At 39.5% G+C, this 144179-nt stretch overlaps 3 protein-coding genes across 3 annotated transcripts; all 3 read left to right on the top strand.

Annotated features, from left to right (window-relative positions):
• The first annotated feature begins 20895 nt into the window (after positions 1 to 20895).
• LOC150083119 (irregular chiasm C-roughest protein-like) lies at positions 20896 to 21285 on the top strand. Its single transcript, XM_090378395.1, has one exon. It carries the CDS (start codon positions 20896 to 20898, stop codon positions 21283 to 21285), a length of 390 nt encoding a protein of 129 aa, XP_090234521.1.
• A 109-nt stretch (positions 21286 to 21394) lies between these two features.
• Positions 21395 to 22252, top strand: LOC150083118 (irregular chiasm C-roughest protein-like). Its single transcript, XM_090378393.1, has one exon. It carries the CDS (start codon positions 21395 to 21397, stop codon positions 22250 to 22252), a length of 858 nt encoding a protein of 285 aa, XP_090234519.1.
• A 54015-nt stretch (positions 22253 to 76267) lies between these two features.
• Positions 76268 to 135998, top strand: LOC150083117 (suppressor of cytokine signaling 3-like). Its single transcript, XM_090377817.1, has 2 exons — positions 76268 to 76619; positions 134839 to 135998. The coding sequence occupies exon 2, from the start codon at positions 135114 to 135116 to the stop codon at positions 135918 to 135920; it is 807 nt and encodes a 268-aa protein (XP_090233943.1). The 5' UTR covers positions 76268 to 76619; positions 134839 to 135113; the 3' UTR covers positions 135921 to 135998.
• The last annotated feature ends 8181 nt before the right edge of the window (positions 135999 to 144179 follow it).

The raw sequence follows: 144179 nt of genomic DNA, 5'->3' as shown, positions 1-144179 counted from the left end.
ATTAGAAGGGTTGGCTGGTTCACCCAAATCTGTTAAACGACTGCGTTCTGGCGACCTTTTGGTCGAAGCTACAAATATTAAACAGGCGGAAAAAATCCTGAACGCCACATCAATAGGGGGAATACCTATCATTGTAACCCCCCACAAAACTTTGAACTCTTCAAGAGGCGTCATTTCAGAGTGGGACCTTCTTCATGTTTCTGAAGAAGAGATCTGCTCTGAATTAAAAGACCAAGGAGTGACAGCTGTTAAAAGGATATCAATGAGAAAGGATGGGAACCTCGTCCCTACCCGAGTTCTCATCCTAACGTTTAACACCCCACGGCCTCCAAGTTCCATCAAGGCAGGCTATCTAAACTGCCCAGTGAGGATTTATATCCCAAACCCACTGCGGTGCTTTAGATGCCAAAAATACGGCCACTCACAAACATCTTGTCGTGGTAACCCTGCCTGTGCTCGATGTGGTGCGAAAGACCACGAGAGCAAGGAATGTTCAGCTTCTAAACCGATCTGTGTAAATTGTCAACAAGATCATCCTGCCTACTCCAGAGCATGCCAGCGGTGGAAGGATGAAAAAGAAATACAAAAACTGAAGACAGAGCTGAATATCTCCTACCCAGAGGCCAGAAAACGTATCCAACCAGTAAATAGCGGGAAACCTTCATACGCCCAGAAGGTTTCTGCTAAGTGCACTATCGGGACACAAACTGAGATGACTATTCCACCAAAAGAGTCATTCACCCCGATTGCATGCTATTTATTGAGTTCTCAAAAGCCCACCAAAAAAACACAGTCAGTTGCCACTCCTATATCCGTACCTCCTAGTGCTCCACCACTACCAAAACCAAGTGGTAAAGAGCCTGCAGTAAGAACAGAAACAATGGATGTAGAGAACAAGGAGGTACAGGATGAATCTGTCTTGGAACTCTTTGCGGAGGAAGAAATGGACACGGGACAGCGTCCATTCTTCCCCAAAAAAGATAAATCCAAGACTGACAAAAGTAAGCCCTCAGCACCTCGGAAGCCGCCTGATGGACCCACCAAGCCAAAGTAATGGCTAAATTCCTACAATGGAATTGTCGTGGATTCCGGCGAAATACTGATGACATCAAGGCCCTCCTGCAAAAGCACGAGCCAGTTTGCTTTTGCTTGCAGGAGACTTATCTAAAGGCAAATGATGATCCCACATTGCATAACATCACAATCTTTCGTAAGGATAGAATTGCGGATGGTCCTGCTCATGGAGGAGTGGCTATCCTTGTGGGTAATCAGACCCCAGTTCAGCCCTTGCTAATTACAACCAGCATTGAGGCTGTTGCAATTCGCCTGACAGTGGGATTTTTATTAACTGTGTGCTCTATTTATTTGCCACCTGGGACTGACATCTCCCAGGAAGACCTTGATGATCTTGTATCGCAGTTGCCTCCCCCTTTCTTACTTCTCGGGGATTTTAACGGACATAACACCCTGTGGGGTAGTGCAAACATCAATGGAAGGGGACGGGTCATAGAGCGTATGCTCAATGACAATGACCTTTCCTTTCTAAATACTGGAACAAACACCTTCTTCCACATGCCTACCCGTACCTTTTCTGCCATTGATCTCTCTATCTGCTCCCCTTCTCTACTCCCTTCACTCACTTGGGAAGTGGAGGAGAATCCATTTGGAAGTGATCACTTCCCTGTGATAACCTTGTTACACAGCGGGAGACCATGTCTTCCCTTCAGGTTACCACGGTGGAAGATTGATCAGGCTGACTGGACTGCCTTCCAACATCAGGCAAATTTTGAACTCAGTACGGTCAGTCAGGAGCCGATCAATGATGCAGTAACGTACATCACAGAAATTATCGTCCAAGCAGCTGCGAATACTGTTCCAAAAACATCTACCCGGTTTCCACCATTTCCCAAACCTTGGTGGAATTCCCAATGCACAGCAGCAAAAAAGGCTCAAAACAAAGCGTGGGGGATATTCCGTCGATATCCCACCACGAACAACCTTATAGTGTTTAAACGTGCACGAGCCAAAGCACGCTACATCCGCCGTCAGAGTCAAAGGGAATCGTGGATCCGTTTTACATCATCTATTACCCAGTCTACCAACTCTAAGGTAGTCTGGGATAAAATCCGGAAAATGAAGGGAAAACATACATCCCACCCTACTTCAATCCTAGATTATAATGGATGCGCTATTGCAGATCCAACTGCAATAGCCAACTCTCTTGGGGAAACATTCTCTAAAATCTGTGCAACATCTTCTTATTCCCCAGAGTTCCTGGTCCTGAAACAAAAAATAGAAAAACAGGCACTTAATTTTAATTGTAAGAGCGACTGTCCCTACAACAGGGAATTCACTATTCATGAACTGAAAAGAGCCCTCACTCTTTCCAAAGCAAGTGCTGTTGGACCAGATGGCATCCATTATGATATGATTAAACATCTTTCACCAAAATCTATGGATTATCTGCTCTTTCTGTATAACAGAATCTTTACCGAAGGGCAGTTTCCGGATCCCTGGTGCAAGGCAACCGTTCTTGCCTTCGCTAAGCCAGGAAAGGATCCAAAAGTCACTAGAAATTATCGTCCCATTGCTCTGACTAGCTGTTTGTGCAAAATCCTGGAGAGAATGGTGAATTCTCGTTTAATCTGGTATTTAGAAACCAATGACCTTCTCTCCAACATCCAGTGCGGCTTCCGAAGGAACCGGTCCACTTTGGACCATCTTATTAGACTGGAAACATCCATCCGGGATGCTTTCCTAAAACGTGAACACTTGGTGTCGGTGTTCTTTGACATGGAGAAAGCGTATGACACAACTTGGAGATTTGGCATCTTAAAAGATCTGCACAGCCTAGGCCTTAGAGGGCATCTCCCCGTGTTTATTCAAAACTTTTTAGCCAATCGATCTTTCCAAGTTCGTGTGGGATCCTCACTCTCTCGCTCCTTTAGCCAAGAGGAGGGAGTACCACAAGGATCAGTATTAAGTGTCACGCTTTTCGCCATCAAAATAAATTCCATCACAGAACAACTTCCTCCAACTGTAAACAGTGCCCTCTATGTTGATGACTTTAGCATTTTTTGTCAGTCATGCAACATGAGGGTTATTGAAAGACAACTGCAGAAAGCCATTGACCGCCTCAACTCCTGGGCACTTGCAAATGGCTTCAGGTTCTCGCCGGAGAAGACCGTTTGCGTACATTTTTGTCGTAAGCGTAATCTTCATCCTGAACCTGAATTAATGCTCGGACAAAATGCTATTCCAGTAGCAGCGGACACAAAATTCTTGGGACTCGTATTTGATAAAAAGTTGACCTTTCTGCACCACATCCGTCAACTTCGCACAAAGTGCACACGCGGGCTTAATATTCTCCGCTCGCTCTCCTCTACATCTTGGGGAGCGGACCGATGCACGCTTCTTCGGCTTTACCGTGCACTTGTGCGATCCAAACTTGATTATGGGTCCCAGGTATATTCTTCAGCCAGAGACAGTGCCCTTCGATGGCTGGATCCTGTCCATCACCAGGCTCTTCGTATCGCTACTGGAGCATATAGAACATCTCCTGTCCAGAGTTTATACGTCGAAGCAAACGAACCACCGTTATCGCTTCGACGTAAGCAGTTGTGTCTAAACTACGCTTTTAAACTGAAATCCCTGCCAGACCATCCTACGTGGCTATCCGTTTTTGAGCCACGATGGGAAAATTTGTACAATACCCGTAAGACTGCTAATCGTCCTTTTGGAATTCGTCTCCAAGAGCTACTCATAGAACTTGATATCAAGGTAGACAAGGTTGCCCAAACACCGAAGCAACCCCTTCCACCCTGGCATGCTCGTATTCCAATATGTGACTTGTCCCTTAAAAATTGGGGAAAGTCGGACACTCCATCATCGGTCTACCTGCAGCTTTATTCAGCACACCGAGCTGAACATTCTGACTTCGCGCCAGTTTACACAGACGGTTCGAAGTCAGAATCATATGTGGGATCTGCTGCTGTCTTTAGGGACACCACTACATCGGAGCAGATTCCCTCTGAATGCAGTATATTTACTGCAGAGCTGCACGCTATTGAGTTAGCTTTGGATCACATCAGTAAATGCCAAAACCAACGGTTCATTTTATATTCTGATTCTCTTAGTGTGTTACAGGCTTTAATAACCGTGAGATTTAATTCTCATCCAGTTCTGTCTAGCATTCAGCAGAAGATTCACTTCCTCCGTGAACGTGAATATGATATCCGGTTCTGCTGGATTCCTAGCCACATTGGGATTAAGGGAAATGATTTGGCTGACACCGCAGCCAAATCAACAATTCCCAGAAATAATCGCTGCCTGTCAGTCCCCTATACAGACTACAGGCAAAGAATACTCGAGAAAATACACTCCCAATGGCAGGACTTGTGGAATAGACAGACTGGAAATAAACTATATCGTATAAAGCCTGTAATTGAACCGTGGCAGTCTAGTCTGCGCAGGAATCGTAAGGAGGAAGTTGTTCTTGCCCGGACCCGCATAGGACACAGTCATTTAACTCATTCATTTTTGCTGAGGGCTGATGACCCTCCTATGTGTGAGTCTTGTGGCACAGTTTTATCAATTAGACACATTTTAATCGAATGTCCAGTTTTTAGCAGTATCCGTCTTACCGCTTTTAATGATCTGACTGAGCCATATACACTCAGTCAGATTTTATCCGACAATGACAATGTGTCTGCTATTTTTAGATTTTTAAAGTCAATAAATATTTTTACTCGTTTATAAAATTTACATTTTTCTTATACTTCTTGACATAGTGACCTAACTAATTAGGTCACTGAAAGTTTAAATTATTTTATAAATGACATGGTCTTGGCGCATTATAGCCTTAGTAGCTTATGCGCCATAAAACCCCCACAACAACAACAACAACAACCTTTCTCTTTTTGGATTAATTAAATATTCAGTAATGGATAAATTAACTATTAGTCTGATATCCCTGGTTGCTGATGTATATTTGAATTGTGTTGAAATTCATAGAAATTGTAATACCATCAGCAAGGACGGAAATCAGTAAAGTCAAGTAAATGTTATTCGAAATTAGAAATAGAATATTAAATATCCTCTAAAGATCCAGCCCCACTCGTAACCTTGCTTAGGAGAAAAGTATATACAGTACAGTTCCAGCTGTATGAACTTCCGTTGGAGGGTCAAGATGTCAAGGGAAAAGTGTCTTCTCCTATAAACACGCTGGCATTCAGCAAGTTGGGAAGATGCTATAACAGGGGAAGATTAGTTCCTTCCCCATATAAACAACAAAATACCTTGAGCTCTTTCCAAATGATAGTGATATAGAATAACAATCTAGCTTGCCCAAAGATGGTCAGAAATAACATCAACGTCGGCAACGCCTTCGTAGCAACTGAGAAAATCGTGACGTACATAGGATTTGCTGCTCGTTAAGTGGTCTCTAGAAGAAGAGTCAACAGATTCTTGACCATGACATGGTACAAAGATTACCTAAGATTTTGGCCTTGGAATTAGAACATCGAATGAGGCAAGCGATGGTAAGATACCCGAAGGATGTGACCCTGAATATAAAAGCAGATGGAGAGTGTAAAAAAAAAAAGAAAAGAGAGAGTTAGGAGAGGAGAAAAAGTGTTGACGTCGTTGTTGTTAAGGATAGCATTAGTAAGAAGAATTGGAAGATAGTTCGATCTAGAAAATTAAAAGAGAGTCGCGACATTTTATGTATAGTGAAACGCTACTTAGTAAAAATTGGTCAGTGAAAATCGTATTGAGAAGTCAAGTAACTTCCCAGCAGCAGAATCAAGCAGAAGAAAGAAGGAAGAAAGCTTGAAGCAAGCCTAAGAGAGAGATAACGGTAAGCTAAAATGTTTCATCATGTATGTGTGAGAACGAGAGATAGTTTAAATGGAATATTACGGTGATGCAGTTTAAAAAGATGATTCCTTTCTAAGTTGATTTCTCTAAATGTTTTATATATGTTACATATGATTTGTATTAAATGTCGCGGTTCAACAGTTAGGTACCATGAATATTAATTGGTTAACATAAAGGTCTGATATTCTAATGTATGTTCTTAAAATATTAAATGTCTTAAATGTTAAATGCTTAAAATATTAACTATTTTAAATATTATATAGAGGAGAAAAGGGTAAAAGACGATGGTACCCAGTTGATATTCAACAAAGGCCAATAGAAATATATATATGTTTATGGATAGTATAGATTGTTATATTAATGGTATGGCCCTTGTAAGAGAAATATAATTATAAGGAATGATGGTATAATCTTAAAACGGTTTAAATCAAATGGTGATAATTTCCTAATCTTTAATAAGAAGATGAAATGTTATAAAAGTGAGAATGAGTTATATATATGTGTGTATTTCTTTTGTAATGTGTTTTATATATTGTATTAAATGATTGTTTTGTTACAAATACTGCCTCGTTGCTGACTTCAGATCACATCAGTATTCACCTGGGGTTGATTAAGTTCAATTAAAAATTATTGCGCTAAGAAAGGTAATTTCATTAAATTATTAATTAAATTCTTTCTTAGTTACACAACGCAAAAACAGATTCAAATCGCATGCATAGTAGAGGAAATAGGTTATTCATCTCATCTATTATGTATTAGGATATACGAAATCTGGTCCTAAACAAAGCCACAAGACACACAGATTAAGCCATAACTATGTTGGGGAAGATTATTGATTAAGGAGAAAAATTTAATCATGCAAACACATCTTAATGACAGCCTTTATAGCAATTATAGAATATTCTCTTCCCCCCCCCCCCCCCTCCAACAATCGTGGCCATTCTCCATTATCTCATTCTTTCTTCCCCCCCCCCCACCATTGTTGCCGTGACCAGCACGAATAACATTTTGTTGTCGCGATTAGTACAAATAAGCAATTATGGCTTTAGAAAATTAGGGGAAGTTTACTAAGGTTTCTAACGTTCATTAAGTATGTGAATAGGTATTAAAAGGATAAAAGTAAGGTCTGAAGCAAAAGTTAATGATTACTGATGTTCTGAGAGTATAGCAACAGGTATTATGTTTTCTGTTTTACTTAGCATTGCTGAATTATCATTATTATGAAATATATTATGAATTATGGTATTTTTATTTGATCATGCATAGCAACAAGTAGTAATATTTAATAAAATAATGGATATATATATATCTGGGCTTGAGAGTATGAAATAGTTAACTAAAGAAAATTTAGTTAGACAATTTGAAGTTTAAACTTAGATCAGTAGATCTATAAAAGGTTCAAAATATATATATATTAGTTACTGCTGGTTGCTAACCTAACCTTAGCATTATATCTTTTGTGGGGCAATTGTGATACAGTGGTTGATTTAAAAAAAAAAAAAAAAATGGAAGAACCAAGTTTAGAAGGGCCAAATTTAGAAATGTCTGAACCATTATTTCCCACCCAACCCGAGTCAACACCTGCGAGGGTGTATCCACCTCAAATTGCTGGTTTTCTTAATCTGGTCCCGATATACCACGGTAAAGATGACGAAGTTATGACGATTTCTTATTTTTTCGAGATATTAGAAGAAATCGCGGTCATTGCTGGATGGTCTAGTAGGGAGAAAATCGCAGTAGTTAAAAGCCGGCTTAGAGATTGTGCTGCTGAGTTCTTGTCTCACTCAATCGAGTTAAGATCAGAAAAAGATTATGATAAAATTAAAGAAACATTCTTGACAAGATTTGAACGTACACAACCTGTCATATCGCAATTACAGAAGTTCAGTAATGCTAGACAGGGAACAGACGAATCAGTTATCCAGTTTGGAACTCGTCTGAAAAATTTATGCAGAGCAGCTTTCAAAACTGAAAGTGAAACAGAGGAGGTCATAACTTTGAGAGATCAAACTCTCTTGGCACAATTTTTGAGCGGGTTAAATACAAAACTGAAGCGATTAGTACTAAGCCAAAATCCGGCCACTTTTCAACTAGCCTTGGACACAGCAATGCTAGAGGAACAGAATGATAGCCTCGTACAGAGAAAACATGTAACCATAAGCACGGTACAAACAACTGAACCTCAGATTAAACAGATGTTAGGACCAGTGCAAGAACAAATTCTATCATTACAACATTCATTAGAAAAGTTAACAACTAACAAAGCAGATCTGAACGGTTTAGAAAAACAAATGGCTTCACTTAATAACAGGTTTCAGCAGTATGCAGATGAAATTAACCAACAGTTAGGAGAAATTAGACAAAAACAATATAGGCCTTATTACTCACCTAATATACACCGAGATACAGCAGTCAGACCGATCTCTTACACTGCTCCACAAGGAGAAAGATGGGGAAATCGAGAAGCTCGCAATCAAAACGTATCAAATTACACCAGATATAACAGTAAGTGGCAGGGGCAAACTCAGAGACCTGTAAACATTGATAGGGATAAATGGTGTCAATATCCTGCTGAGAAACCACACGAACTTATCTACCGCCGGAGAGCGCCAGATAGAAATAACTACACTGGGGTGACACAAGTTGGGAGGTCCGTTATTGATAGAACAAATAATCGCTTTTCAGAAAATGTAAATCCTAGTTCCTCCTATGTCAGAGATAGAGGAGAAACATATGATACCAATAGGGGACGACGATCACCCAGAATAATAAATTGCAGGCAGGTAAACCATATGGGAGTTAATTCACATTGGCAACCTAATCGCCAAACGAGTTGACTAAAAAGACCCTTTCCATCTAAACCTCATTTAAGATATCGTAGAGCAGAACATGGCGTTTTCACTGCCGAAAATGACATGGACTTACCTCTAGTTGCTGGTTTAATTCAGGGCGTTCCAACTAAATTTTTAATTGATAGTGGTGCGTCAGTATCTTTAATTAGTGCAGGGATCTTTAATAAAATCAAACATCACAGGTCCTTGAAACAAAGACCCCCTGAAGTTACTGTTTGTGGGATAGGAGGTAATGTCGTGCCCATACGCACAAAAATTTCAGTAAATTTAAATTTGGATGAGAAGACATTTAAAGAACAGGTCCTCGTAGCCTTAGATGCCTTAAGTTCAAAATATGATGTTGTTCTTGGATCGGATATTTTGCGAAAACGATCTTTTGTCCTAGACTCAGGCAAACGAATTTTAAAATCTCTGCCACTAGGCATTTGCATGAGAGAAATAGGGGTTAGAGAAAGGATTTTAGGTGATACAAAACCCACTATAGGAAAACTAACATCTAAACACATTATCCCACCGAATACTGAGACAGTGCTTACTGTGCAGTGCGATCACAAGCTTTTTCCTGAACAGGCAGTAATAATCGAACCAAATTATAATTTAGGCATTAATGACCTAGCTGTTTGTTGCTCATTAGATCAGTTATCTCAAGACAGGCGTGTTTCTGTCGCGATTGCGAATGTTTCGGCCGAGCCACTGCATTTAGCAAAAGGGACAGGTCTTGTTAAAGTAGAATGTGTTAATATGAAAGAAGCTAATTTTGCAGGGGAGAAAGAGAAAGTTAGGAGATCTTCTCAAGTGTCTATAGAAGATTTCAAGCTGAATCATTTAACTGGTTCCCAACGAAAACAACTGTCTAAATTGTTACTTGATTACAGAGATGTTTTTGCCAAATCTCCTTCCCAGTTAGGCAATTCTAAAATCTTACAACATAGAATAAAGCTCACAGATGACATTCCAGTCGCACAGCGTGCATACCGAACGCCGTATTCTCTGCGAACTGAGGTAGATCGCCAAATTGATGAACTAAGAGAGGCAGGGATAATTTCTCCAAGCGTTTCACCATACAGTGCTCCGATCGTCATGGTTAAGAAACGTGACAATTCTTTTAGATTATGTGTTGACTTTCGAAAACTTAACGCGAAAATGGTGGCAGATAATTACCCTCTTCCTCAAATTTCAGAGATATTGCAGCTGTTATCAGAATCTCGTTTCTTTTCCACTCTCGACCTTCAATCTGGCTTTTGGCAGATCCCAATTCATCCTGCTGATAAGCACAAAACGGCATTTACAACGGGTCAAGATTTATGGCAGTGGGAAAAATTACCACAGGGATTACAAAATAGCCCAGCAAGTTTCGTGCGAGCTATGGGAATTGCTTTGCAAGGTTTAAAGAAACAATCCATCTTCTGTTATATGGATGACGTTGTGATAGCCAGCAGAACCTTTACTGAACATCTTGAAAGATTGGAAACTGTTTTTCAGCGACTGAGACAATACGATCTCAAGTTAAAACCTTCTAAGTGTGATTTCCTAAAGCCAGAAGTCACTTACCTTGGTCATCTCATCAACTCTGAAGGCGTCCGTCCAAATCCAGAAAATGTGGAAGCCATCAAAAAGAGTTTAGCTCCTAAAACAGTAAAACAAGTCAGAAGATTTTTAGGTATGACAGGATTCTATAGAAAGTTTATTAAAGACTATGCAGAGATATCTTTCCCATTGACTAGATTGACAAAGAAAGACACTCCCTTCAAATGGGACGAAGCAACACAGGCTGCTTTTGAGAAGCTTAAAATGGCCCTGATAACAGAACCTGTTTTGATTTATCCTAACTTTTCCAAAATTTTCTATTTGTCATCTGATGCTAGTAATATTGCCATCTCAGGCGTTCTTGAACAGATTGCAGAAGATGGAGAGAAACATCCTGTTGCTTACGTTAGCCGTCTGTTAAAACAAGCTGAAAAGTCATATAGTACAGTGGAAAAGGAGAGTTTAGCAGTCGTTTTCTCCATTTCGAAGTTTAGACCTTTTCTATACGGGTTTAAATTTCAGATAATTTCTGACCATGCACCATTAAGATATCTTCTCCAATTGAAGAATCCAACCCCGAGATTAACGAGGTGGAATTTAATGTTACAAGATTACGATTTTGAGGTTACTTACCGTCCTGGTCGACTGCATTCTGATGCTGATTATTTATCTAGACCAGTATTAGAGGAAGATGCTAAGCCTAAGAGGCAAAAGAAATCTAAGAATGAACATGTTGCGACGATGTCGACCGGAATTACGCTTGAAACACTGGTAATGCCAAAGGAAGCCTCTAAAGAGTTGGTAAGAACATTACAAAGAGAAGATAATAAGCTGAAATCGTTGATCACTCATTTAGAGGGGAAACACCCAAGCTTTATCAAGAATTCCAGATTCATACTATTTAAATGATGGTGTTTTATGCCATTATACTTTACCTGACACAAGATCAGCTCGAGAACAGCCTTTTGAGCAAATAGTGGTTCCACATGCATTAAAACGAGAGATCTTAGACGCTTGTCACAGTACTCCTTCGGCTGGGCACTTGGCGTTTGATAAAACTTTACAGAAGATACGGAGAAATTTCTTTTGGGTGAATATGTTTTCTGACATTAAGGCTTATGTGAACACTTGTCCTTCATGTTTGGAAAGAAGAGGATATAATCCAAAAGCAAAAGCTAACCTTATGCGGGTTCCTTTTGAAACAATGCCTTGGTATCGAGTAAGCATGGATATTCTTGGTCCACTGCCTACCAGTCTGGAGGGAGATAAATATCTGCTGATGGTCGTAGACTGTTTTACACGGTATGTAGAGGCAATACCACTGAAGACACAGAAAGCAGAAGAAGTGGCAACCGCTTTTGTGAATCATGTAGTTGCTAGACATGGAATTCCACAGATTTTATTGACTGACAGAGGAAGTAACTTCTTATCAACCTTAATGAAAGAGATCTATCAAAAACTAGGCATTAGGAAATTGGAAACCACTGCGTATCATCCGCAGTCAAACGCAAAAATAGAAAGGCTGAATAGAACTCTGGCAGCAATTCTATCGCATGTCGTGAATGCTACTCAATCAGACTGGCATACCTGTGTTCCATTGGCAGTAGCAGCATATCATTCAGCTGTACATTCTGCTACTCATGAAACACCAAATTATTTAATGTATGGGAGAGATATTGTGATGCCTCAGCACATCTGGACTTCAGGAATCCACCCTACATATGCTTCTTTAGAGCATTATTCAGAGCAAATGGTAGCAAGGATGCAGCGAACTTATGAAATAGTTCAGCAGCATCTGGAAGACGCAGTACAAACACAAGAACAATATCGCTCTACTAGAGCTGTAGATAAGCAGATTAGGGTTGGAAGCATAGTATATCTCTATACTCCTATGGTAAAACCAGGTAGAACACGCAAGTTGTCTCGACAGAGTAGTGGTCCATATCGTGTCATATCACAGACATCCGCTGTTAATTTTCAGATTCAACATATATATCATCCTAAGGATAAGCAACTGGTACATGTAGACAGATTAACGAAAGTGATAGATCGCAAACCATTTCCTGAGCTACGTTTAGAGTCTTCTGAGACTACTACATCACCTGAACGATCCTCAGAAAACACTAAACCAAAAAGAGTATATGTGGAATCAGAGACAGATGAAGAAGAAGAATGGGTCGAACCGGTTTTCTATCAGCCACATAGTTTACCCGTTTCAATTCCATTAGCGTATTTGCCAAATAGGGGTCAGAAGCAAGCGACACAAATAAAGCAAGACCAACAGGCAAGTCCACAGAGTGGAAAACAAGAGGAAACTGTCACTTTGCCAGTCAGAAAACAGCAAGTGCGTTCTCAGCCGACACACCAATATAATTTACGCAGCAAAGGCCATGAACCTCGTTTTATATCAGTTCCTGAAAAGGAAGATGTGAAAATACATCCTCAGGCATCAAATAGAGTAATTGTTCCTGAGACAATTCAAACATCGGATGAAGAAATGGACCAAAGTGGCCCCTCTCAAAATACTGGAAAAGAAGATGAATCTCAACCAGTTCAAGTCTGCTCTGAAGAAAGGGCAGAAGCAGCAGCGCCACACTCTGAAAATCAGAGTCTTTACGATCGATTTGTACGATGGGTCAACGAACCTGAAATTGAACCCAATCCCGAACCACTTCCGAACGAAATTGGGCGAACGATGGATATGATCTTTTAGTAAAGTGGATAAATGCAAAGGATTGAGCACATGATTAATCTCAGGAATTAGCATTTTCATGTATTGTACCTACTGATTTAATTCAGCATTAAAGGGGTTACCATAATGAAAGGTTGAAAAAAAAAAAAAAAACGGATTGTATTCGAATCTATCATCATGTTTTATCAGCAGTTATTGGATAGCTCAACGAGCACAGATTGTTATACAGTATAGTTAGTAACACAGGAAGGAGAATTTAATTTATTGTAACTGAGAAGTTTCAAGCAAAAGCATAAGTTATTCTTTTGAAAAAAAAAAAAAGGAGAATAGTGCCAGAACTTTTTATTAACTAATAGTGATGAACCACTATTACTGAGCAGATGATAATTTTCACCCCGCAAAATATATTTCGAGTATACAGGATTAAAAGAGGAGAGGAGGATTGCAAATGGTCTAGGGTTTTATTAGGCGCCCCCCCTGGTCCCCTTTTGCGTTCTCTCTCTTCCTCTCATTGTAAGTCTAAATTCAAGTTCAAGAAAGAAGATTCAGAGTGATATCTAAGGAAGATAATATTAGTTCTTTTTGGAGATGAGACGAGGCATTTAGCCTGGGGACGGCTGTTCCTCCCAGTTACTATTTGTTTTATCATGTTTCTAAAGAGAAGAGTTAAGTGAAACAAGACCTAACATCGGAATTCTAAGATCAAGATAAGGGGATCTTCTTCTTGTGCTATTTTTGGGGGAAAAAAAAAAAAACTCATTTTACTCTTAAAAGATCTGGAGCAATCTACATCAGAATTTTAGTTCTGCAAATAATTGTCAAATAGAACTTTATCTATTCATTATAAGTCTTTCACATATGGAATTAAGGAGTTAATGACATTGTATTAACATAAGATCGTCAAGACAGGATAAATGCATAATTATTATCAACTGTTTAGTGTATGAAAAAAAAAAAAGGAAAAAAAAAAAAATCAGCTGTCTGATTTATGCCCTACTATTAGGTTTTATCAGAGGGCATATCACTCAAGGTTTATTTATAAAGAATGACTTGTAGCTATAAGTGCTTTGAACTTTTCAAGGCGAGCCGTTTATCTTGGGCAGAAAATTAAGAAATATAATACACAAGATCTAGTTTTTTTTGTTTAGAGTAAAGGGCCGCCTGTTTCCTTCTTCGAAAAAAAAAAAAAGATAATTTTTTGTCACCTAAAAGCTCGATATCTCAAATGACAATTGTTTACTCAAAGAGGGTTCGAAGTTCAAGACTGATAGATTATTTTCTATACTCTATGTAGGTTAAGAACGCTAAGAACTCGAACAAGGACGTTCGGAATGAAGATAAATTCAAGAATACTGCTGATTTTGGTTCACGTGATTTATGAAGTAATCAGCCACGCTACTGTGGAAATATGTAAAGTTGAGCAAGGTATATACAAATGTGGATCAGTGAATCCGTCAACGGATCTACTCAAAGTAATTCCTGCTGATAGTTGTATCAAGGCAAATTGCCATGATTGTGTAAAGCAATGGGTATCAATGTTATACCTTCTGAATAATACTTTAGTGCGGCCAGAACATATTGGTAGCCACAAGATCAATTAAATTATATGAGGTACCTACTACTTATACGATCGAATTTAAGACAGATGTGAAATGTCATGAGGAGAAAATATGCCTGTTAGGCAGAACCATATCGGATTGCAAAGAATTAGAATTTTTTTGGAAGATCCTACTTTACAAATTACTCATCCAAACTTTTCCCAGTTATCCCAAATTTCTGGATTTTCTCCTGGTCAAACGCCATGGACAGCTTGGCTCCAACAGTTAGTTGGTGATGGATTAACCTCTTGGTTTAAATTACCATTAATACTCTTGAGTATAATACTGATGTGTTCATTTATTTTTTCATTGTGCCTCACCTGTTTTAAGAAGTAATATGTTACCAAAAGAAATAAATAAATAAAAAAAAATAAATAAAAAAAAATATATATATATAATAAAACAAATTTTAAATTGTGACAAATGGGCCTGGAGTACTGGGGTCCATAGTTTAACAGATAATTTATTTAAAGTATACCCAGTAAAATAAAATAAAATAAAATATTTCCAGAAGCTTTCGGAACTCGTGTCCCTTTCTCAACTGACAGAATTTTTAAATACATTACAAGCAAACTGTGGCACGTTACTCATTCGTCATTGTTGTAGCACGGACGTGTGCTGCCTTGCGCCAGTGATCATCCATCAATAAAACGGTTGTCTCCAGGATTGGATGTATACGCATGCCTTTCTGGCGATTTAATGCCTTAGGGTTGTTCATTATGTTTAGTGACTCTAGCCATAGGCGGTGGCGAAAGTGTCGCGCGTGGTCCACTATCTCAAAGTCGCGCTTGGGGTCAAGATCGTGGTTGGTAGCCCAAAAATGTTCTGCAAGCGCGGACTGGTCAGTTTCGGCAAGCCGGATTGCTCTGTCGTGTTCCGTGAGGCGATCCTGGAGACGTCTCGATGTCTCACCTACGTAGCAACTGTTACAGGCCCTACAGGTGATACGGTACACTACATTGCTGCGTAAGACAGGTGTGACAGGGGTCTTCACACTGGAGACAAGTGAACGTAGGTTCCTACCTGGTAATTGTACACATTTTTTTTATGTTGTAACTTCTCAGGATCTTCGAGATACGTCCTGACACTCCTGGATAGTACGGAATGTAGGCGGATGATATGCCGACTTGCTTCGGAGGTCTTGGGTTGGAAGTAAGCTCTTGTGCCTGTAACAAGCATCTGTTTAGTACATGGGATGGATAACCGCATCTGGTTAAGTCCGCCTTCACACGGGAGATCTCGTTACGTCTAATTGTGTCGGTGCTGGAATGGCTCCAGGCCCTGGAGAACAGGGTGCGGGCAGTGCTATTGAGATGGCTTGGAGCGTGGCCGGACCCGTAGTTGGTGAATTGACCGCACCACATGGGTTTGCGGTATACTGAGGTCTCTAGATGTGGGCCTACGCGATGCACTAGCACGTCCAGAAACGGGAGCGAACCGTCCACCTCTGATTCTACGGTAAACTTGATGAAATTGGATAGAGAGTTGAGGTATTCTAGTAGTACCGTTTCAGAACCACGTGGTATTATGGTAAAAATATCGTCGACATATCTACACCACGTTGTAATAGGTGTAGGTGGGTTCTGGTGTATCTGCTTCTCCAGATCTATCACTATCCACTGATGACATCTGTACCGCCCTCAACCTATGCCTCTCTAGCAGCATCTTCACCTTTGAAGACTCACTCTACAAACAAGTACATGGCACTGCTATGGGTGCCCCTGTCAGTTCCGTAGTAGCTAACATCGCCATGGAAGATCTGGAGAAGCAGATACACCAGAACCCACCTACACCTATTACAACGTGGTGTAGATATGTCGACGATATTTTTACCATAATACCACGTGGTTCTGAAACGGTACTACTAGAATACCTCAACTCTCTATCCAATTTCATCAAGTTTACCGTAGAATCAGAGGTGGACGGTTCGCTCCCGTTTCTGGACGTGCTAGTGCATCGCGTAGGCCCACATCTAGAGACCTCAGTATACCGCAAACCCATGTGGTGCGGTCAATTCACCAACTACGGGTCCGGCCACGCTCCAAGCCATCTCAATAGCACTGCCCGCACCCTGTTCTCCAGGGCCTGGAGCCATTCCAGCACCGACACAATTAGACGTAACGAGATCTCCCGTGTGAAGGCGGACTTAACCAGATGCGGTTATCCATCCCATGTACTAAACAGATGCTTGTTACAGGCACAAGAGCTTACTTCCAACCCAAGACCTCCGAAGCAAGTCGGCATATCATCCGCCTACATTCCGTACTATCCAGGAGTGTCAGGACGTATCTCGAAGATCCTGAGAAGTTACAACATAAAATGTGTACAATTACCAGGTAGGAACCTACGTTCACTTGTCTCCAGTGTGAAGACCCCTGTCACACCTGTCTTACGCAGCAATGTAGTGTACCGTATCACCTGTAGGGCCTGTAACAGTTGCTACGTAGGTGAGACATCGAGACGTCTCCAGGATCGCCTCACGGAACACGACAGAGCAATCCGGCTTGCCGAAACTGACCAGTCCGCGCTTGCAGAACATTTTTGGGCTACCAACCACGATCTTGACCCCAAGCGCGACTTTGAGATAGTGGACCACGCGCGACACTTTCGCCACCGCCTATGGCTAGAGTCACTAAACATAATGAACAACCCTAAGGCATTAAATCGCCAGAAAGGCATGCGTATACATCCAATCCTGGAGACAACCGTTTTATTGATGGATGATCACTGGCGCAAGGCAGCACACGTCCGTGCTACAACAATGACGAATGAGTAACGTGCCACAGTTTGCTTGTAATGTATTTAAAAATTCTGTCAGTTGAGAAAGGGACACGAGTTCCGAAAGCTTCTGGAAATATTTTATTTTATTTTATTTTACTGGGTATACTTTAAATAAATTATCTGTTAAATTTTAAATTAGGAGAATGAGGGTGAAAAGGAGGGATAGCAACACGTAAGATGCTCTCACGCTTTATTTGTTAAAGCTTAAGAGAGAGGAAGAAAATAGTAAACGCAGTACCTTCTCTTCTCTACTTTTGAAAAAAAGGGGAGTGAGAGGTGGTAAATCTTTTCACCCAGAATACTTATTCCATTGGAACTAATAACAACAATTTGAAAAAAAAATCAATAAATGAATAAATTGAGAGATACTGAATTGGAATCATTCTTTTAAATAGGATACCCAAAAAGACATTCATCAGAAATATAAATGGAAAATCATAGTGAAATACGCCTCCCGTATCTGACTTTCACAAAACTGTCAACACTGGCACATACCCCCACAAGGGTTTCGCCAGATAGTACCGCCTTTGATTTGTATAGTCCAAGGGAATATTTAATTTCCCCGTTATCAAAAGTTATAATTCAAACAGATCTTCAAATTCGCATGCCCACTGGATGTGTAGGGAGAATCCTTCCAAGGGCTGACATTCCCATCAGTCATTACCTGGAAGTCGGCGCAAGCTTGAAAAACCCAGAATTGTGTGAAAATCTAGAAGTAGAATTATTGAATCTGGGTAGAATAGGAATAAGAATTAGACCCAGAGACAAGATAGCACAATTGGTGAGCGAACGCCCATTAACTATGCAATTATCCGAGATGATGTTGCCCAGTCTCTCTAATATAAATCACCAATCAATCAAAAGTCAAGGAATCCCATTCCAAACATCTATGGAAGATGCAGCGTACTCTATGGCAAATCACAGACGGGGAACATGCATAATTTTCTGCAATAAAGTATTTCAATTTCAAACGAGCTCCGTGTTTAAGGATATGAGGTCAGTAGAAAAGGATACAGTGCGGTTGGCAACCTGTTTCAGCAATTTGGGTTTTGATGTCATAGTACATCATGAGTTTCTGGTAAGAGAGCTAATCCACGCGTTACAACAAAGTGCGGCAAGTGATCATTCAGAGGCCGATTGTTTTGTGTGCTGCATACTAACTCATGGGGCAGTTGGCGCTTTGTTTGCACGAGACGGGAAATATGGCATGGAACAATTGTTCATACCTTTTTGGGAGAGCGCTTCCCCAACATTAAGAGATAAGCCTAAGATCTTCTTTATCCAAGCTTGTCAGGGTAGTGCTGCTTTGGCAGGCGACCTGATAATACCAGATGATATTCAAACGGAAAGCCCGGTAACCGAACCAGTTCTTCAGGCAGACATGCTTATTGTATATTCTTTAGTGTCTGAATGTATGTCGTGGCAACACACAGAAGAAGGATCTTGGTATATTCACAACCTTTGCGAATTGTTGGATCTACGAGCAGACAAAACGGATCTGGTAAGTCTTCTCACCATGGTAAATCGAAAAATGGTTAATCACTCAAAATTTATGAGGAGGACCTTAAACAGAAATTCTGATCGTGTTCCATTGATCACTTCACTCTTAACTAGGGATATTCTTTTCCTTCCAAAATGGAGAGAGATTACAGCACCTACGTCAGAAATACCCTCAACATCAATTTCTGACCGGATATTAAATACACCCTATCATGTGGAAACACCTGCTACCCTTCCCACGACACCCACAGTCCAGGGAACATCACCATCTTTATTAATGGATCCGATCCCGTCTACATTCAGGTGGAAGGAGCCACTTTCCCAACTCTACGCTTTCGTACAGGAGTTCCCAAAATAAAAAATAAAAAAAATAAAAAAAAACCACAATATGGGAAAATTACCATCTATAATAAAATAATTTTAAATCGCCATTAAAACCTAAAAAAAAAAAAAAAAAAAAAAAAAAGGGGTATATATATTTGTATAAATATTTCAAGAAACCAAAATATTATTTTTATTCTTAGCCTTCTCCGCAGAAAGAAAAGATAGTTCCCATTATTAAAACCAACTCGGAAAGGATGCAGCACATACAACGTATTTGGGAAGAAATTTCGCAGTGGATTCACAGGATGTTAGCCTGGTTACTCCCCATAGTACGAGTGTCGCCAGAAGACCAAAAAGAAATGGAAAATGAAGTGAAGGAGATCCTTTCAGATCGTCTTCAAGTCATCAAAGAAGAAACAGAAGGAAGAAACTCGGGCGTTGCCATTATGGAAAGAAGTTCTGAAGCAGAAAAGGAAGCTAAACAGCCACAGATGACAGACTCACATAGTCTCGCGGAAATAAAGAAGACCAAGGGACGTGAAGAGAAGAATAGCAGAGACTTCGGAAGATCCAGTTCCAATCCTAGGGTGTACAAACCCCGCAGGCAAGATCAGCGTATTAGGCAAGAAGTCAGAACTACAGAAAATCAAAGGAGGGTGTTCCAACCCTACCTGACTGAGAGTAACAGAATTCCAGTGATAGAAGAGGAGGAAGATTGGGACAAAGAATATGCTCTCTTCGTAGCACAGAGAGAAAATGAGAGCTCTTCTCATCCCAACATAGCCAAACCTCCCGCAAAATCCTTCTTAACAGTTAGAAATACATATGAAGAGCAGTGGAGCAGCCCAAGTTTGGAAACTCCCGTCTATACACCTAAACTAATTCGGTCGGAAATTAGCCATATGACGTCAAAGCGTGGGTCAGCCCCTTTTCCCATTCCCGTGGAAAATTGGTGTTGTATAGACCTGCAGTTTTGTAGGGACACAACCGGAGCCCTCTCACCCAAGGAGATTGCTTTAATAACTTGCGATGGTTTGAAAAGAAATACTGTGTTTAAAGGGGGTTGTAGGTTTTCAGACCTACCAAAATATCTTCAAACCCAAAACTTATGGATTTGTGATAAACTTTTAGGCTTGCCTTGGGGACGAGGAGCATCCTCAGTCGCATTCTTCGACTCTTGGTTGAAACCCCTCACCCGCCCTTATTGTTACATCTTTGTGAAGGGATCAGAAAAGGCGAATTGGCTTAAAAATTCATTACCGGGGAAGACGATAATAAACTTGGATGATTTAGGCTGCCCGAAAAGAGATCAACTTCCAACAAGAAGGTTCTCTTTTCGCTGCTTCTGGGACCACCCCCTGTCCTTTTGTACCGTTCTTGCGGTCAATCAATATGTAGAATGGATTGTTCAGGAGAGTTTCGTGAAAAGAAGAGAAATACGATAAAGTTAATAGTTTAATAACAAGAAAGAAAGATTCTAGCAAGAAAAGGAATTAACGAAGGTACACACATTTTATTTAATGAATATTTTTAATCACTCATCTTTCCAGTTAAAGATTACATTTTGGATTATGTCTTAAATAAACAAAAATAATATTAAAAATATATATATACCCGGGGCAAGAGGAAAGAAAAAAAAAAGGAATAGAAAATTTCTTTTCATAGGAAGAAGACCAGGAAGATGGAGGTGCAAATGAAAGAGTTCTTGCTGGTCATATTGCTAATTTTGAAGTATACTACATCTATGCACGCTAATATCTTTATTCTTCAGCCGCTTGATAGAGAAGCCATAGCAGGACAGAACGTGATTTTCCCATGCAGACTTATTCGTAATATTACAGCTAATGTAGCTTGGTTTGTCAATGGAAAGAATATAGACAATTACTATCGACCCCGTGGTCTCCCTGACTATGAAGTAGTTTGTTCTCCTAAAGAGAATGATTTTTCACTGCAGATTTCTGAATTACAGTTAACAGATGAAGGTGACTATTATTGTCGGGTTAATACTGAGGATGGGCGTCAGTTCCGATCCAGCACAGCTAATCTGACAGTTTGTCACACCTCTGCCTCCTCTGATAGGGGAAGGTTCGTTTCTCAGTGGAAACGAGGGGGACCAAGCTACTCTCACATGTAAGTCTATAGCAGGAAAGCCACCCGCTTCATTAAGCTGGATTAAATACGATGGTTCCATGATAAAAGGATCCATACAATCTAGCCATGAGCCGTGGTCAGATAAAATTAGAATGACTTCCTATTTAAGATGGATAACTACTCTGATATCAGAATATGATAAAAGGGCTTTCTCATGTATTGCAAATCATGTGACTTATCCTCACCCTTTGATGATTTCCATAACAATCATCGTTAAATATAAACCAAGAGTTACCATGAAAGCAACTTCAAGAATTGCACGTGAGCATGATGGTTTTAAGTTGAAATGTGAGGCGTTAGCAAATCCTGACGTTTTCTCATATCAATGGTTCAAAGGAGAAGAGCGATTAATAAAGGAAGGAAATGCTACGCTTATAATCAGGAATATTCGAAGAGAAAACCACAATAACAATTTCACATGCGTTGTACGAAACGAATTAGGATCAGCTCAAGTTTCATTTTTAATTACGGTATCATATGGCCCCACCTTGAACACGAAACTTAGTGACATTGCCACAACCTATGGTAACCCAGTTGTGTTGCAGTGCGATGTCAGAGGATTCCCATTGCCTACAGTAAAATGGTACTTTGAAGATAAGCTCATTCAAGTTGGCATTATTTCTACTCTAACGATCCCCAAGATGTCGCCAAGAACATCAGGTCGTTATTCATGTGAAGGAGTGATCCCGAATTTTCCGTCGGTAAAAGACGAAGCCTTAATTTATCTGAAGGAACCACCAGAAGGCATATGCAGTTCACATCTCGCAAGTCTTGGAGATGATGTTCAACTTCGTTGCGTTTTCAAAAATGTGCCTCCTGTCGAAAATCTGACTTGGAAAGGCCCGAATTTGGATGATTTGACCACACATATAGAAATGCAAGGAATAAGAAATCTCAGTAGTTCACTTATGATTAAGTCTGTACGTGTAGAAGATTTCGGTCATTATTAGTGTCACGCATGGAATAAATGGGGTTATTTAAAACTTACCATACCTTTAGAAAGAAACTGGTCAAAAGAAGCAATCTTTTTCACGTTAGGAGTCCCAGCCGGAATATTAATCATTATAACCTTAGGGACTGTGTTGTGGAAATTACGAAAACGTGGAAATAACATGGAAGAGATAAGCAACTCTTACCAAATATATTATAGTAGAAACATCACTGACGAAGAGAACATTAATAGCTTAGATCTGAGAAGAGAAGATGAAAGACAAGAAGTTCCCACTTAGATCAGAATAGACTGCCACTTAATCGGAATCGTTCTGAACTTGTGAACATCTTAATCACTGAGTCTTCTAATAAAGCATTTTCTTTTGATTTTTCTTGATGTAATCATGCAATACTCACATTATATCTTTGTGCTATACGTCCTATTCAAGAGAGATCTTCAATTCCAGTTTGCTAAAATCATCACAGGTGTTACAAATAGTGATGTGTTTTCTTCAAATTGGTCAAATAAAAGATGAAGAGAACTCAATCGTTAAAGAGAATAAGAAGAAAGAAATAAACATTTTTTTTAATGATTTATCATTTTCTATTAGATATATTCTGTTTCTTTGGTGAAACTGAAATTTTAGTTTATAGACTTTGTCATTTATTACTATATGTATTTTAATAATCAAGTAATTCATTGTTCATAAATATGCTGAAAGAATATATATTAAAGTTTGTTTTTTTTTATTATATGTATCATCTCTTCTGAGTGATTTGGAAGATAAGGAAAGACAGACTAATTGTGAAAGAAAATCAAAGTTGTTCACTCATGGAAGTGTTTGAAGCAAGAAAAGATGCTGATACAGAATCATAGCTGAAGCAAGCGGGTGATTAAGGACAGTAATACAAAGGAAGTGAAAGAACATAAACGGTGTGTTTTGAACATTCAGTTCTTTCTTTTTATTTTTGAACAGTTCATATTTAAGACTGAATGTTCAGGACTATAGTGAATCCCGAATGCAAAGGAATGGTGATTATTCAAGAAATAAATAATGCCTCAGAATAATATTATGTATGCTTTTCTTATGTAACGTTGTATTACTTATGTTAATGACTTAGAAGTATTCTAATAATCAATATTGCTACATTGATATAATGATAAAGTAAATATACCCATGTTAATCTTCAATTATTTAGTAATGTTATCAAATAATTATTTTATGTAAAGGAAGGAATCATTTTTTTGTTTGAAGTCGCACCTACTTTCCCAAAGCTTACCCAAGATTGAGTTCCTGGATTTTCATCCCGTAAACTAAATCTTTTTCTCGGGGGAGAGAGCAGTGTTACGAGCGGTATGAATCCCACCTTTCTCTTTTTGGATTAATTAAATATTCAGTAATGGATAAATTAACTATTAGTCTGATATCCCTGGTTGCTGATGTATATTTGAATTGTGTTGAAATTCATAGAAATTGTAATACCATCAGCAAGGACGGAAATCAGTAAAGTCAAGTAAATGTTATTCGAAATTAGAAATAGAATATTAAATATCCTCTAAAGATCCAGCCCCACTCGTAACCTTGCTTAGGAGAAAAGTATATACAGTACAGTTCCAGCTGTATGAACTTCCGTTGGAGGGTCAAGATGTCAAGGGAAAAGTGTCTTCTCCTATAAACACGCTGGCATTCAGCAAGTTGGGAAGATGCTATAACAGGGGAAGATTAGTTCCTTCCCCATATAAACAACAAAATACCTTGAGCTCTTTCCAAATGATAGTGATATAGAATAACAATCTAGCTTGCCCAAAGATGGTCAGAAATAACATCAACGTCGGCAACGCCTTCGTAGCAACTGAGAAAATCGTGACGTACATAGGATTTGCTGCTCGTTAAGTGGTCTCTAGAAGAAGAGTCAACAGATTCTTGACCATGACATGGTACAAAGATTACCTAAGATTTTGGCCTTGGAATTAGAACATCGAATGAGGCAAGCGATGGTAAGATACCCGAAGGATGTGACCCTGAATATAAAAGCAGATGGAGAGTGTAAAAAAAAAAAGAAAAGAGAGAGTTAGGAGAGGAGAAAAAGTGTTGACGTCGTTGTTGTTAAGGATAGCATTAGTAAGAAGAATTGGAAGATAGTTCGATCTAGAAAATTAAAAGAGAGTCGCGACATTTTATGTATAGTGAAACGCTACTTAGTAAAAATTGGTCAGTGAAAATCGTATTGAGAAGTCAAGTAACTTCCCAGCAGCAGAATCAAGCAGAAGAAAGAAGGAAGAAAGCTTGAAGCAAGCCTAAGAGAGAGATAACGGTAAGCTAAAATGTTTCATCATGTATGTGTGAGAACGAGAGATAGTTTAAATGGAATATTACGGTGATGCAGTTTAAAAAGATGATTCCTTTCTAAGTTGATTTCTCTAAATGTTTTATATATGTTACATATGATTTGTATTACATGTCGCGGTTCAACAGTTAGGTACCATGAATATTAATTGGTTAACATAAAGGTCTGATATTCTAATGTATGTTCTTAAAATATTAAATGTCTTAAATGTTAAATGCTTAAAATATTAACTATTTTAAATATTATATAGAGGAGAAAAGGGTAAAAGACGATGGTACCCAGTTGATATTCAACAAAGGCCAATAGAAATATATATATGTTTATGGATAGTATAGATTGTTATATTAATGGTATGGCCCTTGTAAGAGAAATATAATTATAAGGAATCATGGTATAATCTTAAAACGGTTTAAATCAAATGGTGATAATTTCCTAATCTTTAATAAGAAGATGAAATGTTATAAAAGTGAGAATGAGTTATATATATATATATATATATATATATGTGTGTATTTCTTTTGTAATGTGTTTTATATATTGTATTAAATGATTGTTTTGTTACAAATACTGCCTCGTTGCTGACTTCAGATCACATCAGTATTCACCTGGGGTTGATTAAGTTCAATTAAAAATTATTGCGCTAAGAAAGGTAATTTCATTAAATTATTAATTAAATTCTTTCTTAGTTACACAACGCAAAAACAGATTCAAATCGCATGCATAGTAGAGGAAATAGGTTATTCATCTCATCTATTATGTATTAGGATATACGAAATCTGGTCCTAAACAAAGCCACAAGACACACAGATTAAGCCATAACTATGTTGGGGAAGATTACTGATTAAGGAGAAAAATTTAATCATGCAAACACATCTTAATGACAGCCTTTATAGCAATTATAGAATATTCTCTTCCCCCCCCCTCCAACAATCATGGCCATTCTCCATTATCTCATTCTTTCTCCCCCCCCCCCAACAGAAAGGCTTAAGTTTTGCAAATTACAGTGTCTGAATACTAGGCACATGTGAGGTGATGTAATTAAGGTGTATAAGGCCTTGAATGGGTTGAGCATGCTCAGTGCTGATGGGGGTTCTTCCTCTTGGCCAGATTAATCACCTGAGGGGAGATGAATTCAAACGGAGGAAAGACAGTTGTAGAATAGATGTGCCGAAATTTTCCTTTAGCCAGCGGGTGGTTGATTGCTGGAACAAACTTCCATCTGTTGTAAAAGTTGACAGCCTTAAATAAATTCACGGCAGAACTAGACAAACATTTGGAGCGAATGGATGGGTGAAATTTTTTTTTTTTTTTTTGCTGATGCTGTTATAAGCTTTCTTTCTTGCATCAAATGCCTATACTTAATACTAATGATTCTTTATAAACATTGGGGGAATCACCCTCCAAAAGGTATTCCTCAGTTTCCCGCACTGCAGAGATAGACTTGCAAGTGCAGTTAACACTGTGTAATGAATGTATTCAGTTATCTTACATTTCCAGAAATGCAGTTTTATTAATGACTTCCCAGTTCTGAATTGTAGAAAATGCCCACTCTTTGTACAAATACTAATCAAACTGTACAGAAACAATGTCTCAGTAGGAAGTAATAGTGAAAGCTTTTTTTTCAAGTAAACATATTCAGTCCAATACACAATAGTATAGCACACAAAATGCACTGCTGCACCTTGTTTTATATCTGCTAGGTACTTCCCACCCAATGTCAGATTCTTTTAGTTTTATACCAGTCTGATGAAAGCAAAACCCCATAACACAGAAGGGAAAGTTTTTAGATATACAAAAAGTTTATGTTGTTGAAATCAACGTCTCCATATGGAGGGCACACTCTCAGCATGACATCAAAAATACTTTAGAATGATTTATAGTCTCCCTAAAGAACTGCACATACTTAATAACTACCACCTGCGATAAGAATAAAAATTCTTGTACTTAATAAATGGGAAATAAATTTTACCTCTGAGGAGTAATTTTAGATTCACCAACAGATGTCAGAAAAAACAATTACCATTTTCTTGAACACCAGCTTTTTGAAGACCATTTATGGGACATTTTTTCATTGTATAAACACAGAGAACAAAAACTAGTCCCCTGCTCTTCTGAGGATGGTTCTGTTTATTTATTTATTTTATTTTTTTTTTTTTGTGGTAATATAAATGACTTAATGAACTTTTTAGGCATTAGCAGTGGCAAATGATGCTAAAAAGGAAGCTTATACAGCATCAGCCAAAAAAAAAAAAAAAACATAACACCTCCCATTTCACCTATTCACCCCCTCCAATAGTTTGTCTAGTTCTTCCTTGATTTATTTAAACTATCACATTCCAAAACAACAGATGGAATTTTGTTCCAGCAATCAACTACCTAAAAGCAAAGGCATATGGCATATTTCCACACATCTATTCTACAACCATTTTTCCTCAATTTGAATTTATGCCCCCTCGTGTTATGGTCTGAGAGGAAGAATCCCATTAGCATTGAGCACTTGCCCAATTCGTTCAAAGCCGGAAACACATCACTTAGTGCAATTTACAAAACTTAAAGCCTTAAGAAAGGTGAGAGCACCCTTTTGTTCCCCTCACCAATCTCATTGCCCTTCTCTGTACTCAATCCAGCAGCTCTACATCCTTTCTAAAATGAGGCCTCCAGACCTGTATACAGTATTCAAGATGTAGCCTTGGCCACATCTTGAGTACTACATACTCCATGGCCTTGTACAATGGGATAATCACTTCCTTATCCCTGCTAACAAAATTCCTGTATATCATTGACAAAATCTCATGAGATGTCTTGGCAGCCTCTTTGCATTGCTCAGAACTTCATATCTGACTGCACAATCACCCCCAAGTCTTTTTATTTCTTTTGCTCCCCTATGCAATGCTTTGCATTTATCAATATTAACTTAAATTGCCATTTCTCGGGCCACTACCTAACTTTTCTAAAACCAATTACAGCAGCATGCTGTCATTAACCATCATGCCAACCTTTATATCATTTGCAAACTTGGACATTAAGCTGGATATCACTGATAAATACAGAAAACTACAATGAGCCCAACACTAAACCCTGGAAGACTCCACTTATAACATTATTCCACAAAGAACAGTGTCCATTGATTACCACTCTCTGTCTTCTCCCACTCAACCATCGCTTTATCCATAGCAACAGCTTGCCCTTAATGCCACACTGCTCCAATTTATGCCGCAGTCATATGCAACCTCATAAAAGCTTTTCTGAAATCCAAGTACAGTAGAACATCAGTTATCTGGAATAATTTGAAGGGCAATTTTTCCTTTTTTTTTTTTTTTTATTATTATTATTATTAATGGTAGTATTTGAGACAAATGTTTATTATGCTACAGGAGTATTTCTGTCTGTTTTACGTCGTATATCTGGTGAAATGTTGGATTAGGACTTGATGGGTTTTCTCGGAAACCATGAGGGATAGTTTTGTCATTCTCACTTCCGTGACATATTTTGTTCTCTTCATTTCACATTATGTTTAGTTTAGCTCCAGTTTCAGTAAGAATAATATTGGCCCGAAATTATGTGATTTATTATTTTTCTCAGGTTTTTTACAGTAAAATGTCAACGGAAAGAAACAGCACTGAAATGGGCAGAAAACCAAGAATACAATACAATATAATCAAATTGATATTATCAAGGATCTTGAGAGATTTAGCAGCAAAAAAATAGGTCACAAAAAGCGAACATTATTTTAAAAAATTACTTTAAATTTTTTCCACAAAATTTGCAGTAAAATACCTATCCGAATATGTAAATGTGCAAATTTTTATGTATAAGTCATTATTATTATTTTTTTAATTAAATAAATTCGTGTTTTTTTTTTTTTTTTTTTTTTTTCATTCTATTTAAAGTCTTTTTCTTTTACACGTTATAACAGAATTTGTTTAATTTTCCCTCACGCTCGATCATTCGGAAAATTTTACTATCCGGAAGAGGTCTGGCATTAATTATTCCGGATAAGAGACTCTCTACTGTATATGATATCAGAATTATTTTTTGCATCCAGTTCCTTTGTGACCATATCATAGTAATCCATCAGATTGGTCAAACAAGATTTCCCCTTAACAAACTCATGCTGTGTTTGAAGTATAATTGTGGCCCTCTCTAGGTGTTCCTGCATTACTTATTTTACCACTGACTCCATTTATTTTCCCTGGAACAGAAGTTAAACTAAAAGCTTTGCGATTACTAGTATCACCCTTTGATTCCCCCCCCCCTTTGTGAATTGGGGTTACAATGCCTATCTCCAGTCTGCAGGGACCTCCCCTGAATTCAAGGATGCTCTAATAATTATAGCTAAGAGTTTGCTTACTTCCTTTGCTGCCGCCCTTGATATAACTGGATAGATCCCATCCACCCCATGTGCCTTTCTTATGTTTATGTTTAACATCAACAATTTTTCTTACACTTTCCTCTCAGTTATGTCAAAATAATTTAGTTCCCTGTTACAGCTAGATAAACTTCTGGCATCCCCTTTCCTAAAGAATTCCTCTTGTGAATGTAGATGCAGAATACTCAATTCAGTTTGCCAGCAACCTGAACAGGATCATCAAGAGTTGAACCATCAATATCAAGTGGACCAATTTGATTCATCCCCTTTAGTTTTTCTGAGGCCACTATATTCACCTTTACAAAAGGAAAACCCCTCCTTTTACCCTTGTTGGTAGTTACATCTTTAAGTAAATCCGAAATCAGTACACTGTGATCATTTCCATCTAATGGTTCTTTTATCTGCAGATTCTTAATGCACGAATAATTACTGATGATAATTTCGGTGACCATAACTTCATGGAGAAAATGAAGGACAAATCTGAAATAGGTTCATAAGGATAAAGAAAAAGTTTACAAAAATATTTTAAAAAAACCACGTATTCTAATAAAAATATCTAACTTCAAATAATATATGTAAATTTATTTAAAAACAACTCAATTTTCATATTTTTCGCATGAATGTACTTTTTTAAAAATATAACTCGACTTTTAGTTGTGTTTTTTCGCTAGTCCACGTATTGTTTATTACCGAAAATATTCTCTCTGTAGGAACATTTGATCCCAGGACACAGGCAAAAATTCTAGGATTTTTAAAAGATATTTGTTTATCAATAAATATCTAAATATTTCAACCCATTTATGATGGCAGGTCACTTCCTCATTTTGTCGCCACTCTTTTGAGTTTTTCCTTAGTAACAAATTTTTAATACAACAAACTTCATCGAATAACTCGCCATCATCAATATTCAGTTTTCTTTTATTTGAAATGAAAGAAATGTTCTCCTCAACCTTCATCCACAATGGAATTTCTTACAAAACGATCCATTCAAATACAGTACAGTGAACCCTCGATTTAACGAACCAATAGGGGAGAAGGGAATGCCGAAATTCCGTTAAATCAAATTTAACCTGGGGAGGCATTTTTTATTGTTCTTAATGTAAAAAAAAAGCTTTAATACAATATACAGTACTGTACAATATAAAATTATGTTATTATTTGACTTTGATTTACAGATATCAGAAACAGTTACAACACGTGCTAATGAGACACCTCGTTCTAATTTCTCAGCTCTAATTTCTGTGCCACATTTAAGTTCACAATCTTTCTTTTAACTTCTCTATCACTTGATGCCATTTTAAATTGTAAGGATTGCAAAATTATTTAATAAATAAAGTCATAGATCACAGAAACACTATAAAACCTGACCACACGATAGCAGACTGAGATTGAAACAAAGCGAGTTGGTAGACCTGCAGTTTGGTGTCCCGAGTCACATTCAGCTAGCAAGTCACCACCTGCCCTTATCTGTAATCTGGGAAAACAGCTATTTGAACATGTTTCAGAAAAAATAAAAAACAATTTCCTGAATTTGATTATAAAAATAAAATTAGGTAATTATCAAAACAATAATGGAAATAGGTAATTATTATTAATTTTTAATTAATAATAACACAAGTTTTGTATAACCTAAAAAAATAATATGGTCGAGATTAATATGTACATTACTGTATTATTATTTGTCTGGTATGTTAAATCCCAAATCCATTAAATCGAGGGTTTACTGTATTTCCATTTCTAGGAAGGCACTGTACCAGTGATTCAAATAGTCTATGCAGGTTTGGTAAAATGATTTAACTGATCCCTTAAATAATTTTGCATCGAGGTTGTTTTGTTTTTCTTCTAGTTCCGAAATGATTTTCTTAATATTCATTGGTAAAAATCCTTGATGTTTTCATTCACTCAACTTTAATTTCAATTCATTTAAATTGACAAAAGCTTCACTGTGAACGAAAAATAACCATGGTTCAGCTAACGGATCATTAAAAAAGTTTTTGGGAACTGTGAGACATCTTTCTTGTTCCAAAAAAATACAATTTTAGGGGCTTAAAAAGTTTCAAATCCTTTCGAAAGCAGGTAGAAGAGTCAACCATCTAGTTTTGCTGTAACCGAGTAGTTTTTTTTTTTATTACTTTTTTTATCATTACATATTTCCTTAAATTTTTCAATTCTAATTGTGTAGATGTGAAAGTATGAATAAATTTTGGTAAAACTTTAGAACAGGATTCCCTTCCAAAATGGCAGAAGAGAAAGCAGTGATTGACATGCCTAACCCACTATGGTTAGTGTTTATTCTCTCCCCTTCCTGCTGTTTTAAAATCAGGAACTTGTTTTCCTAATTTTAAACAGCGGGAAGGGGGGGAACACTAAGACTGGGGCAGTCTAGAGGGGGGCCTATTCTAAAGGTTAGCCACTAATACAAATTCACTAATACAACTTCAATACCAATATCATGATATTGGTATTGAATATCATGGTATACTATTGAAATGTATTTCAAAAGTAATGATTGTTTTCAGATTTCAAAAGTAATGTTACAAACTCTGTTATAACACAGCATTTATTTCAAATGTAACTTTTTTAACTTAGATCAAAACGTGGGTGTTCCCAGTAAGAATACGATATTGCTGTGAGTAAATAATTTCAGAAATACAGGTTCAACTTTGAAAAAGAAATCTGGATGAAAACAGTGTAAGAATGCCCGAAAACATCGAAGCCGTCAGGTTAGCCATAAGGCATTCTCCACGTTCAGCCACAAAGCATGCTCAAGCCCTAGGGATTTCACATTGAAGTGTAAGGCGAATTTTACATGCAGATCTGAAGTTTCATCCGTACAAATTGATGGTTGTACAGGAGGTAAGTGCAAATGACTTTCCCGCAGAGCAGCTTGTGAGGCCATTCCCGAAAATGTCAAAGCCAATGCCATTGTTCTTTACAGTGATGAAGCTCATTCACCTCTCAGGTTGGTTAAAAAGCAAAATTTTCTTTATTGGTCCGAAACTAACCCGCAGGAACTTCACCAACGTTCACCAGTGAACGTGTGACTGGTGTGCAGTTTCAAACTACGGAATCATAGGCCCGTACTTTGAGGACAATCATGTGGTGACTGACTTCGAATTGATATGTGCAAATGTTCCTTGACTTTTTAGACCAAAGCTCAACGAATTTGGAGATCAGCCTGTTTGGTTCCAACAAGATGGCACCACCGCCCATATGGCAAGAGCTTCTATGGATGTTATCAGAGAGTTCCCCCGCCCCCAAACCTCATTTCACATCATGGCAACCTTGCATGGCCAGTGCGATCGCCGGACCTTGCAGTGTGCGATTTCTTTATTTGGAACTACCTCAAAAATAAAGTGTTTAAAAGCAGACCGACTTCTATTAATGAACTCCAGGATGCTATCCAACAAGAAATTGCAGCAATAGCACAGGAAATGACCTGGCAAGCGATGACAAACTTCAGAGTGAGGCTACATGAGTGTGTGAGAAAAGAGAGAAAACATTTGGATGATGTAGTTTTTAAGACAAAGTAAAATATTGTGAGTAAAATTGTAATAATTACTCTATACAATGACATTAAAAGTTCAAATATGATGACATTTCTTTTTCGCAGTCAAAACAAAACGTCAGATCATTTTGCCAGACCCTATTAAAAAAACACTTAACACATTTTATAACAAAGGGAAATATTTCTCAATTTACTGAACTGACTGTTCAAATTAAGATTATTGACTCTGCTTAGTAATCCAACACTGAACTGACAATGCAGGACTAGCAGTAACATTTTTAGGATTTATTGCTCCAAAGCAATAAATCAGGTTTGAAAAATTGCAGTATCCAGTGGATAGACACGATTTGAATGCTCTGCCTAATTTTAGAAATCTCCAATTGCCTGTCACCAGTCGAACTAGGGTACATCCAAGCACAGGAAAATAAAGTGCAAGCAGTGCAATGCAAATGACCAGGGGTATGCACAGACCCATAATTGGTAAATTGGCCTGTGCACATTGGCTTCCTAAAAACGGAAGTTACTAAACGCGAATCCATGTGTTGGACTAACATATCCGAAAAAGGAAGAGTATTATTAACCTCTAGTTCAATTGTAAACTCAATTCCCTGTCCCTTGAATGACAGGCGACAGGGAATTGAGATATTGCAACAGTTGAGATTCCGATCCCCGGGGGAAAGTTGCGAAGATATCGTCAACATAACGCAATCTAACACTCCTCACGTGAATGAATTTATCTCTACCACCTACATCCTCTATTATCTGGGTGTATCGGAACGTCTTGTTAGGATTTTTTGTCTCCATCATATTTGATGTGTGCAACTTCCGGGGAGGAAATTACAGTCAATTATTTCTAAGGTGAAGATACCGTTCCTCCTTTCCTATGGAGTGGTTCCATATGCTGCATTACGTGCCCAAATTGTGGGGAAGGGTGTTATGTAGGCGAGTCTGGTAGAAGATTGAAAGACCGGGTTTCGCAGCATGTGGCTCTGCGAACTGTTAATTTTGAACGCTCCACAGTCACTGAGCATTATTGGGTTGAGCAGCACAATCTTGATCCCCGACAGGATATTGAAATCGGTGACTATTCACGTGATTACCGCCAGCACTCATGGCTTGAAGCACTGCACATAGCTACCAATAATAGTACTATGAATTGCACGAGAGGAGTGCACTTGCACCCTATTATAGAATGTACTGTATTGCAGTACTATGAGCACTGGCAGTCATCACGTGTACGTAATTCTGTTCTGCCGACACACCATTCACCAACTAGCTGATGAGGTACTTCGTCTTGAAAGCTATGTATTTTAATGCTTTTTATCTCTATCTTATGTATATATCATTTATTTATTTTAATAAATTTATTTTAACCTGTTAGTTGGTCATCACAAGAAACTTGGATGGTATGCAACCCGACGTGCAAGGCCTGTTTTCTAATGAATCTCTTTGGTTGCTCATAATCTATCTAAACAATATAATATTAATACTGATGAGGTGCATATCAAGAATGCAAAGAAAAGCTACGATAGTTGAGCCTGAAGGCAATGAACAGCGTTGCACTATCCAAAGTAACAGTTACCATCCTAGACTTTGCTGAGGTACGTTGTTCATAGATAGAATTCTAGCCCTTTTGAAAACATTGTTTACAAACTCTGGAAGAGAATCCTCATTAAGAGCAAAAGTTCTTACTAACTCGTATCTAATGTCCTCATTAGATCTGAGTTAGTAAGAACACGTAGGCCCATCTCCATCGCCTCACACTCACAAATTTGAGAGGACCTCATGCCATGCCCCATGAGGAGAAAATACGCACTCATACTAAATTGTAAGTTTAAAATTTACTGTTCAGATGGAGGGTGAAAACACAAATGTCTCCCTGCCTTTCTCAGAATAATTCCATCTGTCTTGCCAAATGTTCATAAGTTCTAAATCCAAATTTGAACTAGCTATTATGGTCAACTTCGAAGGGTGCCTTCGACACTCTTTGGTGGGGCAGTGCCCTTGAACGTCTCTGGTCTGCCAGATGCTCCTTTCATACGTACAAATTATTTCAAAGCTATTTCTCTGACTGCTCAATAATTGTCAAGTCAATATTTCTCCAAGTCTCTAGGAAGGTCTTTCGAGGGTGCCCCCGAGGTTCAGTCCTGGGGCCCCTTATCTGGAACATTGCTTCCAGACTAGCTGGGCCACTCTCTCCAGAGTTGTAAAATTTTTGCTTTTGCCGATTACCTGACAATTGTGGTCTCGGGCAGTTCTTGTGTGGTGTTGGAGGTGAATGCAAACTGGATGGTTTGCATTCACCTCCAGCGGCCACGTGACAATTCCTGCCTGATGTGACCTTACTCTCTAAATCAGTTAAAACCTGGTGCTCCTTAACTATGGAAACTTCCTTTCTGGTAACTGGACATGGCTCTCTCAGTTTCGCTTGCATCACACTAATCTCTGCAGCTGCGACAATACAGAAGATCGGAAGTACCTGCTCTTTAACTGTGCAATCTACGACGATCTTAGGGTGAAGCTCCGAACTGACGTTCCAGGGCGGGAGGAGTTGCTTCTGCAGAATAAAAACCATCTCTCAGCTCTTCAGAACTTTACCTCCAAGGTGTTTGCTCGCAGAAAGAGAATCAACGCCGGAGTAGCGTACAAAAACAATACACCTGTGTAAGCGGGACAATAGTTTGCTTCTCTGCTATGCTGGATGACAAAACATGTACTTTCAGGGAACACTCAGAAATTTCTCAGCAGTGCTGGGCTCATGAATTAAGCACAATTGCATCACTTTTTCTTCTATGGCTCGTGCACAAGAATTGTCATTGCACTGATCCTGAAGGTCACCAGTTCCACCTCTGAATTATCCTGGATACAAGAGTACTTATTGAAGACTACTTTTCTCTTTTTTTTTTTTTTTTTTTCATTTTTGTCAACCAACACAGGTTTTTTTTAATTTTTTTTACCATTTTTACCAGCACCAGTCCCTTTTTATTATTATTGTTTTTTTATTTTTTTTTACCAGCACCAGCTTTTTTTTTATTATTTACTGTTTTTTTTTATTATTATTATTAATATTTTTTTTTCCTAAATATCACTAATGTGTCTTTTTTTTATTATTATATTTTATTTATTTATTTTTTTTTTCTCAGTCAGGACCATGGGTTGGTTTTTTTTTTTTTTTTTTCTTCCCTCTCTTGCTCTTTTCTTTTCCTCTGGAATGGACCCCAGAGGATGCTGTCCAGGTGACTGATGCTTCTGGGTAGGCAAGCAGCCAGACAACAACAGAACGCACAGAAGCCTACGTCACACACACATATCTGGCCCATTTGTAATGATACTGTTCTTCACAGAGACACAAGGTGGAGTTGAACAGACATTCTAAGGTGCCGCCTTAACATGCTATGGACATGGACATATGTCCATGTCCACAAGCATTCATGAGTTCATATTTTCTCTACCTCTCAGTTCTGATAAGAATTGAGGGTGGCCTCCACTAGACATGACCAGATGCCCAAAATCTCAGTGGAAATGCCTCTTCACAGGCAATATTTCAACCCTGCTGTTATTACCAATAGGCCAGCCAGAAAATTCCTAAAATGACCCGCAAAGTGTCAGTAGTCACAGTACAGCAGGCACTGGTCACCCCCAGAAGAGCGAATCTCTGGGCGGAAAACAAAAGTTTTTTTTTTAATTATCATATTTGTAACTCGTTCAAATCAGGCCCCAGAGGCATACATCAGAATGGCAACAAAAACACATTCGTATAGCATATTTAAGGCACGACCTTTTATGCCCCATTTAACTCTAACTCTGGAGTTTGTCATATGATAGTTTAACTTTTTGATTTCGAATATTTTAAGTGTTCCGTCATAAAGAGACCTTCAAGTGCAACCCCAGGTGCCTGACACAGGAAACATTCCTCAATGAAACGCCTGCACTTCGAATTGGTCCTTGAGGTTGCAGACATTCTCTCAGATATACCAGACAAGCTCTGCTTGCTACCTCGGAGTCTAAAACGCTGATGGAACTGATATTCGGGTGACACTCAATTCAAGTAGACCCAATTTCGGCGAAGTCCAGAAGGTCTGTGACAGCCAAAGGTTTGGGTGCCACCCCTCTGTGTTACCAGGCAATACTAGATGGTAGATGACTCTCATCAAACGGTGCAATACCACCACTTTTCTTATTGGAGGCTTGAAGTGGTGGAACCCATGTTTAGTCTCCAGAGCTAAGTTCTGGCACAACCATTTCCCATCTCTTCCATAATGCAGTATGCTTGATGTCTTTTGGGGTTATGGTGAACACCATGGCGAGATCCAAAATTCCTTACATTTCGAGGATACAGCTCTAACACGGTGTTCACAGGCTGGCTGCTAGTTCGTACACCAGACCGAATGGACTTATTTGTAACCCATCTGCAGGACGTCTCCACCCAGGCATATGCCGAAGTTCTGATTTTTACCCTGGCGGCTGACCCCCCCCCCCCCGTAGACAACTAGAAGATGCAGCAAACAAAGTCCTTATGACTCTCCAACTATCAGCTAAATAGCACCACCTGCAGATTTCACTGGACAATACCAACTTGATTTTACTGAAGGGAACACTGCAAGTCACCACACCTCCCCTAATTGAAATCCAACAAATGACCATAAAACTATCCACAGAGCTGAAATAAAAGGTAAACTTCAGCCATTATGAACCCACTGCAGAATGGAAGCCTCAACAATTCATGCTGAGGGAAGTGGATCATAATCTGCCACACTATTCCAGTGCGGGTTGGCAAATCGACCGTAATTAGCAGTCGGGCTTGAACCCCGGTCTACTCGAAGAGCGTGTGCTACTGCACTCCTTCTCTTGACCACTCGGCTACAGAGGCCTTCCCACGGAGCTGAAATACCTGGGAGTAATTCTAAACAGAAACTTATCATTCACCCCACATCTGATGCATCTCCACCAAAAAATAAGAAAATATAGTGCCATGGTTAACAGTTTCTCGGTGAGACTAGGGCTTGAAACGGCGAACACTAACCCATTACTACAAAGCAGTATTTGTATTGATCATCACTTATGCGGCAAAAGCAGAGATGGGCAAAAGTTGCAGCCAATAGCTTTGGCAAGAGACCAGAATTCTCAGCTACCATTAGGGCAAGAAGCAAGTTTTCTACTCTTAGCCTGTTCAAACTCTAGTTTAGACTGATTAATAATTGCTTTACAATTGTTGTGAGTGTTGGTGTAGGAAGAAAATGAAACTGAAGAATTAGAAACAAGCCAGTTACGATATGCAATGTTCTTCCCTTTAAGAGCCTTAGCACATTTATTGGAAAACCAAGGTTTAGATAAAGGACGAGATTTTAAATTGGAGTGTGGGATAAAGGATTCCATTCTTGCAAGAATAATTTCACTGACACAATCTGAGCAAGTGTTGACATCAGAAGTTTTAAACAGTAATCCGACCAAGCAAAGGAAGAAATCTTGCAGGTCATCCCATTTTGCATTCTTGTAATGCAAAACAACACGAGGTTGGGAATAGCCATGAGATAAAGGCTCCACTGGAGAAGAGACAATCACCAAGTTGTGATCTGAAGTGCCTAATGGACCTCTCACTTCGACCGTGTACTTAGAAGGGTTGTTTGTGAGAAATAGATCAAGCGTGTTGGCTGTATGATTAGGATTATCTGGTATTCTTGTAGGTAAATGAACAATCTGTGCAAGGTCATTAGTAATTGCAAAAGCCTCAGCAGAAAGCATCTCTACCAGCTGGGTCGTGTGACTAGAAAACGGAAGCCAGCTGGAATTGTGAACATAAAAATCACCAAGGAAAATTATCTCACTGTTAGGAAAGTTGGACTGCAGAAAAAAATCAAGTTGCAAAGAGAGGGAGTCAAAGAGCTCCAAGTGATTAGTGGTGTTGGGAGAACGGTAGAGACAGATGAATTTGACACAATGAGGTAGAGAGATTTTAAGCCAGAGAAGATCGAAGAGAGGAGATTCCAAATTGCCAAGACTGACAGGGAATATCAGAACGGACACATGCACAAGTACCACCTTTGACGTGAAAGGAATCATACAACGAATAATTTTGGCATCTGAGATGAGCAGTAGTTGAATCAACCCATAACTCACATTCTATAAGAAAAAGTACATGGGGTTTGGCAAACTGCAAGTGGAAATGGACATCGTTGAGATTAGAATTGAGACCACGTATATTTGTGAAATGAATTAGGAAGTGTTTGGGAGGTTTAGATCTTTACACAGATAAGCTTGCTCTATTAGTTTGACAATTCATGGTGTATTCAATAGTAAGAAAAAGTGGGTGGGACATGCTGTATGAAGTAATAAAATTTTTGAATGTGGCATACACGTAAGCATATACCCAGATCCTTGACAACGTGGCCTGGACAATCCCCCCCCCGCATACACACTACTCGGATCCCTCCAGTCACTATCTGGCAGAGTAGAGTAGCAAGATTATACACTAGCTGATCTGGAAGCCGCCTAGAGAGTTACCAGTAGGTTCGATCCGGTGTACTAACTAGCAGCCGGCCTGCGAACACCGTTTTAAAGCTGTACCCTCGAAATATAAGGAATATTGGATCTCGCCACGACGTTCATCATAACCTCAAAAGTCATCAATCATACTGCATGATGGAAGAGATAGGGAAGGGTTGACCGGAACTTAGCTCTAGAGACTAAACATGGGTTCCACCACTTCAAGCCTCCAATAAGTCGAGTGGTGGTATTACACCGGTTGATGAGAGTCATCTACCACCTATAGAATTCAATACATCCCCATGAATTTGGCTCACCACCTGCTTGACACAGCTGAAGAATGCAAAGCCTTCACCACCATTGCAAAGGACCTATTCCAGAGGTCAAAAACATTACTCTGAACGTAAGAGATCTGGGAATTGGAATGTATTCTGCCATCGAAATCGACTGGCACCCACCATCCATTTGAAGACTGCCCTGATCATTAACCTATCTCGGATGGAAACTCAGTCTCAAGAAAGATGCCAAATCGTGCCAGATACCCAAATTGGACTCTTTACCAACAGTGACAACGTACTCTCTCCCACCAATTCTTGATGGTAATCTAAACCGGGCCTGGAATTAATTGCCACATTTTACTCCATTTGCCATGGTGGGGCGAATTTCTTTCATGTCTTTTTCCATCCTTTGCCAACCCTTATCCTTTTTCTGGTGGAGTACAGGCTTGCCTCAATAAACATCCTGGAGGCGACTTCTTTACGGTCCTCATACTTCTGTCTCTCCCCAACTCTGCCTAATACGCCAGCGTGAACCCAACACAAACTGCAAAAACTTAATTTCGCCCCAGTTAAACCGCATAAACCTCGTTTGGCTTTCCTAATTCCAGTGCTTATCCTTATTGATTTTTTTTTTTTTAAGGCCATAGTCACTGAAATCTCAGGAAACTAGGGACTGCCAGAGTAAAAACTTCAAACTACTGGGTGCCTAGTCAACGTTGGTCCTCGGCAGTGGTCCAGTGGTTAGACAGCCAGATTAACAATGATACACTACACGTATAAAAAATCCACACACTGAAATCTCTGTCATTCTGAGCGAACGGGTACACCAACAATGAAAGCAAAACGCAGAGATGGCAGAATTTCTGGTGCCCCTAGACATCAATACACTGTACACTTTTTACCTATTGGTAACTCTCTAGGAGGGTTCCGGATCAGCTAGTGTATATCTTGCTACCTTTATTCTGCCAGATAGTGACTGAAGGGAGTCGGAGTAGTGTGTATGCGTGGGCCATTGTCGAGGCCACGTTATGTCAAGGATTTGGGTATGTTCATACCATGTATACGCCATATCCAAAATTTTCATTACTTCATACAGCATGTCCCCCTACACTTTTTCTTACTATTGAATACATGAATAGTCAAAATAATAAAGCAAACTAATCTACGAAAAGATCTAAACCTCCCAAACACTTCCTTTTTTTTTTTTTTTTTAATGTAAACCCCAAACACGAGAGGTATTAGAACCTATAGTACTTAGTACCGTGCTTGGGTTGCAGGTTGAGAAGATGAAAGAAGATTTTTATTGCCATTGGACTTCAACTTCTGTAGACTGTAATTTTCAGGAAATACATATGAAGGAAGGTTGTTGCAGAAAACAGCACTTGAATGAATAAACGAGGAAGATGAAAAGTTGGTTCTGTGAGTTTGAAGTTGGACAGTTAATGGATGTTGGCTGGTGGCAGCATGTGTTCGGACTGTTTTCAAAGAGAGAGGGGGGAATTATAGAAGCCAATTCAGAAGAACAGTGCCCATGGAAGTATCTGTAGAACAGGCATGCAGCAGAAACAGTACGTCTATGAAACAGAGAGTGGAGAGACTCTGTTAGAGATAAGTCATAAATTAACCTAATTGCCCTCTTCTGAATAGAATATAGAAGCCCGAGAGACGTTTTCGGGGCACTGCCCCAGATGCGGGAATAATATTCCAATGTAGGGCTGATTTGCGATTTCTACAGAGTGAGCAGCTGTTTGGAAGAAAAGTAACGCCGAGAGCGAAAGAGAAAACCAAGTTTTTAAGATTCAGAGGAGACAATACTTGTAACGTGCTTGGACCAAGAGAGATTAGAAGTCAGGGTATTCCCAAAACGGATAGATCATTTTGCCTACAAATCGGAGTGTCACCAAAGATAAGCATAGGAGCAAAAGAATCCTTTTTGCGAGATATAAGACAAGACTGAGTTTTAGAAGGGTTGAAATCAACTAGTTGTCTTTGCCCCACTGGAGAATTACCTTACTATCGGCATTTATTTAAGGAATTGGTAGCAGATTTTCGAGAAGTTGAAGCTGATTGAGCAGGAAAAGGTTTCTCAAAATGGAAAGCGGAATGCAATGTGCTATCATCGGCAAAACTATGGATAGGATTTCCAGTCAATGGAAAAAGGTCATTAACATACAAAAGGAAAAGAGTCGGGGGAAAGAACTGAAGCATGGGGACACCTGCATTAGTGGAGAAGATAGAAGATAGAGAGTCATCTACCATCACCCTCATTGAGCAATCAGAGAGAAAACTGGATAATCAATTACAAAAAACATTTGGCAAACCATAAGATGGAAGCTCGAAAGTCTTTGAGATGTCAAGAGCAACTACTTGTGTTTCACGGAACCTTTCCATTGAATTAGTCCATAAATGGGTAACATAAGCCAGAATATCACCAGTGGATCGACACTGACGGAATCCATACTGGCGATCATGTGCTTGTGCATTCCTAGTTCATTTCACAAATATACGTGGTCTCAATGATGTCCATTTCCACTTGCAGTCTGCCGCACCCCATGTACTTTTTCTGACAGAATCTCAGTTATCGGTTCATTCAACCACTGCTCATCTCAGTTGTCCAAATTAATTGCTGTATGATTCCTTTCGCCTCGAAGGTGGTACTTGTGCATATGTCCGTTCTGATATTCCCTGTCAGAGACTTGGTAATTTGGAATCTCCTCTCTTCGATTTTCTCTGGGTTAAAAATCTCTCTACCTCATTGTGTCAAATTCCTCTGTTGTCTCTACCGTTCTCCCAACTCCACTAATGACTTCGAACTCTGATTTCCTCTCTTGGCAACTTGACTTTCTCCAGTCCAACTTCCCTAACAGTCAGATAATTTTCCTTGGTGATTTTAATGTTCACAACTCCAGCTGGCTGCCGTTTTTCAGTCACACACACCCAGCTGGTCGAGATGCTGAGGATTTTGCATTTACTCATGTCCTCGCACAGATTGTTCATTTACCTACAATTGTCAAGAATACCGGACAATTCTAACCATACAGCCAACACGCTTGATAGTTTTCTCATAAACAAGCCTTCTAGTCGGTTTTGCTCTGGATGGTTCTCAATACCCTTAAATAGTTTGGACATTTGGTATCCCGGACGGAGTGATTGTTATCGATCTTTGCGGTTTTGCAATTGGTACAGTGAATGGTTTGGTTTTTGTTTGGACAATTGTTGTAGGTGTGTCCGCATTCGGCACAGTGGCCACAGGTGGAGTCTTGCCGGACACAGACATGGGATGTGTGTCCGAATCGGAGGCATTTAAAGCACTTGATGGTAGGTAAGCGCTGCTTGAACCGGCAGGAACCCCCAGCCAACAACTATTCGTTTTTGTTGGGATAATATTTTCGAAATCTTCGGTGAGAGTTCTATATCCAGTTGCAACAGGTACCCGATCTGGATTTGGTAGAGTACTTGACTTTAAATTCACTTTGAGTTTCATGTGTGGTAATATAATCAGCAAGGTTCCTATCATATTCTTCCTCAAGGAGATCATCTTTGGAAATTCCTTTGCCGACATCGAAGTTTACAATAGATGGGCCTTTTGGTTTGGGTATCCCAGCGATTGGTATCGTCAGCTTCCACCCCTCACCGTGGAAAATGCCCGGGTTCGAATCCCCGTCGCCTTTTTCACTCCATGGCTGAGTTAGTCAGTCTCAGGCGTATATAGCAAGATTTTTCTCCCAGAAACTGGGGTTTTTCGTCCAGCAAAACAGGTAACTCGACCAGAGAACACACGCAATTTACAGTCATAATACATATATGTAAGAGATTACGGGTGGCCGTAATATATTAATTTGAATTTGATGATCCCAGAAGAACGGATTTTTCTGAGGCTTTTAATTTTTATGATTTTCATTTGAGGTTTCAAGTGAAAGAGGTTGTTACTACCCGTAACAACCTCTTTTACAGCCTCGCTTGAAGTGAAGGAACCTTCCTGGGTCTCACGAATGATGACTAGGTTTTGTTCTCTGTTTTGTCTTGTATTGGGAGGAGCAAATAAATAGCTTGTCATTGGTTGGATTCTCAGCGCCTCTGAATAGGACCGAGGGTGCTGTGGCATTTCACTTAGTTCTTGGTCTGGTGGTAATCATCAAACATGATATTCGGTTCACTGTCCATAAAGTGGCAGCCATTACTGGCTAGTGGTAAGGCAGTGTGATTGGGAGAAGGGGTATACATTTTTTGCCGCTGTAACATAACAGCATAAGTTGATTTTGAGATAGGTGCAGGGAGCAGTGCTGGCCAAGTCTGGGGCTTTGATTGGGCTGTCAGATCTTGGAGGAAAGAGTTTTGGATGCTATGGCTGGTCCGAGCTGGACTGCTGAAGGAATTTGTCAGAGTATAATTTGTTTCCCTCAGTTGTTCATTGATTGTTCTTAATTGTTCCTTCTGGAGTATTAAGTCATATAACATTTTCTCCAGGATACCCCAGCAGCCTGTAACTTTTGGGCAGCTGGCTTGGTATTCTACTTCATTTAAAGCAAAGGCAGCATTCCATCATGGATCTGAAGATCAAATAAAGCGTTTAGGGCTGAAGCCTCAAGCTATGGAAAAGTCTAGAATATTTGTATAGTGCGAAAGCATCAATAATACTTAGCCAAATCTGAATTAACAGAATGTTAGCAAAACAGCATCGTTTTAAGTTATATCTCATATTGTGAATACCTGCACGAGTTGCCATGATATTGCACTACTTCGAATAAGTAACGCTTCACCTGAGGAGAAGACTAATGTTACTTATTCTCAGATGGATACTCCGCCACCCAGACGGCACCGTTTTGAAATACGGTATGGGATAAAGTTCTCGGTTATCCTCATACTATTCCTATTAGACTTAGAAAAGAGATAAAGATGTAGGGAGGTGATAGTAGGAGAGGTAGAGGAAGGAAATGCCGTAGAAAGAAGAAAGGGACAGTTGCTCGTTCAACTCACACTCAGAGCTCATATATTCCTCGGATAGGCAACGCTTCCCCAGTAGAGAAGATTGTTGTTACCTATTTGAGGAAACTCAGTGGCCATCAGGCTCCCCAGACGGCACCGTTTTGAAATATGGTATGGGGTAAAGATATCAGCTATCCTCAATATCCCTATAAGACTGAGCAAATAAAAAAGAGGTAGGAAAGGGATAGTAAGAGAGGAAGAGGAAAAGATGCCGTAGAAGAATGAAAGGGATAATTAGTTATAATTCGTAAACTCAGAGCTCCATGCCCCAGCTAGGCAATGCGTCCCAGTCCCAATAACTTCCAGTATATTTCCGAAATCTTAAGCTTGTTTCCCATGTGCAAACCCCCTGCAGATAACTCTTGTAAGTGGTTGATTACCAATTTGTAAGCGGGTGTTATTATTTCTACTGTTGGACCAGTGTGCTCTCCTAGTAGTTCAGTAAACCTTCCCATATTGTACTTTACTAAGGCAGCCGCTGCATGGGCTCCCCGTAGGTCAGTCCAAATGTGCTTTAACACATATGCCCACCTTAACCACTTTAACCGTGGTACTGCATAACCCCCTCACACTTCCTGCAGTGTATAGCCGCTGTTGCGTCACTTCTTGCTGTCTACTGTTCCAGAAGAACTTAAATAGTCTTCGAGTTAGCTTTTTCTGCTCGCAGTAATTAAATTATGTAATTGACACAGTATTCATCAGCACTGGTATCAGAATCGTCCACATAATACACACCCTTCCGAAAAAAGATAGCATCTCCAGATTCCACTCTGACAAAGCATCCTCCCAAGAGTCTAGTAATTTCCGGGATGATACTACCGGATATTTCACAAAAGGAACCCCTAGGATGGTTATAGGTGCTGTAGAGACTGTGAGGCCTGCTGACAATTGTACTGGAGCCTCAGTTCCCCACTGTTGATATTTGGTCTTGCTTTTTGTTTAGATATAGGCCACTGGATAAGCTGAAATGACTGAAGCTTTCGAGCGCTCTTTGTAGAGAACTGCTATCCGCCAAAGTTAGGATCACGTCATCCGCATGTGCTACATATTTGCAATCAGAGTGTGGGCCATGAAGATGAACAACGCTGATGTTTTTAGAAATAGCTAATTGCCTTAATATGGGTTCTAATGCCAACGAGAATAGTGCATGCTTTGTGGGCACCCCTGTCTAACTCCCCGTTCCTGTTTTATTTTTCTCCGAGCTGTAGCCATTAATCAAAAAAGTGGTTTGTGCCCCTTTGTACAGACTTATAATAGCTGTTCTTAGCAAAGAACCCATTCGGACTGTATGCAGCAGATTTTTAAGGTACTCATGGGAAAGCTTATCAAAGGCTTTTGCCAAATCCAGTACAGCCACCACTACACTGTATTGTTTCTGCTTACAGTATCCTTGCAAATCTTTTAGAAATGACAGATTTGCCATCATAGAGTTTGTTGGAATTGCATATGTTTGATTGGAACCTATGATGTGCTCTAAATGCCTTTTGAGTTGGGCGTTTAGTACTTTGGCATACAACTTTAATCTGTATTAAGTAGTGATATTGGCCTCCATTCGCCCACTTCTTTCCCCATTTTACCCTGTTTTTTGAGAAATATGGTTTGGGCTACTATAAATTCTTCCGGGACCGCCCCTTTCTGAGAAGAATTTGAAGAAAATGACGGCTAAGACTGGCCCAATTTCCGACCAGTACCTCTTATAAAATTCCACTGTTAGCCCATCTGGACCTGGCGCTTTACCTCCTTTCATATCTTTCAATGCTAATGACAGTTCAGTCAGGGAGATAGGTTGATCCTCTTCATGTCTATGAACTGCCAAGAACCCTGGTAATTCCGAGCTCTAATTAAGCTGATCCTTTGAATGCTGTATACATTTCCTTGTAAACATGTGCAAAACACTTGACGATGTCACTAGTGTTCTGATATTGTTGTGGGCCTACCTGTATTTGATGGATTAAACTGCTGTCTCTGTGTGATCTGTTGAATTGCTTGAAAAAGAAAGCAGACGACTTATCAGCTTTCCTGTAACATATGCGCATCTGGACCGCCTCGCCTCATTTTCTGCCTGCCTCTCTAATAACGCCAGAATTTCTTATTGTATTTCTCTTTCTCCCACTTCATCCTGACAAGACTTTAGGAGCCTCCGAACTTCATAGAGGTTCCTTAGCTCTTTCTTACTTTCCGTGTTCCTTACCCTTGTTAATTTTTGAAAAACTGTTTTTATTGCATTTTTATAATTCGCCCAACTTCCTTCTGTCCAGTGATTGGAGTCTCTCAAATGCTGCGTTAATCTTTTAATGCCCTGCAGGTCACCTTGCAAGAGCACTGGTTTTAACTTCCAGGTGCCCTTCCCCTGTTCTACAGTTAGGCTTAATGGAAAGTCCATTATAACTAATTTGTGATCTGTTATTGCGCGGGGTCCCGATATGTTGATATGTCTTACCCGATTTATTTTGTCTGCTATCTTGCTGGGACATAGAACCGGTCAATGAGAGTCCCTACCGTTCCCCTAGACCAGGTTGCTCTGTGACTATATTTCTTTCTCCATATATCTATCAGGTTGTGCTTTAAGCACAAGCTGTTGAGCTCCAAGAGCCCCCTGTGCCTCTTGTTGGATCCTCCGTACCTGTCTTATCTTTAACTGGGTCTAACGCAATTCCAGTCTCTTAGTATAATCAATCGGGCCCCCACCATAAAAAGATGTAAACTACTAAATATCCGCCTCCGTTCTGGAGCGATGTTTGGTGCATATACATTCATCAGTCTTATTGTGTGTGACCCTATTCTCCGGTCAGTGCAGACTATTCTCCCTTCTATGTCCCTTTGAAGATTGCAGAATTTTCCTATAACTGGTGGTAAGACTATGATGCCTACCCCCTTGGCATTCCTTGAGCCAAAACTCCAGAAGCTTAGACATTTTGATATGTCTGGAATTTTTTCTTGGATGAATTATCCAAGAAAATCTTAGACATTTTTATCTGTTCTGGAATTTTTTCTTGGATGAATAAAATCCTTACCCCTAGTAACAACATGCTTCTCCATACATGATGCTGAGCTTGCCCTTGAGCAAAGCCCCTTATGTTCCAAATACCAATGATTACCATGTAGATACAATTTGTGTTCCCTTAGAAATCTGATCTAGTGTGTCAGAGATATGCTTACAGCATACAGGGTCTTGCCTAACTCTTGCTCATGTCCTAATAACCATGAAATTCGGTAATTGTTTAGCTGCTGCACTATTCCCAGTAACGTCTGCCCTACTAAGTTTCCAAAGAATGTCTCTCCACATGAATTGGATGTTGTCTTTGCCTCCTTGAGCATGCTCTAACGCTATTCTCGGCTTCCCGAGCCGCTGCTCCCATTCTTATAATTTAATAGTTAATGTTTCCGATCCTACTGGCACGTGTTTTTTTAAATGCTCCACCCCCAGTAATTTGTCACTACCCTCGCCTAATGTCCCTTTTGTTTCGGAGTCATCTGAACTTAGCTCATTCAGATTTTGTATTGTGCCCTTTTCTTTTTCTACAATCTGCCTCTTTCTTTTTCCTTCTCCCTCTAGACTTTCTTCGTCTTTGTTGTCCCCCCCTCTTCATTCCTCTTGCTATTTCCACCGTTTTCATTAAAGTGGGGGTGTCTTGACTTATGTCTATAACCCCTTTTTCTTTCCCTGTTCCTGTAATTAGATTCACTGGTTCAGCTGACAATATCTTTTTTATGACTCCTTGTGGCCTTAAAATGATCATGTTACCCTTTTCCGAATTTTCTTCGCCTACTTTTCCTTCCCCTCCTCTGATGGCATCTGCATATGATCTAACTGAGCAGCTTCCCGCTTTGTGGCTTGTCTCCCCACATTTATTGCATGCTTTGGGGCAGTCACTACTGATATGCCCCACTTTTACAACGCCCTTTTGTACAATTCGCGCCTAAATGATCCAAGTTACCACATTTTAAGCACTTCTTCTCTACCCCCTCTGTAATTCAGAAGTAGTCGATTCCCCATTACATAGATGATGTTTGGAACTGGCTTTCTCATTTCCATTTGCACTGTTACTTTTCCCGTATACAACTCTGCAAAGCCCTCCCACGCGTTCATTTCTATTCTCGAGACTTTTCCATATGCTTCTAATGAAGTTTTTAGATATGTGTTCGGCATTTCAATTGGGTAGCGTTCTATGGTGATATATTTCCTGATACTACCCACCAAATGGAGGCGTACCACTTGGTTTTCAAAAGGGAAGCCCCTCAGCAATGTGTCTCTTGTCACGCAGTCTTTACAAACTACCTGGTATTTCCTCAAGGGCAGGAGAATGAACCCCTGTAATCTGGATAAATTTACGCTTTTCGCTAAACACTCAATTACTTGTCTCGGTTTATACTCTGCATTGAGAGTGAATTCCAAGGTCCTCTCTTGTATATAAAAACTCATTTTGGGGGGGAAAAAATGTAAGAACAGTCGTGCCTGCAGGCACTAATCCCACCCTGGAAACTTTCGCAGGGTCAGCAAAGAAAACTTAATGTTAGAACTTACGATATATAGAAAGACCTTGAAGCAGCGCAACCTCGTCAACTGACTATCCGAAAGAGGAACGTTTATCCGGCCTTTCTTGGGTGGGTGGGTAGGTACCCGAGTGATGCAATGATGGCAAAAACAGTTATGAAGTATAACTCCACAATATGAGAGATGCTTGATGGTGTATGATGTGTTTAGACTATAAAGCGTTTAGCTTTATAGTCTAAACTTTATAGTCTCAAGCTATGGAAAAGTCTGTATAAGTGTAGTGCGAAAGCATGAATAATACATAGCCAAATCTGAATTAACAGAATGTTAGCAAAACGGCATCGTTTTAAGTTATATCTCATATTGTAATTACCTTCACAACGAGTTGCCATGATTCGCACTATACTTATACATAGTCTAGACTTTTCCATAGCTTGAGGCTTCAGCCCTAAACGCTTTATAGTCTAAACACATCATACACCATCAGGCAACTCTCATATTGTGGAGTTATACTTCATGACTGTTTTTGCCATCATTACATCACTTGGGTACCTACCCACCCACCGAAGAAGGGCCAAATAGCCCTGAAACGGCACCAGGGGGAGCCTGGTGATGTCCGGAGTTTCCAAGAATAGGTAACAACAGCCTTCTCCACTGGGGAAGTGTTGCCTATTCGAGGAGTTTATGAGTTTTTGAGTGGTGTGAGTTGAAGGAGTTACTGTCCCTTTCATTCTTCTACACCGTTTCTTTTCCACCTTCCACTCCTACTATTACTTTCCCCTCTACCTTTTTGTTTTTCTAAGTCTAACAGGGACAAGTGTATAGTCGAGTTATTATCCCACACAAATACAAAATAGCCCTGAAACAGCACCAGGGGGAGCCTGGTGATATCCAGAGTTTCCAAGAATAGGTAACAACAGTCTTCCCCACTGGGGAAACGTTGCCTATTCGAGGAGTTTTGAGTGGTGTGAGTTGAAGGAGTTACTGTCCCTTTCATTCTTCTACACCGTTTCTTTTCCACTTCCACTCCTACTATTACTTTCCCCTCTACCTTTTTGTTTTTCTAAGTCTAACAGGGACAAGTGTATAGTCGAGTTATTATCCCACACAAATACAAAATAGCCCTGAAACAGCACCAGGGGGAGCCTGGTGATATCCAGAGTTTCCAAGAATAGGTAACAACAGTCTTCCCCACTGGGGAAACGTTGCCTATTCGAGGAGTTTTGAGTGGTGTGAGTTGAAGGAGTTACTGTCCCTTTCATTCTTCTACACCGTTTCTTTTCCACTTCCACTCCTACTATTACTTTCCCCTCTACCTTTTTGTTTTTCTAAGTCTAATAGGGACAAGTGGATAGTCGAGTTATTATCCCACACATATACAAAATAGCCCTGAAACGGAACTGAAGATCATAATTTTCTCCAGGTGAGAGCAATCCTTATCCGGTGAGGACTGCATGGAGTTTAGTTCTTGATTTTCCCAGTGAGCAGCTGAAGGAGAACAGGTCTTAGTGGATTTCTGGACTTTTTTTTTTTTTTTTTTTTTGGTTTTAGCCGTTTTCGCTCAGCTGGAGGGTTGGAGTTGTTCATCTTGGTGTTCACACTCTCGACCTTGTCATCAACAAAAATATTATTATTATTGAAATCCCGTTGCGGGTAAAGTTCAGTGCCTGACTTAGCTGGTTTGTTGTTGAGCCGTTTAATCGGAGCAGAGTTTGGGCAGGTGTTTTCAAGAAATTCCTCGTTGTTCGAGGAGTGCCGTTCTCTGCATGAAAGGCGCAATAGCACAACTACGGGGGTACTGTTCCCGTTTGAGGTTCAAATTTTGACAAATTTTATTTTATTATTGTTTATTAATTATTTTATTTTATTATATTTTTTTGAAATTATTAAAACAGCTAGAATTATAGTCAATTACCAGGAAGCTTCTTAACGCCAACTCGATTTTAACGCTCACCTAATTTACCTTCATCAGTAAATAAATAAATAAATTTTCTGTTTATACTCCTGGACGACCAAACGGTCAGATGAGTTCACAAGATAGACAGAATACAAGAAACAGCACCGTATTCAGCAGTCACGGGTTTGAACCCCGGTCACTCAAGGCACGTGTACTTATGCACCCGCGCGCCTGACCACTAGGCTACGGCGGCGTAAAAGCAGGGTATTTGCATTGTCGCATTCGCCCATATATTCCGAACCCAATAAGATGCTACAAGTGTCAGAAATTCGGACACTCACAGTCTGTCGAGGAGACCCCGTATGTCCTAACTGTGGTGCAAAAGATCATTTCCAGGCTGACTGTAAAGCCCAGGCTCCACTCTGCCCCAATTGTAAAGGCAACCACCCAGCCTTTTCTAAAAATTGTGAATAATGGAAATATGAAAAAAAAATCCAGAAATATAAAATAGAAAAGAAAGTTTCATTCCCAGAAGCAAGAAAGCAAATACAACTAATGACACCTAGACGCACGTATGCTGAAGCCTCTAAAAAGTTTCATTCAGTCTCAGTCCAGACTGATACATCAATACCTCCAAATATCTCCATTTCGGAATGGGCTCGTTCCCTGCTCAGTTTTGTACCTCAGCCTTCAAAGCAACAAATTTCTAGTAGAGCTAACAACACACCAGTCACGATACCACCTTCTGCCGATGCAGCTCCCGTAAGATCCGTCCAAACAGATAACGCAGATTCTAATCGAAAACAGACATTTGACTCCTCCCTTATGGATACTAATGAAATTTCCAGTCAGGATGGTACCGAAACCATTCTCGAGATCCATCCAGAGGATGAAATAGACACAAGACCTGTTTTCTCAAAAAGAGATAGGATTAAAATTGACCGTGTCAAACAAACTTCCAAAAAGCAGTCAGATTCAGTTCCTTCATCTAAATTGAAACAATGAACAACGTTGTCCAATGGAATTGTAGAGGCTTTAGGAGCAATATTGATGACATATACGACATAATTAAGCAGCATAATCCAGTGGGCATCTGCTTACAGGAGACATATGACTCCTCAGGTATCTCCCTTGATAAAAAAACTATACTCTTTTCAGACAAGATAAACCTGTTTCAAATAATGCTCGTGGTGGAGTAGCCATTCTCATAGATTCGCGAGTTCCATGCAGACGCATTTCTTTACAAACCTCTATAGAAGCCGTTGCTATCCGAATAGCAATTGGCATCACTCTGACTCTTGTTTTGATCTATCGACCACCCAATCATCCGTGTACTATTCATGAACTTGAAAATCTTATCCTGCAGTTGCCAACCACTTTCTGTTTATTGGGAGACTTCAATGGACACCATCCATTGTGGGGTTCTCCCAATGCAGATAGACGAGGGCAACTCATTGAAATGCTCATTGACAGACAAAACTTAACCATTCTAAATACTGGTTCACCAACTTACATCCATCTCCCAACAGGAACAGTGTCTGCAATAGATCTATCTATATGCTCTCCGATCCTCTTTCCTAATATTGAGTGGACAGCTCTAGATGATCCACTAAACAGTGACCACTACCCATTAATCTATAAAATCCAAACATCACACTCTACAACTGCAAAAAACCACATAAAATAGAAATTTTCCAAGGCAGATTGGGCCAAGTATACCTCTCATGTTTCATTTGATAAACAGATCGTCGAATCTTTCCCAATTGACACAGCCACTGATCACATCACAAAACAAAATCTAGCAACTGCATCTATTGCCATCCCACAATCACAATCAGACATCTATAGACCCATAAACGGTGGAATGAAGAATGTAAGAATGCCAAAAAAGAAAAAAACCGAGCGTGGAATATATTCCGCAAATACCCTACTACAATAATCTTATAAATTATAAGAAACTCAGAGCTAAAGCCCGACACATCAGAAAGAAAGCTAAAAAAAACTCTTGGATCCGATTTGCAACTTCAATAAATAAAAATACTGATGTAAGAATAATATGGAAAAAAATAAGACAGCTAAATGGCAAATTTCCTCCATTATCCTCGCCATTATTCAACTGGAATGGACAGGAGCTCTCTACTCCTGTAGAGATTGCGAATACTCTAGGGACAATATTCTTCCAGTTGTCTGCCTCGACCTCATATGATCCGTCATTTCAGAAGATCAAAGCTTCAGCCGAAAAATCAAAATTTAACTTCAAAACCCCTGCTTCTCTACCATACAATCAGACACTTACTATGATCGAACTTCAAGAAGCTATATGTTCCTCAAAGAACAGTGCTGCTGGTCCTGACGGAGTGTATTACATAATGCTTCAACACTTAGGCAATAAATCATTATCCTTGCTGCTGACCTTTTACAACCTTATATTTATTGAACATTCATACCCCACTCGCTGGCATCACTCCTATGTACTGGCAATTCCCAAACCAGGGAAAGATCATTCTATCCCTCACAATTATAGACCCATTTGTCTTACCAGTTGCTTGAGTAAAACTTTAGAAAAAATTATACACCGCCGATTAACATGGTATCTGGATTCAAAACATCTAATCTCTGATAACCAGTTTGGTTTCAGAAAAAATCGCTCATCCCTAGATCTTATGGTCAAAGCTGAAACAAATATCAGGAATGCATTTATTCGAAACGAACATCTTGTCATGGTCTGCCTTGACATAGAGAAGGCCTTTGATACCACCTGGCGTTTTGGTGTCTTGAAAGATCTTCATTCCCTTGACCTGAGAGGCCACTTACCATGCTACATACAAAACTTCCTTCAGTATAGATCTTTTCAAGTTCGCTATAGACAAGTCTTCTCGCAAATCTATATACAAGAGGAAGGAGTCCCACAGGGCTCAGTTCTACTTTATTTGCATTGAGAATAAATCACATTACCAAATGTATTCCCAAAACTGTGAACTCATATCTCTATGCCGATGATCTGACTGTTTCCTGAATATGAACTTCATTGAAAGGCAACTACAAATCTCACTAAACAATATTGAACTATGGATGACACAGAGTGGTTACAGACTATCTCATCAAAAATCAAGTGCCATTCACTTTTGTAACAAACGAGGGATGCATCCTGACCCAGAGCTACACTTGACAAATCATCCTATCTCAGTTATGAGTAGCATTCGACTCCTCGGTCTAATTTTTGATAGGAAACTTAATTTTTTAAAACATATCAAATATCTCCGGACAACCAGACAAAAAAAAATGAACATTCTCAGAGTTCTTTCTTCTACAACATGGGGTGCAGACCGTTACACCTTACTTCACCTGTATAGAACTCTAATTAGATATCGTCTTGATTATGGGCCCCCAGTGTATGACTCTGCTAGGGAGAGTGTGCTAGTACGGCTTGCTCCTGTTCAACATTCTGCCCTCAGGATTGCTACAGGTGCTTATAGAACATTGCCAGTACAAAGTCTCTACGCTGAAGCCCATGAAGTTCCACTCTGCCTCAGAAGAAAGGTATTACTTCTGAATTATGCTGCTAAAATTCAAAGCATGCCTACCCATCCCATTTGGCCTATACTTAGTTGATCCACAGTTTAAAATGTTCTACAGAAATAAACCCAGAGCAGTTCAACCTACTGGCATCAGATTGCAGGCTCTATCAGAAAGCTGGAATGTACACTTTGAAAAAGTCCTCCAAGATCCAAGATCCAAAACTTCAGTTCCCCCATGGTCCTGTATTAATCCATCCTGAGACAATTACTTCCTAAACTGGGGAAAAGATTCCCTTGCAAATATTAATGTGCGATAACTTCATACTGCTCACACACAAAATTATCCGCATTTCACGAAAATATACATAGGTGGATCAAAGTCTGATAGTGGAGTAGGTGCTGCAGCAGTTTTCCCTTCACCATCTCTGTATCTCTGCCTACTGAATGCAGCAGTTATACAGCTGAGTTATTCGCCATCAAGCTTGCCCTAGAAAATATTGTCCATCGCTCCATTAAAAAAAGTATAATATATACGGACTCGCAAAGTTTACTAGTAGCCCTACAAAACACCTCCTCACCAACCAATCCTTTAATAAAAACCATAAGAAGTAAAATGATTCTTATTCAGGAACGCCGGCAAGCAGCATTCATCTTCTGCTGGATCCCAGGCCACACTGGGATCCCAGGAAATGAATGCGCAGACTATGCTGCAAAACATCTATTTAACCCATCATCTTCAGGCTTTTGCGTTCCGTATGTTGATTACAGACCTATGATATGAAGAATATGAAAGGAACAATGGACACTTCTATGGCAAGCTCAAACAGATAATAAGTTATTGCAAATAAAACCAGAACCACAGTTATGGACCTCTAGTTTTCATACTAACAGAAAGGAAGAAGTAATCTTATCCAGAGCACGAATCAGCCACAGCCAGTTTACTCACCTATTTCTCCTCACAGGAAATGATCTTCCACAGTGTTTTCAATGCTGCTGTCAGCTCACAATGAAACATATTCTTGTTGAATGCACTCTGTACAAACATGCTCGGCAATGCTCATTCAGCTTCCTTCCAAATCTAAAAGAACCTCTAAAACTCTCTCATATCATAGGCAATGATGCTAATTCTTTCGAGTTATTCTGCTTTCTTAAACGAATAAAATTATATGATCGTCTCTGACTGTTTCCATAACAGTCACCATCGATAACGTTCATATCACTGATAGGCGCAAATGGTCTAATGATAGATACAAGATGATCTGTCACCAAGTTACAAAGGAGGTTAGGCAGGCGAAGGCAGATTACGAGAAATCTTTGGCAAGGGATGCAAATAAAAACAGCAAAGAGTTCTTTACTTATGTAAACTCTAAGAGGAAGGGGATGAATCAGATTGGTCCACTTGATATCGATGGGTCAACTGTTGATGATCCTGCTCAGGTAGCTAACAAACTAAATGAATATTTTGCATCGACATTCACACATGAGGAGTTATTTAGCGAGGGGAAAGCCAGAGGTGTATTCAACTCTAGCAGTAAGCTAGAGAATCTTGTAATAACTGAGAGTAAAGTGGAGGAGAAATTGTTGAATATAAACACAAGAAAGGCACCCGGGGTGGATGGGATCTATCCAGTAATATTAAAGGAGCCAGCAAAGGAAGTAAGCAAACCCTTAGCCATAATTATGAGAGCTCCCTTGGACTCAGAAGAGGTACCCACAGACTGGAGATGTGCAAATGTGACCCCAATTCACAAAGGAGGATCAAAGGCTGACACAAGTAATTATAGACCTGTGAGTTTAACTTCTGTTCCAGGAAAATTAATGGAGGTACTGGTTAAAGACCCACTGCAGGATCATCTAGACAAGACTTCAGTTACAGCTAGGACACAGCATGGTTTTGTTAAGGGGAAGTCTTGCCTGACCAAATTGATTGGATACTATGATGCAGTCACAAAAGAACTGGTTGCAGGGAATAACTTTGATATTATATACTTGGATATTAGAAAGGCTTTTGATACTGTTGCACATGGAAGACTGCTGCACAAATTGGAGCAGTATGGCATTGGAGGCAAATTGCTGCTATGAATAAAGGGGTGGTTGAGGGAGAGAAGACAGAGTGGTAATCAATGGACACTGCTCATCGTGGACTAATGTTATTAGTGGAGTCCCTCAGGGTTCAGTGTTGGGTCCATTATTGTTTTCTGTATTTATAAATGATATTGATGATGGTATATCAAGCTTAATGTCCAAGTTTGCAGACGATACGAAGGTTGGCAGGGTTGTCAAGGACACTACTGACACTATGCTGCTGCAACAGATCTGGAAAGGTTGAGCAGTGGACTGAGAGGTGGCAAATGAAGTTTAACATTGACAAATGTAAAGTACTACACGTGGGAAACAGCAACCCCAGAGCAACGTATCAACTCTGTGGTACTACACTGACAGTGGTAGAGAATGAAAGGGACCTGGGGGTGGTTGTGCAGGCAGATATGAAGTTCTCTGAGCAGTGCAGACGGGCTGCAAGAGTAGCTCATGGTGTATTGTCAATGATATATAGGAGTTTTTCTAGCAGGGATAAGGAGGTGATTATTCCCTTGTATAAGGCAATGGTCAGGCCACACCTGGAGTATACAGGTCTGGAGACCTCATTTCAAGAAGGATGTAGAGCTTCTGGAACGAGTACAGAGAAGGGCAACAAGATTAGTGAATGGAACAAAGGGGTAAGGCTTAAGTTTTGCAAATTACAGTGTCTGGAGACTAGGCACCAGCGAGGTAATCTGATAGAGGTGTATAAAGCTTTGAATGGTTTGAGCATGCTCAATGCTAATGGGATTCTTCCTCTTGCTCAGAATAATCACCTGAGAGGGCATAAATTCAAATTGAGGAAAGACAGATGTATATAGACGTGCGGAAATTTGCATTTAGCCAGCGGGTGGTTCCGTTGTCGTGGAAGTTGATAGCCTAAATAAGTTTAAGGCTCAGCTGGACAGGTATTTCGAACGAACAGAGGGGTGAAGTGGAAGTGGTTTTTTTTTTTGGCTGATTCTGCATAAACTTGCTTTCTTGCATCGAATGCCTCTACTAATGCTAATGCTAAAGGAGCCCTTGAGCCAAAAATAACATCAACAACAGCCTGACAAGCTCTTGCTTGGTAATGGAATTTTCAACATCGAAAATGAGGAGAGCTGATCCAAGCTGTTTTTGAACCTCTGCAGTTAATCCCAGTTCGGTGACCTCAACACAATTTATGATAGAAGTGACCTCTTTAGAGGCTGCCACGACAATAATGCCCTTGTCTCATATGGGCCTTATGCTTTTTATCCTTAGTTAGATAGCTGCAGCTTGATTGAGAAAATTACTTTACATTTCATGCTTTGCTATTGCTAAGAAAGCAGTTGTGACTAGACTTATTGAAGTCAATGTGTTTATAGCCCTGGAAAAGAGGAGACTTCGGTTGCTTCAGTGCAGCAGCATACAAAATGCTACAAGTAGTTTTGCCATATATAGTGGTAGAATGGGATTGAGACTGTGCTGGTTCTTTGCTTGGGAAGGCTGTTGGAAAGCTTATGAAAGACAGAATTCTGTCTTTCATAATTCTGTCTTTCAGTTGTTTGTTCTCCAACAGGAGCATGTAGACCATTTTCTCCATGGTACTCCAGACTTTGGAGAGATCGAAGAACTCCCTGTAAGGACTGGCTTGCTCGCTAGTGAGGGTAAGCTCGCCCTTATGACGCAGACTTGGTACCATATCAAGATACGGTCTATTCGTCAATGAAGATAGTGAGGATGCTGCTGGTTCTGAAGTAAGTTTGTGTCTGTTGGTGGAGTGGGCTTAGTAATTTTCTTAAGAGTTTTCCCGATCTTGTCTTTTTTGAAGGTACAGTTAGGGCAACTTACCAGGGGCCCTGCAGTGACCGTCTCAACTCAAAAGTGACAGGATTATCCATGGAAGCAGATTGCAAGCAGGTCAAAGCAACAGGATACATCTGTGACATTTTCTTCAGTTTTCACTGTAGTTTCGGTAGCAGAGGCCTGGAGGGTTCTCATCGCATAGATCTGCAATTGGTTCAGTGTTGGTGGTAGTCGGCCTCATCAGGAACGTTCTCCTCCTCCTCGCTAACAGTGAGGGCATGCTAAAACATTAGTCTGCAAGGATGCTTTTTTGGACCTTTTCTTTGGGGGGAGAAGCTTTTACCTCTAGACTGATCAAGATCTGATGATGGCATATTATCAGATTTCGAAATCGTCTGCACGACAATGATCGGAAAACCTCGCTTGCTATCAGTATCTGACATGGCACAGTAAAGGGAGACTTAAGAATGAGAATTCTCACAGGAGCCCTGCAGCTAAAAAGGTAATCTGGTAATCTTCCACGTTGGGGGTGGAACAGTGCAGTTCAAAATTCCACAGAAACTCATGGAATCACTTTTTTATAGGTTTTATAGGTGGGTGAGGAAAATGATAACAGTCTTGGTTTTGTCATCCGGACAGCCAGAAAGTAGTTAGTCCCATAATGAAACCTGGTGAAAATGTCAACGTCGGCAAAGTTGCAAGACTTTTAATTTTCAAACTGAAATTAATAAAGAATTATTTAAGAACAATTATGACCGAAACCAGACTCTAAATTCTTGTGGTGCTTAGTGTAGAGGCAAATATCATATCTACAATCATGATTATCGAAATTGCGAAGTACAGTATGTTTCTTTCGATCGTGATATGGTTTAAAATAGTGCATAAATTACCATGATCGGATATTTGGTTCAAGAATTAGACTGTCTTCAAAACCACAGATTCTTGAATAAATAAACAAGTGTTTGTTTTTGTTATTACTGAAACAAGAAATTTTTCTCTTTTTTGAAGTTTTTAATGTATTGTTTTATAAGTTGCAGTTTATAGTTAAAGTATAAATGTCATGAAGTTAAATTAAATGCTTCATTTCATGATATCTCGATTTGGGTGGCACTTACGATTCGGTTGGATGTCCTTAAAGGGCACTTCGGTCCATTGAGACCCCTAGGTTGAACTGTTGTTGTTGGCACCGTTTTATTTTTACCATGGAATACGTTAACTTGTTTAGGAACTGGTAAGATTCTTTAAACACTGCGTGGAATTTCAGTAACGCTTCACATTCATTTTGTTGAAAATTGTTATTTTGGAAAATTAAAGCAACTGATTGGTTTTTATAAGATATTTATTCGTTTTACAGTTCATGAATATTACTAATAATAATTTAAATGCACTCTTTTTCAGTATGTTATCTCTCTCGAAAACAGGCTGAAATATATTAATTTGAGAAATAACATTATTCATATTACATGGGGATTGAAAGCAAACAAAAATGATAAATACAGCGGACCACAGCTTCGTATACTGAAATATCGGTATAACGAATTCTTGTGGGAAAGCAAAATATTATTATTATTATTATTATCAGCCTTATGGTGCGATGAAGCCTGAGGCTTATGCTGCACCAGCCAAAAAAAAAAAAAAAAAATCCCGAGTTATACCGAGAGGGAGAGAGAGAGAGGAGTCACCAAGAAAGAAAAGGAATGATGATATCCAGCTCAGGACCCTGGGTGTGCCAAGCCCATTACTCACCAGATGTGGGTCTCTGGGGTTATATTCGTTATAATGAAATTTAGTTAAAATGAAATGCAGTAAAAAGATCACGAGAATAAGTTCATATTAAAGAATATAATAAAACAATAAATGCAATTTTATATTTTTGAAATTCAAATTTCAAATTTTGAATTAAAACATTCATTCAAATGAATGAAAAAATTCAAAATTTGAATGAAACATTCAAATTTAAAAACTGTGTTACGTTTGTTATTTTTAACGAAGTTTTCTGAGCAGTGCAGACAGGTGCACGAATAGCTCACGGTGTCTTGTCAATGATATACAGGAATTTTTCTAGCAGGGATAGGGAAGTGATTATCCCCTTTTATAAGGCAATGGTCAGGCCACACCTTGAGTACTGTATACAGGTCTGAAGGCCTCATTTTTAAGTAGGATGTAGAGCTGCGCGAACGAGTACAGAGAAGGGCAACGAGATTGGTGAATGGAACAAAGGATTGGTCTTACAGAGAGAGAGACTTAAGTTCTGCAAATTGCAGTGTCTGGAGACTGGGCACCTGCGTGGTGGTCTGACTGAGGTGTATAAGACCTTGAATGGTTTGAGCAAGCTCAATACTGATGGGATTCTTCCTCTTGCCCAGATTAGTCGCCCGAGAGGACATTAATTCAAATTGAGAAAAGACAGTTGTAGAATAGATGTGCAGAAATTTTCCTTTAGACACCTGGTGGTTAATTGCGGGAGCAAACTTCCATCTGTTGTTGAGGATGTTGATAGCTTAAATAAATTCAAGGCAGAACTGAACAAACATTTGGAGTTAATGGATGGGTGAAATGGGGAGGTTTTTTTTTTTGATGCTATATAAGCTTGCTTTCTTGTTGTTGTTATTTGGTTTTTAGGAGCATTAGCAACTAAGGCCATACTGCTCGAACCCCGGTCTAATCAAGAAGCGTGTGCTACACACGGCTGCTCCTGCCCACCTGGCTACGGAGGCGCCCTTGCTTTCTTGCATCATATGCTTCTACTAATGCTAACGCTAAGAGTTTTATTAATTCTACCTGTAAAAAAAAAATGCAGGAAAAATAACGTTATAAACTTGAATGTCTTCCGTTTTCACATTTATAAAATCATAATTAAGAGCAGCCGTCAAATGATTCGATGTAAAATTAAAAAAAAAGCACAATTTTAACACTACGTCTCATCTACCAACACGTTTCACTAAACATGTGACTATGAAATAACCCCTATCACTTTCCAAAGTATGTATAGTAGTCATGTGACACTTAGGAAGATGGGCAGATCAAAAACCACTGATTTCGAACAGAAATTAACCGTTCAGTAAATCACTGCAGCATAGTTAAAGACCAGAACAGGGTTTCCCAAACTTTTTTTAGTCAAGGAACACATTTCATCTCACAATATATTTACGGAACACAAGTTTAGCGGGAGCCAAAGAACTGTTTGCTAATATTTTATTACATCCAACGCACTATGCATCAGGAGCATCTTTATTTCCGACACATGTAAAGCTGAATAAGGCGCATTTAGGGTTAGAGCCTCAAGCTGCGAACAAATTTAGACTATGTATATAAAGTGCTTAGCATCATAATACACAGCCATTTCTGTATAAACAGAAAATTTTTAAGGTGGCATCGTTTTAGGTTATATCTCATATTGTGAATACCTTCACAACGAGTTGCCATGATATTGCACTACTTCGAATAAGTGTTGTTGTTATTGTTGTTATTTGGTTTTTAGGAGCATTAGCAACTAAGGTCATATTGCTCCGGGATATGCGGTGATCATTCCCTGACCTTTCCGCATCCTCCGTATTTGGTGGTGACGGGCTCGAACCCGGGTCTAATCAAGAAGCGTGTGCTACGCACTGCTGCTCCTTCCCACCTGGCTGCGGAGGTGCCTCGAATAAGTAACGCTTCACCTAAGGAGAAGACTAGTGATACTTATTCTCAGATAGGTACCACCACCCAGACAGCACTGTTTCAGGGCTATTTGATGTATGTATGTGAATATCTACTCGAATATCCACTTGTCCCTATTAGACTTAGAAAAGCAAAAAAGGTAGAGGGAAAGTTATAGTAGGAGTGGAAGAGGAAACGAAACAGTGTAGAAGAATGAAAGGGACAGTAACTCCGTCAACTCACACCACTCAAAAACTCATAAACTCCTCGAATAGGCAACGCTTCCCCAGTGGAGAAGGCTGTTGTTACCTATTCTCGGAAACTCCGGACATCATCAAGCTCCCCCGAGCAGCACTGTTTCAGGGCTATTTGGCCCTTCGTCAGTGAGTGGGTAGGTACCCAAGTGATGCAATGATGGCAAAAACAGTTATGAAGTATAACTCCACAATATGAGAGATGCCTGATGGTGTATGATGTATTTAGACTAAGGCGCATTTAGGGCTAGAGCCTCAAGCTGCGAACAAATTTAGACTATGTATATAAAGTGCTTAGCATCATAATACACAGCCATTTCTGTATAAACAGAAAATTTTTAAGGTGGCATCGTTTTAGGTTATATCTCATATTGTGAATACCTTCACAACGAGTTGCCATGATATTGCACTACTTCGAATAAGTAACGCTTCACCTAAGGAGAAGACTAGTGTTACTTATTCTCAGATAGGTACCACCACCCAGACAGCACTGTTTCAGGGCTATTTGATGTATGTATGTGAATATCTACTCGAATATCCACTTGTCCCTATTAGACTTAGAAAAGCAAAAAAGGTAGAGGGAAAGTTATAGTAGGAGTGGAAGAGGAAAAGAAACAGTGTAGAAGAATGAAAGGGACAGTAACTCCTTCAACTCACACCACTCAAAAACTCATAAACTCCTCGAATAGGCAACGCTTCCCCAGTGGAGAAGGCTGTTGTTACCTATTCTCGGAAACTCCGGACATCATCAAGCTCCCCCTAGCAGCACTGTTTCAGGGCTATTTGATGTATGTATGTGAATATCTACTCGAATATCCACTTGTCCCTATTAGACTTAGAAAAGCAAAAAAGGTAGAGGGAAAGTTATAGTAGGAGTGGAAGAGGAAAAGAAACAGTGTAGAAGAATGAAAGGGACAGTAACTCCGTCAACTCACACCACTCAAAAACTCATAAACTCCTCGAATAGGCAACGCTTCCCCAGTGGAGAAGGCTGTTGTTACCTATTCTCGGAAACTCCGGACATCATCAAGCTCCCCCTAGCAGCACTGTTTCAGGGCTATTTGGCCCTTCGTCAGTGAGTGGGTAGGTACCCAAGTGATGCAATGATGGCAAAAACAGTTATGAAGTATAACTCCACAATATGAGAGATGCCTGATGGTGTATGATGTATTTAGACTAAGGCGCATTTAGGGCTAGAGCCTCAAGCTGCGAACAAATTTAGACTATGTATATAAAGTGCTTAGCATCATAATACACAGCCATTTCTGTATAAACAGAAAATTTTTAAGGTGGCATCGTTTTAGGTTATATCTCATATTGTGAATACCTTCACAACGAGTTGCCATGATATTGCACTACTTCGAATAAGTAACGCTTCACCTAAGGAGAAGACTAGTGTTACTTATTCTCAGATAGGTACCACCACCCAGACAGCACTGTTTCAGGGCTATTTGGCCCTTCGTCAGTAAATACATCATACACCATCAGGCATCTCTCATATTGTGGAGTTATACTTCATAACTGTTTTTGCCATCATTGCATCACTTGGGTACCTACCCACTCACTGACGAAGGGCCAAATGGCCCTGAAACAGTGCTGTCTGGGTGGTGGTACCTATCTGAGAATAAGTAACACTAGTCTTCTCCTTAGGTGAAGCGTTACTTATTCGAAGTAGTGCAATATCATGGCAACTCGTTGTGAAGGTATTCACAATATGAGATATAACCTAAAACGATGCCACCTTAAAAATTTTCTGTTTATACAGAAATGGTTGTGTATTATGATGCTAAGCACTTTATATACATAGTCTAAATTTGTTCGCAGCTTGAGGCTCTAGCCCTAAATGCGCCTTAGTCTAAATACATCATACACCATCAGGCATCTCTCATATTGTGGAGTTATACTTCATAACTGTTTTTGCCATCATTGCATCACTTGGGTACCTACCCACTCACTGACGAAGGGCCAAATAGCCCTGAAACAGTGCTGCTAGGGGGAGCTTGATGATGTCCGGAGTTTCCAAGAATAGGTAACAACCGCCTTCTCCACTGAGGAAGCGTTGCCTATTCGAGGAGTTTATGAGTGGTGTGAGTTGAAGGAGTTACTGTCCCTTTCATTCTTCTACACTGTTTCTTTTCCTCTTCCACTCCTACTATAACTTTCCCTCTACCTTTTTTGCTTTTCTAAGTCTAATAGGGACAAGTGGATATTCGAGTAGATATTCACATACATACATAAATAGCCCTGAAACAGTGCTGTCTGGGTGGTGGTACCTATCTGAGAATAAGTAACACTAGTCTTCTCCTTAGGTGAAGCGTTACTTATTCGAAGTAGTGCAATATCATGGCAACTCGTTGTGAAGGTATTCACAATATGAGATATAACCTAAAACGATGCCACCTTAAAAATTTTCTGTTTATACAGAAATGGCTGTGTATTATGATGCTAAGCACTTTATATACATAGTAAAGCTGAATTTCAAATAACTTTCATCATACTTTCGTTTTGGTCTTATTAGTTGGTTCCTGTTTTTCACTTCGGATTTTTGGGGAACAAAAGGCTCCGATTGTTCATCCTCGCTTTGAAGTGTGACAATATTGTGTTCGTTTTCATCGACCACAGTTGCAATGCTAGAAGTACTTGCTTCTCGTTTTAAAGTTCCTTTTTTCAACCACAAATCCATGGTCATTTATTTTAATAATAATTAGGGAGAACCGCCCCCTGCTCGCTTGGCTCGCCAACCCCGCGCACGCTTTTCTACGTAATATGTACAGTTATGACGTAGTAAGTCAAATCTTTTCTACGTAAAAGACAGATTTGTTGAAACGCAGTGATCGATATCTAATCTAATATATAAAAGAAAAAAAAAGTGTGTAAGAAAAAACTATAAAAGTAAAATTGTGTACATGTTGAGTGAATGAGAGTTATTAATAATCGCATGTTCCATCTTAGCCTCTTGACTACACACGACTGATGGCTATGCAAGCTGTCAGGGGCCTCATGGTTATCCAAGCTGACACCATGCTGTAGCTTTTCTAGCTGGCATGGTGTGGGATGCTGACACTGGCCATTTGGGTAACCCCTAGGCCAGTGTGGGACATAGCTGCAAAAAAATCACGCCCCACGATAGGGATCTCTTTCCCTATGTTCTTTTATTCCTACCACCTGGGGCGGTTGTCTCCTTTCCCCCAATCCCTTCTCCCACCCTGGGTGGCCTAAACCCCCTTTTGCCTGGTGGCGCACCCCACCACCCACTTTCAACTCCCACCCTCTGGACTAGGACGGGCATCCTGTATCAGGGTCCCCTTTCTCCCTTTTCAAATCAGGCGGGTGCCTCAACTACTGTCCGGCTCTGTACTCTACCACTTTTATCCCACCCTCTTCCTACTCCCCATTATCTCCTTTCCAATATTTTTTTTTTCTTTGGGTTCTCTTTGGATGCCTAGGCTACCCCAGGGTTCGCCCCACCAGAGCTTTCTTCTCTCCTAATGTGTCTTGCTTGCCTTCCTAGGGCTGTGATGGAAACTGAGGGCGTTAATGGCTCTCCACAAGCCCCCAGCCTAAGTGGTCAGAGGAACAACACAACCCACACTAATACCGGTACTTCACAAAACACACACACACAGCGCCTCCGTAGCCAGGTGGGCAGGAGCAGCAGGGCGTAGCACACGCTTCTTGATTAGACCGGGGTTCGAGCCCGTCACCACCAAATACGGAGGATGCGGAAAGGTCAGGGAATGACCACCGCCATATCCCCGGAGCAATATGGCCTTAGTTGCTGATGCTCCTAAAAACCAAAATAACAAAACACACACACCCTGGCCTTACGCAGAGTATTGTATTCTACACAGAGTAAAAACGCAGAGTTGGTAGAGACCCCAATGCCGCCAGGCAACATCACTATGTCACTATGATCGATGTCTAATCAGGAAATCACCTATGTAGTCATTTGCCTGTGCATTTGTAGTGAGCGGCATTATCAGATTCGAATAAATATCACTATGTAATTATTTACCTGCGTTTACATAGGTCACTTAGGAAAAGGCTTTTTTGATTCAGGTTCTATAATGCATGAGGAATATTGTTGCATCCGAAAGAGAAGGATCAAAATATTTAACCGCAATACTGTATATATACAAACTATACAAATATTTATAAAATACTAAACTAATTTACAAATATACAAAATTCATTAATGTACAAAAAACGTTACAATGGAACATCAAATGATACACGTGCACGAGGTGGTGAACATTATGGAGGCAGTTGTCAATAATTAATTGCATTTGTAGTGACCTAATTGCCTCGCCATTTTCTCCCATTGGCTTGAATAAATATCACTAGGAGGAAAACTTTTTTAATGTATAGAGATATTTCGAAATATTGATAATTAACAAAAAAAAAAAAAAATACTTTTTTGCAGATGTCATTTCCTCTACGTATACATCTCTATGCTAAAGCCAGCCAAACTGAAGTCTATTTGATTATTAGTCTATGCCAGTATACTAATAACCGAAAAAACTAATGTTAAAATTATAATGATATAAAAGTGGTGTACGCCACAAATACGCAAAAATTATTTATTTTATTTTATTTTTATTATTATGTTTTTAATTATTAATTAAAACAGCGTTTCCCAAACTGTGTTCAGCGGAACACAGTTTAGGAAACGCTGGATTAGAAAATATACATCTATCGTTTAGTTTATTTTTACAAATTTCTTTAATAATAGTTATATTTACCTAGCAGTATGAATTTTAATTGCGCTTAACTGATATTATTAATACGACTCATTTTTACACAAAGATACATAACAAATCATGCTTCTCTTTCTTGGTGATTCTTCTCTCTCTCTCTCAGGGTAACTTGGGAATTTTTTTTGGCTGGTGCAGCATAAGCCTCAGGCTTCCTTGCACCATATGGCTAATAATAATAATAATAATACAATACAATACAATACAATAAATGAACTTGTTAAGAAAAGTAAATTTCTTGACAACAAGTTGTAGTTCTTCCTTTACAAGTTTTGTACAAATTTGTTATCTTACAGAAAAGACTATGAAGTCACTACACATAGTATATTCCACACTGTAAACAGAGGTAGTTTATCTGCATATCAATTCTAATCTACTGTGTCATTGAGTATCAAGAATTTTCTTATTAGGAATTTTAATTTGGAGATGGGATAACTTCTCCTGAGCCTGAAATCAATGCTAGCCAACAAGTTGTTTATTACATTCATTGTGTGCCTATCTCCAAATCTATTTAGTATCCTAGGGTGAAGCAAAGTAATTGCTTTTGAGTTCCTTAAATTATGTGAGACATTTCTTTGCAGATTCGACTCTTCAAAAATAGTGTTAAGATTTTTTAAGAATAGATTTAACTTCAGTTTTTGAACTGGATACAATATTTTATGTTTCAACAAAAATTGCCTTCTCTTATTCAGGTCATTCCAAGAGTTTGTCCCCATTAAAAGTTTCAGAATCCTATTCATTAAGTTGTCTATTGCCCTTATTTCTGTTTTATTTGCTCGTGCCCATATATTTACTAAATAATTGAGTTGGGAGTCCACTAATGCATAATATAAGGTTACTTTTGTTCTAAGATTTAACTTATTCTTAATGTAGTAGAAAAAGTACACATAAAATCTCATTTTTTTGTACAAGTTTGTTATATGCATTATCAAACTTAGACTGTAGTCGATCCATAACCCAAGGTAACAATGATTTGAGACTTCTTCCACAGTTAGACATTCGCAATTCTGGAAATTCTGTTCATGTAGGCAATCATGTTTGTGCAATTTGATAGAGGGTTGAATGTCCAAGATTTGATGAGGAGGCCTTATTACCAAAAATTTAGTTTTTTCAAAGCTGAGTGCTAATTTATTATCGTGCAGCCAAGATTGTAAATGTATTGCATCCTGTTGTAAATCATTCGCCATTTTTGTTAGGTCCTTTCCTATTGTATATAAGATTATATCATCTGCATAAATTTTTATAAAGGAGTTCTTAATTACTTCGAATATGTCATTTATATAGATGTTGAACATGATTGGCCCAGCATGAGTGCCCTGAGGTACTCCTCTCTTTACATTATAAGATTTCCCCTTTGTATTTTCTACTTCTACTGTTATTTTTCTCTTGGTTAAATGATTTGCTAGTAGTTAGCATTAGTAGAGGCATATGATGCAAGAAAGCAAGCTTATTCAGCATCAGCCAAAAAAAAAAAAAAAAAATCCTCTCCCATTTCACCCCTCCGTTCGTTCGAAATACCTGTCCAGTTGAGCTTTAAATTTGTTTAGGCTATCAACTTCAACAACAAGTGATGGAAGTCGGTTCCACCAACCAACCACCCGCTGGCCAAAGGCAAATTTCCGCACATCTATCCGACATCCGTCCTTCCTCAATTTGAATTTATGCCCTCTGAGGTGATTATTCTGAGAAAGATGAAGAATCCCATTGGCATTGAGCATGCTCAAACCATTCAAAGCCTTATACACCTCTATCAAATCACCTCGCCGGTGCCTAGTCTCCAGACTCTGTAATTTGCAAAACTTAAGCCTTTCTTCGTAAGAGCAACCCTTTGTTCCATTTACTAATCTTGTTGCCCTTCTCTGTACCCGTTCCAGCAGCTCTACATCCTTCTTGAAATGAGGCCTCCAGACCTGTATACAGTACTCAAGATGTGGCCTAACCATTGCCTTATACAAGGGAATAATCACCTCCTTATCCCTGCTAGAAAAAAGTTGATTGAGTCTTCCCCTTATACCATATTTCAGTAATTTCTGTTGTAATATTGGGATATCAATTAGGTCATATGCTTTGGTCAAATCTATAAATAAAATCAATATGAAGTTATTGTTGTTTAAATGTAAGTTTAGAGAGTCTACTAAGTTCTCTAATAATGTCTGTGTGCTCTTGCCCTTCTGATATGAGAATAGAGAGTTGTTTAACAGTCCATATTGATGTAAATATTTGCTTATATGGGAAAATATATAATTTTCTATTATCTTATTTAAAACTGACTGTATTGTTATTGGTCTGTAGTTGCAAAAGTCATCTGGTGGTCCCTTTTTATATATAGGAATTATCTTAAATGACAGTAAGTTTGTAGGCTAGCTTCCCGACTCTAACATCCGTGCTATTAGCTCTACCAAGAGAACAGAGAACTGTTCTTTGTTTCTCTTTACCTCGGTTACTGTAATACAGTCCAGTCCGCAAGATTTCTTGTTCTTTAATTGTTCTATAATTTTAAGAATCTCAGTATAATGTGGAGCTAAGACTACACAAGAGTTCATTATCTGAGGAAGCCTATCTTGTTGAGTAAAGGAATTTTGGCAATAATGTATTAAATATCTGTTGAGATCTAATACAGCTTTGGCAAACCTATTTGCAGCCTCATATTGTTTGTTTGCACCAGAAATCTGTTCTACTAGTGTTTTTATTTGGTTTCCCCTTGACTTTTTCTTCCTTGTACTTAACATGTTATTTATAATGCTCCATTTATCCTTTTGTGTTATCTGCTTATCCATGAAAAGATGATTGTAATAAGTGTTTTTTTGCTTTTTTATCATACCTGTCACTTTATTTCTGAGTGTTTTATAATTGTGATAATGTTCTTTCTTTGATGGACAATTTCTATACTGCCTGTAATATTTATCCCTTTGTACCATTAGTTCTTCTATTTCTTTAGTCATCCAAGGTTTCCTAAGCTTAATCCTGCTACTCCCAGTGTTTGTGTTGTTGGCTGTGTGATTAACTTTTCTCTCGGTATTAAACCTTGAATTGTTTATTATTTGTATTATCTTATTTGAAAAAACATTTACATTTGTTGTGTATGATGCTTGCTCTTGTATTAACAAGTTTCCTATGTTCTGTTTCAGTTTCCCTGTTGATAAATAATTTTTCTTCATAGCATTTGTTAATTTTTTTTCTTCACATGGGTGTTGTTTTGAATACATATCTACTATTAGTATACATGTTCTGTGATCTGAAAGTTGATTTAATAGTATGTAGGAATTAGCATACTTCAACTTGATATTTGTAATTAGGTGGTCCAAACAAGAGCTGACTGTTCTATTACCCTCCATCCTTTGTTGTCTAGTTATTCCAATTAAGGTATGTTCAAATCCATAATTGTTTAAGATTGCAGAGTATCTGGGTATCACATTATCAGTTCCATCGGCTAGTAAATTAATATTAAAATCTCCTACTAGTATGGTCTTATCTGTTTGTATGTCGTCCCATTGCAAAATAATGTTTTCTAATTCTATTAGGAAGCTGTTTATTAAATCTGATGGTGGCCTGTAAAAAGCACAAATCATGAATGTGTTTTCTGGGTCTTCTCCTAATAATTTGACACAGCAGTTTTCACAAGACTGAGTTAAGTGGTAAACCTGTATTGCCCTAAAGCATGTTCTATAGTATATTATTATTCCTCCACCCCTTCTCAACTCTCTCAATATATAGACCTTATCATAACCTTGTATGTTATAATTGGAAATTTCCTCACTTTTTATGTTAACCTCCGTTAAAACTATACAAGAGATAAATTCTTTCATTGGATTTATATATTGCAAGAAGTTAAACCAATTTTTTCTTAGTGACCTGATATTTAGAGCTACCATAAAGAATTGTTTTTTATCAATTATAAGAGCTTGAATATTTCGATTATTTATAAAATGTAAAGGTGAATTGTAAATCTGTGATTCCTCAAAAAGCATACCTGATGTCTTAATTTTACCTTAAATCTAGATTTCTGGAAATTTCAATTATTCACAATAAAAGAGTCTATTTTATAAACTGCAAATCCTTTGAACTCTGAATTCTAATGGCTCTTGAAGATTCATTCTTCTTCACATAAATTTTGCCATGTTTTAGCCATAAAAATTTGTAACTGTGAGTTCTTGTTAGTTGTTTTGTTTCCCAAAACAATTGCTTGAGGTGGGCTGTTAAGTGGTCATTTATGTAGATTTGGCTATTGCTATTGTTCTGATATATGTCTTTTGCTGTTAGTCGGATCTCCTTTGCCTTTCTCATCCATTTTTCCTTTGCCACATGGTTTGAAAACTTCACAATTAGTGCTTGTCTTTTGTTTTCTTACTGTTTGGTATGTAATAGTGTTCTATTTCTTTGTTGTTCTGTAGTTTCAATGCAAGTCCTAGCTGCTGTATAACAAGCTCTAGATCTTGGCCTGTTAATCCAGTTAATCCTACAATTTCTACGTTATTCGCTAACAACTGTTGCTCTATCAAGTCTATCCTTATAATAATAATAATAATAAATCGGCAAGGAATGGGGAGTGATTTGAATATTGAATATTTCATTATTCTGGAGTTCATTATGCCGAAATTTTACTATATACAGTAGAAACCGGATAAAAAAATCCCGCATAAGAGGTTTTCCCCTGTACTAGGTTTGGTTTCTCAAGTCCCAATTTTAACTCTGTATGTGGTAATGTATTATTTTCCCACATAAGAAGTTTCCTGGGTAAAACGTTTTCCCGCATGAAAAGTTTGTGATAAAGAATACACAGTGAATTATTATAACGACGTTTTCCCGTTTTTTTTTTTTTTTTTATAAAAACTCAAAACACGAGAGGTATTAGAATAGAGGTATTGAGAAGACGAAAGACGATATATGTTAACATTAGACTTGAATTTCTGTAGACTGTAATTTTCAGGAAATACGTATGAAGGAAGGTTGTTCCAGAAAACGGCAGTTGAATGAATAAACGAGGAAGATGAAAAGTTGGTTCTGTGGGTTTGAAGTTGGACAGTAAATGAATTTTGGCTGGTGGCGGGGCGTGTTCGGACTGTTTCCAAAGAGAGAGCGGGAATTATAGAAGCCAATTCAGAAGAACAGTGCCCATGGAAGTATCTGTAGAACAGGCATGCAGCAGAAACAGTACGTCTATGAAACAGAGAGTGGAGAGACTCTGTTAGAGATAAGTCATAAATTAACCTAATTGCCCTCTTCTGAATAGAATATAGAAGCCCGAGAGACGTTTTCAGGGCACTGCCCCAGATGCGGGAATAATATTCCATGGTAGGGCTGATTTGCGATTTCTACAGGGTGAGCAGCTGTTTGGAAGAAAAGTAACGCCGAGAGTGAAAGAGAAAACCAAGTTTTTAAGATTCAGAGGAAACAATACTTGTAACGTGCTTGGACCAAGAGAAATTAGAAGTCAGGGTAATCCCCAAAACGGATAGATCATTTTGCCTACAAATCGGAGTGTCACCAAAGATAAGCATCGGAGCAGAAGAATCCTTTTCGCGAGAAATAAGACACCACTGGATTTCAGAAGAATAGAAATCAACTAAGTTGTCTTTGCCCCACTAGAGAATTACCTGGAGATCGGCATTTAAGGAATTGGTAGCGGATATACGAGAAGTTGAAGCTAATTGAGCAGGGCAAGGTTTCTCAAAATGGAAAGTGGAATGCAATGTGCTATCATCGGCAAAACTATGGATAGGATTTCCAGTCAACGGAAGAAGGTCATTAATATACAAGAGGAAAAGAGTGGGGGAAGAACTAAACCTTGGTGGACACCAGCATTAATGGAGAAGTTAGAAGACAGAGAGCCATCTACTATCACCCTCAGTGAGCGATCACAGAGAAAACTGGATAACCAATTACAAAACACAGTTGGCAAACCATAAGGTGGAAGCTTGTTTAGAAGACATTTATGCCAAATACGATCGAACGCCTTTCAGATATCAACAGCAATTGCTTGTTTTCACCGAACTTTTCCATTGAATTTGTCCGTAAATGGGTAACATAAGCCACAATATCACAAGTGGATCGACACTGACGGAATCCACTGGCGATCGTTGATTAGACAGAAGGTTTCTAGGTAGTTTAAGAGTTGGCAGTTAATTAATTTCTCCAGTACTTTTGAAAGAGTAGAAGTAATTGCAATGGGACGATAACTGGATGAGAAGGATTTGTCACCCTTTTAGGAACTGGCTGGATATGAGCAAATTTCGAAGCAGAAGGAAATCCACCTTTGGAAAAAAAAAAAAAAAAAAAAAGGCAAAGAACAGGAGTAAGATCAGGAGCACAAGTGGAGAAATACCATCAGGACCTGTTGCTTTCTTAGCATCAAGATTTGTCAAACTCCTTCTGACAACCTTTTGACAGAAGACCACAGGAGACATTAAATGGAGCGTGTTGGGAATGGTGGGAGGTGTTTTACCAAGATCATTAATACATCAGTTAGAAGAAAAATGGCATGCTAGCAGGTCAGCTTTATCCTTGGCTGAAGTGACAACAGAATCATCTGGTTTTGACAAAGGTGGGAGCAGAGATGGGCAAAAGTTGCGGCCAATAGCTTTGGCAAGAGACCAGAATGCTCAGCCACCATTAGGGCAAGAAGCAAGTTTTCTACTCCTAGCCTGTTCAAAATCTACTTTGGACTGATTAATAACTGCTTTATAATTGTTACGAGCTTTGGTGTAGGTAGAAAATTAAATTGATGAATTGGAATCAAGCCAATTACGATATACAACATTCTTCTCTTGAACAGCCTTAAATGTTGTATGAAGTAATGTATTTTTGAATATGGCATACACATGGTAAGAATATACCCAGATCCTTGACATAACTTGGCTTCGACAATGCACCCCCCCCCGCATGCACACTACTTGGACTCCCTCCAGTCACTATCTGGCAGAGTAAAGGTAGCAAGATTATACACTAGCTGATTCGGAAGGCTCCAAAAGAGTTACCAATAGGTTCTGTCCGGTGAACTAACTATCTCCCAGCCTACGAACACCGTTTTAGAGCTGTACCCTCGAAATGTCATTAAGATTGGATCTTGCCATGATATCCATCATAAATAACCTCAAAAGTCATCAGTCATACTGCATGATGGAAGAGATGGGGATGGCTCCGGAGACTAAACATGGTTTTCACCACTTCAGGCCTCCCATAAGCAAAGTGGTGGTATTGCACCGGTTGATGAGAGTCATCTGCCACCTGGTATTGCCTGGTAACACAGAGGGGTGGCATTCCTCCATGTGGTGTGGGCACCACACCTTGACCCCTGCTTACGTCGGTTTACTCCTGGGTGGTCACTCACAGTGTGCTTGTGCATGGGGTTATACCCAGGATTACTAAAAGTCCCACCATGGTGAAGGTGCAAGCAGAGGATTTGGCTGTCACAGACCGTCCGAACTTCGCCGAAAGTTGGTCCACTTGACTTGAGTGTCATCCGAATATCAGTTCCATCAGCGTTTTAGACTCCCAGGCAGCAAGTATAGCTTCTCTGGCATATCTGAGAGAATGTCTGTGACAAACTCAAGGATCAATGAGTTTAACCGTATTATTATCGGCTAAAGAACTAAGCAATCCTCAGTTTAAAAATATTCCCCATAGGCAGAGTAAAATATAAATTCTTATATAATACTTAAAAATGATCTTTAACTTATGTATGTGTATCTTTTCGTTTTTATTTGTGTAGTTAATGTTTCATATCCTTACGTCATTTTCCCTTCTAAGAAGTTTTCCCGAGTAAGGAGTTCTAAACCCCCAGTCCCTTGAAAAACTTCTTATCCGGGTTCTACTGTGTGTGTGTGTATACATATATTTATTTAAAATAAATAAATGCACAAGGCATAATACTTTAAGAGTTTGGTATCTATACAATATCGGTGTTTAAATACACCATAGATAACTCTTAATAAACTACAAAGTAGTTGTTGTAGGCATCATTTGCTCTTTCTCATATTGTGCTCTGCCTTCACGACGAGTTGCCATGATATTGCACTACTTCGAATAAGTAACTCTTCACTAATAGAGAAGGCTATTGTTAATTATTCTCAGTTGAGTACCACCACCCAGACAGCACTGTTTCACGGCTATTGGCCGATCATCAGTGGGTGGGCAGGTACCCTGGTAATGCAGACATGACGACCCAGTTGTGAAGTTAATCACACAATATGAGAGATGCCAAGAGGTGTAGATGTCAATATTTAAAATAAATAAATGCACAAGGCATAATACTTTAAGAGTTTGGTATCTATATAATATCGGTGTTTAAATAAACCATAGATAACTCTTAATAAACTACAAAGTAGTTGTTGTAGGCATCATTTGCTCTTTCTCATATTGTGCTCTGCCTTCACGACGAGTTGCCATGATATTGCACTACTTCGAATAAGTAACTCTTCACTAATAGAGAAGGCTATTGTTACTTATTCTCAGTTGAGTACCACCACCCAGACAGCACTGTTTCACGGCTATTGGCCGATCATCAGTGGGTGATGATCGGCCAATGGCAGAGCACAATATGAGAAAGAGCAAATGATGCCTACAACAACTACTTTGTAGTTTATTAAGAGTTATCTATGGTGTATTTAAACACCGATATTATATAGATACCAAACTCTTAAAGTATTATGCCTTGTGCATTTATTTATTTTAAATATTGACATCTACACCTCTTGGCATCTCTCATATTGTGTGATTAACTTCACAACTGGGTCGTCATGTCTGCATTACCAGGGTACCTGCCCACCCACTGATGATCGGCCAATAGCCGTGAAACAGTGCTGTCTGGGTGGTGGTACTCAACTGAGAATAAGTAACAATAGCCTTCTCTATTAGTGAAGAGTTACTTATTCGAAGTAGTGCAATATCATGGCAACTCGTCGTGAAGGCAGAGCACAATATGAGAAAGAGCAAATGATGCCTACAACAACTACTTTGTAGTTTATTAAGAGTTATCTATGGTGTATTTAAACACCGATATTATATATATATTTATATATTGTTTTGTTTTTTTTTAGTTTATGGGACACAGTTTCATACAGAACGCCTCCAAAGAACTATGGTATGTAACTGCATATTTCAAATTACTGGTGAGTTAAAAAAGTAAAATAATTGATACGATTTTTTATGGATTAAAAAATTGAGTATTTTCCTTCGCAATAGTGCATTTTCGATATCACAGAAAAATCTGACATTACAGTCATGCACTACGAAAGGTCGCGTTGGTATGATAACCCTAAATATCTGTCCTTGGTAAACATTTGCTATATTGTAAGGCAGTATTACTCTTAATGATATTCACGTACAAGGTCGTCTGCTGCAGCTTATGTTAAGTAAGCATATACATACCTTTGTACGATAAAGTTCAATAGCGCTAAGTACAGTAATTCTATTATTATCCAATCAGGTTTTCTGCATTAATTCACTACAGCGGAAGACGTTCGTACAATTCTTACACTTCGACTGAGACAGAATAAACAGTCAATGAACAGAGCGTTGACCAATCATAAGTCACTCGGTATCGTCATTTTCTGAAGGCGGGGCATTGCCGTATTAGGAGAACAGGTACTCGGAAGCGTGGCTCGACGAAGGAGTGTTCTATGCTCGATTACTCTTTCCTGGCAGTTTCACCAGAAACGACGACGTGCCACACGTTAGCTGTAAATGAAATGAGCTCCCAGAAATTCCAGGAAAGCGAGGCCACCTCGAACAGCCGCTGTTTCTGGGTAAAGATCCCTTACGTGAATCGTGGAAGTGCTCTGAAAGCAGAGGTAGAGGTAGGATAAGAACGAAGTGGAAGCTTTGTTCACTTTTAGTATCTTCTACTAGCTGTCGAATACGGGCAGTGTCTCGTGATACACCTTTAACATCTGTCAAGCTCACTGACGACTAGAAGTAAAATGGTGATTTTGACAACCGATAATTTTGGAAAATAAGCTGGCATTATATTTGGATTATTAATATTATCCCCAAGGACGTGCTGGATGGGTAAGTGCCAGACTGACTTCATAACAATTTTTGAAGTTAATAATTAGATACTGGTCTAAGACTGAATGCGGAATCCACACTAATAAGCGTTAAGCCTAATCTTCTACCGGTAAATGATTCTAGACTGGAGGTTGCCTGCTGGAAGATTTCTAGACGCTACACATCGATTGGCAGCGTCGAAAAGCGCTTTGAAGGGATGCTTACCTTTACTTCATAGCCCGGGAGGGAGGTGGGGATCAGAATAGACTTATTTTAAATTCGATTTTATAGCATAGATATAGATGTGCTGCAAATATTATTGCATGTTAAATAAAACATGATTAATTAAGATTTTTCAATGTATGCTGTGTGGGTGCATGCGAAGATACTTGTTAATTATAACCGTATGGATATATAAGAATTTTTTTTTTTTTTTTTTTTTTTAGATTCAAATGATACTGACTCTCCCCTCATAAACCACACTTAGTTTCTTTGCATCATTTTGATAATACAGATAATAATATATAAAATGACTTTCCATGATGATTTAAACTTTCTAGGCGTTTATATCGGCTAATTATTAAGCAAAAATCTACAAAATACTGATTTTATGTATGGATGCTTTTAATGGCAGAGAAAGATTAGGTTAACATTGTATCCGCTATTGAATATGCTATATGAATGATGTGTTACCTATATCATTTGCTATTACAAAAAATAGTTCTTCTACTCTGGAATGTCTTAAAGACGACGGAAAAGAGAAAAAGACAGAGAAGGATTCTCGTCCATTCTTCATAAAAGCGCATTGTCTTCGTGAAAAAATTTTCAAAACTAGAAATGTGCATGCCTCCTAGATGTCGTAGACTGTCAGTTCCTAATAAGACAGCTGACGAAATGCCCCAAACTGTTTTAAGAAACTGCATAAACATTAACTTTCGTGAAAAGCTTTGTCACGTGATTTCAAAATCATGAGGTGAAACATTAAGGCTAATTTGTACAAGAACAAATCTCCTTCAATTAATAACTCCAAATAATCATGAGAATAGAATGGAATTTGATCATATTTGTTTATCAAGATTATATGATATCCCCAACTGGCTAGCTGACAGTGTGTCATGGCACTCACTGTCAACTTATGTGATTTAGGCAAAGGATAACCGTTGCTTACTTTGGGTTACCCGTGCACGGTAATACACGTAAATACATTCAACGTAAAAGTTGAATGTATATCACTAGTTTCTGAATATTACCTTTTGTGTGTGTGTGAGAGAGAGAGAGAGAGAACAAGAATCAGAAGTAGAAGGGAATCACCAAGAAATCAATCTATCTTAACTAAACTATTTGATGCCAGGGGGGAGAGCGGTAAATAATGACATTCAAACAAACAATTGGCGCTAATTTTATCCCTTTGCTGCCCCACACTACAAAACCTGGCTACGCCACTTTACTAAACTGTCATCACACAGTTTAGTAGAGATAGATGGTATACTTCAAGGTGTCATATCTTGACGATCTAGTGCTTTAACAAATTGTTTTACCAGTTCCAGCTTGATGCTAAATACGGTTAATGATTGTATTCATTGTCGAAATGGTAAACTGTAACCTCTTCTGACATCATGGTCGTGCCGGAGTATAAATATTTCAGATTTTATGTGGAGTGACCAAAGCAAGATTGTTTTCTTAGATGCAAGAGTCATTGTGTTTACTACACAGTGTACACCAGGCTGCACATAAATTCAAACAGACCTTCTCCGTTAGTGCTGTTCTAGAGGCAGAGAAAGCAAAAGGAATTTGGTCACACTATCTTACAAGCCCATAATCTTGATCCTCAGAAATCCCATTTATACAGATCGTAAACTTGATCTTCTCTAACCCATGCTTCACATTTTGGTCTTCAACATGAACACCATGGGCAACACGAATTGATAAGTGTAACGATTATTTGATCCAAAACACTGATTGGTTTAATGACCCGATTGCAAACAATGCAACTTTCAAAATTTTATTTGACTTGTCTGTGAAACTTTTTTTTTTTTTTATTTATGATTACCCCAAACACGAGAGGTGTTAGAACCTATAGTACTCAGTACCGTGCATAGGGTGAAGGTTGATAAAAATGAAAGAAGATATTTGTTAACATTAGGCTTGAACTTCTGTAGATTGTAATTTTCAGGAAATACGTATGAACGAAAGTTGTTTCAGAAAACGAAAGTTGAATGAATAAATGAGGAAGATGAAAAGTTGGTTCTGTGAGTTTGAAGTTGGACAGTAAATGGTTGTTGGCTGGTGGCAGCACGTGTTCGGACTGTTTTGAAAGAGAGGGCGGGAATTATAGAAGCCAATTCAGAAGAACAGTGCCCATGGAAGTATCTGTAGAAAAGGCATGCAGCAGAAACAGTACGTCTATGAGACAGTGAGTAGAGAGACTCTGTTAGAGATGAGTCATTAATTAACCTAACTGCCCTCTTCTGAATTGAATCAAGATGCCCGAGAAAGGTTTTCGGGGCAATGCCACAGGTGTAGGAACAATATTCCATGGTAGGACTGATTTGCGATTTGTACAGAGTGAACAGCTGTTTGGAAGAAAAGTAACGCCGAGAGCGAAAGAGAAAACCAAGTTTTTTAGATGCAGAGGAAGCAATATTTGTAATGTGCTTGTGTCAAGAGAGATTAGAATTCAGGGTAATCCACCAAAAGGGATATATCATCTTGCCTAGAAATCGGAGTGTCACGAAAGATAAGCATAGGAGCAGAAGAATCCTTTTTGTGAGATAAAAGACAACACTGAGTTTTAGAAGGATTGGAATCAACTAAGTTGTCTTTGCCCAACTGGAGAATTACCTGAAGATCGGCATTTAAGGAATTGGCAGCAGATTTTGGAGAACTTGAAGCTGATTGAGCTGGACAAGGTTTCTCAAAATGGAAAGTTGAATGCAATGTGCTATCATCGGCAAAACTATGGATAGGATTTCCAGTCAATGAAAAAAGGTCATTAATATACAAGAGGAAAAGAGTGGGGGACACCTGCATTGGTGGAGAAGTTAGAAGACAGATGCCATCACCCTCAGTGAGCGATCAGAGAGAAAACTGGATAGCCAATTACAAAAAAACAGTTGGCAAACCATAAGATGGAAGCTGTTTAGAAGACATTTATGCCAAACACCATCGAACCCCTTTGAGATGTCAACAGCAACTGCTTGTTTTTCACCAAACTTTTCCATTGAATTAGTCCATAAATCGGTAACGTAAGCCAGAATATCACCAGTGGATCGACACTGATGGAATCCATACTGGCGATCGTTGATCAGACGGCGGTTAATTGATTTCTCCATTACTTTAGAAAGAGTAGAAGTAATTGCAATGGGACGATAATTGGATGGGAGGGATTTGTAACTCCTTTTAGGAACTGGCTAGATATGAGCAAATTTCCAAGCAGAAGAAAAAACACCTTTGGAATAAGAAAGTGAAAAAAGGCGGCAAAAAATAGGAATAAGTTCAGGAGCACAGGTTTTGAGAACAATTGGAGAAATACCATCGGGACCTGGAGCTTTCTTAGCATCAAGATTTGTCAAAATCCTGACAACCTTTTGACAGAAGACCACAGGAGGCATTAAATGGAGCGTGTTGGGAATGGTGGGTGGTGTTTTACCAAGATCATTAATACATCAGTTGGAAGAAAAATGGGATGCTAGCAGTTCAGCTTTATCCTTGGCTGAAGTGACAACAGAACCATCTGGTTTTGACAAAGGTGGGAGCAGAGATGGGCAAAAGTTGCAGCCACTAGCTTTGGCAAGAGACCAGAATGCTCAGCTACCATTAGGGCAAGAAGCAAGTTTTCTACTCTTAGCCTGTTCAAAATCTAGTTTGTACTGATTAATAAGTGCTTTAAAATTATTGCCAGCTTTGGTGTAGGTAGAAAATGAAACTGAAGAATTGGAAACAAGCCAATTACGATATGCAACATTCTTCTCTTGAGCCTTAACACATTTATTGGAAACTAAGGTTTAGATAAAGGATGAGATTTTAAAGTGGAGTGTGGGATAAAGAATTCTATTTCAACAAGGATTATTTCACTGACACGATCTGAGCAAACGTTGAATCAGAAGTTTAGAAACAGTAATCCAACCAAGGAAAAGAAGAAAAGAAATCTCGCAGGTCGTCCCATTTTGCATTCTTGTAATGCCAAACAACACGAGGTTGGGAATAGCCATGAGATAAAGGCTCCATTGGAGAAGAGACAATCACCAAGTTGTGATCTGAGGTGCCTAAAGGACCAATCACTTCGACCGTCCACTTAGAAGGGTTGTTTGTGAGAAAAAGATCAAGCATGTCGGCTGTATGGTTAGGATTGTCCCATATTCTAGTAGGTAAATGAACAATCTGTGCAAGGTCATTAGTAATTGCAAAAGCCTCAGCATTTCGACCAGCCGGATCGGTGTGACTAGAAAAAGGATGCCAGCTGGAGTTGTGAACTTTAAAATCACCAAGGAAAATTACTTCACTGTTAGGAAAGTTGTACTGGAGAAAGTTAAGTTGCAAAGAGAGGAAGTCAGGTGACTAGTGGAGTTGGGAGAACGTTAGAGACAATAGATGAATTTGACAGAATGAGGTAGAGAGATTTTAAGCCAGAGAAGATCGAAAAGAGGAGATTCCAAATTACCAAGTCTCTGACGGGGAATATCGGAACGGACATATGCACAAGTATCACCTTTGAGGCGAAAGGCAACATAAAGCGAATAATTTGGGCAAGTGAGATGAGCAGTAGTTGAATCAACTGATAACTGAGATTGTCAGAAAAAGTACACGGGGTTTGGCAGACTGCAAGTGGAAATGGACATCGTTGAGATTAGAATTTAGACCACCATGTATATTTGTAAAATGAACTAGGAATTGTTTATACTACAGCTTCTCGATCCGTAGACTTTAAATTTCAATATATCAACCAATGAAAAGCAGTTGTCATGATGATATGTCAAAGCTTAAAAAGTCGGAACTATATAATATCCGCAAACATACCTGAATAAGTCTGGAAATGGTATACCTTTGTTCGATAGCCACAGCAAACTGAGAGGGGGAATCAAAAAAAGAAAGAAAGAAATAACTTATTATACGAATACTACAAGCTCTTATATCATAGTACTGGGACATATATGTAACACATAATAAAATGTCGCAAAAAATTTTTGTGAATGTGATAGCACATTGGCACCGCTGAATTCCACACAGAAAGTACATATAAGAAACAGTTCACCTCAGATGCTCACATCTAGTGAGCCCCTGAGGTGAACGGAATTAAATTTAAAATTTTCATATAAAGTTGTTGAGTAATTGAAAGTCTCATGATAATGGGACTGACATAACTAGTACATTACATGAAGATAAAAATCAGCTGTAACGAATATCTGCTACATTTCTGGAACGGTTTGAATTATTTCAAATTAAAGATGTACAACTAATTAAAATGAACACTTTGCAATAAACTCTTTTTTGAAACAACCAATTTTCGAAAAATTGCCAAGATTTATTATTCAGTATTATGTAAATCCGTCCTTTATAAGGTGATACGCGATGTAGTCATTTGTTTTCCATCAATTTCGTTTGAAATATGAAGCAACGCCAAGAGATTTCTGTGAAACAAAAATAGAATATCCTTCCTCCTGTTGTTTGTTGAATGTGTGAACAGCAAAGAAAAATGAAAAAAATCCAGGCAGTATGAAGATTATCTTAAATTGGGATTTCCGTGGATTATGATAAGTCGGAACAAATTCCACTAGTCTGTGATTTGCTATGAGACTCTCAGAAATGATAATCTGAAACCATTGTAACCTCAAGCGGCGCTTGAAGTCAGATTGTTTCATACTATCATTTGCGGGAAAGAAAAAAGTGCGGTGTGGCGGAAGGTGAAAGTGTTGTAGACCCGTATACTTGTCGTTTATCTTATTTAGTAAAGTAGTAGTTGGTAGTTTTTAGAAGCATCAGCGACTTAAACATATATTGCTCCTGTTGTGTATCATGTCTGCTCACCATTTGATTTTTAAGGTGTTATTTCGGCTTAAAACCCAGAATAACTCGCGGAAATTCTCTTCAAGTTGTTGAACATCTTCAAGAAGAGGTTCCACAGAATTTCCGCAGAGGTTCCATACAATTACCTTATATAAGGGAATTAATTACCTTGTTCCAACAAGTCATTGTTCAAAACTTCTGATGTCAACGCTTGCTCAGATCGTGTCAGTGAAATTATTCTTGCAGGAATGGAATCCTTTATCCCACACTCCACTTTAAAATCTCGTCCTTTATCTAAACCTTGGTTTTCCAATAAATGTGCTAAGGCTGTTCAAGAGAAGAATGTTGCATATCGTAATTGGCTTGTTTCTAATTCTTCAGTTTTATTTTCTGCCTACACCAAAGCTCGCAACAATTGTAAAGCAGTTATTAATCAGTCCAAACTAGAGTTTGAACAGACTAAGAGTAGAAAACTTGCTTCTTGCCCTAATGGTAGCCGAGCATTCTGGTCTCTTGCCAAAGCTATTGGCCGCAACTTTTGCCCGTCTCTGCTCCCACCTCTGTCCAAACCAGATGGTTCTGTTGTCACTTCAGCCAAAGATAAAGCTGACCTGCTAGCATCCCATTTTTCTTCCAACTGATGTATTAATGATCTTGGTAAAACACCTCCCACCATTCCCAACACGCTCCATTCAATGCCTCCTGTGGTCTTCCATCAAAAGGATTTCAGAAGGATTTTGATGAATCTTGATGGTAAGAAAGCTCCAAGTCCCGATGGTATTTCTCCACTTGTTCTCAAAACGTGTGCTACTGAACTTACTCCTATTCTTTGCCGCCTTTTTTCACTTTTTTATTCCAAAGGTGTTTTTTATTCTGCTTGGAAATTTGCTCATATCCAGCCAGTTCCTAAAAGGGGTTACAAATCCCTCCCATCCAATTATCGTCCCATTGCAATTACTATTGTTTATTGTTGTTATTGTTTTCTGTATTTATAAATGATATTGATGATGGTATATCAGGCTTAATGTCCAAGTTTGCAGACGATACGAAGGTTGGCAGGGTTGTCAAGGACACTACTGACACTATGCTGCTGCAACAGGATTTGGAAAGGTTGAGCAGATGGGCTTCGAGGTGGCAAATGAAGTTTAACATTGACAAATGTAAAGTACTACATATGGGAAACAGCAACCCCAGAGCAACGTATCAACTCTGTGGTACTACACTGACAGTGGTAGAGAATGAAAGGGACCTGGGGGTGGTGGTGCAGGCAGATATGAAGTTCTCTGAGCAGTGCAGACGAGCTGCAAGAGTAGCTCATGGTGTATTGTCAATGATATATAGGAATTTTTCTAGCAGGGATAAGGAGGTGATTATTCCCTTGTATAAGGCAATGGTCAGGCCACACCTAGAGTACTGTATACAGGCCTGGAGGCCTCATTTCAGGAAGGATGTAGAGCTGCTGGAACGAGTACAGAGAAGGGCAACTAGATTGGTGAATGGGACAAAGGGGTTCTCTTACGAAGAAAGGCTTAAGTTTTGCAAATTACAGTGTCTGGAAACTAGGCACCAGCGGGGTGATCTGATAGAGGTGTACAAAGCCTTGAATGGTTTGAGCATGCTCAATGCTGATGGGATTCTTCCTCTAGCTCAGAAAAATCACCTGAGAGGGCATAAATTCAAATTGAGGAAAGACAGATGTAGGATAGATGTGCGGAAATTTGCCTTTAGCCAGCGGGTGGTTGGTGGGTGGAACAGACTTCCATCCCTTGTCGTGGAAGTTGATAGCCTAAATAAGTTTAAGGCTCAGCTGGACAGGTATTTCGAACGAACAGAGGGGTGAAGTGGAAGTGGTTATTTTTATTTATTTATGTTACTTTTTTTTTTTTTTTTTTTTTTTGGCTGATGCTGCATAAGCTTGCTTTCTTGCATCAAATGCCTCTACTAATGCTAATGCTAATGCTAACTTCTACTATTTCTAAAGTAACGGAGAAATCAGTTAACCGCCAACTCTTAAACTACCTAGAAACCTTCCGTCTGATCAACGATCGCCAGTATGGATTCCATCAGTGTCGATCCACTGGTGATATTCTGGCTTACGTTACCGATTTATGAACTAATTCAATGGAAAGGTTCGGTGAAACACAAGTAGTTGCTCTTGACATTTCAAATTCTTTCGATCGTGTTTGGCATAAACGTCTTCTAAACAGGCTTCCATCTTATGGTTTGCCAACTGTTTTTTGTAATTGGTTATCCAGTTTTCTCTCACTGAGGGTGATGGTAGATGGCTCTCTGTCTTCTAACTTCTCCACTAATGCCAGTGTCCCCCAAGCTTCAGTTCTTTCCCCCACTCTTTTCCTCTTGTATATTAATGACCTTCTTCCATTGACTGGAAATCCTATCCATAGTTTTGCCGATGATAGCACATTGCATTCCACTTTCCATTTTGAAATTACAGTCTACAGAAATTCAAGTCCAATGTCAACAAATATCTTCTTTCGTCTTCTCAACCTCCAACCCAAGCATGGTACTATGTACTATATGTTCTAATACCTCTCGTGTTTGAGGTTTACATAAAAAAAAAAAAAAACTAAGAACAGAACACCATGGGATTCTTCCTTATGCCTGTAATGTTATACCCAAATCCCTTTCTTCGTCTGCATTTTTTTTAATTCAACTTCTTCAAGTTGCCCTCGCGTGTATCACAGTAGTTATAATCATCGTCCTCTTCTTCCCCAACGGACGAAAAAGAACTGAGTTCAAGTCCCGTCTGCGAATGAGCCACACTGAGAAAAGCTCCTAAATTCCTGAGAGGAATTTAATGGCTTTTTTTTTTTTATATAGTGTGGCTCTTCTACAGCCTATTCGATCTCACGCAAGGGTTGAATGGAATTTTCACCTGGAAACTCGTAGTTTCGGTTTGCTGTTTTTCCGTGAGAAAAACAGCAAACGAACTGAAGGATGCACACAATATGCTAACGCCCCACAATATACATATCCATAGTTGCTTTGGTACTTAACACACCTAATCTAATCCTCTTAAGTATGCAATTTATTTTGGATTATTACATCTCAAGTGGACATAGCGTGATTGTTAGGTGGTTGCTGTGGTTTTTCACAAATCCGCAATATTATATTCCATGTGTAAAACCTTACATATTACAGTATTAAAACTCAGTTCATCCTTATCTGACCATCCCTGAACCCATCTAAATTCAGAAGGAGCGCTGCTTGACTAGGTCGTTAATCACTCTTTCAATCTTGACATCATCTGCAAGTTGACATCATGCATTTATCCCTAAATCCCATACAGAAACGATCAAATCATTATTCTCTCCCACAGTTAGTGATTTGAGTACTGTAACCCAGCGTCTGAAGAGCAACCATTAATTACAATGCTTTGCATCCTGTCGTGTAGAATTACGTTACCCATCAAGTGATCTTACCTGTGATTCCCATATGTTCTAGCTTGTACTCTATATCCAACTCTCACGCGAGGAGAGAATGAATGAATTTGGCAAATGCTTTGCTAAAGTCCAAATAAGCAATGTTAACTTTTAATTATCAGATACTTTTAGGTTTAGGGAAACAAGATTATCTCTTTACATAACCGTGCTGAGTTCACTTGGTGGGGGGGGGGAGGAGAACTCGTCCTATCTAGGTGACCATGAATTGCATTTTCAATCACTGCAGGACACCCTGCAACTGAAGTCAGACTGTTCTGTAGTTTCCCACTTCTATCTTTGAATCCTTTGTGGATTGGTAACACTTATCCAATCCAAGGGAATAGCCTGCTTTAATGAAGCCTTCATGATTAACCTTAATGGTCTGATATATAATCTTGCCTTTAAAATAATTAGGTATATGCGACCTATCCAAGGCTCTTACTCGCCTTCAGGCTCAGCAATTTTTCTAGTAAACCTCTATAATTTCCATAATGCTGAATTTTACAGTTCTCGCAGCAAAGAGTATCTTTGCTGCTTTTCTGCAAAGAGTATCTTTGCAAAGAGTATCTTTGCTGCTTTTCTGCTTATCGCTCTGTAAAGATCGATAAGCAGAACCTAATTCACCTGGGCCATTAATGACCGAAACTCTTGGCTGGTGTGTGTGTGCTAAGGTTAGGTGTGTTAAGTGACAAAGCAACTAAAGCTACGAGGCATCAGTATATTGGGTATATCAGTGTATTACTACATGTATTCTTCGATTGGTTTTCTTGTTTGCTGGACAAAAAACTTGAGTTACCTGGAGATAAACCTTGAAGCCTTCGTCAGAAAACTGAACTCTGCTACGTTTAAATAGCGCTAAAAGTTCCATCCGTCAAGAAGGGATTGAAATACTGGTCTTTTTCACACGGCGTGTAAGGATGGTAATCTATTCTTATTATTATTAGCTGTAGGGTGCAAGGAAGCCTGAGGCTTATGCTGCACCAGCCAAAAAAAAAAATTCCCGAGTTACCCTGAGAGAAGAAGAGAAAAGTAGAAGGGAATCACCAAGAAAGAGAAGAATGATGATATCCAGCTCAGTGTTCGAGTTGTTTGGTTTTTAGGCGCATTAACAACTAAGGCCATATTGCTCCAGGGATATACGGTGGTCATTCCCTGACCTTTCCGCATCCTCCGTATTTGGTAGTCACGGGCTCGAACCCCGGTGTAATCAAGAAGCATGTGCTACGCACTGCTGCTCCTGCCCAGCTGGCTACGGAGGCGCCTATCCAGCTCAGGACCCTAGGTGTGCCAAGCCCATACTCACCAGATGTGAGCCCCCGGGGCAATCGTAACCATTGTGCTAACCGCGAGGCCCCTCAAATACTTTCCTGGACCGCTACATAACCGAATTTGCTCTTTTCTTCTCCGTACTTACATACGTAGTAAACTCCGCACCTTTTCAGAGCAACGCTGTAAATCCCGTTGCAACAAATACTGTTAATTACGAAAATTTTAATTTTCGTAGTTTAGAGAATTTAATTTAATTCTCGTATAATTTAATTCATTAGAAAACAATATCTTCACTATGTTCCTCGAACCTCTTGCACACAGTGCTGGTCCAATGACATGGCGCATTATCATCTTGAAGGATCCCCATATTAGGCAACTGCCACAATAGTGTGCATCATGCATGATGGGTTCGGGGACTCGGATTGCTTGCGCCACAGACGAAGGCATCCAGCGCCGTGTTGCACCAGGTATTTGGACTCATCGAGAAGCACACTCGTTTCCAGTCCTCCAGTATCCAACCAGAGTGTTGGCGACACCACAGTATTCGCATTCAACAATGATCAGCGGCGAGGAGAGGGTGTCTCTTGGGTTGTCTGCATTGAAACCACATACGTCTGAGTGTGCGGCGGAGATATTGTTCTTGCGCTTCTCCATATTGTATTGCAATGCTATTGTCGCACATTAAAAGTAAAATCTACCGGATCCCGGCTGAAAGACGTCTACATGCAGAAAAAGGCACGCTACTTTTGCAGGGTTTGTAGAATCCCTGTGCTATTGTTTGGTTTGACTGGTACTTATAAAAGTGGTATTAGCCACAATATAGAAGAGTTAGCGCCTTATTTCATAGTTCAAGACAGTTTAATAGACTGTTCAAATAAAATTTTGAAAGTTGCGCTGCTTGCAATCGGGTCATTACACCAATCAGTGTTTCGGATCAAATAATCGACACACTTATCGATTCCTTTGCACACTGTATTCATATTGAAGACCAAAATGTGAAGCATGCGTTAGAGAAGATCAAGTTTACAATCAGTATAAACGGGAATTGTGAGGACCAAGATTCTGGGCTTGCAAGATGGTTTCACTAAATTCCTTCTGCTTTCTATGCCTCTAGGACAGCACTAACGGAAAAGAGGATAGTCTACCAGAATTGATGTGTAGCCTGGTGCACGGTGTCGGAAACACAATGACCCTTGGTTCCAAGAAATAAATTCTTGATTCTGCCACGCCACATAACATCTGTTTTTAAATGTTCTGTTTATACTCCGGCACGACCACTAGGGAAAAAAATTACAGTTAATCATTTCGACAACGAATACAATCATTAACCGTATTTAGCATCAAGCTGAAACTGGCTAAACAATTTGTTAAAGCACTGGATCGTCAAGATGTGACACCTTGAAGTATACAAACTATCTTTCCTGAACTGTCTGACGCCGAAGTGAAAGGTGGTACAAGGAACAAAAATGGTGACATACAGTCAACTTTTACAACGTAAAAGTTGACTGTATGTCACCATTAATGTAATATAACGTTTACTACAACAATATGTCACCATTAATGTAATACAATGTAAGCAAAGGTTATCCTTTGCCCAAATGGCATCTGTTGACAGTGCCATGATGAAAGAAATGAACCAAATCTATCCACAACACACATTAGCTAGCCAGTCGGCGTTATCATATAATCTTGATAAACAAATATTAGCAAATTCCGTTCTATTCTCATGGTTATTCGGAGTTATTAATTGAAGAAGATTTGATCTTGTACGAATTAGCCTTAATGTTTCTCCTCATGATTTCTAAAACCTCTTTATGGGATATCTCTGTCACTACGAAAGTTAATGTTTATGCAAGCCTGAGACCGACTAACTCAGCCACGGAGTGAAAAAAAGTCCATTAAAGTTCCTCGCGTCATCGACGGTATTCGAACCCGGGCCTTTTCCACCCGGTGTTAGGAGGACGGTGAGGATAACACTGCGCTTGCCATACAGACATCACAATCTATCAAGTATGGTTTCCATTTCACAAAATTTCGAACTTAGATCTAATCATCAGCCTCTTTCATTTGAATTCCTCACTGATATCTTATGTTCACCGACTCATACTACAGAATCTAAAACAGTACCCAACAAGATTTATTAAAACAGAGGTCATTATCCAGCACCTCAGGATGACTGATTGGCAGAGTATGTGCTCCTTATCATTCGAAGATGCGACACTAGCACTCTCAAAAGGGCTTTCTCAAATTGCACTTTCTGGTGCTTCCAAAGATGTGTGTTTTCTCCGAGGACTAGCCCCTGGTTTATGCAGATTCTAAAAAATGACCTTCCTTAGGAAGCAAAAAAGCCTTCAGAGAACGGTAAAAAACTGAAACAACAGCAGATCACATCGCCTTGAAGAAAGAGAGAGCCTACTTCGTCAGACTGTAGAGGCAAGCTCGCTCGTATGATTTTAAATCGCCTTTCACACAGCCAAGCGAGTCTATTCCAAACATTCCAATACTATCCTTGACGGGCATACTTTCTTTGAGTGGGTTGACAATACATTCAGTGAGCTCGTATGTGATGACGCTCAGCGCCCTCTACCATATATTCAACCCTCTAATAGACTTACCATATCAGCAGTTACTATCTCAAGAGATCATCTCATCACAGTAATTAAAAAGATCCTCAATAAAGCGACACTATGCCCAAATGGATTTCCCATATTCATAATCTAAGTTATGCAGCAGCTACATAATTGATATTCTCCTACACATATTTCGGAAAATCCTCAATACTGCTACGATCCCCAGAATCTGAAACAGCTGCTTTGTTAAGCCAATCCCAAAAATTAAAACTCCAAAGGGTTCAAAAGATTTTCGGCCCATCTGAATAGGATGCTCATTGCTTAAAATTTATGAAAAAAGTCATACACTTTTCAGGATACAAAGGGCTTCTACTGGAAGTCGCAACTTGACACTTTGTTCTTTGATATAAAGGCAGCATATGATTAGATATCCATCCTCGCTCTCCTGCATATTCTGGAATCCTACAAAAAATTTGTATTTCAATATCACTGGCACTCTCTTGAGAAATCACGTTAGCTTCAAGAAAGCGTCTCTTAACTCGAGCCATAAAAAAGGCCTGCTTCTTGTACTTTGGGTGTACGTAAAGTAGACGACCAGGACAAGAACTGGCAGGACCGTACTTACGCGTTTCGAAACCCGAGGCACAAAATTATTTTGAGGCCCCTGAACTTTATGGCTAAATAGCTTTTCATGCTCAGATGGTGAAATATTGATAAGAGCTTCTTTAATTTTTTTATATCCTCTTTTCAATGCTGATACAGCATGCTCTCTGGCTGACCATCGCGTATCACTGATTCGTTTTTATCCGTAAACAATTTTTTTTAATATATTGCATCGTCTCGTTCACGCAGAAAAAAAATTATACAAAGTTTGGACAAAATAGAAATAATATAATGCAGCAGAACAAGATTCTGCTGCATAGTTGCCTACTAACTTTGGTGAATGACTATTCATGTTATAAAAAAATGCTGTGGGGCTTTGTTCCTTATTCTAGCTTGTAAACCAAAATATTTCCCAGCCATATTGGAACATTACACAACTTTGCCCTCTGCATTTTTCGATATCTATGGATAACTGAAATACGATTAACTTGTCTAAAATGATTTTTCAAGATATTCTACATTGTGATATATCACGGGAATAAAACCCAAGACTAATTTTACCATCTTTTGAAACATGTCTGATTATTAGCACTGACTAATCAATGTGACTTATGCTAGTGCAAAGCCGATAACCATTGAAAGTATGTAGCTTGTTTTACTTCAGTGTTCCTTCAGAGTTTTAAAGTTCCTTTTGTCTTATTTGTCATTAAATTTATAAACTCTTCACAGGTTTTGTGTGAAAGGTAATTTCTTTTACCAGGTCCGCAATTTGCTTACATTTCTATATGATTTTTTTAAAAATACGTCAAATTGACTAAGATATTCCAAACAACTTAAAAAATGTACTTTACTTTCGGAATATATATTGTCATTGCTACCTCTAAATGCTACCCCCGTAGCAATAACTCTTTTTAAAACATCGCGCCAATAATTTTCTTGGGACTCTATTTGTTTTTATTAATTCCTTATCAATAGGTCCTATTGTTTGACACCGATTCTTATACAGGATGTCTCAAAAATACACGGCATAACTTCAGGAATGAGTTCCTCATATATAGAGAATAAAAATATTTTATATCAACATAGTTCCAGAAATGCTTGGTTTCCGAATTTTGAAGGTCTGTCTATGACACTTAACTGTTCAGACCACCTTATAGTAATTGTTCAAAATGTCACCTTCTGCCTGAATACAGGCCTCACATCGATAGCTCATGGACTCGCGAAGATACCAAATTCCTGGCATGTTTCGTATCGTCTCACAACCTGCCACAATTTGATTGCAGAGAGTTTCCACATCAGCTACCGTAGTCGAATACACCAATGACTTTAAATGGCCCACAAGAACAAATCTAGTGGGTTTAAATCAGTGAGCGTGGAGGCCAAGCAGTTGGTCCACCTCTACCTATCCACCGACCAGGAAACCTTCGATTCAGGTAATTGCGGGCTAGGTGGCTGAAATGTGCGGGAGCGCCATCGTGCATGAAGTGTGCTTGTTGATGAATGATCAGTGGCGTGTCGTCCAAGAAATCAGGCATGTTGTTTTCCTGAAAGTTTTTGTACGCCTGCCCTGTGAGTTTGTTTGGAAGTACATGGGGCCCAAATAACTTATCACCAAAAACACCCGCCCAGATGTTGAGGCTGAACCGCTGTTGGTGATGTGATGGAAAAATTGCATGTGGGTTTCCCTCAGCCCATACATGCTAATTGTGAAAGTTTTGGATTTGGGTCTCGTGTGAATTGTGCTTCATCTGTGAATATCACTAAGGCAGGAAAGTGAGGAGTTGTACCACACTGCTGCAAGAACCGCTGGCAGAACCAGTAGATTACTCGCGCAGAGTAATCTACTGGTGACAAGGCCTGTACCCGTTGCAGATGGTAAGGATACAGTTGGTGTTCTCGCAACACTCTCCAAATAGTCGAACTTTGAACAGCCAATTGCATTGCTATTCTGCGTGTGCTGATTCCAGCAGTGGCATGCACAACATCCAAACTTCAGGAGTCGTAGATCTTAGTCATCCTCTGTCGGCAGCACGAGGTGTAAAGGTCCCATGTTCACAAAGGCGGCGATGGATACCTTCAAACGTTTTCCTGTCTGGACATCTTCGTTCTGGGAACCTTACGTTGTACAAACGACGAGCCTCCAGAGCATTGCCATCCGCCAAACCGTACATAAAGTGCATATCCGCTTGCTCCTGATTTGAGTACATGGGCGGAATGGAAAACCACCAGATTCTGTCAGTACCTTGACACCTGCGGGAGATAAGACATTCCGGTTAATAACTCGGGAACCAAGCATTTCCGGAACTATGTTGATATAAAATATTTTTATTGTCTACATATAAGGAACTTATTCCTGAAGTTATGCCGTGTATTTTTGAGACCCTGTATATCCACATACATTGGATATAATCCTCTACATACCAGTTATAAATTTATTTAATGAGGTCGAAAATAATTTGCAAATGAAAATTGAAATTTTTCAGAAAATGAACCTAGAAATTTGGATCTAAGTCAATTCCCAATGTGCAGCATTCTTATCTTGAACAGCCTTAATTAACATTCGTGCTTTTCTTTGGTTCCATTAGTTATCTCACAGTAAAAATTAAATTCTTGAATATTTCTATAGTGTACTCGGTTACGTTGTGTATATTTTAACTTTCAAATTTTCAGTTCTACCAAAATTTTGAGGTTTACTTATTGAGTGGTATAATTCCACAAACTTACCACTTAGACTTTGCATGTGTATTTATTGGTCATTCTGCAATATCTTTGGACCAAATTTGACATACCTTTACACGAATTAATATCAGGAGTTTGATTTACACGATCTTCTTACCTCTGTGCTTGTTCTGTATTTTCTTCAAGTTAGTCATAGATCTTTATTTCGGCATACGCTATCTTCTTGTCCTCCAGTATTTCTTTCCTTCAGAAATTTGGTCCGTTTGTTCCGCCGTTATTTCTGAATTCTTGCTTGAACCGTGGGTGCTGAAATTTTGAGTTGTTTTGAGGTTTATTTTATTCCATTGTTGTTTGCAGATCCAGAGGACAATTAAAAGAAAAAAAAAATTATGGCATTTCTTTGGTGGGTTATTTGTTGTTCATTTTGCTTCTTTTGTTTTGCTGCTTCTGATTCGAATCTTCTTTTCATATTGGGTTGGATGTGTTAGAAGGGGACCTAATTAACATTAAAATAAAGGAGTTCTTTAGTTTTTATTATATTTTTATAACGGGTGTTCTATTATATTATTATAAAAAATAAAGATATTAAAATGGCAAACCATTTTCGGGAAAGTAAGTTATAATTAATTAATATTACATTTAGCAGCATATTCAATACAATTAATTTAAAAGCTGGTAAATTAACAATTTAAAAGAAAGAAAACTGCTTCTTTTTTTTTTTTTTTTTTTTTTTTTACATATAAAAATTTGCTGCTGTTATGATGCGTTTGATGATGATGAAGTTTGATGCTTTTATGAAGTTTGATGCTATTATGATGCGTTTTTAAATACTGTATTAATATATCATTGTTTTAATTACTGCATCATTTAATTCGCTATTTATCGACAATTTTAATTTTTTTAAATTCAAAATAGATTATAGTAATATAGCTTAAGAGTATAACTGATAATGATATTGATTCAATGTAAAAAAATTAAATAAGTAAATACACTTGAATCAATTCATATTTTAAGAGCGAGAAACCAAAAAAAGCTTTCAATAAAGGAAACGTATGCCATAGCCACAATAGATAACAAAACATTACATAGGTATGATATAAAAAATGAATAGCAAATGCTTAGAAAACGGTACTCACCTTGTATAAATCTGCAATAAAATTTTTTTGGTAGATGGTGGTTAAATTTAGGTTGAAAGAAGCATTAAAAAGAACTAAGGCGGGGAATGGGGTGAAAATATTTTAAACAAATTTTAGGCCCCGGGTGCCAAGCGTTTCCGTGGCCAAGCGATTCTTGCGAGTTTATAAAGCGTTTTTCCTCCAAGTGACAGAGTTTTCCTTGTTTTTCTCTTAGAATTAATATTTTCTGTTAAGTAGCTCTACTTACTTAAAAACACTAAGAAGAGAGCCCAGAAGAAGGCAATTACCTTTTTCTTTAATTTAGCTAGCTGTACTAACTTACTAACTCTACGCTTGGCCACCAAGCGGCACTGCTCCTGCCTCCCCGTGGCGGGGCCGGTAACCTGGGTGGTAAAGGCAAACCCCCAGGGCAAAAAGGAGCGATCATGGATAAAAATCATTATCCAAACTTAGAGCCTTTGAGCTCAAGAGCGGAAGATTCTAAACCTGACCATGACTCAAGTCAACCTAAAAGACTGCGAAGAGAAGCAGAATGTCATGACGATTGCCCAAACTTCCTGGTGATTCATTCCCTATCTGCCCAACCTGTGGGTAAGTTGTCACCATTCTTAATTCAGAAAATCTTGGAGTCAATTGCTGGATCACCAAAAATGGTTAAAAGACTGCAATCCGGAGACCTTCTGATAGAAACAGCCACCTCAAAACATTCTGAGCGGCTGTTAAAAACAACAACATTTGGTGGGTTGACAGTAGAAATTACTCCCCACAAAACACTAAATTCATCAAAAGGTGTCATCAGCGAGTGGGACCTAATTACAGTCTCCGAAGAAGAACTACTCCAAGAACTCAGCAGTCAGAAAGTTGTAAATGTAAAACGGATCATGACGAAAAAAGATGGAAATCTTACTCCAACAAGATCCATCATTCTGACATTTAGCACTCCAGACTTACCATCCTGTATTAAAGCTGGTTATTTAAACTGCCGGATTCGACCATACATCCCGAATCCTGTTCGTTGCTTTAAATGTCAGAAATACGGCCATTCCCAGCAGGCTTGTCGCGGGGAAGCCACATGTCCCATCTGTGGCTCTAAAGATCACACCCAAGCGGATTGTTCAGTCAAAACTCCTGTTTGTCCAAACTGCAAAGGAAGCCATCCAGCATTTTCCAAAACTTGTGAGCTATGGATAACAGGAAAGAAAATACAAAATTGAAAATAAAGTCACGTTTCCTGAGGCACGTAGACAAGTTATGTCGACCATGCCTAGTGGTCGTTCTTATGCAGCTCGAACTAGAAACTTTGTTTCTACTGCAGCTCAAACGGATGTATCAGTTCCGTCTAACACCTCTCTAGCGAATTGGCTTAAATTTACACTTTCAACCTCTAAAAAAGATAATCCTCCGAAAAAAACTAGCGAAGCCACAAATACTCCAATCAGTATTCCTACTCATACCCCATTAGTCTCAGTTGAAAAAGAACAATTAAAATCTCACTCAGTCTCAAAAAAAGTGGAATCGCCTACCAATAATATGGATGTAGATGAGCTGCTAAGTAACGAGGAGGCCATTCTAGAACTCCATGCAGATGACACCATGGATATTGGACGCCCCACATTCCCAAAAAAAGACCGGAAGAAATGTCCCACGAACAAAAAACAGACAGACGAATCATCCTCAGCTAAATCTAAATAATGTATAACATCCTACAATGGAACTGCAGAGGACTAAGTAGTCATTCTGATGACTTAAGGGATTTACTAGCTCAATTCAATCCCATAGGTGTATGCCTACAAGAAACTTTCTTGTCACCCCAAATTTCACCAAAATTTTCAAATTATGTGATATACAGACGAGATAGGAGTTCAAACTCTCCTGCTCGTGGCGGAGTAGCTATTCTTGTTAACTCTGACATTCCATCCAGGCCGATCCAATTGAGAACCACTCTAGAAGTTGTCGCAGCTCGTATTGCAGTTGGTATTTCAGTTACCCTTGTTTCCATCTATATTTCACCATCTCTACCACTTCCGCATTCAGAACTTGACAGCCTGATTTCACAACTCCCAACTCCAATTTGTCTCTTTGGTGACTTTAATGGACATCATCCATTGTGGGGGTCTACTACAATGGATAGAAGAGGCAAATTGATGGAGGAATTCATGAACAATAATGATCTTAATTTATTAAATTCTGGATCTCCTACTTACATACACCTAGCAACAGGATCTGTTTCTGCAATAGACTTGTCAATTTGTTCACCATCTATCTTTCCAATCATGACATGGTCAGTTTTAACCGATCCCTTTAACAGTGATCATTTTCCAATTATTTGCTCACTACAAACAAGAGTAACTCCGAATCCTGTTCAACGATCCAACTGGCAGTTTAAAAAGGCAAACTGGGGAGGCTATTCTGCCCAAATACTCTTAGACAGATGTTATGTTCAAAGACAACATATTGATGAAGTAAATACTTATATAATCAATCAGATTCTCACTGCAGCTAATGGTTCCATTCCAAAATCCACGCCTTATCACAAACACAGAATAACTGGTGGAATACAGATTGTTTAATTGCCAAACAGGAAAAAAACCGTGCTTGGAATAATTTCCGTAAGTATCCCACCACTAGTAACCTAATTGCTTATAAAAAACTCAAAGCGAAAGCTAGACAAGTTAGGCGGAAAGCGAAACGGGATTCTTGGATTGCTTTTGCCTCAACCATTACCAAAGACACGGATACACGAGTCATCTGGAAAAGAATACAGGCATTAAATGGCAAATTTACTCGGCTGCCCTCTCCGATACTTCATTGGAGAGGGAAAGACATTTCTACTCCTGAAGAAGTTGCAAATGCATTAGCAGAATCATTTGCAAAAATATCAGCTTCTGCCACCTATGCGTCCACCTTCCAGAACATCAAAGCAGGTGCGGAACGGTATAAAATCAACTTCTTCACGCGCCGCTCACTGCCCTACAACCAACCATTTACATTAATAGAACTTCAAGAATCATTAAACAGATCTTCCAATAGCGCTGCAGGTCCAGATCGAGTTCATTACATTATGCTAAAGCATTTACTTGATGAAGACTTGAGAACTCTATTAATTTTTTATAATCGGATCTTCACCGAAAATGCCTATCCTTCTTCATGGCGCCATTCGTTCGTTATCGCCTTACCAAAACCAGAAAAAGATCCTTCCTGTGTTGAAAATTACAGGCCAATATCTCTTACGAGCTACATGGGAAAAATTTTCGAAAGGATGGTTCATACTAGGCTCACCTACATCCTGGAGTCAGAGAATCTCCTTCCAGAACAACAATATGGCTTTCGGAAAAATAGATCAACGCTGGATGTGCTTATAAAAGCCGAATCTCATATCCGCAATGCCTATGTCATGAAACAACATCTAGTCATGGTCAATTTAGATCTTGAAAAGGCATTTGATACAACATGGCGTCATGGTATTATTAGGGACCTTTACCATCTGGGGCTTCGGGGCCATTTGCCGGAAACAATTCAAAATTTCCTGCAATTGCGCTCTTTTCAAGTCCGATACAAAAACGTCCTCTCTACATCTCACATACAGGAAGAGGGAGTTCCGCAGGGATCAATACTCAGTCCAACACTGTTTTCAATCCGAGTTAGCACAATGACACGAGATATCCCAAAAACTGTTCAAACTTATATGTATGCAGATGATCTTACCATTTCCTGTCAATCTCAAAGTATGAATACCATTGAACGGCAGCTACAACTAGCCATAACCAAAATAGAGGCCTGGACTTCACGGAACGGTTACAGATTGTCAGAAAAGAAATGCACTGTCACTCACTTTTGCAAGAAGCGAGCTCTCCATCCGGAACCTGAACTACAAATAAACAATACTCCAATCCCGCTTGTTAATACCGTTAAATTTCTTGGACTATTACTAGACCGCAAACTAAATTTCCAAGCTCACATCACTCATTTGAGAACTTCTTGTTTAAAGCATTTAAATATACTTCGTTCGGTCTCATCTATGTCATGGGGAGCTGATCGGTGTACTTTGTTGCATCTTTATAGAAGTTTAATCCGTTCACGACTAGATTATGGTTGTCCAGTGTATGACTCTGCCAGGAGCACTACTTTAAAACGGCTAAATATGATCCACCACAGTGCTCTGAGGACTGCGCTAGGAGCTTTCAGGACTTCTCCTATCCAAAGTCTATATATTGAAGCGCATGATCCCCCATTACATCTGCGTAGAAAAACACTATTGCTTCGCTACGCTGCTAAGATCCAGAGTCTACCATCGCACCCAAGTTGGGAGTATCTCTATAATACCCGTTGGGACGCCTTCTATGAGAGCAAACGAAATGAAAATAGACCCGCCTCTATCAGGATAAAAGAGCTTGTTCAGACTTGGAATATCAATTTAAATGAAATTTTCCAAGACACAACTACACCTGTTGCTCCGTGGACATATGTGTCTGTCTCTCAAGATACATACTTCCTCCAGTGGGGGAAAAATATACCTTCCTGCAACATCAGACAGTTACATTCAGCTCATGCTATGAACAACCATGCCTGTAAAATTTATACGGATGGTTCAAAAACTGAGAGTACGGTAGGTGCTGCGGCGGTTTTCCCTTTATGTACAATTTCAGCCACTCTACCGCTTGCCTGCAGCGTCTTCACAGCCGAATTATATGCCATTAAGTTAGCGCTTAGTAAGATAATTAAGCTTTCCATCTCATCTGCCATAATTTACACAGATTCTCTTAGTGCTGTCTCTGCCATAAGGAAGAATTCCTCCATTTCTCACCCTACATTGAAACAGATTCATTCCCAGCTATTAGTTTGCAGTGTGTCTAATCAGTCAATCAGATTTTGCTGGATCCCTGGCCACTCAGGCATTCCGGGAAATGAAAGTGCTGACTTTGCCGCTAAACATCCGGAAACCACTCTCTCACAACATCCTCAGGTTCCTTTCTCTGATTTTAAGTCTGTCATACGCAAAGCCTGCTACAATAAATGGTCACAGACCTGGAAAAGTGACACTAACAATAAACTATACCAAATAAAAGAAGATCCAAAGCTGTGGCTGTCTGGCTTCCGAAGAAACAGACGAGAGGAAGTAGTACTGGCAAGACTGAGAATTGGACACACTCACCATACTCATCTCTTCCTATTATTGGGAGAAAGCCCACCACAGTGCTCATCCTGTCAGACGCAACTTACAGTCCGTCATTTCCTGGTTGATTGTCCCTAGCATTCAACCATCCGGTCAAACACTTTTCAGTCACTGTCTACATTGAATATATCACCTGATTTATCTCGCATCTTAGGAAATGTAGCAAATATTGAAGAAATTTAATTATATCTAAAACATATTGGTTTGTACAGAAGTATATAATTTAATCTCTCTAGCAATACATATTTTGTAAATTAACGATTAGGAGACACAATTTGGCCATAGTAGCCCTTGTGTCGTTAAACCGAACTACAACAACAACAACAAACAAATTTTAAAATGAGCGCAATGAAGTAGAAATGCAGATCTCCAATCCTTGGTTGTCATAAAGAGGTTAAAAGACGTAAATGAAAAAAAGAGTAAAGACCGGTGGTGCCAATAGTCGTTACGAGGGACCTTCGTGAGTAAACCGCCATCAGTTGGCAAATGGAAGAGAAGTGAGCGCGTGTTGTATTTAAAGTTTATCTAAACTCCCATGATGCTCTTTTTGACACGTGGGAACTTTAGCCGCGAGAGGTTCCAAGCCGGTGAAAGGTTGAAGGGAAGTTTAGCGTTAATAATGTTGAGATCGGAATGGTGTCAGTACCATTCGATGGTGAGGGCTTCATATTGAAGAATTCCGTAGCTCGATCTAAGTTTAATAATAGTGATGGCAGAGTCAACGAGGGGGGTGTGGTTGTGGGTTTTAGAATGGGTTGTTAACTCAGTGCAGGATTGACTTGTCTTGAAACTGTTGAAGTGGTAGTATGCGCGGGTATTGGAAGTTGTGGAGGAACCGAATTTGGTGGCAGTGCTGCTGATGTAACAGGTGTCGCAGTTCGGTTGGCATTTTATGAGATATATTAAGTTATTGAGATCATTGATGGGATATTTGTGTGTATCTTTATAAGAATTGTGTCAAGCTTATAAAGCTTGACACAATTCTCAGAAAACTCAGACAGAACAAAGAAATCAACCTCTTTACATTACAACAGATAGGTATTCGCAATAACATTCTGCCCCACATGTTCGGAATAACCAAGTTGCACAAACCTGGACACCCACTAAGACCTATCGTTTCTTTTAGTAAATCAGCTTTTGCTAATTTATCCACCTTCCTTGTCAAAATTATATCCCCGCTCACTCGATTCTCTACATTCAAAATTAATAATACCAAGCAAGCATTCCAAAAAAATCAGCAACACCACCATATCCGACGAAGACGTATTAGCTTCTTTTGACGTCATATCCCTATACACTAATGTGCATATCCCTTTCACCCTACAAGCATTACGCGTACTTCTAACAGCTGATGACACTTTAACGAAACGTACCTCTCTTTCAGTTGACCACTCTTTTACTAGACGCTAGATATTTTAGATTCAACAATAAAATTTATCGACAAACATTTGGTTTACCAATGGTTTTAGGCATTTCTGCCCCCCTTTCTGAAATTTATCTCCCCACTATTGAAAACCAAATTTTACAACCTTTCCCCTCTGAAATTAAATTATACATCCGCTACGCCGATGATATCCTAATAATAGGCAACAGAACAACCATAGACAATCTTTTTTTAAAATTCAATACAATACATGACAGGCTAAACCTTATCCTCGAAATCGCAACGGACAACCAGATTAATTTTCTTAATCTCACTATTTATACAACATACACAAATTTAAATACCAAGATTTTCAGAAAAAATACGCACACCGGTAAATATCTACATTTCACTTCACATCATCCCCTTAGTACCAAAAAAGCCGTCCTACACAACCAAATCTACAACGCCATCAAATTCACCTCTTCACAAAACAATCTACACAATGAACTTCAATACCTTACTGATAAATTCATAGCCAGGAGCTATCCCCCTCAACTCATCCAACACACAATATCCACCGTTAAAAACAGTATTAATAACCCCACCAGACACAGTCACAAGACAAATACTCGCATAGTTCTCCCTTACCATAGTGAACTCGCAGCACAATTCCGACGTACATTCAAAGATACCGACATCTCCCTCACCTTCTCCACTTACAATAAACTAGGTTCCCTATTTAATTCTTATAAAGATACACACGAATATCCCATCAATGATCTCAATAACTTAATATATCTCATAAATGCCAACCGAACTGCGACACCTGTTACATCGGCAGCACTACCACCAAATTCGGTTCCTCCACAACTTCCAATACCCGCGCATACTACCACTTCAACAGTTTCAAGACAAGTCAATCCTGCACTGAGTTAACAACCCAAGCTCAAACCCACAACCACACCCCCCTTGTTGACTCTGCCATCATTATTATTAAACTTAGATCGAGCTACAGAATTCTTCAATATGAAGCCCTCACCATCGAATGGTACTGACACCATTCCGATCTCAACATTATTAACGCTAAACTTCCCTTCAACCTTTCACCGGCTTGGGACCTCTCGCGGCTAAAGTTCCCACGTGTCAAAAAGATCATCATGGGAGTTTAGATAAACTTTAAATACAACACGCGCTCACTTCTCTTCCATTTGCCAACTGATGACGGTTTACTCACGAAAGTCCCTCGTAACGACTATTGGTACCACCGGTCTTCTCTCTTTTTTTTCATTTACGTCTTTTAACCTCTTTATGGCAACCAAGGATTGGAGATCTGCATTTCTACTTCCTTGCGCTCATTTTAAAATCTGTATAAAATCTTTTCACCCCATTCCCCGCCTTAGTTCTTTTTAATGCTTCTTTCAACCTAAATTTAACCACCATCTACCAAAAAAATTTTATTGCAGATTTATACAAGGTGAGTACCGTTTTCTAAGCATTTGCTATTCATTTTTTAGTCAGATTTATCACGGTATTATAAGGTTACTATAATTTCACTATAGGTATGATATTTAAATTCCAAATATCATACCTATGTAATCAGAATCGAAATTTATTAAACTGCAACACTACTTTCAAAGATATACATGCGTACCTATATTTACTTAAATGTGTGCACTCTTACGTATCACACTTAAACTGTACACATCAACTTCTAAATTAAATTAAATTTTACAGTTTTCGGATGTCAGCTTACATAGATTCTGAAATCTCTGAGTGTCCAATTAAAATAGTTTCCGTAGAACGAATAAAATCGCACCTCCGGCCTTTAGGCAATAGAGCTGCTGCTGTAGAAAGCACGAATTAAGAACTAAGGGGATTAACATCCCACAATTTAGTGGTGTCAACCGCCTCTCCCATACTGTACCGAGAAGTCGCGCTGGTCAGCCGCTTTCTTGTGTCCATAGCCAGTAGAAAAGATTAAGACATATTCCCGACGCAAACAATACGGAGTGATTAACCTGTGTTCTTCTGTAAGCATCCTATTAAGGAATTAGGAGAGAGTGATTTTCCTGGAAATTAATCTTTTGCAGAAATGAATCGTCCACACTTTCAGTAATTTTCACCTGTTTCTGTTTACACGGTAGGCACAAGTGGGCCCTAGTTTGAATCAGGGCGTTAAAAAAAGAAATTGCTTTAAAAATTTTGAGATTACTGTCCGTGCAAGGCCCCCTCCGTGATGGGGCCCGAGGCTAGCGCCTCATGTGCCTGTTCATAAGTACGGCTTCCCGAGAACTAGGCTCCACACATGTGCTGCACTACATGTTCATCAAAACTCAACGCGTGGATGAATCGAAAGGGACGTTTTATGCCTTTCGCAGTACCCATGATATGGAGGAGCCAACAAACACACCGGAAACTGTTACTTCTGATTGGTGCCTCCAATTAGAAAAGGGATGCTAATTCCTGGTGCATATTCCTGAACCACCCGACCGATTTTTTGCACACTCTCATGAAGATGAAGACGAAGACATTGATGAACATCAACTTGATATACACAAAGAAGTACAGCAGCCATCAACGTCAATGGATCCACCATTTTGTCCAAACATTTATCCTTCTGAACCACATAAGATCACAGAAAGTGAGCTTAATGACTCCATCAGGAATCTTGAACTACCGAAAAATAAGGCAGAGCTTTTGGCCTCGAGGCTACAACAGTGGAATATTCTACATCATTCTGTGAAAGTGACAACATTCCGTACTCGAAATAAAGACTATGATAAATTCTATCAAACAGAAGGTGAACTTACTGTTTGTAAGGGTATTGATGTTCTAATGGCAGCAATGAAGCACGTTCCCGAAGAATGGCGACTATTTATAAACGCTTCTAAGGTTAGCCTTAAGACTGTGTTATTACACAATGGAAATATGCTGCCTTCAATACCTCTGACGTTTGCTCTCTACAAAAAAGAAACACACGAAAACATAGAGAACATCCTCTTAGGTGTACACTATCAGTAGTATGAGTGGCAGATATGTGGTGATTTAAAGGTAATCGTCATTTTATTAGGACTACAAAAGAGTTACACTAAGTATTGTTGATTTCTCTGCGAGTAGGGTAGTCGTGCCAAGGATGAGAAGAGGAGTTGGCCCCAACGAAAATCATTAACACCTGGAATGAAGAATGTAGCATTAAACCTCTGGTAAATCCAAATAAAGTTTTGCTTCCACCACTCCACATCAATCTGGAGCTTATGAAAAATTTTGCGAAAGCTTTGGAAGTGAACGGTCCTGCATTCACATACTTGCAAGAGGAATTCCCAAGACTTAGTACAGAGAAAATTAAGGCATGGGTTTTCATTGTGCCACAAATAAGGCAACTTTTCAAAGACGAACAGTTCGAATGTATCCTTAGTATTATCGAGAAATCAGCTTGGAAAGCCTTTCGAAATGTTTCTAGGAAATGTTAAAGCCGGAAACTACAGGCAGCTTGTGGAAGATCTCATTACTTCTTACGAAAGGCCGCCGTAGCCTAGTGGTCAGGCGCGCGGGTGCATAAGTACACGTGCCTTGAGTGACCGGGGTTCAAGCCCGTGACTACTGAATACGGTGCTGTTTATTGTATCCTGTCTATCTTGTGAACTCCTCTGACCGTTTGGTCGTCCCGGAGTATAAACAGAAAATTTATTTATTTATTTATTTATTTATTTTATTTTGAAGATGCATTTGTTGCAATCACACCTGGATCTCTTCTTGCCAAACTATGGTGCCACTAGCGACGAACATGGTGAGCTCTTCCATGATGAAGGACATCGCAGCGATGGAACAAAGATACAAATGCAAATGGGGTGCCGCCTTCTGCCATGTTAGCCGATTATTGTTGGATGGTGAAAAGGGATGTTCGTGTCTGATAAATAAAAAATTGTGCCATATAAATAAAAAATACCTTGTATAAATATAAAAAAAAACTACTTTTTGAAAAAAGTAATTTTTTTAGATTTGGTCGCCGTTGTACGGAGTGTACCGATCTTAAGTTAAAATTTCGTGTTAAAATTTGGTGCATTGCTTGTCACTGAAAAAACGGGTGCTTGACCTCGAGAATAATGTAACTGGGAGCTCGTCAGGGATCAAGGTTCTAGAACGTGATGCGCTCCCGATTCAGTCTCCAGAACAGAATAACCAAGTACAAATTACTCTGGTTCAAAAGGAATTAGTTCTATTAGGAGACTATTGTCAGGGAAATAAGTCAGAATGTCGGTGTCTGCAATTCTGCCCAGGTATGATTTTTTTTTTTTTTTTTATTTGGTAGTTGTTGGCGTATCGGCTTCTGTGGCCATATTGCACCTCCCAAGGTTTTTGCAGTACTTTGATCCAAGCCCGAGGCGAGAATCGAACCGGCGACCTTTGGGTTGCCGGGCAGGTATTTTACCCACTCGGCTAGCCCTGTCGGCGCCCAGGCATGGTAGAAGGGTTTATATGCTGAAAGCCTTGTGGATTAACTGAAGACTTGAAGTACTCTGCAGGGCTTTTGGGGAGAAAATTTTTATCAGCTTGGCGCGCACTTGTAGATAGAAGGAATCTGTTTTGTAGAGACGGGATACATTTAAACAAAGGGGGTGCAAGGGTTTTGCCAGTATTATTGAGAATACCTTAAAGGTTGAATTAAATTGCTAGTTTGGGGGGAGGGGAAAGGCCTCCGTAGCCGAGTGGTCAGGAGCGGGAGTGAAGTAGCACACGCTGCTTGAGTAGACCGGTGTTCAAGCCCCTGACTGCTAAATACATAAAGCTGCCAACCCCACTGGACCAGCGTGGCAGATTATGGTCCATTTCCCTCAACATGAATTGATGAGGAGGCTTCCTTTTGCAGTTTACCTGTTTTTTTTTTTAAGGGTAATATAGATACGCGTTTATCTGATAATACTGGTCAAAGTAATGCTTGTACATACCTCAAGAGTTCTTGTTTGTTACCGCAACAGAACATATTAGCAAGATGTTCTGAGGGCAGAAACGTTTCAAATGAGCGTGTAGCTAAAGCCAGGGAAGCAAACTTAAAGAACTTCAAGGAATGTGTCAGGTTAGTTAAATAAATAAGATCTTAATTGCACATAAATAAGATTTTTATTGTAAGGTTCACCGGTACACGCAGGTACCACGACTCTGCAGTACCCTTCACGGCACCATGCCAGGGGTTAACAAGCGGCAAAAATAACCTCGCCGGAAGTATATATCCTATAGGCAGATTATGTATGAAAAAAAAAAAAAATTCTTATAGCAGATAATATTAACTTAGAAGGAAACCTAATACAAAAAATAAATAACTAAAATAATACAAATTGCGATAACAAAAGATAGTTTCCTTGAGTTCGGTTTTCTGTGAGATTCTTGCCCAGCCGTAACAATCTAAAATCAGTTGGTAGTTGTGGAGACCGTGTGCAAATCTAGGATGAGACGTCTATACTTTCTATCATCTATGATTTTATACAAGTCAGCATCCAGTGATTGAACTAGATGGAGCTTCTGATAAGGGGGGAACCGATCTTTAAAATGTAGCCTCGAAGGAAGAGCAAGAAGCTTCAGAGTGGAGCGGAAAGCTGGTTGGGGGGATCTGCCAGCACAGTGTCCCAAATGTTGGACGCTGAGACTCTCCCAGCGATCATTTTTACGGTGAAGACGAGTCTTCTCTCATGCATTAAATCTGAAAACCTGGTTAACTTCAGCGATTTGGTCATCGGTGTAGCATGCTGTATGATGGGAGAAGACACTTCCAGATAGCCCACTTCAAGAGCAAGTATTCAGCGGATTTTGATGTTTTAATTGTGGTGTTTGCAGCCGAGCCCCACAACTATACTCCATACAGTACACCTCCGAAAATCATCATCCTGATATACATTTTTATCAGGTTTGTGTTCTGAATGTGTAGCAAGTGCTGCTTGGCAACCCACAGTTTCCTGTTGAATTTAGCACAGAGTTCTATACACAAAGGTCACAGAATTCTGCACACAGAGAGCACAGAGTTACTTGTACAAGAACGCTAAGTCTTAATTGTTTATGCAGTAATGTCAGAAGTGTCGTCAAAAAAATGAGTGAATTCGAACTGCTGGTAAGGACAAGTAACGCTAACATAATAGCGCTTACGGAAACGTGGTGCTGCCCGGAGATAGGGGATGATGAGTTTCAGTACGGTATGTATAATGTATTTAGGAAGGAGAAGGCAGATAGAAGGGGTGATGGGGTCATGTTCTTATCAAAAGCAGCCTGAGCGCGACGAATGCTTTCCCCGATTCAGATGCTTCGCATGCTAGTATAGAATCTGTATGATATGAGATAGTTGGAAGCAAAAGTATAACGAGAGCGGGAGTAATCTACAGGCCAGGTGATTGGGAAGATTATGATGAGAGCCTCTACATGCAAATGAATGGGCAAGTAAGCATGAATTATTACGGAGGACTTTAATTTTCATCTAATTGATTAGAGCAAATGGGAAGGAAACTCCACATGAGGGATAAATTTTTAAGTCAACTAGATGATTTTTATTTGTACTAACATGACAGGGAAAGTACTAGGGAAAACAATATTCTAGATATCACATTGACCCATGAACCAGTTGATATAATAGGGCTGACAGTACAAGAACCAGTAGCAGGAAGTAATCATGGAGTCTTAAGGTGCTACATGGCATCTATTAACTGAGTAGATATCGCACGGAGAGCGAATACAATTGAACAATGGTATACCATTTTTTTTTTTTTTTTTTTTTATACCTTTAAAACATTAATCACAGAAGCCTAGAATGCGCATGTACCATTAAAAAATACTTCACGAGGAGGTTTCAAAGTTGGATTAATAATGAAGTTGCCGATTACTTCAGCAGAAAAAGACGGCATGGAAAAGGTACAGAACAATAAAAAGAACCGAAGCCTATAACAGCTACAAAGTGATCTGTAATATTTAAAAAATATTACAGATTAGGAAAAGGTTAGGCTGGCAAAGGCAGATTATGAGAAATCACAGGTAAAGAGAACAAAGAGTGGGGATAAGGACTCTGGGATACACGTACGCAGTGCACCAGGAGGTCAAATATAATATAATGTCTTATATATGTGTAACGAGAATGTTAATGTATATAAAATTGTATTTATATCTTCATGTAAGTATTGTATGTATATGTAATAATTGTGTGTACAAATAAATTGAAAAAAATGGAATGTACTCTTAAATGATTTAGGTATTTCAGCACGTTCATTGTGTACTTGTGGAGAAAGAGAAGACTGGGTACATCTTCTGTATAGGTGCCATGAATACCAAGATCTACGAGAGGAATTGGTTGATGGAGCACCCAGCATGCAAACACTGACTTCTGGATGTGAGACCCTTCTACTGAAGACAAGGACAGACTTTGGTGCTTTCCAAACTTTTGCTGTACAAGTTTTCAAGATACGGCGAGTCCTGCTGCAAATGGAGCAAGAACAATACTGATAATAGCTATGTATCTCCATGCACATCCAATTTTCTTGAGTGAAACGGATGCAGCACATTCCAGTTTTTCGTGACTGAAACTGATACATGTAGAATGTTTCTGTCAGCTGCGGCAATCAAAATGGAAGAGGTGATTTGGCCACAGGTGATACTCGTGTCAAACTAACACCTATTGTATCCTTGATGGAGGTGAAAACCAACGGTCTCTTCAGTAGGAGGTGACTATTTCCTCCTTAAAATGTGAAACATGCAACATCATATTGAAAACAATTTCCACCATGCTGTGAAAACCTATAACATTTTCTTGAATGATCCTTGCTGCATGAGTAGATCTTCCGGCTAAATCATACTGAAATTGTCATTCCAAGGTGTCATCAGTTCCTACAACACGCTGTCCAAAGGCGAGCTGCTTCATTTGGCGATCTTTAGATTACAGCAAGTTGGTTCTTTGTGCGGTGGACGACAGCTGTGTGGTGAGGTTCCTGATAACGCGGGCACGAGCTATGGCAGCTTCTAGATAATCACTAATGATTCAAGAGGACTAGTACAAATAGGCCAGTTCATCCCTAGTTAGCCCGCATTTCATCACTGATTGCTCGCTCAAGGCAATGCTTTCCTGAGTGGTCTTTCAAGTCTGAGTAGTCGATGAGGATAGGTGCTTCAGATTGTGCATTGAATCCCTAATTGGTCTTTTAAGTCAGTGTACAGGCCGCCGTAGCCTAGTGGTCAGGCGCGCGGGTGCATAAGTACACGTGCCTTGAGTGACCGGGGTTCAAGCCCGTGACTGCTGAATACGGTGCTGTTTCTTGTATTCTGTGTATCTTGTAAACTCCTCTGACCGTTTGGTCGTCCCGGAGTATAAACAGAAAATTTATTTATTTATTTACTCGATGAGTCCATTGTAAACGTCAACCTCTAACTAAGCATATTTCAACGCTTATGAAGATGACGCACTTGCAACAAATCTGTGTACATCTGACTGCAATTTACTTTGGAGAATACTTCCATGGTGTGGAATTCAGCTTTCTGGGTTATATTTCATTTATTGAAAATACCTTTTTTTTTTTTTTTTTTTTTTTTTTTCTCTCACTGGACATTACATTGAAATTGTATGCACTGACGACAATTTCTCACTAGCTACTTTCTGTAGCAGGGACCCCAAATTCATTTTATTAAAACTGCAGCACTTCAATATCTTATAATGGTGCGGGAACATGAAGCGCAGTAATTCAATATTTTGTAATGGAGCGGGAATTAGGGCTGTTAGTCTGTAAATATCTGTACAGTATTGTTATTAGTGGCGGGGATGCCAGGAAAGCTGGCTGTGACCGCCTAGTACAATAAATAAATAAATAAAATGTACACTTCTGCTCCTGCCAACGCAGTTGGCAAGGAGCCTCAGTTGTTTTTCTTGGATTTGATCCTGCAATAAACACCTTCCAGCTTGGATTTGCTGGTTAATATGAGTAACTTCTGTTGAGCTCTCTGGCTGCTGGTTGAACTCCTTGTCTTTTGGAGAATACCGGCGATGATCAATCTCTAGGATGTGATGGTTGTGCTCACTGTGAAAGTGTCTCTTCATCGGTTTCTGTTGTAGCCTACTTGTCCAGCTCGTTGTCCATCACATCCTAGATCAGTCTTTAGGGTGTGATGCTTTTCTCATCTGTGGACAGTATTCTTCATCGGTTTCTGCTGTAGCCTACTCGCCACAGGTTGTTGTGCTGTAGCTGAGGGGATGACCATTGCACAGTACATTTGATTTGTAATGTGAATGTGAAATTTGTATTGGTAATAATTGTATACTGTAATATACTATTTCTATATCTATGGCGGATTTGCCAGATATTTTTTGGCTAGGGTTTTTTTGGCTACTCAATAAATGAAAAAAATAAAAAAAATGAATGTAATCTAGAGTCTGCACGGTAGCACAGTGGAATCGTCGCCGTCCTCCCCAGACCGGGTGGAAAAGGCCCGGGTTCGAATCCCATCGATGACACGAGGAACTTTAATGGACTTTTTTCACTCCATGGCTGAGTTAGTCGGTCTCAGGCGTAGATAGCAAGGTTTCCCCCCAGAAACGGGCGTTTTTCATCCAGCAAAACAGAGAAATTGACCATAGAACACACGCAGTTAACAGACATAAGACACAGCATAGCAGATGAATTTAATTATTCAAGTGGCCTAAATATAATAGTTTGGTTTGTACTCCTCTGGAGCTCAAACTGCTAGGCAATTTACTTAATAGATCTTGAAAATCTAAAGTAATAGATGGAAATCGACTTTAGGCATAGTTGCCATATTGTGATACATCACCTAACCTAGAACCGCAGTATAAAACAACGGGTGTGATTTCTAGATCTGGTATGACTAGGACTCTATTCATAGTCTTCTTGGACTTCAGGCGAAACGCATTTGAAGGCTCTCTATACTATAACATTGCTGTTTCGGACAAAACTGGAAACAAACGAACTTTTTCTTTTTCGGTCTTGGATATTATCCATTAGCATTAGTAGAGGCATATGATGCAAGAAAGCAAGCTTATGCAGCATCAGCCAAAAAAAAAAAAAAAAAAAACTTCCACTTCACCCTTCCATTCGTTCGAAATACCTGTCCAGCTGAGCCTTAAATTTATTTAGGCTACCAACTTCCACAACAAGGGGTGGAAGTCTGTTCCACCAACCAACTACCCGCTGGCTAAAGGCAAATATCCTCACGTCTATCCTACATCTGTCTTTTCTCAATTTGAATTTATGCCCTCTCAGGTGATTATTCTGAGCAAGAGGAAGAATCCCATCAGCATTGAGCATGCTCAAACCATTCAAAGGCTTTATACACCTCTATCAGATCACCTCGCCGGTGTCTAGTCTCCAGACACTGTAATTTGCAAAACTTAAGCCTTTCTTCGAGCAACTCTTTTCTAAGAGCAACCCTTTGTTCCATTCACTAATCTTGTTGCCCTTCTCTGTACTCGTTCCAGCAGCTCTACATCGCGCCTCCGTAGCCAGGTGGGAAGGAGCAGCAGTGCGTAGCACACGCTTCTTGATTAGACCGGGTTCCAGCCCGTCACCACCAAATACGGAGGATGCGGAAAGGTCAGGGTATGACCACCGCATATCCCGGAGCAATATGGCCTTAGTTGCTAATGCTCCTAATAAAAAACAAACAAAAAAAACAACAAACAGCTCTACATCCTTCTTGAAATGAGGCCTCCAGACCTGTATACAGACTCAAGGTGTGGCCTGGCCATTGCTTTATACAAGGGAATAATCACCTTATCCTTGCTAGAAAAATTCCTGTATATCTTTGACAAGGCACCATGAGCTACTCTTGCAGCCCGTCTGCACTGTCAGAGAACTTCATATCTGCCTGCACAATTACCCCCAGGTCCTTTTCATTCTCTACCACTGTCAGTATAGTAGCACAGAGTTGATACGTTGCTCTGGGGTTGCTGTTTCCCATGTGTAGTACTATTGGACACATCTGATCCGCTTTGGAGACAAGCAAGCATATACTTTGCGAGGTTAGCCTGTGCAGACATTGCTCCTTAAAGCTCTTCAAACAGAGAAGTTTTTCCTGATTCATTTTCTGCTTTATTAGTTTAAATTGTCATATTAACTTATTTTCTAGAGTAGCTTTATATTCCTAGTTACGATACTTAGTTTAAAGTTTAACTTAGACAGAGATTTCGTAGATATTACTTAGTATCGGTAACGGTATCAAATCCACGTGTCACAAATTGAACGAGAGGTCTTTTAACCAAATTTAGTCGATTTATTAACCAATTGTTATATCAAATTATCTTCTATAAGTAGATTATAGACCTAGTCAAGATCCTTAGTTTATTCTAAATTGAGATAGCGAGATTTCGAAGCTAATCAATACTTACGAGTCCGTAGAAATACCGTTCGTGAATTCCCGCCATTTTTACACGATAGCATAAGCTTAGTGTAGTATACTGCATAATATAATATTGTCAATTAATCAGTAAATCTATTAATCTTGATAAACTTTATTGTCAATTAATTGTATTTTTAACTCTATAAATATATATAACGACTTAATCGTAACAAATAATTAATACATAACTATAGTGGTACACGTGATACGGAAGTTGTATAAATGGAACACTAGTTACCAAAAAAAAAAAAAAAAAAAAATATATATATATATATATATATATATATATAAAACATGACTGTTTTGGGATATAACTTAAGGATTTAATTTTTGTTTTAAATTTTATTGAATTAAATTGGAATCATGACTCTGACCAGAGCAGCAAAGCAAAAGGCTCAAGCTAATGGGAGTGCTGTGGTTCAGGGGAGAACTGAGGGGGGCAGTTGCCCTCTGAATCACAGTCTATTAAAATGCACTGTTTGCTTGATGTTTGCGGAGCAGTCGGGTACGGGACATGATACTGCCAAGGGGGATGTCTTTGTGTGTGCACGATGTAAGGAGTGCAAGGAAATCAGGCGACAACTCAGCGTTGTTATGGGCCTTTATGAGACCTTGAAGGACAGGTTGGATGCCATCGAAGGAAATAAATTGAGGGGCCCATCAGGCTCTCAGCTGCCCACATCAACGCCAGAGCTTGCACTTGGTCATCAGGCAACACAGGGGCAGCCCCCTAGGCAGAATGCGCTGGTCCCACAGGAACTAGTAGTTGTTGGTGACTCTATTGTCAGGGAAACGGGGAACATGCTTTGTAAAAAGGATAGGTGGAATAGGACCAGGGTATGTCTGCCAGGGGCAAAGGTTGATGACGTTGTAGAGCGGATATCATCTTTTAAGGGCACAAAAGGTGATATAGTTGTACACGTTGGCACTAATGATATTAAGAGTAGGAGACCGGCGGAATTACTTAGCAAGTACAGGTCACTGTTGAAAAAAAGCCGTGAATTAGGGTTGAACTTGAAAGTGTCTGCAATTCTGCCCAGACACGATAGGAGGGAGTATATGATGAGAGCCTTGTCGATCAATTCGGCCCTGGAGGGATTATGCAAGGCTCAAGGGGTAGAATTTTTTTCAGCCTGGACTGTACTTGTTAACAGGAGAGATTGCTTCTACAGGGATGGGATACACTTAAATAGAAAGGGTGCAAGAATTTTTGCTGATGCTGTCGAGGCAGTGTTAGGTGGGTCGGAAAACTGCTAGTTGGGGGGGATACAAGGACTAATAGATTAACAGTAGCCACTGGCAGAGGTGGAAGTGATTCTTGCACTGCTTCTATTCAAATGAGCAGAAGTCTGAAAAACAAGATGCAGGATATTTAGAGACTGCTGGTAGTCATTGCGTTACAAGTAAACACATGGGTTGTGTTAGGGTAGCTAAGAATAGAAACAGGTGCATGTATACCTGCGTGTACACCAATGCTAGGAGTTTGGTAAATAAATTTGATGAATTTGAGGTATTGCTCAAAACATCAAAGGCAGATATTGTTGGGATATCAGAGACGTGGTGTCACACAGATATAAGTAATGCGGAACTGGAATTTGGGGAATACAATGTATATAGAAAGGATAGACAGGACAGGAGGGGAGGAGGGGTTATGCTATTAATTAAGAAACACATAAAGTCAAAGGAAGTGAAGCCAGTTGACATCGATGGACAGGGCAGTGTCGAGTCAGTTTGGTGTGACATAAGCATAGGGAAATCAAAATTGAGAGTAGGAGTGTGCTATAGGCCTAATGACTCTGATGAGTATAATAATATATTGTACAGGGAAATAGAGTGGGCCAGTAAATCTGAGAGTCTTATAATGGGGGATTTTAATTTCCCAGATATTGACTGGAATTTGTGGGTTGGTCACTCGCACACTAGCAAGGCTTTTGTGGATTTATTGGATGATTGTTTTCTACATCAGCATGTTCGTGAGGCAACAAGAGGGAGCAATACTCTTGATCTGATTATCAGTAGTGATTCTTCATGCATTAAGAACCTGCAGATAAATGAACCACTAGGTGGCAGTGATCACAGTGTGTTGAAGTGGGATTTACTCAAGGAGGTAACTACCATCAGAGGTAAAGGGAAGGGTTTTTGTTTTCGTAAAGGCGACTATGATGGTCTGAGACAGTATTTAAATTCTATACAGTGGGACCAACTGATGATGTTACCAACAGCAAACTCAAAATGGGAAGCATTCAAGGAACTAATCTTGGTGGCTACCAGGCTTTACATACCAACTAAGAATTATTGTTCAAGGTTTAGGCCTAAATGGTTGTCAGATGGACTAATGAGACATGTGGCAGAGAAGAAAAATGCATGGGATACATACAAATTAATGGGTGACATGGAAGCCTATGATAGATATAAGTTGGTTTGTAACCAAGTCACAAAGGAGATTAGGCAGGCAAAGGCAGACTACGAAAAATCCTTGGCAAAGGATGCAAAGAAAAACAGAAAGGAGTTCTTTCATACTTGAACTCGAGAAGGAAAGGGATGAATCAGATTGGTCCACTGGATATTGATGGTTCAACAGTTGAGGATCCTGCTCAGGTGGCTAACAATCTAAACGAGTATTTTGCATCTACATTCACGCATGAGGAGTTATTCAGGAAGGAGAATGATGTAGGTAAAGTAAACATTGGCAGTGAGCTGGATGATTTTGTAATAACTGAGAGGAAAGTGGAGGAGAGATTGTTGAGGATAAACATAAAAAAGGCACCTGGGGTGGATGGGATCTATCCAGTTATATTAAAGGAGGCAGCAAAGGAAGTATGCAAACCCCTAGCCATAATTATGAGAGCTTCTTTGGACTCAGGGGAGGTACCCATAGACTGGAGATGTGCAAATGTAACCCCAATTCACAAAGGAGGATCAAAGGCTGACACAAGTAATTATAGACCTGTTAGTTTAACTTCTGTTCCAGGTAAATTAATGGAGGCACTGGTTAAAGAAGCACTGCAGGATCATCTAGACAAGAATTCAGTTATAGCTCAGACGCAGCATGGTTTTGTTAAGGGCAGGTCTTGCCTGACCAATTTGATTGGATACTATGATGTAGTCACAAAAGAACTGGATGCAGGGAATAACTTTGATATTATATATTTGGATCTTAGAAAGGCTTTTGATACTGTTGCACATGGTAGACTGCTGCACAAATTGGAGCAGTGTGGCATTGGAGGCAAATTGCTGCTATGGATAAGGGGATGGTTGAGTGGCAGAAGACAGAGAGTGGTAATCAATGGACACTGCTCAACGTGGACTAATGTTATTAGTGGAGTTCCTCAAGGTTCAGTGTTGGGTCCATTGTTGTTTTCGGTGTTTATGAATGATATTGATGATGGGATATCAAGTTTAATGTCTAAGTTTGCAGATGATACAAAGGTTGGCAGGGTCGTTAAGGACACTACTGACGCTATGCTGCTGCAACAGGATCTGGAAAGGTTGAACAGATGGGCTGAGAGGTGGCAAATGAAGTTTAACATTGACAAATGTAAAGTACTACATATGGGTAACAGTAACCCCAGAGCAATGTATCAACTCTGCGGTACTACACTGACAGTGGTGGAGAATGAAAAGGACCTGGGGGTAATTGTGCAGGCAGATATGAAGTTCTCTGAGCAGTGCAGACGAGCTGCAAGAGTAGCTCATGGTGTCTTGTCAATGATAAAGAGGAATTTTTCTAGCAGGGATAAGGAGGTGATTATTCCCTTGTATAAGGCAATGGTTAGGCCACATCTTGAGTACTGTATACAGGTCTGGAGGCCTCATTTCAAGAAGGATGTAGAGCTGCTGGAACGGGTACAGAGAAGGGCAACAAGATTAGTAAATGGAACAAAGGGTTGCTCTTACGAAGAAAGGCTTAAGTTTTGCAAATTACAGAGTCTGGAGACTAGGCACCGGCGAGGTGATCTGATAGAGGTGTATAAGGCTTTGAATGGTTTGAGCATGCTCAATGCCAATGGGATTCTTCATCTTTCTCAGAATAATCACCTCAGAGGGCATAAATTCAAATTGAGGAAGGACGGATGTCCGATAGATGTGCGGAAATTTGCCTTTGGCCAGCGGGTGGTTGGTTGGTGGAACCGACTTCCATCACTTGTTGTTGAAGTTGATAGCCTAAACAAATTTAAAGCTCAACTGGACAGGTATTTCGAACGAACGGAGGGGTGAAATGGGAGAGGGTTTTTTTTTTTTTTTTTTGGCTGATGCTGAATAAGCTTGCTTTCTTGCATCATATGCCTCTACTAATGCTAATGCTAATTGCAATTAAACTTCAGCTATTATTTTGTGTAAGTACATGGCTCTGAGGTTAGGATTTGTAAAGAATCCATCAGGAGAAGACATAAAACGTACGATGTTATGATGGTTACTTTTGTGTTTTCCCGAGTTGGGCCTTGGCAACAACTAATGTTTATATTATAAATAGTGTATATAATGTAAAGTTAAAAGCTTTACTCATTTTGGTGCTATTCTTGGCCTTGTTTGGATCCGGCACTATTATGAGTAAACTTAATAAAGTTGTGATAAATGTTAAATTGGTATAATTTAAGCATTGAGTGCCACGTTTATCTAAAAATAGGTAGTGGTACTACTATGTGTAACTATGCCACTAGTGGGTTTTTTTTTTTTTTTTTTGCTGGCTCCCAAATCTGGGCAACCTGGGAACGGGATTGCTGGCACCCGCCGGTATTGCACTGCTCTGGTAGGTGCGGGATTTTGTGCACATAAGCACATATAGAATAGTACCCAGGCTGGTTTCATCGTGCCTGGGGACGGGCACCAGGCGGCAGCTGCCCATTTGTTCGCTGCTCCCTGGTGGCGAAGTAGCCTAGAGTTTCTATGCCATCACAGAGAACAAAGGTGGAAATGAGTTGTGCCTTGGAGCCGCCATGATACACTTACACAAACACACACGCATTGCTTGATTTACCATCTGAACGAAGGCGGATCGATCGATCAATGATGAATTGGAGGTCATCTTCAGTGGACCAATTCTGAGAAAGGTCATCATTTGTACACGTTCGTGCCTTCGGTTCGTGTTGTGGGCCAGGAACGACATTCCTGGCTCTAGTTCGAGCTTGCAGCTTGTGCTGCTGTTCTCACTGGGCATGGCCTGAAGACATGGTTCTTTTGGTTGGGGTAGTCCCCGACGGAGCTATGTGCTTGCGGAGTGCCGGAGACTGGCCTACACATGGTGCCAGAGTGTCCGCTTTATGAGGACATTAGAGCAAGATTAGAGCGAGGGACGCTCGCTCTCACTGCTCCTGTTGAATTGTTTATTGATCGTAACGGTTTTTGTTACTTTATAGATTTTGTAAAAGTCGATTATTTGAGAAGTAGGTTAATGCCCAGCTAGTAGTAGCGATCTACCTCCTCGTGGTGGGGACGGTATCTCGTGGGGTGTGATTGGTCACATCCCCATCACGAGGCCAAAGTCGAAACTGCTGATAAAACTTATTTTGTTTTTCTTTATTTGAGTTGGCCAGTTGGTCTTGTGTTGAAATAACCTACTAGACTGGTAGAAGAAGAAACACAAATGACAACCAAGTCGCATATGGGTGAAAACCCGGACAGCGACTTGCGATGAAAGCTCACTCAAACGACAAATGTACTCCAGAGGATTGCCAGCAGGAGGGGTTTGGAAGAAATGATCCCACACTGATCGAAAAACAATCAAGAAGAAACACCCTTTCCCGAGTGCTCTCCCATGGTGGTGCAACCAACTGGATCATCTCCGCCATCAGGTTCATACAGCACGGAAATCATTTCAACGTGCTCGCCGTACCTGGCCCCCTCATGAAGTTGTTGCCCTACCCAATAACTATCGTAGGCTAAGAAATGACTACACTAGTTTAATTAGAGCCAAGAAGAAACAGTCTTGGGAGCACCTGGTCTCCACAACTGGAAACAGCACCCCGAGGGGAGTTGTGTATCGCATTGTTACGAACAATGCGATGTTGACCTGGTGGAGATGACCTCACCCAGGTCATCTCATCTACAGTCGCCCCGCAGGGCACCACAACCCTCACATGGGAAGAGTCAGTAAACAACATCTTGGACACCCTGTTCCCGCTAAACACAGATCCTCAATCCAGCCAGCAACAAGAAATCTGTACTGAAAACGCATCCTACAGCACCACTTCTATAGAACAGCCTTTCAACTTAGATGAATTAAAACTTGCCATTGGCAAAACAAAAACAAAAAAAGCCCAGGATTACACTTCATTGAAGCAGAAGTAATTAAGAAGCTTGCAGAGACGCAATCAAATCTCCTTCTCAGTCTGTATAACCATTGTCTGGAAGTTGGACTCTTCCTGGATGACTGGAAAGAGGCCAATCTACGCCTCGTTTTGAAGAACCCAAGTAAACCACCAGAGCAGCCAAGGTCATACAGACCCATAGCACTCCTTCCCGTTTTAAGCAAAATATTTGAAGTCTTCTCTTATCCAAATTGGAAAAACACTATAAAAATGCAAATCTCCAGTCCCCAAACTAGTTCGGTTTTCCGGCAGGCCGTTCAGCAGAAGATGCTCTTCGACAGCTCACGGATTCAACCAAAAATTCAGCCACTAAATCCTTCTTAGTAATATCAATGGTGGCCAAGTATACAACGAAGACTCAGAGAAGCTAGCGTTCCAGCAAATCTTTACAGCTGCATACAGAACTATCTTCACAACAGAAGTGTTACAGTCAGAAATGCCTATCGACAAGTCTCCAGAAATGTCTGCAGAGGATGCCCCCAGGGCTCTGTCCTTGGCCCTTTCCTATGGAATGCGGTCATGGAACAGTTCCTGAACCTAGACCTGGGGGATGTTTCCACCCAAGCCTTCGCAGACGACTTGATACTGACAGTCACTGGAAACTCCAGAGCTTCCCTGGAAACAACAGCCAACGGAGCCCTTACAAAGCTACAAGAATGGGCCAGCCTCCATAAACTCCATATATCCCCTGAGAAAACTACGTCCATTCTACTCAGAGAAAAAAAACTACGTCCATTCTGCGGCGGCCCTTCAAAGCAGGCCGCCGCAGATTAAAATTGCTGGTAGAACCATCAAACTGACAACTGAGATGAAGTACCTTGCGATAAATCTAGACCCCCAAGCTCACGCTTTACCCGCATGCAGACTACCTCCATCGCAAAAACTACACGGCAATGGTAGTGAGGATCAGCAGGTCTGACTGGGGGGCCTAAATCGCCGATCACTGCAAATGCTATACAAAGCCGTGTTTATTCCCACTATAACCTGCTGTGCAGGTGTCTGGTATCATCATGCACTCATTGTTCGTAATCAAAGGAAGCTCACCTCCATCCAGCATAATGTCCTTCTCACTATCATCTGTGCCTGCTGCACAGTAAGCAACCCAGCGCTCCAAGTCTTGGCAGGAGTTCTCCTGCTGGACCTGCAGATAATTCGCAAAGGCGTGCACTACCGGCTCGCAAAGGGACTCCCTACTACCATCCTGGATTTAACTACAAACCCACCTTTTTCTGCTCAAGTAATGTGGCAACTTTACTATTCATCCAACTTGGAACCCTCCTCGTTGAGTATTTTTTTAATTTTAAATACACATTCAAGGCGTCTCTGATTAATGTTTTAAAAGCATACCACAGTTCAATTGTATTCGTTCTCTGTGCGATATCTACCCAGTTAATACAGGCCATATCACACCTTAAGGCATCGTAATTTCCTTTTCTGAAATTGTAACCCATTCCTTTGCCTTTTTCTACTGCTACCTCTCTCTCTCTCTCTCTTCATCATCCACCGTAGAACTCCGTGATCACTTCCTGCTACTGGTTCCTCTACTGTCAGCCCTGTTATGCTGTTGTTGTTGTTGTTATTTGGTTTTTAGGAGCATTAGCAACTAAGGCCATATATTGCTCCGGGATATGCGGTGGTCATTCCCTGACCTTTCCGCATCCTCCGTATTTGGTGGTGACGGGCTCGAATACCGGTCTAATCAAGAAGCGTGTGCTACGACACTGCTGCTCCTTCCCACCTGGCTACGGAAGTGCCTCCCTGTTATGCTATATGATTCATGGGTGATGATGAGTCTAGGATATTCTTTGCTCTAGTACTTTCCCTGACATGTTGATACAAATAATAGTCATCTAGTTGATTTAAAAATTTTGTTCCCCATGTCGAGTTTCCTTCCCATTTTCTCCAATCAATTAGAAGCAAATTGAAATCACCCATAATAAGACATTGATGCTTACTTGCCCATTCCATTTTCATGAAGAGGCTTTCGGCACGTGAAACGTCTGAATCCGGGAAAGCTATCGTCGCACACAGGCTGCTTCTGATAAGAAGCATTAGCCCACCACCCCTTCTATCTACCCTATCCTTCCTAAATACATTGTACAAGCTGTACTGAAACTCACCATCCCCTATCTCCGGGTGGCACGTTTCCGTAAGCCCTATTATGTTCGCGTTACTTGTTTTAACCAGCAGTTCGAATTCGATCATTTTATTGACGCCACTTCTAACATTACTATATAAACAATTAAGACTTACTGTTCTTGTATATTTAACAACCCTTGAAGTTTTTTAGGCTCCCTTCCTTGGCATTAGCTACCTGCTCACTTGAAAAGTTTCTGCCCCCAGAACATCTAGATAATATGTCCAGTTGGGGAAACATAAGAACTCTTGAGGTATGCGCAAGAGTTACTTTGACCAATATTATCAGATAAACGCGTGTCAGTATTACCTGGGTGAACCTTTAAGGTATCCTCAATAATACTGGCAAAAACATTTGCACCATCTTTGTTTAAGTGTATCCCGTCTCCACAAAACAAATTCCTTCTACCTACAAGTGTGGGCCAAGCTGATAAAAATTTCCCCTCAAAAGCCTTGCACAGTCCTTCAAGTCTTGAGTTAACCCACAAGGCTTTTAACATATAATTCCTCCTTTTGTGTCTGGGCAGAATTGCAGACACTTAGACATTGTAGCCTATCTCGCGGCATTTCCTCAGCATGGTCCTGTATTTTTCCAACAAATCGTCAGATCGTGTACGTTAATATCATTAGTCCCCACATAAATAATAATATTCTCTTTACCCCCCTTAAATCTATAATATTATAAAATATCTATAATATTATAAAAATCAAACTGTTCCAGGAAAACCTATAACAAAATAATCCAACAATATACTAAATAAATCAAATATTTAAAAGCAATAATCAACAGTAATCCAATCCACTAAACTGACGGAGCTCTGACGAAGCGACTCCGCTCACCTCGAATGCCAACGCTCGAATCAGTATTTTTCATTCTCCACCTCCCTGAGTGCAGTACCACACAGTTGGTGGGTTTCTCTTGGGTTACTGCTACCCATATGGAGTACTTCGCATTTGTCAACGTTAAACTTCAGTTGCCACTCCTCAGCGCATCTGCCTAACTTTTCTAGATCCTGTTGCAGTAGCATACTGTCTTTACTGTCATTAACAACCTTGCCAATCATTGTATCATCTGCAAACTTGGATATTAAGCCTGATATACCTTCATCGATATCACTGATAAATACACAAAACAACAATGGACCCAGCACCGAATCCTGGCGAACTCCACTAATAACATTACTTCACGTAGAGCAGTGTCTATTTATTACCACTTTCTGCCGTCTCCCACTCAACCATCCCTTTATCCATTGCAGTAACTTGTCCTTAATGCCATACTGCTCCAATTTGTACAGCAGTCTTCCATGTGCAACAGTATCAAAAGCTATCCTGAAATCGAAGTACACTGGTGTGCAAAATTTAAGGATCAATCAGGTTTTCACCTGTACCTTCTAATAGGAGTGGCCTGAATATCTGAAAATCATACCAAAGGAACTTCGTGAGGTACAGAAATGATGAAGGAAACAACACGAACACAACAACGGAAACAAAATGGTACAGAGGGACTTTATTCAAAAATGGCAACATAGCACTGGCTGCCATGATACAGATGCATCCTGCCAAAGATGAAACAAAGGGAAGAGGTGATCCTCAGTAGGGGGATATGGCCACCTCTAATGTCGATGCAGGCTTTTGCACCACCTGTCCATACTTAGAACAATGTTGTTGATAAGTTGTTGGGGTAACATCGTCCATTCCTCTGTCAGCGCCATTTTCTGGTGGGTGTGGACATTCCGCTAGGCGTCTCCCCAGAGCGTCCCATATGTGTTCGATGGGATTTAGATCGACACAACGGGCAGGCCAATCCATACTAACAATGTCCTCACTTTCCAAAAGCATATCAACAGCTGCAGTGCGATGGAGTGTGACGTTATCATCCATAAACACGAACTCGCGGCCAATGGCGCCTCCCACATGGGGAAGGATTACCTCAGTAGAGTAGCGCGCACCGGTTACAGTACCGCCTTCCAGTATCTGGAGTTGTGTACGTCTATCCAACATAACGCCTCCCCAGACGAGAACACCTCGACCGCCATATCTGATCCCTTTCAGTGATATTTGCGGGGTGATACCGTGTGCCTCTAAGGGGCTTAGAGGGGAACAGGTATCCTGTGTGTTATCAGACACTCAGCCTAAAACACTGATGGATCCAATATCTCTCTATTACAGAAGATTTAGGAGAAGTCCGGTTGGCCTGCCTCCCTAAAATCCACTCATGCACACCTTCTCGATGGTAAGCCCTGTTACGTCACTTAGGTGGCAACGAACGTGTAGAGTGGTTCTCTTCAAGACGCCTGGTCAGTGTGAAGAGGAAAAGACCAAACCCTCCAGCAATGAGAGCACAACAATACAAAGGGCCCTCAGTCCCCAGCAGCTTTCACTCTCCCTCTTACGGCTGCGAGAGGATCAGAGTGGAAGCAGAGGATGCTAAGAATCTCTGGGTACGACCAGGCTGCCATGCACGGAAATTGAACTTGGCCTGTTATAACGTACGATCACTCATCGGTGAAGACAGGATATTAGAGCTGGAAAAAGAATTAGAAAATGTGAATTGGAATATCATCGGTTTAGCTGAAACAAGAAGAAGAAATGAATCACTTATAAGTTTATCAAGTGGAAATCTTCTGTACACCAATGGAAACAGTGAAAGGAGTGAAGGTGGAGTTGGGTTTCTGGTCCATAAAGATTTTAAAAACAACATTTTGGAATTCAAAAGTACATCACCAAGGGTGTCAAGACTAATATTCAAGATTTCTAAGAGGTACAAGCTAAAGATTATAATGATTTATGCACCAACATCGAGCCATGATGATGAAGAGGTTGAAGAAATGTACATTGAAATTGAGAGTCTTCTAGATGAGCAGAAAACCCACTACACTATTATTATGGGGGACTTCAATGCTAAGGTTGGAAAAAGGCAAAACAGCGCAGAAAGAGGAACTATAGGAAATTTTGGAATTGGTGAAAGAAATAAAAGAGGTGAAAGACTTGTGGAATTTGCAGAATCTCAAGGACTATCAGTAATGAACACTTTTTTCAAGAAAAGGGTGAACAGAAAGTGGACATGGAAGAGTCCAAATGGATTAACAAGTAATGAAATCGACTTCATCCTCACTAACAGAAGATATATTGTGAATGATGTTACCGTCCTGAATAAGGTAAATGTTGGAAGTGATCACAGAATGGTATGATGAACACTTCATATAGATGTAGGAAAGGAAAGGAAAAAACTGACTCGAGTAAATAATACAAAAGTCTTTGAAATAACAGAGGAGGAGAAAAAGCAGTATGTACTGGAACTTAAGAACAAGTTTGAGCTTCTGCAGACTGCTCAGGACCAAGATATCGACGAGGAATATTACAACTTTCTGAAAGTGATAAAGCCCAAGAAACCTATAGGGTAACAGAAATCCAAAGAAGAAAAAATTAGTCAAGAAACACTTGTCATGATGAACCTAAGACGACAAATGAAGAGCAAGAAAAACACTGACAGGGAGAAAATTGAGTATACTGAGTTATGCAAAGCCATTAGAAAGAGACTCAGAGAGGACATAAGAAGATTTAACACAAGAAAAGTAGAACAAGCATTAAGGGAAAACAAAGGATTTAAATCAGCAGCCATGAGCAGTAATACAGAAAGACAAATGATACTGAAACTGAAGAATAGCGATGGTGTACTTATAAACAGCAGAGAAGGCATAATTCAAATAGCAGAAGACTACTATAGAGAATTATACAAGGAGCGAGGGAATGATACCAGCAGTGGGGAACATGGATTGCAAAGTAGCAACACATACGACATACCCGATATTCTTCCTGATGAGGTAGAACATGCATTGAAGAAAATGAAGAATCGGAAAGCTCCGGGGGAAGATGAAGTTACTGTAGAGTTGTTAAAATTGGGAGGAAGAGACATAACACAAAAACTGGCAAGGCTCTTCACAAAGTGCATTAGAAAAGGTGTGATGCCTAAGCAGTGGAATAATGCAATCATAGTTTTGCTGCATAAGAAAGGAGATAAATCAGAAATTGGAAATTATAGACCAATTAGCTTGTTATCCCATATCTACAAGTTTTTCACAAGGGTCATTACTAATAGATTAGAAAGAATACTTGATGAGAATCAACCGAAAGAGCAAGCTGGCTTTAGGACAGGATTCTCAACTATGGATCACCTTCACGTAATATCACAGCTAATGGAGAAAGCAAATGAATATAAAACACCATTATGCCTGGCATTTGTAGATTATCAAAAGGCATTTGACTCCATACAGCATAAGGCAATGTTTCGGGCACTGGAAAGACAAGGCATAGATACTCCATATATTATGATTTTGAAGAAAATATATGAGAGTGCTACATCCTTTATTAGACTAGACAAAGACAGTAGCAAATTTAAAATCGAGAAAGGAGTTCGACAAGGAGACACAATATCGCCGAAGCTGTTTACTGCTGCCCTTGAGGAAGCTTTCAGAAGATTAGACTGGTCGCAGAAAGGAGTCAATGTGAACGGAGAGTACCTAAACCATTTACGATTTGCAGATGACATTGTGGTCATAAGCCACGATCCCAAAGAATTAGAGGAAAATCTTAATCAGTTATGCACAGTTAGTAAGGATTTTGGACTAAAGATGAATATGGCTAAAACAAAAGTAATGATGAACAAGTATGCCACGGAAAGGGAAATAATGATTGAAGGAGCAGTAATTGAAAAGGTGGAGTCATATACTTATCTGGGACAAGTTATTAGCTGTAATAATGATAAATGGCTGGAAGTCAAGAGAAGAATAAATTTTGGATGGATAGCATTCAGGAAATATAGTCACATACTGAAGAGCAATATCCCAGTTTGTCTGAAACGTAAAATAATGAATCAATGTATACTCCCCACCATGACTTATGGAAGTGAAACTTGGGCACTCACCAAAATAATGGAAGAGAAGCTAAGAACTACACAGCGAAGAATGGAACGAATTATATTGGGAATCAGGCTGTTAGATAAGAAGAGAAACACATGGATTAGGCAGCAAACTCAAGTAAAGGACATTCTTATCAAAACTAAAGAACTAAAATGGTCTTGGGCAGGACACATAGCTCGAAGACATGATGATAGATGGACTAAGAAAATAACAGAATGGTACCCAAGAGGAGCTAGAAGAAAACCTGGAAGACAAAGGCGGAGATGGATAGATGAAATTCATGAGTTTTTGAGTAGTAAATGGATGGCCAGTGCTCAAAACAGAAGGAACTGGAAAGTTGCTGGAGAGGCCTTCATCCTGCAGTGGATTGAAAATGGCTGATGATGATGATGATGACCGTGTGCCAACCTCTCGCCAGATTAGCTGACGTCTAGAATCGCTGCTGAGACTGAATCTATTCTCATCAGTAAAGATTTTGTGGTTGTAACCTTTAGAAATAGTGTTGGTCCTTAAGTTTTGCACACCAGTGTATATGATAAACATATTTTTTGCATCCAGTTCCTTCATGAACACACATCGTAGTATCCAATCAAATTGGTCAGACAAGACTTCCCCTTAACAAACCCATGCTTTGTCTGAGCTATTACTGTTGTCTTGTCTAGGTGATCCTGTGTCACCTCTTTAACCTGTGACTCCATTATTTTACCTGGAACAGAAGTTAAACTAACAGGTCTATAATTATTTGTATCACCCTTTGAACCCCCCTTTGTGAATTGGGGATACATTTGCACATCTCCAGTCCATGGGGACCTCCTCTGACTCTAAGGATGCTCTCATAATTATGGCTAAGGGTTTGCTTACTTCCCTTGCTGCCTCTTTCATTATAACTGGATAGATTCCATCTGCCCCAGATGCCTTTTTTATTTTTAACTTCAACAATTTCTCCTCCACTTTGCTCTCAGTTATTACAAAATCACTTAGCTTCCTGCTAAGAATTTGATATAATTCTGGCATTCCCCTCCTTGAATAACTCCTCATGTGTGAATGTAGATGCAAAATACTCATTCAGTTTATCAGCTACTTGAGCAGGATCATCAACAGTCGAACCATCTATGTTAAGTGGACCAATCTGTTTCATCCCCTTCCTTTTAGAGTTTACATAAGTAAAGAACACTTTGTCGTTTTTCTTTTCGTCCTTTGTCAAGGATTTCTCGTAATCTGCCTTAACCTGCCTAACCTCCTTTGTGACTTGATCACAGACTAGTTTATATCTGCCATAGGCTTCTGTGTCGCCTGATAATTTATATGCATCCCATGCATTTTTCTTCTTTGCCACCAGCCTCATTAATTCATCCGACATCCATTTAGGCCCGAACCTCGAACAGTATTTCTTAGTTGGTATGAAAAGCCTAGTAGCTTCCAAGATTAAGTCGCTGAAGGCTCCCCATTTACAATTCACCGTTGGTAACATCATCAGTTGATCCCACTGTACAGAATTTCAAACCTCTCTGAGACCAATGTAGTCACCTTTACGAAAACAAAAACCCTTCCCTTTACCCTTGATGGTAGTTATATCTTTAAGTAAATTCCACATCAATACACTGTGATCACTGTCACCTAGTGGTTCCTTTATCTGCAAATTCTTAATGCATGAATAATCACTGCTTATAATCAGATCAAGGGTATTACTCTCTCTGGTTGCCCCTCGAACTGTAGAAAACAATCCTCCAATAAATCCACAAAAGTCTTGCTAGCGTGCGAGTGACCAACCACTAGTTCCAGTCAATATCTGGAAAGTTAAAACCCCCATTACAAGAATCTTTCTCTGTACAACTGTTCCTTGTACTCATCAGAGTCATTAGGGCTAAAACATACTCCTACTCTCATTTTCCCTTTCCCAGTGTTTATGTCACACCAAACTGACTCAGCATTGCACTGTCCACCCGTGTCAACTGGATGTGTTTCTTAACTAACAGCATAACCTCCTCCCTTCCTACCCTGTCTGTCCTTACTGTACACATTGTACTCCCCAAACTGAAATTCTGCACTGCTTATATCTGTGTGACACCATGTCTCTAATATCCCAACAATATCTGCCTTTGATGTCTTGATCAGCACTTCAAATTCATCAATTTTATTTACTATACTTCTAGTATTAGTGTACATGCAAGTATACATGACTTGTCCTTACTCTTAGTTACCCTAACACAGTCCATGTATTTACTTGTTCCATTATGACTCCCTGCAGCTCTTGAAGTGCCCAGCAATTTGCTCTCTAGGCTGCTGCAGTGCAAGAATCACTTTCGCCTCTGCCTGCAGCTACTGGTAATCTTTTATTGTGGATCTTCCCAATCTAGCAGTTTTCCGACCCACCAACCACTGCCTCCTCAGTAGCATCAGCAAATGTTCTTGCATCCTTTCTATTTAAGTGTATCCCATCCCTGTAGAAGCAGTAGTCCTGTTAGCAAGCACAGACCACGCTGAAAAAAATTTTACCCCATGAGCCTTGCACAATCTCTCCAGGGCCGAATTGATTGACAAGGCTCTCATCATATACTTGCTCCTATCGTGTCTGGGCAGAATTGCAGACACTTTTAAATTTAACCCTAACTCGCGATTTTTTTCCAGCATTGACCTGTTCTTATTAAGTAAATCTGCAGATCTCTTACTCTTAGTGTCATTAGTGCCAACGTGTACAACAATATCACATTTTGTGCCCTTAAAAGATGATATCTGCCCTGTGCGTCATCAGCTTTTGCCCCTGGCAGTCATACCCTGGTCCTGTTCCACCTATCCTTTTTGCATAATATATTCCCCATCTCCCTGACAATAGAATCACCGACAATAACTAGTTCCTGTGGGACCAGCGCATTCTGCCTCGGAGATTGCCGCTGTGTTGCCTGATGCACAGGAGTGAACTCTGGCGTCGAGTTGGGCAGCTGAGAGCTTCATGGGCTCCTGATATTAATTTCTTCGAGGGCATTTACCCTACACCTCAAACTATCATAGACGCCCATCAGAACGCTGAGTTGGCGCCTAATTTCTTCACAGTCTCTGCACCTAGCACACATAAGACATCCTTGGCTAGTTCATGTCCTGTTCTAGACAGGTCTGCAAACATTTCACATTTCGGGCATTGTTTTAGACTGTGATGCGATGGAGAATCGCCCCCGTCCGTTCTCCTGCGAGCCACATCACTCTGACTATCCTGTGAACGCTGCTTTGCTGCTCTAGTCTGGGTCATGATTCCGTTAAGTATAATTCAATTAACAACGAACTTTAATAAGAATAATAAATTTTACTGATTAATTGATAACACTATACTAATCTAACAGATTTCTAATACAGTGCTACGTCTTTCGCTATCTAGGTTTACGTTAAACCTTACGCTATTCCATACGGTATAACAATGGCGGTAAGTTACGAACATAAAATCAACGGACACTAAGTATTAACTTTCAAAAATAAACCACAGAGCTTGGCTAGAACTATAAAGCTACTTATAGAAAATAATTTATTATAACAATTAAGTCAATAAAACGAATAAATATAAATGAAAACTTAGTATTCGCAGGAGCTGTAAAAATCTTGGTAAACGTGGTAATAATCTCGCACCCAAATCTCACTAAACTGTATATGTTGAACATAGCTTTAATATAGCTACAGGAAATCTTGGGAGCCCATACTTTATCTTGCTCTCCGACCTTATATCCAAAATAGAGTTCATAAACTTTTCTCACGAGTTGTAACAATGGCTTCCGCTGCGATTTTAATATCACTTCACAAAAATATAGCAAACGTTATCTGGCTTATTTTGGCAAGAACGCGGCTACATATTTCTTGTACGATTGAGGTAAAGACACATAAGAATACAATTAAGAAATTGTAGACTTTAATTTCTAATTTAAGCACAGTTCACGATTTACACAACATTTTGTAAGATGTAAAATCTTACAAATATAATATTTTGTGGAGGAGTGAGATTTATTTAAAGTAAAACTTATAATATGGCAATATGGGGGAGCGAACCTTACAGCCAAGGGATTAAATTAGACAACGTCTATACAAGGGGAGCGGTAAGTGAAAAGCTATTAGCAACCTACGGACACTTCGACTCCCAGCTCACACAGGCAAACCAAAACAATAGAAACGAGTAGCAACTGCTATTAGTAAAAGGTGTCAACTCTGGTAAACAATAGCGCGGTGGACCATGTGCTGTCGGGACATTTCTTTAATCGGTTACTCCTGGACAGTAAAAACGGAACTAATGCTGGGAATTAGATGGAAGTCTGGCTCTGACTGTCGGTGATGGCAAGTTTTTAGATCGTGGGAAATTAGTCTGCTACAGTATAACTATAAGCGGCTGACTTCAAAGGTACTGACAGCCTGAGAAAGTTTACAAACTTCTTAAAATAAGAAGTTAGATCGGGCAATAAGGAAACAGCTTGAGAAAATTAAAATTAGCGAATAAGAAGAGAGAGAAAGTTTATAAAATGAGTAAGATTGGTTAAACAGAAAACTAGGGCGCTTTTGACATATAGGCGGTACAGAAAAGGAGATGAACAAAAAGTGAGTGAACAGGGAAAAAAGAGTCACAGAGTTGAGTTTTATGTGTGTGTTTATGGAAACACAGAGTTGAGATTTTGGGAGTGTTTTGCGAAGATGAGTTAGTGACAGATCCCCGAGTTCAGTTATGTGGGTGTTTAGGAAATGGGTTAGTGGGATTCTAAGTTGAGTTTTTTTTTTTTTTGGTGCTAGGGAAAATGAAATAGTCAGCGGACACAGCAGTCGAGATTTTCGTCGAGATAAGTAAAATGAGTTAGTAACATGGACAGTTGAGGGTTCTGTTGTGATAAGAAATATGTGTCAGTTAACAGTCGAGTGTTTGGACGTGGTGGGAAAAGAGAAGGGTAGCGCCCTGGGGAAGTTTTCTTCTTGAAAAAGTTCTTAATAGGTGGAGCGAAAAAACGAGGGTAGCACCCTATGAGTTTTTCCTTGTGATAACTTTTAATAAAGTGGAGAGGAGTAGGAGTTAGTGTGAGATGCCCTATGAGTTTTCCTTGTGATAGGTTTTAATAAGGTGGAGAAAAAACGCCAGTCCCAGTGCAGCAAAGAGTTCCAAAAAAATCATCTGTAGCAAATTCAGGTGTAGCTGATGAAAGAGATCCCCAGAAGAAAGAGGTACGCTGAGAGCCAGGAAAGCTCGGAACTGCCCCGGAAAGCAAAGGAAAGAAAAAGGATAGCACTAGAAGTAAATTGATTGATAAATTATCTCTTAAGTAAAAATTATATACACTAACAGAGTTTAATTAATTCAAAAGAGATTATTGTAAAATGCAAGAGAAACGAAAGATAAGTAATAGATTAAATTGTTGTTCAAATGAGAGAAACGAAAGATAAGTAATATACTAAATTGTTGTTCAAATGATTATAATATGTTAGAAGGATAATAAAATTTATAGTGAGAATCTTGGAATGTTCTAACGATAGATAACTGAATATAGTGTTTGTGGAGAATTGTTGATCTAACTGAAAGACTAATAACAAATAGAGACTTTAGGAAAGTTAAGATTCGTCTTCATTGTATTGTAACAGAATGGCGAGAACACAGATTATAATGATGAAACACAGATTATAATGATTATAATGATGAAAATAGCATATTGATGGTTAATTATAAGAATAATATATGCAAGGTATCCTTGACTTAACCTTGTATGCATATTACATGTTTTTTATTCAATTGTATATTATGTTGTATATATATATATGTAAATAAACTTTGTTGTTTGTTAATTTGTGAGTTGTTATTCCTGAACACTCAGCCTTTCCGAAGGGAATTATAATTAATTGAGAAGTTCCCTTGAATCTGGAATTCCCCTAGGAAGTAAAGTCAGATGCGTAAGTGGGGGAAATAAGAATAAAGTGGACAAACACATAATAGGGAACAAAACGAAATAAAAATAAGAATAACTAAAAAAATATATAAAGCATCATCTTTCTTTTCCACCTCCCACAATTTGTTTACAATCACTAATTCACTAAAAACAGTTGTTCCCTCGCTTTCTGAAACGCATACACTTTTTTGAAATACGAAAATGCTTGCTTGGTACGGAACCCATTCGTATGTATACTGGTAGAGAAGTTTCTAGAAGGCTCACAATGTTTCCAGAGAACTCCATCGAAAGTTCTAAAACTTTCCAGAAACATACTGACCTTTCTTCCGCACATAAGAATACATATTATTACTTCAACGCCCAACATGGGACTCACTAAAAAGCTAATACCAAATCCCAAGAGCTAATACTATCACTGAAGCCATTAAAATACACCCTTCTGGCACAGAGCCGTCCCGGGGTGACCCAAGGTTTCTTGGGCAATAAACTGATTTTAATAATAATAATAATAATAATAAAAATAGCTTCATAAATGCATTCACTAATATTAGATCTCAACGTCTCCTTATAGAAATAATTCAAAGATCTCGTGCAGCACGGATTGAAACGGCGACACTGGCTGCTTTATTTTTCCAGCTAAACAACACAGAAACTAATATTCTAGACATACATTAGTAGAAGTAGGAAGTAAGATAGTAGATCCATAAATAAAAGGGGGACGCATATAGACAAAAAATACTTCAAGGTGATATTTAAAAAATCTGAAACTTTAGCAACATCTAATTCAGAATTTCACATAAATCTATAAATCTTTGTTTTCGTGGTAAAATAATAAATAAATTTCTCATTTGTATCCTCATTTGTCCTCAGCCGTCTGAGGACAAAAGAGTTTACAAATTCATGGTGGTTGCGTAGAGATATTGAATTATTAAACGGTAGCTGGATTTTCAGCGCTGCAATGTGGTCGTGCATTTTTTTTTTTTTTTTTTTTTTTGTGGCAGTATATGGACTCGAAACCTTGCTTGAGGCTGTGCCCGCTAACCATGGCCGGCTCGAGAGTGCTACCCTACCACTTGAAGACAAATTTAGAATCCCGGGTGACCCTAAGAAATTTCAAAGACGCATAACGAAGATGGCGTTCGGTTTCACTCTATTAATTTTTTTTTATATAACCTTGTTTTCTTAAATGACAAAAAAAAAAAAAAAAAAAGTTTTTCTTTAATAAAACTAAATGCTGTTCTAAGAAAAATCGCTCTTATTTTCTGTCCTGGTATTTCTTGGAGTAACTTTGGGCTCAGTATTAGTCTTTTTCTCTGAGGAGGTATTTGAAAATGTCAGTGTCTAACTTTTTTTTTTTTTTTTTTTTTTTGATTTGGTTGGCGCATCGGTTTCTGTGGCCATGTTGCACCTCCCAAGGTTTTTGCAGTACTTTGATCCAAGCCCGAGGCGAGAATCGAACCCGCGACCTTAGGGTTGCCGGGCAGGTACTTTACCCACTCGGCTAGCCCGGTCGGCGTGTCTAACTTCAGGGTTAGTCCAGCATAAGTTTAAACTTGGAGAAATCCATTCTGTTTGGAGCTGTTTTAACGTTAAAAATGTTTTTACTGGCGTTATTCCAAAAATTTTGTAACGAAAAACCGTCATGCTAAAAGCGTTACGAAAATTCATTCCAGTTTAATTTATCTTCTACTGGACTAAATTTAATGAAATTTTGCACAAAGCTTCATCGTAGTACTAGAGGTAAAACTTTAAAACCTCTGAAAATTGCAGTAGTTTTTCCAGGAGAGTGGAAAATATGAACATGTGATCAAGGAAATTTTCTCACGTAATAAACGGGATAATGTGGATGTATGGCATATCGTTGGAAAGCTAAGGAACTTAGAAACAGAAATATTAAGGTTTTAAGATACAAAAATATTTCGGAAACTGGGAAATGCATTAATTCGAAATTAACGCATTAATCTGGTTTGAAGTCACCTGGTGTTTTCAGATTGAATGTAATTTTTTTTCTTTGCAATTAAACTCTGAGGCTGGAAAGAGTTCTGCACATTTATGGAAACATTCTTCAACTTGGACATGTCATCAGATCTTTCGATAAATACTACACGTTTTTTTTTTTTTTTTTGGGTAGTTGTTGGCGCATAGGCTTCTGTGGCCATAATGCACCTCCCAAGGTTTTTGCAGTACTTTGATCCAAGCCCGAGGCGGGAATCGAACCCGCGACCTTTGGGTTGCTAGGTAGGCACTTTACCCACGCGGCTAGCCCGGTCGGCAATACTACACGTAATGGAACAACTATAGATAGTGTATTTAGTTGTGAACTAAAATCTCTTCAATGTAAAAATTAGATATCGTACTTTAGTCATCACAGACCAATACTTTCAGTAATCGATATGTAATTATTATTAATAAAATAAAAACATTGTTATATTATTATCCATGAATTTTATTAATATCTGAAAATTAAAAGGTTTTTAACGCCTGCCGATGACTCTTAAATGTAAAACACGTTAAATATGCTAGCGGCAGGACACATTATGTACCTGCTACATTTTTTTTTAACAGGTTAAATTGATATTTTATAATTTTTTCATTATTTTTATTTAGCATATGATCATTGTATTTTTTTCCCCCTTTCTTAAGTTTTGTTTATTATATAAAAATTAGGATTTTCACTTATCTCGCAAATGAATGGTTTTATGCTTATTTGTAAGGATTTGTTTTCATTCAATTTTTTTTTTTTTTTTAATAATATTAAATATGAAAAATAACTCTCTATCTGTTATGAGATTTCATTGTGAATACCCTGGGAAGTGTCTTCAGCTTCTACAGTAGTTCTCACAAATACAAGAAGCTTAAGCTCTTAAATTTAAGTCAAGTGAAGTATGCGATACAATGCGCATTAATTTTTCTTTACTAATGTATATAGTTTCTTGTGCCACATTTTATGTTTTACTATCATTGTGGAATATTTTCGTGTCTTTTTATCCCCACACAAACTCTTGTTTATTTTAGTGCAGTCCATTCTTTTAAATGAAAAACAGGAAAAAAACACATTAAAAACGATTCAGCGTCTAATTCAGGATGTTCTTTGACGCGTGCACAAAGATAAGTGTCAATGCGAATAAGCAACACTGAACGAGTTTTTTTTTTTTTTTTTAATTTTGAAGAAACGAGGTCAAAATAGCTCAGCTGAAAATATTTTGAAATTTCTGGGTCTCCTACACTATATGAATAGTAGTTATCCCACTGATCCCTACCTATTATTTAAAATATTGAACACTTAATATTTATTGTGTGCATTGATTTCTTAATTTATATTATCATATCCTTCTCTAAACTGACTTCTTTTTACCCGATTTCAGCTACAACACACAGAAAAGACGCTGGAGAAGGGGCGATTTCTGGACAGCAGGGAAAGAGGAGTGCCTACCAACCAAGGACAGACCATCTTCATGCTTGGACAAATTATTCGACGCTCAACTCGATTGTGTGAGAGCTATTTATCTCTATGCCATCAAGTGCCAATCCAAGAAGCTAGCTGTGATTGGGACCGGACCCATTTACCATCCGTCCCCAACTCTTTGAAACTTAGTGAGGCTTACTACCTGACGTGTAAGCCTTTGGTGACTGTGCCGGTATGATGACCCCACATTCAGTTGGTGACACTCAAAACACACTTCATAATACCGTGTTAATTATCACTTGTCCAGCAGAACACAGTTCGCTCACGCGTGTTTTCAGAAGGGTGAAGAATACGGAATCTGGAAGGCTTGGGGGATGCTTAGAAGCTCTGCACTGTCCTCTCACATCCCAACCACCTTCACCAGCCCTGTGTCCGAAATTCATCAGTGGAGATATGAATTTTTGTTTCAAGGATTTTTTAACTTATACAGACTTAAATAGGATTATCAAAACTGTTCAAACGCTCAGGTCAAGTGGATTTTATTATGAAACGCTGTCGTGGAAACAAGCCTCAGATTTGTTGGAGAAAACGGCTATCGGTACGTTTTTAGTAAGAGACAGTGCTGATTCTATGTTTCTGTTTTCGCTTAGTGTGCAAACGGAACGTGGTCCAACCAGTGTTCGTATCCACTATACCCAGGGTCAGTTTAGACTGGACTGTGAGGACAGTTTGACCAGATTCATGCCATTATTCGACTGTGTTGTGGATCTCTTGGAACATTACGTTCGCTTCAGCCAGTCAGTGAAATCTTCATCGTGTGTTTGGTTGGACACTGCGGGCCGTAGAGATCTACCTATCAAACTCTATAGGCCCCTTTACAGGAAGGTTCATTCTTTACAACACCTCTGCAGGTTAGCCATCATTCAGAGGTTACAAGCAAATGCTCCTTTTCCGAACTGGTCCACAGAAAACAGCCTCGCAGCACTTGATTTGCCTAGAACTGTAAAACAGTTTCTCAGGGAGTATCCCCATCCCCATTGATGTTAGTGTGTTGCTAGGTCAGTGGATATTATAAGTTAGGGGACCAATTCAGCCCTCACAGAGTACAGTCAACAGCGGGTTTATTTTTATTATTATTATTATTATTATTATTATATTTTGTTGTTTATAGCGCCCGTTCGCGAATCGTGAAATACTCACCGTGAAGTGTCGCGAATTTCAATAAAAATAATGCTGTTATCAACATTGTACCAAGTTCAGATTTGGTACTACCTGTAACGGAAAATTTGATAAAACTATGTGGTGTGTATATATATCTATAAAACATCTTAAGGAGACTGGGCCAAAAAAACCAAATCGATTACCGCTTTTCCATGATACTTGGTGCAACGTGTAACGGTGTGATTGATAGTGCATTTTTTCGTATCAATTTCGTTTCTTATCCTCATTTGTAAATACTGAAACTTTACTGCCAGCCGTAACTGGCAAATGAATTATCCTAATCAGTACAACCCACACCACTTAAAAGTTATGGCAATTTTACTATAAATTTCGAAGAAAGTATTCTTATGTGCACTAATGATGTAAAAAGAAAAGATTTAACATTGTCGTTAAATGGCAGAAGTCATGGCTGACCTCTTGTTCGTTTCCGTTCAGTGCCCACAAAATGGGAATAGTGTCAGAAATTGTTCTTTGTTTTCGTCTTTCATTTCTTTAAAAGAAAGGACAATATTCACATATAATTCTCTTCTCCCCTTTCACCAAAATAAATTACTCAATAATGAAGGTTCATGGATCAACCATATATCTTTTTTTATTAAAGAGTTTTCTTCTGAAATTTTACCCCCGAAAATGGTCTTTAAACTGAGCAGTAAAAGTCAAAAGTGACAGTAGAAGCAGTGGCGTAGCTACCATGTAGGCAGGCAAGGCAATTGCCTCCGGGCCCGGGCCCTTTAGCGGCCCGACGTCTTTGGCTGTCTTCTCTTTTTGCAATTTTCATTAATTAAGTAGGGACCCGAACATGCTCTTTGCCTCCGGGACCGAAAAAGGGTAGCTACACTACTGATTAGAAGCATCATAATTAGGAGTGATAATAATGAGAATTTCTAAGTAGGTTAGGCGAAGCGCTCAAAAGGGCCCATCAGGTAACTTAATAAGTAAAAGATCCATATATCTTTTTAGCTTCCTCTTCCATAGAACGATTGGCTCTGTTTCAGTCGTGCCAAAGAGAAGCCTTCATTATTCATGTGTTAACCGTGCCTGTTAATTAAAGAATGCCGGGAATAACTAGCCTGGGCATCAGGGACTTCCACGTGCTTACTTCCAAGAACCGTGTAAGAGTAATAGTGAGTAAATATTAGTTGCTTTGTATCGTCCTTAATACCAACACTCTTAATTAAGTTAAGGGAAGTTTGGGATATTTGGGAGTTTGGGATATGCCTTTTTCATATCTTGGAAGAGAATAAATAAAAAAAGAAGAAAAAAAAACTGTTCTGTTTCCGTTGTTATTTTTGTTTGGAAAGGACGCTGTGAGAAGGTTTATTTATTTTGTACCTAACCAGTTGTCAAATTTGGTCATATTTGTACAGAGGCGATTGCCATTGTTCAAAACCCATTAGTTAAAAAGAAATATATATATATATATATACACACACACACACACACACACACACACACACACACACACACACACACACACACACACACACATATATATATATAAATAATAAAAATATTTATACTTGCATCTCGAATTTTTGTATTCTAAATACTCGACTCATTCATGTTAAACCAACTAATAAGCAAAGAAACCATCACAAGAAACAACCAATACGAAAGTCACTATAAATAAGTTGTAACTTTCTTTCGTGGAGAGCAGATCTACTGAAATTTCAACTTAAATGTGTAAAATAGACTCTTATGAGAAAATTATTTCTTATGGAAAATGGTATGAGACGTGCATGTCAGCTGTCTTAGAAGACTCCCTGCGTGGGCAACACAACTAGATAAAAATTCACAGATTGGTTATATACGAATATCACGTGAGCTTATGAATTTTCTGAGATTAAAACACACGTATGATGCCGAATCCACCCCCCCCCCCTTTCGTCGATTACTGGAATCGCACCAGTTCTTCATAGGACATCAAGTTAATAACCGCATACCCTTAGGAATATTCGAGATTTTTTTTTTATAACAGCTTCACTTATGTGAATTTCTTTTAATGAAAGCTCAAATGAAAAAGATATTAAAATACAGGGTGGTTTGATTATTTAGCAAGCTTCTCAGTCCCAGATGGAATTTCCATTAGGATCTCCATTGATCTCCTTGTGGTCTAACTGGTGAGCCTGCATCATCCCCATCATCTCTCACTCTGCCATGGCTTCAATGTCGTTACCAGTCTTCAGGTGGTAGTTTCTTCTGACTGAATGTCCTTGATGCAGTCAACGGGTCTTGCATTTGTTTAGGCCAAGATGCGTCCTGCTGTCAGTGCCAAACTCTTCGGTCATCCGTAGTAGATGTTGGAGTTGATTGTCGGTTGTGGCAGAGAGTTTTATGTCATCAATGTACATCATGAGAGAGAGAGGGTGTACAGGTTCTTCTTCTCTTCATTTAGAGTATATCCGTTCTTGGACAGTTGGTTAACTGCTAGACAGAACCATAAAAAAAAGGAAAATATTATATTAGTGTCACCTAGAAAGTCACTTCAACTACCCATGTGTATTGTGTCTGTAAATTGCGTATGTTCTCTGGTCCAGTCGCCTGCTTTTCTGGAAGAAAAACCTAAGTTTTTTTCCGGGAAGGAGGACCTTACTATCTACGCCTGAGACCGACTAACTCATCCACGGAGTGAAAAAAGCCCATAAAAGTTCCTCGCGTGATTGACGGGATTCCAACCCGGGCCTTTTCCACCTGGTGTGGGGAGAACAGTGACGATACCACTGTGCAACCCGGACAAACATAGACAGTAACAAAGGATAAAGGACAGTGTTCATTGGCATTGTTCGTTCTTGGACAGTTGGTTAAGTGCTAGACAGAATCATAAAAAAAGGAAAATATTATATTAGTGTCACCGAAAAAGTCACTTCAACTACCCATGTGTATTGTGTCTGTAAATTGGGTTGCCTTGCGTAAATTGCGTATGTTCTCTGGTCCAGTCGCCTGCTTTTCTGGAAGAAAAACGTAAGTTTTTTTCCGGGGAGGCGGACCTTACTATCTACGCCTGAGACTAAGTCATCTACTATCTACGACTAACTCATCCACGGAGTGAAAAAATCCATAAAAGTTCCTCGCGTGATTGACGGGATTCCAACCTGGGCCTTTTCCACCTGGTGTGGGGAGAACAGTGACGATACCACTGTGCAACCCGGACAGACCTAGACCACATAGGATAAAGAATAGTGTTCATTGTCAAACGCCCCAGGGGTTTTTCCTCATCTCCATATTGTGTACTCTGTTTGTGTGTCAGAGTACTTTGGCCAGAGGTTTCAAAAGTGAAAGTTATGATAGTGTTGGGTAGTGTCGTGTTATGTTGTGTTGTTCTTCTGACCATTTAGCCTTTGAGCCCTCTAGTGGGACCCTCCGATCCTTAGCCACGTGGAGGCAGTGGAAGGATCACAATGTTATCTGGCAGGTCCTGCCACCTGCCAGGTAACTGTGAATTTTACGAAGATTTCAGCGGCAAGGACATATGTATAAAAAAAAAATAAAAAAAATAAACCGTGCGTAGTAGGAGGAGGAGTATGGAGACAGTACCATAAAAGTGTAAAGTGTAAAGTATTCGATGTCTAACAGCCTGAAGGATTCCCCCCATCTCTGCGTTGTGTTCTGTGTAGCACAGTACTCTGTGGCCAGAGGTTTTCAAAAATTGTAATCTACCTTAGTGGTGTGTAGTGCTATAGTGTGTGGTTCCTCTGACCATTTAGTTGTTGGGCCCTTAGTGGGACCCCCCCCATTGCCCATACTTTTCCTCAAGGAGGCAGGTCCGGCAGTAGAAGAATTGCATTAGTACTGTGTCAAACCCTACCACTTAGTTTTCGAAGATTTCAGTGGCAAGAGACAGTACCATAAAGTGAAGTGTAAAGTGTGTTTAGGGTTTAACGGCACCAGGGTTCGTTCCCCCCCATCTCCGCGTAATATGCATTTTCGTGTGTTACTTTAATTTTCGTTACTTTAAAGTACACTTTAAAGGCCAGAGATTTAAAAGGGTATGGATATTGTAAAATGTAGTGTCATGTACCGTTGTTCTGCTGACCTTTTAGCTGTTGAGCCGCTAATGGGACTCACCAACCAAATTTACCAATTATGATATTAGGGTTCCCCATAAATGATTACATCTACCCATATATTTATTTTTTGTCTGTAAATTGCGTGTGTTCTCTGGTTGATTTGCCTGTTTGCTGGACGAAAAAAAAACCCAGTTTCTGGGGGGAAACCTTCTATCTATGCCTGAGACCAACTAACTCAGCCACAGAATGAAAAAAGCCCATTAAAGTTCTTCGCGGCATCGACGGAATTCGAACCCGGGCCTTTTCTACCCGGTGTTGGGAGGACCGTGACGATAGTGGGACCCACCAAAAAAAAACTATTATTTTTAGGCCACCTGAATAATTTAATTCATCTGCCGTGGTCCGTAAATTGCGTGTGTTCTTTGGTCGATTTGCCTGTTTTGGTGGATGAAAAACCCGAGTTGCCGGGGTAGAAAACCTTGCTGTCTACGCCTGAGACTGACTAACTCAGCCACGGAGTGAAAAAAGCCCACTAAGTTCCTCGCGTCATTGACGCGATTCGAGCCTGAGCCTCTCCATCCGGTGTGGGGAGGACGGTGACGATACCACTGTGCTACGCGCGCAGATTAATGGGACCCCACCATTGTCTCAGCGCATCTCCCTGGAAGATTCCTCTTGTGATAGGTACTAGTCTTGTCATGATGTTTTCGACCTTAATGGTGGTCCGCCATTTTGCCATGATTGATTCTAGGTATTTTCTCCTTGCTATATAGCTGGCTGTATCAGCCAGCTATGCTCTCCAAAATAATAATATCAGATATCTTATGTCTGATATCTTCTTATTTATTCAGGATATAGTAAATTTTGGGGAAACAGGTGACTAGTCGGTACTTTAGTTGTTTTCTGATGCCTTTGTCCTTATTCTTCAGGTAGGTAATTCTTTGAATCAAAAACTCCGGGATTGTGTTAGGGTGCCTTATTATCTGGGTGAACTGCTCCGCTATATGCCTCTGCACACAGCTGAACTTCTTGAACATCCACAATTACTGTTGTGGATGTTACCTATTCCTAGATTTTGCCAGCTGTGGGATGCCTGATGGACTGTTGTACTTCTTCCTCCCGAATCTCCCATTCTGTCATCTGGTATGTCCATGGTTTTTCTCCATTCTTGATCTATCCAGGAGACTGTTATGGCTAACTTCAATGCTCCACATTTTTCCCAAAAATTCCTCGAATGCAGATTGGTTGGGGATTCCGTTGTCTTCCGTCTCCTCTTATCTGATTTTCCTGTAGAAGGCTCTCTGGTTTTCGCCAAATATGCTGTTGTCTGTTTTCCTTTGGGTACTCTCCCTGTAATAGCAAAGTATCTTTCTGAGTGCCAGGAGTTTCTGCTTGAGGGTATCTAGGTACTCTTCGATCCACTGATTTTAGGTCTCGTGTGTGCTGTGGTCTTTCTTCAGGATGGTCTTCACTTTTCTGATCAAGTTCCTACTTCTGTTACTCCATTGGTACTGGGTTGGTTGCTTCTTCGCTCTTATGTCTTCTATCTTCTGCTGTAGCCTTCTTTTACAGGTTGGTGGTTCCTTGTCTCTGATTGTTTGATTTTTTTTTTCTGTTGGTCTTTGGTTTCTCTTCTGTTCGTCCTTGTGACTGCTACAGAAGAACAGCAAATATCTGTCCAGATGGTGTTTAGTGCTACTTCGATTTTGAGGTAATCTAGTATTATTCACGATTGAGTTGGTCTTGTGACTTGCCATAGAATTCTGTTGGGTCCCTGCGTCGTTATGGTGTGGGTCTTTTCAGGGGTTCATTCCCTTGAATTCTGCTGGGGCCTTATTTCACTCTTTCAATTCTGGATATCACGATATTGTCTGTTTCCACTTCGGCTGCTCTGCTTTTTAGATCTTTTACTTGGTGTTTTTGCTCCAGCTATGGTCCGGTTGTGTCTGTATTCTTTGTTCTTTGTAGTTGGTCATGTACCTCCTGTTTGATTTTTTATCAAGATTGCAGGAGTTAGCAGGTTCTTTATGACGATGGTTCGTCTCTCGCGTGCTGTTTGGTGACCTGAACAGTTTGATCCTGTAGGTTGCCATGTTTGTCTCTAGCTTTGTTACCTCTTAGTATGCTCACATGATGAACTTATTCATTTCGGTGCTCCACTTCATGCGTTGGCTTCTTCTCTCTTCCTGGGTGGCCACTAGCCCAGTTGCACAGGAAGCACTTCCCATTGGTTGGGCTGGGTGGTCTTGCCCTTTTGTTATGGTAGCCATATGGGAGACAGTGCCTCTTCCTCCACTGTCATCCATGAGAGACAGTCTCCAACTCTTCGAACCAATCCTCTTCCCTAAGGGCTGAACGCGAGTAATTTTATCCTGTGCCACACTTGTTGCAGTATTATCATCATTTACAAGCACACTAGTATGCACTGCAAGAGCCGAAGCCCATCCGCTCTTCATTGCTCTTGTAGTGGAAAATATTACGTTTCGACTTAGCCGCACCCTCCCGTCTGAAAAGTCAGACATATGAGGGCACGTTACGGCCGCTGCATCGTGGAAGACGATCTCTACTATTTAAACTTTAACCCTCTTTTTTAAACTTTTAACTTAAAAGCATGTTAATCTGAAATCATCATGAACTCAATGCATTTACAACACATTGAGACAATTTGTTTCTAAAAAAAAACTATAAAACTTTCAACTCTATAAAACTCACAATATTTTTGTATATTTAAAATTTTATACTTTTTTATATAATTTTGTATATCATAAACCTCACAACATAAAACTGTAAAGTTTAAAAACTCATAAACTTCTAAAATATAAACTCACTATTTACATATATACATATTTACAATTACCCTTCTTTTCTTTACAAGTGGACGGCACTCGCGAAGTCCTGGAAGGCAATATATTTCTCTTTATTTTGAAACTCAGAGCTCATGGCAGCTATATGAGTCCATGCCAAGCCTTCCTACAAATTCTCTTCTTATATCATAATACCTTGGACAATGTTTCATAATGTGTTCCATATCTTCGGTGCACCCACATCGACATAATTGATTAGACTCTACTCCAAGCTCTCCCAATCTTTTTTCTAAGACCATCTGGTGCCCCGTTGCCAGCATGGTCACAAACATGCCAAGACCAGGCCAATGTTTTAATTTCATCTTATTAGCTGTGTCAACTCCAAGGATAAACTCGTGAGTGACAATTCAGAACTGTCCCACATTTGTTGCCATATGCCATATAATTCAACTTGTAACCTCTTTTTGTCCTCCTTCAAATCTTACCTACTATGCTGTCTTGTCATAATCTATACAAGACTTCATACCCATAATTTCAATACACAAGTTTTTCTTAGTGCATACTCTAAAGATTTCTTAGCAATTACTAAATCAATAGATTCTTTGCCTGCAACAACTTGCAAGGCATCGTTTGAGAAGGTTCTACAGGCCCATTTGTTGCCATATGTGGGCAGGGCAAATCTCTGCGCAGAAAGGAAACTCCTTCGAACATGGCTATTGTTCACTCTATAACCCCACGCCCGACAAGCATATACCATGATCGGTATACAAACACATTTATATAAAAGACCAAGGGATTTTTCCTTGATCCCCCAGTCGACTCGCACTACTTTCTTCTACTTCATATACACCAATCTTGTTTTTCATTTATATACTGGGCGTGAGGCAAGAATGTCAATCTTTCATCTACAATAACCCCCAGGTATCTGACCAAGGGGAAATATGATATGGGGATATTAAAAAGCTTCACTGTCAGGTGTCTTCTTTCGCTCAGCTTGCCTCTTTACATTCCCATATGGGTCTTGCTATGGTATGTTTCCAATTTTTGTTTCTCAACCCAGGTCTCCATCACTGACGAAGCCATTCTAGATCTTTCCTAAAGCTGCTTCCTCGACCACTCACACACCAACAAAAAGTCGTCAGCATGGGTGATTGGGTCGCAGCCTGCCCAATGTTTTTCCAATAATTCATCTATTACCATATTCCATGTATATGGTCCAATGATGGATCCCTGGGAAGCTCCTCTCATCACTTTTCTTAATCTTAGTA

This window comes from Mastigoproctus giganteus, chromosome 7 (genome assembly GCF_048544385.1).
Source record: "Mastigoproctus giganteus isolate SK-2022 chromosome 7, ASM4854438v1, whole genome shotgun sequence".
Classification (NCBI taxonomy): Eukaryota; Metazoa; Arthropoda; class Arachnida; order Uropygi; family Thelyphonidae; genus Mastigoproctus; species Mastigoproctus giganteus.
This window is presented reverse-complemented; position numbering and strand designations above follow the sequence as displayed.

Bases quoted from the DNA above. Each gene is read 5' to 3' on its own strand.
- LOC150083119 (XM_090378395.1), top strand. From the start codon at position 20,896: ATGCACGCTAATATCTTTATTCTTCAGCCGCTTGATAGAGAAGCCATA.
- LOC150083118 (XM_090378393.1), top strand. From the start codon at position 21,395: ATGACTTCCTATTTAAGATGGATAACTACTCTGATATCAGAATATGAT.
- LOC150083117 (XM_090377817.1), top strand. From the start codon at position 135,114: ATGATGACCCCACATTCAGTTGGTGACACTCAAAACACACTTCATAAT.